At 41.0% G+C, this 144,179-nt stretch overlaps 4 protein-coding genes and 1 pseudogene across 5 annotated transcripts; all 5 read left to right on the top strand.

Moving 5' to 3' along the window:
• The first annotated feature begins 5,225 nt into the window (after positions 1 to 5,225).
• On the top strand, positions 5,226 to 12,385 carry AHSG (alpha 2-HS glycoprotein). Its single transcript, XM_082392984.1, has 7 exons — positions 5,226 to 5,638; positions 7,740 to 7,850; positions 8,115 to 8,199; positions 8,576 to 8,739; positions 9,921 to 10,022; positions 10,920 to 11,006; positions 11,655 to 12,385. The coding sequence occupies exons 1-7, from the start codon at positions 5,231 to 5,233 to the stop codon at positions 11,994 to 11,996; spliced, it is 1,299 nt and encodes a 432-aa protein (XP_082249110.1). The 5' UTR covers positions 5,226 to 5,230; the 3' UTR covers positions 11,997 to 12,385.
• A 41,844-nt stretch (positions 12,386 to 54,229) lies between these two features.
• FETUB (fetuin B) lies at positions 54,230 to 72,974 on the top strand. The gene is made up of 7 exons (XM_082392986.1): positions 54,230 to 54,551; positions 54,885 to 54,995; positions 56,320 to 56,407; positions 58,501 to 58,670; positions 59,386 to 59,484; positions 71,371 to 71,454; positions 72,482 to 72,974. The coding sequence occupies exons 1-7, from the start codon at positions 54,324 to 54,326 to the stop codon at positions 72,854 to 72,856; spliced, it is 1,155 nt and encodes a 384-aa protein (XP_082249112.1). The 5' UTR covers positions 54,230 to 54,323; the 3' UTR covers positions 72,857 to 72,974.
• Positions 72,975 to 73,074: 100 nt separating this feature from the next.
• Positions 73,075 to 98,042, top strand: HRG (histidine rich glycoprotein). Its single transcript, XM_082393003.1, is given in 13 exon segments — positions 73,075 to 74,784; positions 81,847 to 82,029; positions 82,698 to 83,632; positions 85,498 to 85,614; positions 86,378 to 86,468; positions 87,632 to 87,735; positions 87,737 to 87,799; positions 88,792 to 88,872; positions 90,658 to 90,759; positions 92,223 to 92,417; positions 92,421 to 92,709; positions 92,712 to 92,740; positions 92,744 to 98,042. Coding segments are annotated over 11 exon segments (1,473 nt in total). The 5' UTR covers positions 73,075 to 74,784; positions 81,847 to 82,029; positions 82,698 to 83,443; the 3' UTR covers positions 92,957 to 98,042.
• A 150-nt stretch (positions 98,043 to 98,192) lies between these two features.
• On the top strand, positions 98,193 to 123,761 carry LOC309629207 (kininogen-1-like). The gene is made up of 11 exons (XM_082392985.1): positions 98,193 to 98,534; positions 100,756 to 100,866; positions 101,429 to 101,513; positions 104,499 to 104,671; positions 105,789 to 105,896; positions 114,866 to 114,950; positions 115,822 to 115,994; positions 119,803 to 119,910; positions 120,029 to 120,115; positions 121,501 to 121,578; positions 123,529 to 123,761. Exons 1-11 carry the CDS (start codon positions 98,343 to 98,345, stop codon positions 123,607 to 123,609), a joined length of 1,281 nt encoding a protein of 426 aa, XP_082249111.1. The 5' UTR covers positions 98,193 to 98,342; the 3' UTR covers positions 123,610 to 123,761.
• LOC309629219 (kininogen-1 pseudogene) lies at positions 121,585 to 123,449 on the top strand (annotated as a pseudogene). Its single transcript has one exon. The product of its transcript is annotated as a kininogen-1 pseudogene (transcript).
• Positions 123,762 to 144,179: the final 20,418 nt, after the last annotated feature.

The following is a 144,179-nucleotide window of genomic DNA, read 5'->3' as shown; positions in this document are numbered from 1 at the left end:
TGCACAACAGAATCATAGGTAGTCATTATAAGCATGTTTTTAAGTCTATTTAATAACATGGGAAAATATTCAAGTTATAATGTTAAATGAAAAAAGAATACAAAGTTGTACATGAGTATGATTATATGATACTGAATTATATATATATATTTTTTTAATTTATTTATTTTATTTATTTATTTATTTATTTTTGGCTGTGTTGGGTCTTCGTTTTCTATGCAAGGGCTTCCTCTAGTTGCGGTGAGTGGGGGCCACTCCTCATCGCGGTGCGCGGGCCTCTCACTGTCCCGGCCTCTCCTGTTGCGGAGCACAGGCTCCAGACGCGCAGGCTCAGCAGTTGTGGCTCACGGGCCCAGTTGCTCCGCGGCATGTGGGATCCTCCCAGACCAGGGCTCGAACCCGTGTCCCCTGCATTGGCAGGCAGACTCTGAACCACTGCGCCACCAGGGAAGCCCCGATACTGAATTATATTAAAGTAAATCTTTGTGTAGAAAAAAAGATGGAAATGCACCAAAACATTAACACTGTTTAACTCTGGGTGATGAGATTGTGGATGAGTTTTGTTTCCCTGTTTGTTTATTTAATTAATTAATTAATTAATTAATTTATTTATGGCTGCGTTGGGTCTTCGCTGCTGTGCGCAGGCTTTCTCTAGTTGCAGTGAGCGGAGGCTACTCTTCTTTGCAGTGTGCGGGCTTCTCATTGTGGTGGCTTCTCTTGTTGCAGAGCATGGGCTATAGGCGCACGGGCTTCAGTAGTTGTGGCTTGCGGGCTCTAGAGCGCAGGCTCAGTAGTTGTGGCGCACGGGCTTAGTTGCTCCGCGGCATGTGGGATCTTCCCAGACCAGAGCTTGAACCCGTGTCCCCTGCGCTGGCAGGCAGATTCTTAACCACTGTGCCACCAAGGAAGCCCTGTTTCCCTGTTTATATGTGGTAGGATGACAGGTGTGATATTAACTGCTCTTTACTACATGCTTTGTTTTTCTAGCATCAGCAAAACAGGAAAATATCTAGTGCTTTAAAAATTGTTGACCATGAAAGATCCAAGAACAAAGATACCAAAAGAAATGCTCCGAGTATAAGACAGAAATGATCAGAAAGGATGTTCAGACAGAACTTTTTTATTCTTCCCCCACCCTCACGTTGGGATGGCAATACAACCACCCCCAGAACAGTGTGGGACTCCTACAGCAGAGGAGACCGGAACCTCACTGCAAGGGTAGAAGGAGAAGAGGGGGCACTTGGGTAGCACAGGGAGAGATCATGTGGCAGGGAGAAGCCCCCTGAGTAGCAGGGTGGCCCTAGAGCAGTGGAGGGGCTATGACAGCAGTATCTAAACAGATGAGCTTGAAGGCAGCCTCGGAAAGCCTCCACAGCCTGGGAGGGCACAGCAGCCAGATTTTCCCAAGCTTAAAGACGGGGGTAGCTCTTAGCTGAGAAAAGGCCTGTGGTCTAGCAAGTGTCCCACAGCTTTGGCAAGGTGACCCCTGATCACAGGATGCAGGGGGACTGTCTTGCTATGGATCAGGTGGAGGAAAGCAGGACATTAGCTAGAGGGTAGATTTGCCTGAGGACCATATGAGACAGGTTACCTGGCAGAAGATGCCAAGGCAAAGGTGGACACCCCTCTCTGACCTTGACAAAAGCAGTACTTGCATAAGTCTCCCCCTCCACACTTTCTTCTAACCCCAGTGGGGAGAAGAAGCACAAGAGCAAACCTAAATTGAACCAGGTTTCAACCCAAGCACGTGTGGGAAGTCAGGTTACCCGGAAGTGACTAGATTACATTTTCACGAAAGAGAGCTCAGAGTCAGAAATCCAATTGTGTTATGGAAAATAAAGTTATAGTGTAGACATCTGAGCTTATGACAGATGAAATATGTACTCACTGCATATATTTTTTGTGATTTTCAAATTTTCAGTAATGACCATATTTTGTATTTTAAAAGATTATTTAAAAGAAAAGCAGAGCATCCACAAAAAGTTGCTCATGAGCTCATGAGTCAAGGTCCTGAAGGAAATGGGGCACAAGGCCGATGGAAAGCCCCCCAGTTCTGAGGATCATCCTGCTGTATAACCAGAGAGCCGGGGGTCCTGACCACACCTTCTGAGCCTCTGGCATTAAGGGTCTGTGTGTGAGCAGCTGGGAGCAAACGTGAAAACAGTGCTTATACTATCTCCTCTGCCCATCACAGGCCCCCGCGCTTATCTCTCTCCCCACAGGAAGTCGGTATTGTTAAGCTTCCCTGTAGAAAGCTCCCCCCACCACTTTTAAACCAAGTTTTGTTCTCTGAAGCAATAGCAAACTACAGAACAAATCCACCCCCGCACAATGATGACCTCTAAATATTTGGAGAACATGTTGGTCTCCACGTTAAGGGCTTCTCTGCTCCAGGCTAAACCAAGCTAGGTCCTCGGATGATATTTTCCAAGCCTCTCGCCATCCTGGCCACCCCTCCTTGGAGGTCACACCTGGGATTGTCAAGGCCACAACTGAAAGGCAGTGCCTGAGCCAATGCTGTGACCTTGTGCTCTGGCTACCAAGACTCACTCTAATTCTGCTAAGGCTGTGAAGGGTCTTAAGGAGGCATTTATGTTCTGAGTGCCCCCCCCCCCACCAGAGTCTCAGCCTGCAGTGCAGGACTCAAACCCAGAGCTTTGCCAAGTGACTGGCTGTCAGACCAGGGCTCTCCTCTGCTGCACTCTTCCACTGGCTGGGGGCATGGGCCACGGGGACACGGGGTCACTGGGGACACATGGCCACTGGTGCCAGTCACACTCAGCCACCCAAGAGAGCCAGGTCAGGGTGCATCTGTGCAAGGTGTTGGCAGTGAGGTCTGGAGAGAAGCGGACAGGGAGGGGAGAAGCTCCTCTGGCCATAGAGCTCTCCCGGCCCTGCCGCAGGAAGGCAGGAAGGTCTCTCTCCCCATTCCCCACTCCAGGCAGAAATCTCTCCCTTCCTTTCTTCTTTTCTCCGAGGATCTTACCCAAGACTTGGCACCTCCCATAGCTCTCCCTCCTCACTGGTAAATCATTGGTACCTTTGCTATGTCTGTGGGCCTTGTTCTCCCTCCAGGAGGAGATAATTGTCCCCGGCATTCAAAGATTTTATTAAACTTAAAAGCTTTTGCACAGCAAAGGAAACCATAAACAAGATGAAAAGACAACCCTCAGAATGGGAGAAAACATTTTCAAACGCAGCAACTGACAAAGGCTTAATCTCCAGAATATACAAACAGCTCATGGAGCTCAATATCAAAAAAACAAACAACCCAATCAAAAAACGGGCAGAAGACCTAAATAGACATTTCTCCAAAGAAGACATACAGATGGCCAACAATCATATGAAAAGATGCTCAACATCACTAATTATTAGAAAAATACAAATCAAAACTACAATGAGGTATCACCTCACATGGGTCAGAATGGCCATCATCAAAAAATCTAGAAACAGTAAATGCTGGAGAGGGTGTGGAGAAAAGGGAACCCTCTTGCACTATTGGTGGGAATGTACATTGATACAGCCACTATGGAGAACAGTATGGAGGCTCCTTAAAAAACTAAAAATAGAATTACCATATGACCCAGCAATCCCACTACTGGGCATATACCCAGAGAAAACCATAATTCAAAAAGACACATGGACCCCAATGTTCATTTCAGCACCATTTACAATAGCCAGGTCATGGAAGCAACCTAAATGCCCATCGACAGGTGAATGGATAAAGAAGAAGTGGTACATATATACAATGGAATATTACTCAGCCATAAAAAGTAATGAAATTGGGTCATTTGTTGAGACGTGGATGGATCTAGAGACTGTCATACAGAGTGAAGTAAGTCAGAAAGAGAAAAACAAATATCATACATTAACGCATATATGTGGAACCTAGAAAAATGGTACAGATGAACTGGTTTGCAGGGCAGAAATTGAGACACAGATGTAGAGAACAAACGTATGGACACCAAGGGGGGAAAGCGGTGGGGGGGAGGGGTGGTGGTGGTGTGATGAATTGGGCGATTGGGATTGACATGTATACACTGATGTGTATAAAATTGATGACTAATAAGAACCTGCTGTATAAAAAAATAAATAAAATTAAATTAAAAAATTAAAAAAAAATCTACAAACAATAAATGCTGGGGAGGGTGTGGAGAAAAGGGAACCCTCTTGCATTGTTGGTGGGAATGTAAATTGATAGAGCCACTATGGAGAACAGTATGGAGATTCCTTAAAAAACTAAAAATAGAATTACCATATGACCCAGCAATCCCACTACTGGGCATATACCCAGAGAAAACCATAATTCGAAAAGACACATGCACCCCAATGTTCATTACAGCACTATTTACAATAGCGAGGACATGGAAGCAACCTAAATGTCCATTAACAGAGGAATGGATAGAGAAGATGCAGTACATATATACAATGGAATATTACTCAGCCATAAAAAGGAACAAAATTGGGTCATTTGTAGAGATGTGGATGGACCTAGAGACTGTCATACAGAGTGAAGTAAGTCAGGAAGAGAAAAACAAATATCATATATTAACGCATATATGTGGAATCTGAAAAAATTGGTATAGACGATCTTATTTACAAAGCAGAAATAGAGACACAGACGTAGAGAACAAACATATGGATACCAAGGGGGAAAGGGGGTGGTGGTGGGATGAATTGGGAGATTGGGAATGACATATATACACTATTGATACTATGTATAAAATAGATAACTGATGAGAACCTACTGTATAGCACAGAGGACCCTACTCAGTGCTCTGTGGTGACCTAAATGGGAAGGAAATCCAAAAGAGAGGAGATATATGTATATGTATAGCTGATTCACTTTGCTGTACAGTATAAACTGACACAATACTGTAAAGCAACTATGCTCCAATAAAAAAAAAAAAAAAATTGCTGAACATCCCTACTTCTCCCCACATGGACCCCACGGCGCGCTCAGCTTACAGTAGAGGGCACTCCCTCTGCTGGCAAATCCACAGCACTCCAGGGCCAGCTGTGCCAGCCCCTCCTCTCCTTGGTGCTCACCTCATCCTCTCAGCTGCCTCATTTCTTTGCTGCTGTTACCATGTTCCAAGCCGACTCTGGAGCATCTCCCCAGCCCACCCCCCAATCTGCCCCCACCCGCCCCCTAGCAAGCATTGACTCTGGCAGATTTCTGCCAAAGGGGGACCAGTGATGTCTTAACCTGTTTGTTTTTCCAGGACTGATGTTTGCAGGGGGCTTTTTTTTGGAACCAGAACAGAAGTCATCCCACATCCTTACGCAATCTTTCCACAGGCTCCAACAAATAAAGGGCCTTTGGACCCTCCACCAGTCTGCCTTTTCCAGCAGAGCACCTGGGTTGGGCCTGAAGCCTCCAGCTACCCGCCTGCCGACCTGCCAGGACCTCTCCAGGGCAACCATGAAGTCCCTCGTCCTGCTCCTTTGCCTTGCTCAGCTCTGTGGCTGCCACTCTGTCCCGCATGGCCCGGTTCTGGGTTATAGGGAACCAGCCTGTGATGACCCAGAAACAGAGCAAGCAGCCCTGGCGGCCGTGGACTACATCAACAGGCACCTTCCTCATGGCTACAAGCACATCTTAAACCAGATTGACAGTGTGAAGGTGTGGCCGCGGGTAAGTGACCCTGCTGTGTAGGAGTGGGTGGGGCTCAGCTGGGTGTCTCTAAGAGCCCACCTCCCAGCACAAATGAAATCACAGAGTGGAAACACCCTGATTCCTCCCAGGAGGGAGGGAGAGGACAGGCGGAAGGAAGAGAGGAGACATTCTGTACTGTGGTCAGGGGGTCTCCAGGAGGGTGCTGGATGGGGGCAGGAGGAGAGGGAAAGGCTTTGAATGATATTTTGAGGATCACAGGTAGAAAGTGTGGTTTTCTAGAAAAACTAGGACCAGAGACTGGATTCTAGTTTCCAAACTACCACTGACTGGAAATCACTTCTTTTCCTTTGATTCTGTTTCTCTAGATAAAGACTGAGAGTGAATGAAACGTGCATTTGATAAGTGCCTACTATGTGCCAGGCCCTTTCACATATATCATCTCCTTAACCCCTCTCTCACCCCACCCCCAGTCCTGTGGGGTATTGTCCTTGTCTTACATGAGGAAACCAAGGCTCTGACATATTAGGGCATTTTTTTACCCAAGGTCATAAAATAGTAAGCAACAGGCTAGGATTCAATTCTAGAACTGTGTTCCTTCCTCTACACAAGCTGCCTCCCCAAGAAAGGTACCCACATCCCAATGAGAAATCTTGGCATGAAAGGATTCACCCCCTCACATGCTAGGCAAGAAACCAATGCAGCCTGAAGCTGGTGACAATGATGATCAAGCTGGGAAATGTGTGCCTTGGGGGTCAGCTGAGTGATTTGGAGAGGTGGGGAAAAGCCATCTATCTATTGCCTATTTTGAAATTAGATTTTATAGCTGATGAAGGATAATTCTTTCAGTCAACGCTGATTACAAGCCTTCCATGGGCAAGAACCAGTGTCAAGCGCTATGGGAGATGCTAAGTTGACTCATATGAAATAGCCAGTTTTGTATAATAAAAGCAGTCAAATATTGGCATTTTAATGATGCAACCTAATACAAAGGTGAGAAAGACATAGTGTCCACAAGAGATTCACAATCTAGGAAGGAAAATAAGGCAAACCTCAGGATGTCTGGACTGACTCATGGACATCTGATCTCACAATGGGACAACATATTTGAAATCGGGATTGTCCCAGATGGATTTTAGGAGTTCTGCAACCATAGTGAAGTACAACGGTGATTCAGAGGAAGCACTGATCAATTCAAGGGAAATGACACACAATGTGCATGTCTGAGGGAAAGAAGGAACAACACTGCAGTTTTCACTAACAGCAGGGTTTGAGAAACCCAGGAGCCCCAGGCTCCTATTCACTAGCTCTGAGTGTTTTCAGGAAGTTAATTTAGGCATATCTGCACATCATAAAACACAGCTTCCTCCAGGAAAGGAGATTTTGAGGCTTCAGGTACTAGTGAATCATGCAGAACAGACTTGAGAGACAAGTAGAGCTGGGCTGAAAGAAAAAATAGCCATACTCGTACCTTCTGGATTTTTCCGGGCTTTATAGAAAGGATACAGAAACAGGTGAACTGGCAGGAACAACTCCAAGGAGTCATACAAGCTCCCCATCACCTCCTTACCCGCTGCTCCTTCCCTCTGTGCTAGTGACTGACTGACACACTGCTTCCTCCATCAGAGGGAGGCTCACGCTTCCCTCTCGTTACCAGCAGGGGGCAGTAGGGAACAGCAACTTTTCATCCAGGCATCTACAAGCCAAAAGACAAAAAGCCACAGACAACTTTTCCTTTAGAAAGGAAAAGAAAATGGGGAAGGAAGGAAAGTAGATGCTGAGAAGGAAGGAAGAAGTAGAGAGGGATGAAGAAGATAAAAGAGAGACAGTAAGTTATTATCCTACACCAACTTACTTTGCTGATTGAGAAAAATCCAAAGCTGACTTTTTCAAAGTACTGCTTGAAGGGTGAAATTTTTAAAATTAAATAAGTATCAACATTCACTTTTAGCTTCCACATACAGGTCAGCGTGATGGCTGTGCTTCCATCAACCAGTCCAAGCCCACGCCCCCTTCTTTCTTACCTCTCCAAAAGGGAGTGAGTTCAAACCCAGTAGGGGCTCACCCTTGGACCCGCTCAGCAGTATCAGGCTGCTCACTTCTGCATTCTCTGTCTCCACAGCGGCCCACGGGAGAGGTGTTTGACCTTGAAATAGACACGCTGGAAACCACCTGCCATGTACTGGACCCCACCCCCCTGGCAAACTGCAGCGTGAGGCAGCTGAAAGAGCACGTGAGTGCCCCTCTTAGGGCGACTGCCGCGGGGGCAGCTAAAATTGCCAATTGATGGCGCCTTCCCTGGGGCTGATTTTTACAATTCACCTTTTTTTCGTACTCCCACCTCCTGCGAAACCAGTGTCATGTTTCAACATCACCCAGTGAAGGAGATTTTGTGAGGCTCACCTTTGACATACACGTCCCGCCCCCATCCCCCCAACCGTGAGAAGTGAGAGGTCAGCCCTCCTCCCGGGCTGTCACTGTGGGTTTATTTCCCCAGGCGGTGGAAGGAGACTGCGATTTCAATGTGCTGAAACAGGACGGACAGTTTTCCGTGTTGTCTGCAAAATGTGATTCCAGTCCAGGTAGAGATGATTATTATTCTTATTATAGTTACCTGGTAGAGAGAGTGAGGAGGGAACCTGAACCTTCTGTTTTCAACAGAAGTAGTTCTAGCCACTTTGTTGGTGATGAAAAGAAGCCAAGTTTCCTGGGTTTGGGGACTTTAAAACTGTGTTTTAAGGAGCTGTTCTCATTGGAGGTGGAAATCGCCCCTTGGTGAGAGGGGCTTCTGCAACAATGCCAGCATGGCAGGAGCCACCCGAAGGTTTAGTAAGAAGCAGAGAATCCTCCTGCAGCCATTTGGAGCATGTTTTAGCCCTTTCAAATAAGCAGAGCGGGGGCAAGTGCCGCAGAGAATTACAGCCCCGAGCCAAGTTGATTTCTTCGCTCTGTGCGCAGACTCGGCCGAGGACGTGCACAAGGTGTGTCCAGACTGCCCCCTGCTGGCCCCGCTCAACGACAGCCGGGTGGTGCACGCAGTAGAGGCCGCGCTGGCTACCTTCAACGCCCAGAAAAGCGGCTCCTACTTTCAACTTGTGGAAATTTCTCGGGCTCAATTTGTGGTAAGACTGAGATCCTGCTGACAGTTTGGGCAGTTTGGTGGCACTTCGGGAGTGGACGTGGTGAAGCAGGGGTGAGGGACGGTGCAGGGGCAGCCACGGGAAGTCAACGAGGGTGGTGGGAGAAAAGGGAAAGAAAGGGTTCTGAGTGTCCTAAGGACCCCGAGGACCGTCAGCGCATCCCCCACCTAAGCCACTTCAACACAAAACAGCCAGATGCTGTGTGTCCCCAGTTCCTCGGTTCCAGTTAACACCAAGGTGGAAGTTCCCACTTTATCCAGAAGCACCCACTGTAAATTCATGGGTCTCCACATCGCCATCACCCATTACCACGGAACATCTACAGCGCTCTTGTAGTTGATACTTACAAAGGCATGGGCATACTTATATATAATGGCAGGATCCTAAAATGCCTTTGAATCACTGAAAAAAAAAAACCTAACTGTACCGTGGTTGGGTTAGCACATTTGAATGCAATGGAATTCTAATATTTCTAATATTTTTAAAAACTGGTATTCTGGATGCCAGCCATGGCATGCTTGGAAATACACTATAGGCAGTAATTCTATTAACCAGAATATGTGATTCTCAGAACACCCCCGCCCCAGACTATAACAAGTAACAGATATTTTATTATTGTAAGTGTCCATATGCTCCAAGAACTATAAGATAGAAAAGCATAAGTATCTTCTGTACTTTCATTTATATTTTTCATTTGATCCTGCTGTCTAAAATACATGGGAGAGGAATTAATTTCTTTACTTTCCCACCCCATCTTGGAGTAACCTGAGCCGTGGGTCTCAAAGTGCAGCCCCAATAGGGAAGTTGGCAGGAGGCAGGGTTCCCACTGAGGTCAGTGTAAGGTCAGCCTTCTGGGTTCCTGCTTTCTACCTGAAAACTCACCTCTGCTCTGAATGATGGGCAGTGGATACCTGCACCTCCTTCAGGGAAGACCCAACCCCAGCTTCTGTATGCAAGCCCTTCAAAAACCCAGTGTCTCACTGTAAGCCCTATGTAAGCCACTGGGGGCATGTTTCCTGGCCACACAGTGTGGTCTCCGTGAACCGTGCTCCCTGGACTGTGCAATGCCATGGCCCTCGCTACTTCCCTCTGGCCTCTCCTTACCAGCCTTTTTTCATGCTGAGTCACGTTGCTTCATGAAAATTTTCATTTATCCTCATCAGCCTCTTCCAGCTTCTGTTTCTGTGGAGTTTGCAGTGGCTGCCACTGACTGTGTTGCTAAAGAGGTCGTAGACCCAGCCAAGTGCAACCTGCTGGCAGAAAAGGTGAGCGGGCTAGGCATTGGGTTGGTAAAGCCAGGCATGGAACAGAGCATCCTTAGAGCAAATTCGTATCTTGGGGCTGCAGAAAAGAGGAATGCAAAATATGCATTCCCTGTGAGGCTGGGTTGTGCCAGGCCATCCTCCGGGGTGTCATCTCCCCTGCTTAAGAGCTATCACCAGATCTTCTCACCCAATGGAGGCCCCTGGAGTTAGAGAGGCTGTTTCCTAATTAAGATGAGCCATGTCAGGCCATTGGGAGTATAAAGTGTAGATTTTCTAGATAGACCTCTGATATGAAATCTTTCAAGTCCTTAAGCCAGTAATGTCCTCTTCTAGGAATTTAGCCTAAAGAGATGATCGTGTTTGACAGGATATATCTATAAAGATGATTTATGACAGGTACAAAATGACCCCAGAAGATCTGAATATCCAAAAGGAGGGAATCATTGAATAAAATATGGCACATTAGTAAATAGAAAATTATACAGACACGAAAATTACATTTTCAAAGAATAAGGAATGATATAAGAGAATGCTATCATTATAGCACGTGAAAAACACAGTATACAAAATGGTGTAGTCAGTGATGCCAGTTTTTAAATGATATTTAATAGTAGTTAAAAATAAGAAAGAAATACATAGATGTGAACAGAAGTTCTCCTGGGTCACCACCATTTCTGAGATTATGGGTGATCTCTCTCATTCCCAAAGCTTTTCTGTATTTTCTACATTCTATATAAAATATAAGCAGAAACCATACACTTTAGGAAAAGGTTTTTTTTTAAAAAAGGAATTAAGAATTTAAGTTTTTTTCCCTTGATGTGTTGGAGTATAAGTGAAACTGGGAGAGAAGTCCACTTTCTGAACTGGTTCAAATAACTCCTCTCTTTCTGTGGGCAGCAATATGGCTTCTGTAAGGGGATGGTCACTGAGAATGTTGCTGGTGGGGAAGATGTTGCAGTGACCTGCACGGTGTTCCAAACACAGGTAAGGGCGTCATGGATGTACTTGCCCTTATCTTCAGAATACAATGACCCCTTCACCTTTCTGCGGTGCATTAGTAATTTCAGGGCATTTGCTGCCTGTCCTTTTGAGCCCCACCATATAGATAGTGCAAGGGAATGTGAAATCATCAATAAACAAAAGGTTGTTTCAGCCATGCCCTCCCCTCCCACGAACTGGTGGTTACAGGGCAGAACCTCCCTAGTGTGCAATTGGCGAGGCCACGTGTTTTATTTGCTGGCTTGGGGAGCGGGGGCAGGGAGAGGCGGGGGCAGTGGGCGTGGTTTTCTGAGTTGCAGAGTCCAGGTGGCCAGATCTGTCTGACAGCTCCCTGTGGCTGCAGGTGTAGATGAAAAAGAGGGTGACGCTACTGGTGAAGGTTAGCCATAAGGTGGGGTTCTTTCGCTCGTGGAACAGTGTCAGTCTACCATCCCCAACACAGCTGGTGAGAAAGGGGCTACCGCAGGCCAGTTACCCCTCCCGTGGAGCCCTGATGACCATCCCTTGTACCTAGGTAGTTCTTTTTTGCCAGATTCCTTGCAAATAAAAATTAGTACCGTGACAGAATTGGGTGGGGTTCCACCTGGAAGGAAGAGAAAGGCAGCTAACCTAAGGAAACGGTCCTCTCTCCAGCCTGTGCTCCCGCAGCCCCAACCAGATGGCGCCGAAGCAGGGCCCCTCACGCCTGCACAGGGCTCGGCTGGGCCAGCGCTTTCTCCAGCTGGCCTGCCCGCGGCCTCCCTGGTGGTGGGACCCAGGGCCGTGGCAGCTCCCCCGATCCCCCCACCGGTACACCCGGCGCACTACGACCTGCGCCACGCCTTCTCGGGTGTGGCCTCAGTGGAGTCAGCCTCAGGAGAAACGTTTCACGTGGGGAAAACACCCAAGGTGGCGCAGCCTAGCGTTCCTGCTCCTGAAGGTCCAGTTCCAGTGGTCCGCCCTTGCCCGGGGAGAATCAGATACTTCAAGATCTAGAAGACGGTCGGAGATGAGAAGGTTTGGCACAGAGAACATGGCCACCGTTTTGTCCAAGTATGGGTATGCGTGGGAGCTGTGTCTGCTATCAAAGCAAGTGCTGCGTGTGGTCTAGATTAATGTCAAGTCTTGAATGCCAGCTTCTCCTCATCCTTCGGAGGTCGGGGAACACAGCGGGTGATAGTTATGTTTGATGGAAGGCATAAGGTCAGCAACTTGATTGTTATTGTTTTGATGCTAAGCCACCACCATTGTGTTCTCTTCTTTCTCTTGACCTCACAAAAATAATTGGAACTGTGATTTTGAAAGGTGCTCTTGCCAAGTTTATATCTGCTTGTTAATAAAAATGCCTGAAGGACCTTCCTTAAAAAAGAAGGTTCTAAGCTGAAGTGTGGTCATGATTGTTGCCTACTTCATCTAAGCTCACGTGTGTGGTCTGTCTTTCCAGCAACCACACCACAAGTGTCCCTAATCAAAGTCAAAGTGAAAATAGGAACAAAATAGAACAAAAATCTGCTATATTACTACACACAGGAAAAAGTGAGACTAGGATCTGCTCATAACTCATAAGATCTGATCATTTCCTTATAAGAAAATAATTCTTTTCATTTCATAACGGTCAGAAAATATCGCTAAATTGGGATCAAGTGCCTGAACTTTGTACAGACAAACCAACCATTGGTTTTCCCCAATACCCAGGTAAGGAAGGATCAGCAATTAACACAGGAGCCTCACTTTAATTATATCTGTTCACTATTTATGCTTAAAATAACTGTTAATTGTACCATATATACTTCATTTTATGATGCAGGATTGGTCTTTCTAGCCAATCCATTTTAAGACCTCAAGTTAAAGTTCTGGTGTATAGTATGAATAGAGGAGGGATACCTGGACAGGTAAATCCAGTGGACATTTGTAGATACTATCCAAGTGTTCAGAGAGCATAAAGAAATAAACAGCTCCCATTATAGAATGGTGCCTAGACAATTTCAATTTTTATCTACTGGCATTAGGTTGTTCTGAGCAACCTAAGTGGGCCCTTTCAGGTGAAATTTTAAAGGAGTAGGACTAATAACCAGTTGAGTGGCTTCACTTGAACCAAGGAGATTGAATCAAGCATTGGCACTCACCTTATCACTCTTGCCTAGAGGTCTTGCCAACATTCCAATAACCAGAAAGAATGGCCAGGAAGGTAGGAAAACCTTTAGGTACCTCAGAAGCCAGGGGACATGAGGAAGGCATGGTCAGCTAAGCTAAATGCTGCAGAAAGAGCAATAAGCATGGGGACCAAGAAAAGGCCATGGGTTAGTTGACCAACTAGGAGGTGATGGTGACCATTGGCAGATGCAGTTTCACTAGAAGGTTGAGTATAAAAGCCTGGTGGCAGGGTTAACTGGTGGAGATGATGAGAAAATGGAGGGGAGTGTGTAATCTCTTTTAAGCCGTTTGTTGGTGAAGGGTGGGAGAGAGAGGACGTAATCTAAAAGGGTTGATTTTGGACAGATACAGCAGAGAGGGGCAGCTTGCAGTGAGGCTTTCGTTCCCTGACCAGGGATGGAAACCTCGTTGGTGGCAGTGAGAGCATCAAGTCCTAACCACTAGGCCATGAGAAGCTGTGGCTATAGTCTGGGCCCCAGGTCTTGTCTGCCTTGAAAAAAAAAATTTGACAAGGAGACAGAAGGTAGAAAGGAGAGTAAGGCACTTATTAGAAAAGCGGAATATATGCAGAGAGACTCACAGGCCAGCTCAGAGAGAGTGATGCCTTTGGGAAGTTTAAATCATTTGTAAGGGGGCAGTCTTCCTGGTCTTTGTTTTCCTCTGGCCAGTCATCTTGTTTTGACCCCATAGCTGATTAGTCTCAGGGTCCTTCCCTATGTGTGTGTGCATCCTTTAGCCAAGATGGATTTCAGTGCGAGGGTCCCTGGGAAGTTAGCAAAACTTATAGTCTGGCGTCCCCCCCACTCTTTTTGACCCTCAAGGAGCCTTTCTGTGCATGTGCAGTTGAGGTCTCCCTGACTCCAAGGATGAGAAATATGTGATCTCTTGATTTTTTTACCTGAGCAGGGCTTAGCCCCTCTCTGCCCCTGCCATTACTGTTATCTTAAAGTGTCCACAGGAGACAAAGTCCAGCTATTTACCCAGTTCCTCTTGTCATTTCTATCTCGCAGTATAAACAGGAGGCCGGTTGCAAAAATATCTAGCCTGTAGCCCATCTATCTCCTACCTCAATAAATATGAACAGAAGGGTAGCTGTAAATGTCTAGCCTGGAGCCCATCTATTCTGCCTCAGGATAACTGGGTAGAGGGAAGATTTCTTTTCCAGGAAAGAGGAGTTTTGAACATCCTTAGGGCAAAAGATGGGAAGAGATGGAAGAAGAAGAAAGAGAAAAAGGATATGATGGGGTGGGGGCCATGGGAGATTTTAGTGGAGAGCTGGAAATGGTTTGGGCAACTCTGCCAAAGAGTCTAGACCTTCTTTGAGGGAGCTTGCAAGGGAATCCTGGAAACACACCTTTCACCCAGTACTAAAAGAGACTCGTCCGCTTTCCACCCTTGCTACACACAGGTGTGGCTGGGAGAGAACACGTGGAGTTTTAGTCAGTGTTTTCCATGGCAGGTGGTACATACCCAACCCAAAGCAGCTAAAGTAAAAAGGGAAATGTCACTGCCTGTGTACTGGGAATTCAAATGGATGAGTCTTACCTAGGGCACAGCGGAATCCAGGGTTTCAAAAGATATCATTTCCATTCTCTCTCTGTCTGTCTCTGTCTCCCTCTCTCCCTCTCCCTTCCTCCTTCTCTCCCTCTCCCTCCCTCCCTCCCTTCTTCCTTCCTTCCCTTTTTCTGTCTGTCATCAGTGCTTGCCTTCAGTCTTAGCCAGGATGGCCACTGGCAGCCTCACACCTACATTATCATTGGTGCCTAATCCTGAAGAAAAAGAGAAGGGCTAGTCAAGAAGAGCCAAGGGAGAAGCTATTCCAGGGGAATAGCAGGCACAAAGGCCTAGAGGCAGGAAACAGGTTGATGTGGCTAAGGATGAGAAAGGAAGCTGGATTGAAGCAGCTAAGAGGAGAAAGAGGAGGGCTACAGAAAATGAGGTTGAAGAAGCAGATGGGGGCAGGTCATGAACAGCCTTGAGATCCTCAGGAGTTAGGATGTTTTTCTCAATGCAGTGGGAAACCACTAAAGGTTTAAGCAGAGCAGTGGCATAATCTGATTTACCTTAAGACATCACTCAGGCTCGGTGGTTCTCGACCTGGGGATGGCGGGAGGTGGGGTGGAACAGTATTATACCCTTCCCGACCCCGCACCCAGGGACATTTGGAAGTAAGGGGAGGCATTTACTTGGGGTGCTACTGGACAGAGGCCAGGGATGCTAAATATTCTGAAATGGACAGGACATCCCCAACAATGAAGTCCCAACAATGAACAATGATTAATTAATACCCCAAATGCCGACAGCATTCATGTCACGTTGTTAGTTGCTGTAGGGAAAATGGGTTGCATCTGGGCAAGAGTAGCCACAGGATAGGAAGTGACTGGCGTTTTCTAGGGGAGAGATAAGTGTACCTTAGTCTAAGGTTGTGGACAGCAGATGTGGTTTAAAGATAAGGATATAACTTCAGGTAGAAGTGCTAGGACCTGCTGATGGATTTGATGAAGGGGTAAGAAAAGGACAGGACAGGTGAAAGGTAACTCCTGGATTTGTGGCTTTGCAAACTGGGTAGATGCTGGTGTCATTTACTGAGGCAGAGGGCACCGGTTCATTTCATCTGAGTTACCTCAGTTTCTCTCCTCTCTGTCTTGAAATTGTGCAGTTGATTTTTCTGTGTCAGGCTAACCCATGCCTTGATCCGACAGACCTGCACTGTCTGGGCTAAGCTGATTTACCTTTCATTTCTTATGGCCCTCATTATACAACCAGATGTATACAACAGTCTGGCAGGGGTGTAGGGAGGATTAAATGCGATGCTAGAATCATATGCTTGGAACCTTCTTGACACGTTCTAGGTTCTCAGTAAGGGTCCTCCCTCTCTGCTTCCTCTTCCTGTCCTCTGAATTTGGTGGCTTCAGCAGATTATGTCCTTGACCTTCTCTTAAATGTGTACTCTCTGCTTGGCAAGCCCATCCCTTCTCATGATTGAAACTCTTGATCTTACACGGATAACTTCCAACTTTACAGCTCCAGCTTGGGCCTTTTTCGTATTTCAACATTGCATTTCCAAATGTCTCCAGGATTTCCTCACTTGAATTTACCTAGAACAGTTTCCTACTTGATTTATTTGATGAAAGAGACGCATACCTGAAGACTTAGCCGTCTTCAAAATGTGCATATTCTAGAAATATTTCTTCCTAAGAGTAAACGTAAATTAGAAAGGATGAGTTATGGAGCTGTTAAATCTACTGCGCTTATGCTCATTTTTGCATTAATGCTTCCCTATATTTTCTCAGCATCATCTTTAATATTTGGCAGAAGGCTTGCTCCTAAATTAATAGCATTGCATGCCTTCTTAGTGGCTTTTTAATTACATCTGCCTCATCTTCCAAAGTTACTGAATTTCAGGTGTATTTTTCAGTACTGTACCACCACCACCAATTAACAATATTTGGTGGGTGCTAAGATAATAGAAATATTTACAACTAAAATAACAGTGAACATTAGGGTAATAGAATAGTGGTCATCAAAATCACTTATGGAAATTTTGCTGCACATGAAAAAAAAGTGGTTCCAACGATATTGACAAAGGGTGATGGGTATTTCTCTTCCGTGGGACAGTCATACGGCAATGTTGTAAACAAGGTTTACAATGTACTTGCTTAAAGGTTCTCTGTACATCCCCTGCTTGACCAGTCCCCACTTCCCCTACACTCTACTCACTTGACTGACCTTCCCCCTAAATCTTCCCCCATAATTGTAGACTCTAATCAGAAAATACCTACATACTTCCCACCCTCCCCCACCAGAGATAGTGACTGTTCTAATATTTAGCTCGGAATGGCTACCCCTTGATAGTTTAGCAAAGGGAAAACCTCTGCCCCAGGAAAGTACTTAGCCCGGGGGGGCCAACAGGAGTTTAGAGGGTCAGCTCCTCTGCTGCTTTCCCTGCTAACCTGAGCCAAGCTGACATCAATTTCCCCATAACTGGTAGCCTCCCTAGTCCTCCCCAGAGTGAAGCCTGCAGCTACATCCTGCCCTGCTGTCCACCGCATATAGTGGGGTGTCGCTCCAGGACCTTGCTTCCGGCATGTAAGCTCCCCCATCCATCAGACCATTGATGTCTCTGTCGCTGACCCTGGGCTCTTTCTTCAGTCTTGAAGCTGGGCAAGCACAGGGCTTGCAGGCCTCTGGGGTGCAGCCCGGCAACCATCAAAGAAATAAAAGATCTGTGACAGGCTAGTTAATCTTCACTGGAGTATGCAAATAGGATTTCTAAATTTGGCATGCAGATACCTTTGAGAGACAATATGAAGTCCCTTGCAGAGGTGCCAGTGGCATAACTATGAAAGAGAAGAGTCCCTTAGTGTTCCTAAAAACATGTACTGTTCCTTTTGGGATAGAGTAGCCAAGCTGAACCCAGAGCCTGCACAGCCCATTCCTACCCCAGCTTTGAGACAGCTGATGGAAGAAGCTCTCCGGCTTGTCCCTGAGGAGCTGATGTGGCAGAAGTGTCCAGGCGTACAGGCATGCCTTGTTTTGTTGTGCTTTGCTTTATTGCGCTTCACAGATAATTGTGTTTTTTACAAATTGAAGGTTTGTGGAAACCCTGCCTAGAGCAAGTCTATCAGCGCCATTTCCCCAGCAGCATCATGTTTTTCTTAAGGCTCCTGGATTTGGAAGAACTAACCTCAGAAGAATTCCTTTGCTCTTCTAGTACTTTTTAACCGCCTATTCATCCTCCTATAATATGTATTTCAGAGTGGATGAGACAAAATTTTGGTCACAGGATAAGTGTGCAAAAAGGCCAGAAAAAACATAGGCCTTTACGTGAAAGATATTTGCGTCCTAAATTCATGTTTGTTTGTATGTTTTTTATATTTGTCTTCAGAGATCATAGAATTATTTTAAAAGTTAATAATTTTAGTGTACATTGAGTTGTTCAAGTACTCGGTGTTATGAAAGCTGCTTATAAGACAGTTTTTACTGTGCGTTAATCTCCAAATGACAATTACAGTAGATGTTTCTATAAAGGTCAACTGCTTTCTGGTTTAGATCCACTCCAGTGGATCCACTATAGCACCAATAGTAGCTTCTAATTGACGTTTTACTTTTCTGCTTCAAGCTAAAGACAGATGGGTGTGTGTTTGTGTGATATGAAAAGCAAGCATTTGCCAGTGTTCTTTTTTAAATCAAATCATTGTCAGATTTCACTGGACATTTTGAAAAGGTGTGTGTCTATTCTTTATTTGTAGTGGGTTTTTTCTGTCTCTAATTGCAACCTGACTCAAGGGTTTTGCATCCTAGAGTCATTAGTTATGGCAGCAGGCAACTGGAAATTAGAATTTCAGTATAACAGTTGTCTCTTTTGGAGGCCTGTTGGGATTGGTTGTATAAACAATAATAAAGTGACTAGATTAGACAACACTGCAAACTGACATCTGTCTTGGGAATTCTAAATGTGAATATTAAAGCTAAGGTGGGCTTCCCTGGTGGCACAGTGGTTAAGAATCCGCCTGCCAATGCAGGAGACGCCGGTTCGAGCCCTGGTCTGGGAAGATCCCACATGCTGCAGAGCAACTAAGCCCGTGTGCCACAACTACTGAGCCTGCGCTCTAGAGCCTGCGAGCCACAACTACTGAGCCCAAGTGCCGCAGCTACTGAAGCCCACATGCCTAGAGCCTGCGCACTGCAAGGAAGCGTAGCCTCCACTCACCGCAGCTAGAGAAAGCCCACGCGCAGCAACGAAGACCCAACACAGCCAAAAATAAATTAAATTAAATTAAAAAAAGGATGGAGCTTGTATGTTTAAAACAAAAAAAAAAAGCTAGGGTCAAATATAAGATTGTATTTTATTTTTGAAATGTATTTTATTGAAGTATAGTTGATTTACAATGTTCTGTTAATTTCTGCTGTACAGCAAAGTGATTCAGTTTTTTATATATATATATATACACATTATTTTTTATATTCTTTTCCATTATGGTTTGTGACAGGATATTGAATAGAGTTCCCTGTGCTATACAGTAGGACCTTGTTGTTTATCAATTCTATATATAATAGTTTGCATCTGCTAATCCCAAACTCCCAATCCACTCCCCCTTGGCAACCACAAGTCTGTTTTCTATGTCTGTGAGTCTGCTTCTGTTTCGTAGATAAGTTCATTTGTGTCATATTTTAGATTCCACTTATAAGTGATATAAGATTGTATTTTAATTTACTGTACTACTTGAAATCATGAAACCATAATCAACTATGAGTCTGATGCCTGTTGAAATTAAGATTAAAAAGATGCTTATAAAAATGTCATTTAATATTCATTTCTCTCACTAATCATTGCCTAACATATTTTTAAAGATGGAGGAAGGTATTTGATCTCATGAAGTAACTAAAAATTAAGTCTGTTCTTAAATAAGACACCATGGCAATATATTTGGATAAGGGCGATTCTATAAATAAGATCATTAAAATACCTTTTGTTAATAGTAATCTTCTTTAGCATTTGCAAAATATGCTTCCTTCAAGAGGCTTGAAGTGCTTTTTTAATATCTTTGTACTGCTTCACAGTAACTTGAAAACTGCAACAGATCTACTCTCTAAAAATGTCATTGCAAAAAGAATTTTCTCAATGGAAATGAAGGACTTAACATTGAATAAATAGCCCCCCAAAATCTATTGCTTCCTTTGTCTCAAAGTGTACAGTGAGATCAATGTCCCATTGAACTTTGCACTGGTGTGAAATCATCTGATGCATTTGGTCAATTTGGGGTGTAACATTTTAAAAATAAGTAGTCAGTCATGTCTAATTTATCAGTTCATGTATCCCCAGTACTTCTTATACGTTCACAATATATAATAGTTGTTCAATAAATATTTAATACCCGAATTTTTTAAAATGTACTTGCTTTAAAAATACTCAGTCTTGGGCTTCCCTGGTGGCGCAGTGGTTGAGAGTCTACCTGCTGATGCAGGGGACAAAAGTTCGAGCCCTGGTCTGGGAGGATCCCACATGCCGCGGAGCGGCTGGGCCCGTGATCCACGATTGCTGAGCCTGCGCATCTGGAGCCTGTGCTCCGCAACAAGAGAGGCCGCGATGGTGAGAGGCCCGCGCACCGCAATGAGGAGTGTCCCCCGCTTGCCACAGCTAGAGAAAGCCCTCGCGCAGAAACGAAGACCCAACACAGCCATAAATAAATAAATAAATAAAATAAATAAACCCAAAGTTTAAAAAAAAAAAAAATACTCAGTCTTTGGCTAATTTTTAAAAGTTTGGGAAATTGTTTCAAATTTTGTTTTCAAAATTTTTAAAAAATTGTTTCAAGTTTTGTGTATAAAATGAGACTTGATTGCAATTTTAATATCTCGCTATTTAACATTTGCATGATTCAAAATCATATTGTTGAATTGGGCCCCGCTGCTCGCCGCTTACAAAATCAAATTCACAGATGTTGATAGAAAGGAAAGTTGTCTTTAATCACAGTGCCAGCAATCTGGGGAGATGATAGACTCAGTGTCCCCCAAAAAACTACCTCCAAAGATTCTGCTTGGCCATGAAAGCTTTAAAGGGAAGGAGGGAAGTAATCTCAGTTAATCATTGAGATAGGGGGTCAGAGTCATCGCCATCACCCCAGTGCATGCAGACTTGTTGACTTCTGTGATCTTCCTCTAAACGTTATCTTGTTCACACAGTTTGGTCACACAGTTTGAGAGATTACTGAAGGGGACGCTAGGGAAGAGATCTGGTCATCTGTTAATTATTCTTCATTTCTGTTTATTTGATCTACGGAAAGAACCGGCAAGTTAGGCAAGGTATTGCCTGATTAAACGATTTGAAAGGTGTGCTTGGGCTGGACATGAGTAGAGCATGGGGGTGCCTGGTTTAAAAGTTAGTTACAGGAGATTAACCAAGATGGCGGAGTAGAAGGACGTGCTCTCACTCCCTCTTGCGAGAGCACCAGAATCACAACTGGCTGCTGGACAGTCATTGACAGGAAGACCCTGGACTTCACCAAGGAGGATACCCCACATCCAAGGACAGAGGAGAAGCCACAGTGAGACGGTAGGAGGGGCGCAATCAGAGTAAAATCAAATCCCATAACTGCTGGGTGGGTGACTCACAGACTGGGGAACACTTATACCACAGAAGTCCACCCACTGGAGTGAAGGTTCTGAGCCCCACGTCAGGCTTCCCAACCTGGGGGTCCTGCAACGGGAGGAGGAATTCCTAGAGAATCAGACTTTGAAGCCTAGTGGGAATTGATTGCAGGACTTTTACAGGACTGGGGGAAACAGAGACCCCACTCTTGGAGGGCACACACAAAGTAGTGTGCGCATCGGGACCCAGGGGAAGGAGCAGTGACCCTGGGAGAGACTGAACCAGACCTACCTGCTGGTGTTGGGGGGTCTCCTGCAGAGGCGGGGGGTGGCTCTGTTTCACCGTGGGGACAAGGACACTGGCAGCGGAGGTTCTGGGAAGTGCTCCTTGGCTTGAGCCCTCCCAGAGTCTGCCATTAACCCCACCAAAGAGCCCAGGTAGGCTCCAGTGTTGGGTTGCCTCAGGCAAAACAACCAACAGGGAGGGAACCCAGCCCCACCCATCAACAGTCAAGTGGATTAAAGTTTTACTGAGCTCTGACCACCACAGCAACAGTTAGCTCTACCCACCACCAGAGCCTCCCATCAAGCCTCTTAGATAGCCTCAACCACCAGAGGGCAGACAGCAGAAGCAAGAAAAACTACAATCCTGCAGCCTGTGGAACAAAAACCACAGTTACAGAAAGATAGACAAGATGAAAAGGCAGAGGGCTATGTACCAGATGAAGGAACAAGAAAAAACCCCAGAAAAACAACTAAATGAAGTGGAGATAGGCAACCTTCCAGAAAAAGAATTCAGAATAATGATAGTGAAGATGATCCAGGACCTCGGAAGAAGAATGGAGGCAAAGATTGAGAAGATGCAAGAAATGATTAACAAAGACCTAGAAGAATTAAAGAACAAACAAACAGAGATGACCAATACAATAACTGAAATGAAAACTACACTAGAAGGAATCAATAGCAGTATAACTGAGGCAGAAGAACAGATAAGTGACCTGGAAGACAGAATGGTGGAATTCACTGCTGCGGAACAGAATAAAGAAAAAAGAATGAAAAGAAATGAAGACAGCCTAAGAGACCTCTGGGACAACATTAAACACAACAACATTCGCATTATAGGGGTCCCAGAAGGAGAAGAGAGAGAGAAAGGACCAGAGAAAATATTTGAAGAGATTATAGTCGAAAACTTCCCTAACATGGGAAAGGAAAGAGCCACCCAAGTCCAGGAAGCACAGAGAGTCCCATACAGGATAAACCCAAGGAGAAACACGCCGAGACACATAGTAATCAAAGTGGCAAAAATTAAAGACAAAGAAAACTTATTGAAAGCAGCAAAGGAAAAACGACAAATAACATACAAGGGAACTCCCATAAGGTTAACAGCTGATTTCTCAGCAGAAACTCTACAAGCCAGAAGGGAGTGGCATGATATATTTAAAGTGATGAAAGGGAAGAACCTACAACCAAGATTACTCTACCCGGCAAGGATCTCATTTAGATTTGATGGAGAAATCAAAAGCTTTACAGACAAGCAAAAGCTAAGAGAATTCAGCACCACCAAACCAGCTCTACAACAAATGCTAAAGGAACTTCTCTAAGTGGGAAACACAAGAGAAGAAAAGGACCTACAAACACAAACCCAAAACAATTAAGAAAATGGTCATAGGAACATACATATCGATAATTACCTTAAACGTGAATGGATTAAATGCCCCAACCAAAAGACATAGACTGGCTGAATGGATACAAAAACAAGACCCATATAGATGCTGTCTACAAGAGACCCACTTTAGACCTAGGGACACATACAGACTGAACGTGAGGGGATGGAAAAAGATATTCCATGCAAATGGAAATCAAAAGAAAGCTGGAGTAGCTATACTCATATCAGATAAAATAGACTTTAAAATAAAGAATGTTACAAGAGACAAGGAAGGACACTACATAATGATCAAGGGATCAATCCAAGAAGAAGATATAACAATTATAAATATATATGCACCCAACATAGGAGCACCTCAATACATAAGGCAACTGCTAACAGCTATAAAAGAGGAAATCGACAGTAACACAATAATATTGGGGGACTTTAACACCTCACTTACACCATTGGACAGATCATCCAAAATGAAAATAAATAAGGAAACAGAAGCTTTAAATGACACAATAGACCAGTTAGATTTAATTGATATATAGAGGACATTCCATCCAAAAACAGCAGATTACACGTTCTTCTCAAGTGCGCACGGAACATTCTCCAGGATAGATCACATCTTGGGTCACAAATCAAGCCTCAGTAAATTTAAGAAAATTGAAATCATATCAAGCATCTTTTCGGACAACAACGCTATGAGATTAGAAATGAATTACAGGGAAAACAACGTAAAAAAGACAAACACATGGAGGCTAAACAATACGTTACTAAATAACCAAGAGATCACTGAAGAAATCAGAGAGGAAATCAAAAAATACCTGGAGACAAATGACAATGAAAACACGACGACCCAAAACCTATGGGATGCAGCAAAAGCAGTTCTAAGAGGGAAGTTTATAGCTATACAAGCCTATCTCAAGAAACAAGAGAAATCTCAAGTAAACAATCTAACCTTACACCTAAAGAAACTAGAGAAAGAAGAACAAACAAAACCCAAAGTTAGCAGAAGGAAAGAAATCATAAAGATCAGAGCAGAAATAAATGAAATAGAAACAAAGAAAACAATTGCAAAGATCAATAACACTAAAAGTTGGTTCTTTGAGAAGATAAACAAAATTGATAAGCCATTAGCCAGACTCATCAAGAAAAAGAGGGAGAGGACTCAAATCAATAAAATCAGAAATGAAAAAGGAGAAGTTACAACAGACACCGCAGAAATACAAAGCATCCTAAGAGACTACTACAAGCAACTCTATGCCAATAAAATGGACAACCTGGAAGAAATGGACAAATTTTCAGAAAGGTATAACCTTCCAAGACTGAACCAGGAAGAAACAGAAAATATGAACAGACCAATCACAAGTAATGAAATTGAAACTGTGATTAAAAATCTTCCAACAAACAAAAGTCCAGGACCAGATGGCTTCACAGGTGAATTCTATCAAACATTTAGAGAAGAGCTAAGACCCATCCTTATCAAACTCTTCCAAAAAATTGCAGAGGAAGGAACACTCCCAAACTCATTCTATGAGGCCACCATCACCCTGATACCAAAACCGGACAAAGACACTTCAAAAAAAGAAAATTACAGACCAATATCACTGATGAATATAGATGCAAAAATCCTCAACAAAATACTAGCAAACAGAATCCAACAACACATTAAAAGGATCATACACCACGATCAAGTGGGATTTATCCCAGGGATGCAAGGATTCTTCAATATACGCAAATCAATCAATGTGATACACCATATTAACAAATTGGAGAATAAAAACCATATGATCATCTCAATAGATGCAGAAAAAGCTTTTGACAAAATTCAACACCCATTTATGATAAAAACTCTCCAGAAAGTGGGCATAGAGGGAACCTACCTCAACATAATAAAGGCCATATATGACAAACCCACAGCAAACATCATTCTCAATGGTGAAAAACTGAAAGCATTTCCTCTAAGATCAGGAATGAGACAAGGATGTCCACTCTCACCACTATTATTCAACATAGTTCTGGAAGTCCTAGCCACGGCAATCAGAGAAGAAAAAGAAATAAAAGGAATACAAATTGGAAAAGAAGAAGTAAAACTGTCACTGTTTGCGGATGACATGATACTATACATAGAGAATCCTAAAACTGCCACCAGAAAACTGCTAGAGCTAATTAATGAATATGGTAAAGTTGCAGGATACAAAATTAATGCACAGAAATCTCTTGCATTCCTATACACTAATGATGAAAAATCTGAAAGAGGAATTATGGAAACACTCCCATTTACCATTGCAACAAAAAGAATAAAATACCTAGGAATAAACCTACCTAGGGAGACAAATGACCTGTATGCAGAAAACTATAAGACACTGATGAAAGAAATTAAAGATGATACCAACAGATGGAGAGATATACCAAGTTCTTGGATTGGAAGAATCAACATTGTGAAAATGAGTATACTACCCAAAGCAATATACAGATTCAATGCAATCCCTATCAAATTACCAATGGCATTTTTTACGGAGCTAGAACAAATCATCTCAAAATTTGTATGGAGTCACAAAAGACCCCGAATAGCCAAAGCAGTCTTGAGGGAAAAAAATGGAGCTGGAGTAATCAGACTCCCTGACTTCAGACTATACTACAAAGCTACAGTAATCAAGACAATATGGTACTGGCACAAAAACAGAAACATAGATCAATGGAACAAGATAGAAAGCCCAGAGATTAACCCACGCACCTATGGTCAACTAATCTATGACAAAGGAGGCAAAGATATACCATGGAGAAAAGACAGTCTCTTCAATAAGTGGTGCTGGGAAAACTGGACAGCTACATGTAAAAGAATGAAATTAGAATACTCCCTAACACCATACACAAAAATAAACTCAAAATGGATTAGAGACCTAAATATAAGACTGGACACTATAAAACTCTTAGAGGAAAACATAGGAAGAACACTCTTTGACATAAATCACAGCAGGATCTTTTTTGATCCACCTCCTAGAGTAATGGAAATAAACACAAAAATAAACAAATGGGACCTAATGAAACTTCAAAGCTTTTGCACAGCAAAGGAAACCATAAACAAGACGAAAAGACAACCCTCAGAATGGGAGAAAATATTTGCAAACGAATCAACGGACAAAGGATTAATCTCCAAAATACATAAACAGCTCATTCAGCTCAATATTAAAGAAACAAACACCCCAATCCAAAAATGGGCAGAAGACCTAAATAGACATTTCTCCAAAGAAGACATACAGACAGCCACGAAGCACATGAAAAGATGCTCAACATCACTAATTATTAGAGAAATGCAAATCAAAGCTACAGTGAGGTATCACCTCACTCCGGTTAGAATGGGCATCATCAGAAAATCTACAAACAACAAATGCTGGAGAGGGTGTGGAGAAAAGGGAACCCTCTTGCACTGTTGGTGGGAATGTAAATTGATACAGCCACTATGGAGAACAATATGGAGGTTCCTTAAAAAACTAAAAATAGAATTACCATATGACCCAGCAATCCCACTACTAGGCATATACCCAGAGAAAACCGTAATTCAAAAAGACACATGCACCCGAATGTTCATTGCAGCACTATTTACAATAGCCAGGTCATGGAAGCAACCTAAATGCCCATCAACAGACGAATGGATAAAGAAGAAGTGGTACATATATACAATGGAATATTACTCAGCCATAAAAAGGAATGAAATTGGGTCATTTGTTGAGAAGTGTATGGATCTAGAGACTGTCATACAGAGTGAAGTAAGTCACAAAGAGAAAAACAAATATCGTATATTAATGCATGTATGTGGAACCTAGAAAAATGGTACAGATGAGCCGGTTTGCAGGGCAGAAGTTGAGACACAGATGTAGAGAATGGACATATGGACACCAAGGGGGGAAAACTGCGGTGGGGTGGGGATGGTGGTGTGCTGAATTGGGCGATTGGGATTGACATGTATACACTGATGTGTATAAAATTGATGCCTAATAAGAACCTGCAGTATAAAACAACAAACAAAACAACTAATACTAAACTTTCATTGGGTTATTTGTATGGAAATATGTTAATATAAATGTTTCAGACATTACGTGAAATTTCTAAAAATCTTATATTTGTATTTGTATGGAAATATGTATGGAAATATGTTAATATAAATGTTTCAGACATTACATGAAATTTCTAAAAATCTTATATGTTCTGGTATAATGTTATAAGTAATAATCCTAGTTATTACTTTAAAATGTATATCTCAGAAATAACTAATTTTCTTGTCAACTGCATTATTATGAACTTTCATCAAATCTTTAACTGTGGTCATTTTTAAGTCTTTTGTCATTTACAGACAGTTCTGGGTGTACTCTGATGCTTTTGCAAATATGTTCCTATAAAAGGGTTTCATCTTCAAGAAATTCATGGAAAAGACTCTGACAAGTACAGGTTTCTGGTAACTGACTGTACTGCTGAACTGAATGAATAAGCATTTTCAGAACTCTAATGAAAAACTGATGAACTCAAAAAAGTGCTAACAAAAGATCAAGATGAAAAAAAAAATTTAATTACATGGGACTGAGTGAACTGATGAGGATGAGTATAATTTTTGTGACTTTCTGTCTGAATTTAAAAAAAAAAAAAAATCCCACAAAATTGGGAGGGGGTTTCCAAGTGTTCATTGCTATTATATAAAAATATGCTTGGGTTTTTTTGTATATTGACTTTGTATTCTGTGACCATGCTAAAGTAACTAATTAGTTCTAGGAAATTTTTATACATTCCTTTAGATTTTTCTGTATAGACAATCATGTCATCTGAAAATAGTACCAATCCTCTTTCTTCTTTTCCAGTCTATATGCATTTTATTTCTTTTTCTTGCCTTGTTGCACTGGCTAAGAATTCCAGTACCATATTGCAGAAGGAGGACTGGTGAGAGTGAATATCACTGCCTTGTTCTTGATCTTAGTGGGAAACCCTTCAGTCTTCCATCATTAATTATGATGTTAGCTCTAGTTTTTTGGGGGTTTTTGTTTATGTTTTTTTGTAAACACTCCTTTTTGGGTGAAAGATGTTCCCTTCTATCACCAGTTTGCTGAAAGGTTTTATCATGAAGGAATGTTGAAGTTTGTGAAATGCTTCTTCTGCATCTGTTGATATGATCTGCAGTTTTTCCTATTTAGTCTGTTTGTATTATGCATTACTTTGTTTTTCTAATGTTAAACCAGCCTTGCATTCCCTGAATAAACCCCACCTGTTTATGTTGTTAAAAAAAAAAAAAAAAAAAAAAAGTTAGTTACAATATAGCTTTGCTAAAGTGACAAGGAAAGGGGCTTCCTGCTGAGGGCGGTTTCCTGCAAAGAGCCGCTTACAATCCTGCAATGTAACTATCATAAAATATAACTATCTTGGGACTGCCCTGGTGGTCCAATGGTTAAGTCTCTGCACTCCCAATGCAGGGGGCTCGGGTTCGATCCCTGGTCGGGGAACTAGATCCCGCATGCCGCAACAAAGATCCTGCGTGCCACAACTAAGACCCGGTGCAGCCAAATAAATAAATAAATAAATATCAAAAAATAAATAAATAAAACGTAACTATCTTGTATGTTCAACTGGTGCATTTCTCTTCCAAATTGACTCTCATCCTTGCATCTTTCCAATTTTGGTTCATAACACCCAGCCAGTCACCCAGCAATTAGAATTTCATTCATCACAAGGTAAATCCAATTTTTTTAAGTCTTTAAGATTTAAAGCAAGAATGTATAACCTACACGATAAGTACTCTTAACATTAGTTTCCCAAATAATCATTTTCATAAAATATTACTGGTGCTCGCATATATTACTCATTCCAACTCTAGCCCTTCCCCACCTCTCCACCCAAACCCCCAAACAACCAAGGACCATTAGGAATATATGAAGTACAATGCTGACTTACTAGCATTTATATATGTGTGTGTATATATACATATGTATATAACAATATAAGTATATGTACTATCCATTCAGTAGGTGGTGACTCCAACCCTCTTCTCATTATAGCCAGTAAAGAGTTAAAAATGTTCATAATTCATTATTTGAAAGAGCAAAAGTTATAAACAATGCAAATTTTCTATAATGACGCCTGGCTAACTAAATTATGTTATATTCATTCCGTGGGCTACTATACAGAAAGTAAATATTCTAAATTAAGTCTCACTTCTGAGTCACATGGCTTCTGTCTTGGCGGCTTTACCTTTAGAAGCTGGCTCGAGACAGGAGCCCTGAGACTTTAGGCAAAAGGAAGATGGGGGGAATGTAATATATGGGTCTCGTCACCTCTAACCATCCGTGTAGGGTTTTTTCTTTCCTTGATGGCAGTAGAAAGACCTCACTTCCATAACATACTACTCTTGATACTTTCTTTAAAGCTACTTTTCATTAAAGATTCTCTCATGAGGTATTTATCTGGGAGTTGGGAGGCTAAGGCGCTCAGGTCCTGGCTCTTCAGTGAATTTAACTGTGTGACCTTGGGCAAGTCACTTAACTTCTCTGTGCTTCAGTCTCCCTATCTTATAAAATGGGAGTAATACCTACCTCACAGGGTTGTTGTGGGAATTAATTAGATATAATGTCTGTAAAGCATCTAAGGTTCTTGAAGAAGGTGCTATATAAATACAAAATAGTATCTATTAAAGTTGGTTTATTTGTGAAAAAATAAAATAAAATCACATTACAAGAAAGTAGCAATTCATATAGGAAAATATTCAAAATATATTTTGAAATCAAAAGGCAGATTTTAAAATGATATGGTCCTAAATTTGTATAAATAATTTATATATATAGGTATATTCATTCATATGTACATTCACACAGACATGAAAACTGCAAAATAATAGGAAGGAAAACACCAAAAGATTATTGATAATAGTGATTTTATCTGAGTTACAGAATACTGGGAGCTGTTTTTCTTTTTCTTTCTTTTTTTGACCAGCGATCGAGCCTGTGCCCCCTGCATTGGGAGTGCGGAATCTTAACCACTGGACTGCCAGGGAAGTCCCTGGGAGTTGTTTTCCTTTATTGTATCAATACTTTTCTATATTTCCTGAATGTTCTTATAATGCTCATGTATTACTTTTGTAGAAAAAGACTTTTTATTTTATTTTGTTTGCTTAGAACAGAGGTCCGCAAACTTCTATAAAGAGCCAGAGAACAAATACTTTTGGCTTTGTGGGCCTTATGGTCTCTGTCTCAACTACTCAACTCTGCTGTTGTACCAAGAATCAGCCATAGACAATACATAATTGCATGGACATGGCTGTGTCCCAATTAAATTTTATTTACAGAATTAACAGTGAGCTGCATCTGGCCCTCAGGATGTCGTTTGCCAAAGTGCCCTAGAACAGTAGAAGTAAGGAGAAATAGAATTGGGAGAAAACATGGTGGTCAAAGAGTGGGGCAGTTCCGCGTGGAGTTAGGTGCTGGTCTCTGGAGTCAGAGTGGTCAAACAAGAAGGAAGCTAGAGTGTTGTCCCTGGGGATGACGAATTTGTCTGGATAATAGCAGGGTGAGGGTGGAGGGCAGGAATGTAAACCAGGAGCTAAGACTTTCCAGCTCAGAGGGAGTGACAGGTCAGAAGATGGCAGGGACAGGAGAGGGAGGCTGATGCAGCCATGTGACATGACCCTCAAAGAAGCAAGTTTTTATGCAAGCACAGAGGACTAAGGTCCTGGAAATAGCACTGGGAAATGGGGAGGGTGCCAATGTTACTAAACGTTAAGTATCCACTTCAAAGTTCTTATGGAGAAGTTGTGTCTTGGAGAAAAGCCAGGCTTGAGTTGAGTCAAGGAAATGCCTAGGTTAATAAGATAAGTGGGTAAGCTTATTTACTAAGGAATGGGAATTTCAGAAGACACAATGGAAAGAAAGATTTGGGCGTAAGAGGGATCCTTGATGGTTTGAGGGAGAAGAGGCAGAGAGTGCGAAGAGGACGATACTGCCAGGAGAGGACAGACATGTTTGGGGCATGCTGGGTTTACAGGGATTAGTGTCCGGAATGAGCAGGCAGTAGCTTGCATTAATTATAGTTTGCTGAGTCAAGAGTAGGCAACGGGATTAATTAATTCCCAGGCCCTCAGTACAGTAAAAAATAGCAGTCTCTGGAGGATGGGAAGTCTTTTCCTAACCAGGTAGCTGCTATCCCCTCTTTCTCCCATAACATCTCACCCAAGGCCCATACTTGGCTAAGTTACCTTAGGTCCCCACTGAGACAAGCCATGGATATGACTTGATTGGGCAATAATGTTTTTATCATCTTTATTGCATTCTCCACTGCATTCCTTTTTATTCACTTCACCTCTTGGTGCATTGCCTGAAGGAAAAACTCAAGACGTAAGGAAGGAAAGAATGACCTCCTAACCAATCTTGCCAGCTCCAGCCCTTCCTTCTTCCAACTGTCCCATACTGGGCTGCCAGATGTACGTACACAAAGTCCAGATTGTGGCACTCTCCGAATCAAGAAAGATTCATATGATCACAGATCTCCAAAGTAGGGGGTGCAAACCCCAGGGAATGCACAAGATAAATCACTGGCTTATGGGGGAAAAGTATTGGAAATCTATTTTTCTAGTTTTTAATATTTTACTATATTTATTAGCTGCATACATTTTGATCACATGATAATGATTTTTCCTTTTAAAAGACTATTTTTTGAAGTTGCAGCAAAATTAAACAGAAAGGACAGAGATTTCTCATATACCCCTGTGCCCACACACGCACAGCCTCCCCCATTATCAGCATCCCCCACCAGAGGGGTACGTTTATCGGTGAACCTACATTGACGCATTATTATCACCCAAAGTCCATAGTTCATGTTAGAGTTCATTCGTGGTGTTTTACATTCTAGGGCTTGGACAGATGTATAATAACATGTATCTACCATTATAGTATCATACAGAATAGTTTCACTGCCTTAAAAATCCTCTGTTCTCCATCTATTCATTCCTCTCTCCCCACTCCATTCCTTGGCAACCATTAATCTTTTTACTGTTTCCACAGTTTTGCTTTTTCCAAAATGTCATATAGTTGGAATCATACAATATGCTGCCTTTTCAGATTGACTTCTTTCACTTAGTATTATGTATTTAAGTTTACTCCATGTCTGTTTATGGCTTGATAGCTCATTTGTTTTTAGAGCTGCATAATATTGCATAGCCTGGATGTACCACGGTTTATTTATCCGTTTACTTACCAAAGGACATCTTGGTTGCTTCCAAGTTTGGACAGTTATGACTAAAGCTGCTATAAACATCCAAGTGCAGGAGTTTTTCATGTGCAGGTTTTTGTGTGGACATAAATTTTCAGTTCATTTGGGTACATACCAAGGAGCATGACTGCTGGATCATGTGGTTAAGACTATGTTTAGTTTTGTAAGAAACTGCCAAACCATCTTGCAAAGTGGCTGTAGCGTTTTGCATTCCCACCAGCAGTGGATGAGCATTCCTGTTGCTCCACATCCTCGCCAGGATTTCATGCATCAGTATTTTGGATTTTGGCCATTCCAAAAGGTGTGTGGTGGTATCCCATTGTTGTTTTAATTTGCATTTCCCTGATGACGTATTATGTGAAACATCTTTTTATATGCTTATTTGCTATCTGTATATCTTCTTTGGTGAGATTCAGGTCTTTTGCCCATTTTTTAATTGGGTTGTTCATTTCCTTATTGTTGAGTTTTAAGAGTTCATTAACTATTTTGGATTAAAGTCCTTCATCAGATATGTCTTTTGCAAATAATTTTTCCCAGTCTGTGACTTGCCTTCTCATTCTCTGAAAGGGCTCTATTTTTATTTTTACCTGCAAAGAAAGAAATTAGACTTTGCTAATATTTAGCATATCAGTTATTGATATAAACATATATAATAACTAGTCATACATATATTGGGGATGCATATTCAAATATTTTGTTACTAGCAGGGTGCATGATCAAAAAATTTAGAAACCCCTAATGCAGGGAATAAAGTCTAGATTCCTTATCTTGGCGTTTAAGTCCTTACAAAACCTGCTACACCCCTTCTCTATCTATCTTCATACGTCAGATTGTCTGATCCATTTTAATCTATCCCTTTGTTTTTCAGCCTACGCAGGACATCGCCTTATGCTTAGAAAGCCTCAAATAAAGTCTCTGTTGAGATGAGACATGGTACAATGACACTACGTCCTTTTGTGCCCTCTCCAGTGGAAGTGTGGAATGCAGTCGAGGGCTCCCTGTCTCTAAGGGCCAGCAGTCGGTGTTGCCATATTCCTGTCTCTGCGTTGGCTTTTAGGGTATTTTACCACTCTCCCTGAAATGTTCATTCTCCTCTGCCATTGGGCTGCCCGTTCCCATCTTTGTCATTATTACTCTGCCACCCTCCGGGACTCCCCCACATTCACGAGTGGCTTTAGTGTCTCTCCTTTCCTGCCCTATCTGACTTCAACACCCCTGCTGATGGGCCCACCACCCGACATCCGAATCTCTCCCCATCTTGCCTCCTCTACCGCTCCTCTGTTTCTGTCACCCTCCTGTTCCTACAGTCACACCCTCGTGGAGCAGTTGTCTTCATCCCAGACGGCAAACCTTGCTCTGCCCTTAGCTGCCTTTTCTTCCACCTCTCACACACCCTTTGTTAGGTTAAACTGGCTTTTCAGCTTCGCTGAGAGCTTCAGTCCCTCTGTCTCTATTAGCCCAATCTACCGGACTCCTCCTGGTTTCACTTCCTTGTCTGTGAGCCCCAATCCCGCAGTCAGTCATTTCAGTGATACCCACACAGTACCCTCTGCAAGTCTTGACCTTCTTCCTCTGGACCATATGCCTTTCCAGGACCCAACTCCAGCTGGACTTGCCCGTTCCTGTTCACAGCCTGCTGAGTCCAGCTGAAGGGCCTCCCATCGCTTGGCTCTTGGTGCCCTGACAAGTGTTCCTCTCCATCCTCGGGTGGGACCACAAGGCGCCCCAGGCTCATGCTCCTCATTTTTCCTTTATTTCCCACTCCGCCCAATGGTGAATCCACATATTTGCCTCCTCAAGTCCCTGATCACGCTCCCATATCTCAACCCTCAACAGATTGAAACTCCCAGTTTCCAAATAAAAGAAATGATCCCAGGTCAAAATTCCCTCCACTTCCCTCCAGTTCATTTCCAAAGTCGCCCATTCTTACCTCCTTCTCTCTTGTTCAGAGTAGGTGTCCTTCTCTTCTCTCAGCTATCCTCCCACCTCATCCCACTCCCTCACTTTCCCTAATTACATTGCCCTCCCCCAGCAGCCGTTCTACCCTAAATCAGCCTCACTCTCTCCACTGACCGTAAACACATTCAGATAAGCCCCATCCTAAAAATTCACTCTTCCCTTGATCCTGCATCCCTCTCAAGCCACTTTCTATCCCTCCCCTTCCCCTTACCATCAAACCTCCTTTTAAAAAATGTTTACTTAAATTTTTTTTCAATGTTAACATTCTCACTAAAGAAAATTTGGAAAATACTGAGAAATTGAAAGAATTAAAAACAAGTGCCTCCTTTAATCCTATATCTCAGATACAAACACTCTTAACATGTTTTCTGTATTGTATTCATCTTCCTCTGCTCCATAGAGGTGCTTTGTAAAACAGAGTCAAATTACCCTGTAGTTTCAGTGGTCTATCCGGCTCTTAAGCTTGTAACTTAACATTGTAACATAAACAGTTTCTGTTACTACACAGGCCTCACAAACATAATTTGTAATGACTGGTCAGTATTCCAGCAAATGGTCACACCATAGTTTACTTAACCTCTTCTATTATTGGATATTCAGCTGGTTCCTGCCTTCTCATAGTTGTAGGTGGCATGACAATTGTTAAAAACAAGACAACAGGCCCCAAATGGAGTTGCTACCCCACATCACCAAACCAATACTTGACTTAAATACAGTTTTGGCTCTCCCAGAAACAGAATCTTAAACCAGTCAACCAGGAACTGTCTGGTCAGCACTAGTTAGGTAACCTGCCACCATCCCCTAAAGGAAAGTAGCTTTGCAATAACCAACCCACTTTTTTGCCTAGTATAACTTCCTTGTTCCCACCCCTTTCTACCTGTAAGTCTTTCATTTTGTACAGCTCCTTGGAGCTCCTTTCTATCTGCTCGATTGGATGCTGCAATTTGAATCAGTTTTTGCTCAAACATACTAAAAATTTTTAGTATATGCCTCAGTTTATCTTTTAACACAATATTATTATACATAACATTTTCCAATATTTATGAATACTTTCTAAGGGTAGAGTCTCAGAAATAGAACTAATATTCCAAAGTAATAGGAATATGTAAAGATTTTTGGCATTTATTGTCAAATTGCTCTCCAAACAAATTTTACTAATCTACACTGCCAAAATACGAGACTACCCATTTTACTGAACTTTTGCCATCACTCCACATTATCATTATTTCCCCCCCCAAAGTGTTAACTTATAACTGCTTTAGTAATTAAGAGATAATTTAGTATACCCCTATCACATCTCAATCCATTATACTTTGACTCATATTCACACCAATATAAGGAAATTACTCTGGAGAAAGATCACCATTGACTTCCTCATCTACCTAAGCCATTGATCCACTGATTAGTTTTTTCTTCTATTAACTATTTAATCCCTCTGCAGTGTTGTTGTTTACCCCCTTTTCAAGCTCTTTGTCTCCATCTCCTCCAGCCACCTCTAAAATGTTAAGAGTCCCTGGGATTTTCATCTGGACTCTTCTCACTTTATATGCTCTGCCTGGCAATCTTATCCATTGCACAACTTCAATTTATTGAGTGGTCTTATTCCATAACATTTCCTCCTTCTGGTGTATTTTAACCCCTCCCCCTGCATAATGGCCCTACACCCTCAGCATAGAAATGTACTCAAATCTCTTCCATTTGTTTTAAAGGCCCTTCCTCAATGCTGTATTCCTCTTTATCATGTGTTGCTTTCTTCTATTTACAACCAAGCTTTTAAGAACAGTGGTCTCAACTTCCTGAACTCCCATTTCTTTTTTTAATGTTTTTGCTGGTTTTTTTTTTTTTCTTATATTGTTCACAGCTAGGATTACGGAGGTTGGGATGAGGTTAGCAACAAACTACATCAATGGGCTTAAAACAAATTTTTTTGTAATGGAATGGGCTCATTGGCAGCCCTAATCATGTTCATAAATGAGGATAGAAAATGCTAGTAGGCTTATTTCATACTAGGATTTCATACCAGGATTCAGTACATCATGTCATCTCGTGAAGCATTATGTCCGTTACCCTGTCATTTCATAGTTACGAAATTTGCACTCTTTCAACCTGGGCTTAACAGAAACTCATATTTTTACTGCAGTTTGGCTCCCCCACACAACCCCACCATTCCACTGAAACTGCTCTCAAGAAAGGTCACCAGAAACCTCCTGGTGCTGATCCAGTGGATATCTGTTTAGCTCCTTTTTTGTTCAAACTCTCAGTGGCATCTGACCCTCTGACAACCTATTTCCTTTCTGAATTCAATCCCTTGTCTGTGGAGCCTGGCTTTCTCCTTTGCAGACTTTTTTTTTTTTTAGCTCATCTTCCTTCGCTTGTCCCTTAAATATTAGTTTTCCCAGAGTTCCACCCCGATTCTCATCTTATGACCTTACCTCCTCCTCCCTCCATCCTTACCTGGATGAGAGGGAGCTCATCTACTCCCACAGTTTTGCCTCCTGTGGAACTGACGATGATCCTACTCATCCCCTCTCAGCTTCGGGTGCCTGTATCAAACATCAATTATAAATCTCGACTTAGAGCACTTCCCTGCTGGCACAGTGGTTGAGAATCTGCCTGCCGATGCAGGGGACACGGGTTCGAGCCCTGGTCTGGGAAGATCCCACATGCCGCGGAGCAACTAGGCCCGTGAGCCACAACTACTGAGCCTGCGCGTCTAGAGCCTGTGCTCCACAACGGGAGAGGCCACGACAGTGAGAGGCCCGCGCACCGCGATGAAGAGTGGCCCCCGCTTGCCGCAACTGGAGAAAGCCCTCGCACAGAAACGAAGACCCAACACAGCCAAAAATAAAAATAAATTAATTTTAAAAACCTGCTTAAAAAGAAGAAAAAAAAAATCTCCACTTAGAGATCCATCAGGCTCTTCAGATTGAATAGTCCCAACTCAGTTCTCCATCTCCTTCTCTCCCATACCTGCTCCACTTCCCTGATGGCTGTACAACTCCTCAGCCCAGTCACCCGACCTGAAACCTCTGGGGTCATCCTTGACCCCTCCCCACTCCTCACTGCCATATTTGATGGGTCATCAGGTCTTGATTTTCTACATCCTTAGTATATCTCAGACTCATCCCGTTCTCTCTGTTTGCACTGTCACTTCTGTCTCTGCAGCAGCATCACCTCTGACCGGTCTCCCTGGTTCATGACTGTATCAGTCAGAGTTCAACCAGAGGATCAGAACCCTTGGGACTTATTACAAGGAACTGGCTTATGCAGTTGTGCACCCCTCCCTGTTGTGGAGGCTGAATAAATAGTCCCTCTAAGGCTGTCTCTGTATCTGATGCTAGAGCCTGAAGTCCACAGGGCAGGTGTTCTGGAAGAAAAGATTGATGTGAAGCGGAGGGATGGAGAGCAGGCTGGAACCCACAAGCATGAGTTGAACCCCATGTCCATTCTTCTGCCTCTGACCTCATTGAGGAGGGTGTCCTGCAGAAGCTGGGTCTTTTATCATTGTTACCTGGAATGATCTTTATGAGAACCAAGCCTTTAAAACCCTACCATGACTCCAATGCTTTGAGAAGGCTGTGCAAATCATACAGCACAGGGGGCCCTCAGGTCCCTGCCTGCCTACCTCTCTGGCTTGGTAGCTTGTCCTTCCCCAGTCATCCCCCTTCTCCCCTCCTCCCCTTCCCCTTTTAATTCACACACACACACACGCACATACACATGCACACGCACACACATGTGCATGCGCACACATGTGCATGTGCACATACTCAAGTCATATAAAACTACAGCAGAAAAGAAATTACCCATAATCTTTGGGGCCCAGTTTGTTCAAAATTAATGGTATTTTTGAAGTTTAGCTATCTTAACTCCAAAAAAAAAGGTGAATACTTGAAAAACTATGTTGTTACCTGTTAAAACACAGAAGAGGCTGGGAACTGTCACAAACTATGCATCACAAGCCAGGTATCCTCCATCACATGGGGATTTCATTATAAAGAACATGACCTAATCCACAAACAATAAATGCTGGAGAGGTATGGAGAAGAGGGAACCCTTCTACACTGTTGGTGGGAACGTAAATTGGTACAGCCACTGTGGAGAACAGTATGGAGGTTCCTTAAAAAACTAAAAATAGAACTACCATATGATCCAGCAATCCCACTCCTGGGCATATATCTGGAGGAAACCATAATTCAAAAAGATACATGCACCCCAATGTTCATTGCAGCACTATTTACAATAACCAAGACATGGAAGCAACTTAATGCTCATCAACAGAGGAATGGATAAAGAAGATGTGGTACATGTATACAATGGAATATTACTCAGCCATAAAAAAGAATGAAATAATGCCATTTGCAGCAACATGGATGGACCTAGAGATTGTCAGATTGAGTGAAGTAAGTCAGACAGAGAAAGACAAATATCATATGATACTGCTTATATGTGGAATCTAAAAAAAGGGTATAAATGAATTTATCTACAAAACAGAAATAGAGTTACAGATGTAGAAAACAAACTTATGGTTACCAGGGGGTAAGGGGGGGCAGGGATAAATTGGGAGATTGGGATTGACATAAACACACTACTATATATGAGATAGATAAGGACCTACTGTATAGTACAGGGAACTCTACTGGGAACTCTACTCTCAATAGTCTGTAATGGCCTATATGGGAAAAGAATCTAAAAAAGAGTGGGTATATGTATAACTGATTCACTTTGCTATGCACCTGAAACTAACACAACATTGTAAATCAACTATACTCCAATAAAAAATTTTTAAAAATTAATGAACCAAAAAGAAAAAGAGCATGACCCTGTACTCCTAAGTTAGGCCATCCTCCCTGTCATCACTGACTGTCATTTGCAGCCCCGTGATGCCTGTTATCTGCCACATGCCACTGGAGCAAATGATTTTCAAGTTACAATGGAATGGATCAAAAAATAGAAACCTATTTAAAAAGCCTTTTTAGAACATTTCTGGATTTGGATTTGTTGGTGCTTAGACTCCCCTGAATCTGCTCCTACTTCGAGGTCTTGATCATGTGATCCCTCTGCCCTTCCTTTCCCTTCATCATGGAACTAACTCTTGTTTACTTCAAAGCTAGTGTAGGATGTCACATCCTCCAGGAAATCTTTGCTAGTTCCCTTTGGCCCCTCCATCTGCCCAGGACTGGGTTAGGGGCTAATCCCTAGGCTTAACCTTTGTGGTTAGACTTACCACGCGGTATTTCATCTGCTTCTCAGGCAGGGAATATGCTGTTTTTAGAGGATTTAGTTCCTAATCCCCAGCATGTAGCATAGTGCCTACCACAGCTTCATTCACTGGAGAAGAATTTAGGACATTATACTTGAATGAAGGAACTTGCTTCTTACCTGCACCGCCGTCCTGCCACAATCCTGATGCATCTGTCTGTCCACTGACGAGCCCAAAAACGCAAGCTTGGGACATTCAAATGAAGATCATTTCCCAGTGTTTTATACAATGCTGGTGTGAATACTATTTTTTATAATTTTGTGGAGGGCAATGTGATAAATTATATCAAAAACTTTAGCATTAGGAATTGCCTTTAACTCTGTAATTCCATTTCTAGGCATTTGTACTAAGAAAATAATTAAGGGTGTGAACAAAGGTTTACCCACAATAATGTTAATTGTAGCATTGTTTATAACAGCAGAGAACTGAAAATAATCTATGCATCTAAAAAGAGAATTAATTTGAATAATCGAATAAATTGTCAATGAACTACTATACAGTAATTGAAAATTAAATTCTACATGTAGGTTTATTTATATGTTAAAAATATACATATGTTAACATATGTTAAGATGTACATGATCTATTGTTGGATTTTAAAAGCAACTTATAATACAGTAAGCACAGTATTTTATTATTTTTTTTATTATTTTATTATTTTTATATAAAAATATGTGTAACATATGCATAGAAGAAAGTATAGTGGAATATTCTTATCTTTTTTATTGTCTGTTTCTTAAATTTTTCTAAAATGCATATAAATTGCTTCTAAAATATTATTTTAGCAAGAAAAACATTTAAGTTACTTGTAGTGAGTTCTCCAATCCCTCTACCTAAGCTCTATTAATAGGCATAAATGCTTTGGGACCGAAAGAAAAAAGAAAAAAATTACCAAACAAACATTAAGACTTGGGACTGGCTGGGCATACATCACATACATGATCGCATTTGGTCCTGTAAAATGCACATGTTGTCTCCATTTATATTGATGAGAACACTGAGTGCCAGAGAAAATAATTGCTCTTGTGCCTGAAATCACACAGCTAGTGACAGATTCCATCCAACAGGTTCACCCAACCGTAAGCTCCAGCCTTTCCTCCACACCACACAGCAGAGGCCCCACTGGGGAACACCCACCCCTGAGGCCAGTGCCGGCACTGTGAAGGGTGAAAACAAATTCATTCCCAAGGTCGGTGTCCTCTAATGTAAGCCCGCCAGGGTTCAGGGACCCTTGCATTAGCAGAAGGTGGATCGAAGCTGTGGGGCTGTCTATTGGTTTTGCCCTGTAGTTAATGATAGTCTATCTATCTGAGCATTGACCCAACAAGTTCCACAATGAAGGAGAACAGCAAACACCACGCACTCGCCCGGAAGAGAGCCAGGTTGGGGTGTCTTGCATTCAACCCCTGCTGGATGTGTGGTTTCAGGAGGATCATCTAATTTCTCCGAACTTCGGTTATCCCATTTACAGAATGTGAGGGTTGGCAGCCCAAACTCCAAGGACACTTCCATCTCTGATGCTCTACCATCCTGTGATAAGACACATATCACACATGCAGGAAGGGCATCTTCACAGGAAAGGGAGCAGGAACAAACATTTCCAGTGTCTCAAAGACCCCAGTTTTCACCAACCCTCAGAGAGAGGTTTACCTATTCTTGTTTTCAAGATGAGGAAACTGGTTCTTAGAAAAGTTACAGGGGCGATTTCTCAAACTTCTGAGCAGCTTACTATGTGGAACTTCACACTCTTTCCCCCTCTCCTCACCCCTTTCTTATTCTTTTTAAGAATCTGTGATTAGGATAACTTCCAAGTTTTCTAGAAAACTAGTGAAGGACAAGTTAATGCTTTCTCTAACAGAGTGGCAAAAGGCTGGCACATCTGTTTTCCTCTGATAGAAACACACATATCTTTGCCCAGCTCAGCTGCAAGTCCTTTAGCTTGGCTCAGGGGATGCAAGACCAATCTTTCTTAAAGGGACATTCCTCGAAGCTTACTTATTCTTCATTTATTTCCCAGAAATATGATACACTCTGAGTGCTGTAGAACACTCAGCCTCCATGTTCTTTGTGTGCTTTGAGGACCTGGATCCTGAGCATTTGCACTCAGTACTGTCAAAGACACTGCTTCGAGTACCCCAGGACTCAACTGTGTTTTGAAAGTGAAGGAAATTTAATAAATTTTTTGAACACTGAAAAGCAAGGTAATGGCAAGGTAATGCTTGTAATTTAGAAACAAAGAAGACAACTTCAGAAATGTTGTTCTCTGTTCATTTCCTACTAACTGGAAGATACTGGTGCAATGCGGAAGGGACAGAAAATAGAAAAAGTTCACCCACTCCCTCCAGATTCAGGGCAGGAGTTTTCAGTCTTCCCTCCTTCTCTGCTACCCACCCTTGTATCATTATCCCTCTTCTTCTCTTCTCCCCTCTCTCTCGCCGTCCATCGTTCCCCTTAGAGCTTCAACAGGAGCTGCTCAGTTCAGCTGGCAATTAGGTGGTAATTATCAGCAAAGGGCATAATTGAGATGTTACCTCCTGGAGGACATAATCTTCATCCTTGCCTCCAGTGAAATGCGGACAGGGCTAGTTCCCTCCCCTCTGTGCTCCTATAGCATCCAGAAGTGTGCATGTGTGTGTGTGTGTGTGTGTCTGTTAGTTAATCTTCATTATTTGCAGATTCTGTATTTGCAAGTTCACCTACTTGCTGCAACTTACTTGTAACCCCAGAATCCCTGTCCACACTCCTATTACTTTGGCAGATATGCACAGAGTGGTGGGAAAGTTGAGTCCCCGGATGGAGCAGTTTGAGTTTTGAGCTGAAGTCAAATGCGTTGGTGCCCTGCTTCTTGTTTCCACTCTGATGCTATAAACAAGTGTAATTTTTGCAGTCTATTTAGTGCCACATTTTTCACAATTTTGTGCTTTTTGTTGATGACTTCATTGTTTAAAATATCCCCCAAACATAGAGCGAAAGTGAACAAGAAGACTGAAAATGCACGTGTGTGGTAAGCTTCATTCAGGTATGAGTTACAGTGCCTGGTAAATTCAATGTTAATGAACTAACAGTAAGTACTAAATAAGATGTCTTTGAACAGAAACACATATAAAACAGGGTTATGTATTAGTATTGATCAATTGATGAAAATGTTGTGACCAGAGGATCAGTGGACACATACACACACACACACACACACCATATTGTATTTTCTCCTTACAAATATCCCTTCTCCTCTAGGCTATGTTCCTTATGTTCCTTATGAGTTGGAACCCTGTCTAATTCATATCTCAATCTCCCCCTCTATTTAGTGCCTGGTACATATAGGTGCCCACCAGGAGTCTGCTGAATGAAGAATGAACGACCATCTTCTAAAGTTGTTTGAACCACACTGTAAAACCCCCAGTCCATTGGACACCCCCTGCACAGGCCTGAATCCCCAAATGGGTTGTTTCCTTGGTTTCCCCAAAGTGATCAGTGTGGAGGTGTCAAGATAAAGTCATTTGTATTAGTACGTGTTTGAATAAAGCAAATGCCAGCTTCATAGCTATAATTTTATTCCCTGTACACTGCCATAATACATATTAATTATAACATGAGAAAGCCTTGGATCTCTTGGGCTCCCTGGCCCCAAGAGTAAACATTGAGTAAACTTATGTAAAAAAAGGTGAGATGGGGGCTTCCCTGGTGTCGCAGTGGTTGAGAATCTGCCTGCCAATGCAGGGGACACGGGTTCGAGCCCTGGTGTGGGAAGATCCCACATGCCGCGGAGCAACTGGGCCCGTGAGCCACAACTACTGAGCCTGCGCGTCTGGAGCCTCTGCTCCGCACCAAGAGAGGCCGCGATAGTGAGAGGCCCGCGCACCGCGATGAAGAGTGGCCCCCACTCGCTGCAACTGGAGAAAGCCCTCACACAGAAACGAAGACCCAACACAGCCAAAAATAAAAATAATAAATAAATAATAAATAAAAAATTAAAAAAAAAAAAAGGTTAGATGGCATTTTATAAAGGACGGGGTCCATCTTTTGAAGAAAAGAGTCTTTCTCTTTAGAAAATTTACAGAACTATAGTAGAACTCTGACAGTCTCTAAAATTCCAGTAGAGTTAGTATATAAATTCTGTCCTTGACTCTTTCCCTAAGCTCAGCCCTGGTGGCCTTATCAATCCTTGGGGCTTCTACTATCAAGGCCAAGAGGCTGTCTTCCAGCCCTAGCCTCTCTCACTTGATTGGCAAACAATTATTGAGCAGGTACTGTCTGGTAAACATCACATGGATATCCTGCAGGTATGTTGAATCCAGTACTTATTCCAAAATTTAGCTCCTCATCTCTTTCCTATCTTTCCCTCAAACCTACTCCTCTTCCTGGCATATCTCTTTCATGATACTCCTCCCTAACATTCTCCCCAAATCACATCTCTGCAGCCATTTCTGGCCCTTCTTCACCCATGTCCCCCATCAGCTGCTTGCCAAGGCCCTTGCATGTTGAGTGAATGAACAAACTAAGCAGATCAATCAGTGATTCTGTCCTGGCTTCAAACTGTTGAAGCATTTCCTCCTCAAAGGTATCAGGATCTAGAGAGTCTGAGGTAGAAATTATCAAAAGTAATGGAAAGGAGGAAAGCTCAGGGATGAAGCCTGGGCCAGCACAAGCACAGCATCAGGCCTCATTGACTCAGGGTTCCAGAAGTGGTACAGGGATCATCCGTGTGGTCAGTCATTTCATAGAAAAATGAACATATGCACTCAGTCTAGTGGGAGTGTGAAGTGGTACTTCTGAAATCCATGTATAATGCTGTTGTTGGGAATGTCTCAGACTATAAGCATTTGGCCCCAAAACTTAAATCTTCTCACTGGGAGATCACTTTACATTTAGGGTTTCCTGTTATATGGAGCATAGTCAGCTTGGACTGCTATAACGAATACCATAGACTGAGTGGCTTAAACAACAGAAATTTATTTCTCATAATTCTGGAAGCCAGACGTCCTTGGCTAGAAGTTCAAGATCAGGGTGCCATCCTGGTTGGGTTCTTGATGAGGACTCTTCTGGCTTGTAGACAGCCGCCTTCTTGCTGTATCCTTACATGATGGAGAGGAAAAGAGCTCTGGTCTTTTCCCTCTCATAAGGGCACCAATTCCATCACAAAGGGTCCACCCCATGATGTCATCTAAACCCAATTACCTCCCAAAGACCTTACCTCCAGTACCATCACACTGTGGATGGGGTCTTCAACATACAGATTTTGGGGGGACACATTCAGTGTGTCCACTGAATGAATTCCATAGCATTTGGGCATTTATGGTAAATAATGCCACTAATAATTTCCTGCTTCTTAATCATTATCTGGTATTTATATAACTAGCAACTTTATAGTATTTCTAACTTTTTATTTTGATTATCTTCAAAATTACAGAATTGTAGTAGTTCAAAGATCTCTCAGATACTCTTTGCCCTTATGAACCAATTGTTGATATTTTGTCAGATTCTCTGTCTCTGTCTCTTTCTCTCTCTCTCTACACACACACACACACACACACAGATTAACGTTATTTTTTTGGTAACCATTTGAGAATAAGTTACAGATATCATCACTTTTCTCTTTATTCCTAAATACTTCAGGTCTATTTTCTAAGAACAAGCACGTTTTCTTACTTGATCACAGTATCGTTATCAAATTCAGAAAATTTAACATGCATATACAATTATATAATTTACATTCCATTTGCAAAATTTGTTAACTGTTCCAAGGTATTTTTTAAAGCAATCTTTCCTCCTTATCTCAAGATTCAATCCAGGATCAAACTGGAATCACATATTGCCTTTAGTTACAAAGTCTTTTTAATCTCCTTTAGTCTAGAGTAGTTCTTAGGCTTTTCTTTGTCTTTCATGAGTTGCCATTTTGGAAGAGTACAAACTCGTTGTTCTGTAGAACACCCTTCAATTTGGTGTGTCTAATCTTTCCTCGTGATTCGATTTAGGTTATGCTTTCCCCCTCCCCACAGGAATACCGTGGAAGTGCGGCTGTGTCCTCAGTGCATCACATCAGGAAACACGTGGTATGTTTGTTCCATTATTGGTGATGTTAATTTTGATCGTTTGGTTAAGGTGGTGTCGTCTACGTTTCTCTGCTAGTGTAATTATAATTTCTTATTTTATAATTAATAAGTAATTAATAATTAATAAGTAGTTTATAGGGAGATACTTTGAGACTATATAGATAACCTATTCCATATAAAATTTTCACTCAGTCGTTTTAATATACATTGATGATTCTTGCCTTAATTAATTATTACAATGATGGTTACAATGTTGATTTTCTAACTCTGTCATTTCGTCTATATTTAGTAATTGGCATTTTATTGTAAGCAAAAGTTTTTCCTTCTTTCTTATTTAGTTACTACCAGTACAGACTCATGGATCACTATTTTATTCAATAAGTTTAATTCACGACTATCATTATTTGTTTCGATGCTCAGGCTGTCCTAGATTTGGCAATTGATTTCCTTCAAGTGGTTCTTTTTACGTGAACTAATCATTCTTTCAGTACTTGCTTACTTTCTGGCACAAGGCCATCTTGTACCTTTTCTTTTCCTGGAATTAGTCACTTCTTCAAGGAGCTTTGCTTGCTTTTCATGGGGACCAGTGTGTAGAAACCAAGATCTGAGCACTCGATGGGCTAACTGCTACTGAGTGCCTTTGCTTCTAGGTCTGCACAGTGGACAAAACTGGAAAGAATAGTAATTTCATATGGTTCAACAGTCACTCGTGCTACCTATGTAAAATTATGAGTTTGTACTGCCTTCTCTAGTACCTATTCAAACACAGTGTTTTCCTTGTCTTCCCCCTTTCTCACTCTCTTCCCCAGTGAGAACCAAACAGTAGAACAACGTTATTTGCTCAGTATTACAACACAGAAAATAGTTGCAGGAATTGCTACATTTATTCCACTATGGAAGAACAAACCTACTAAGGAGAGTTCAAGATTTGTTTGCATTTCTTTTTTCTTAAGATTGATAATATACAATCAAAGAATTGTATTCAAAAGTTACTTGGATTAATTCTTTTTTTTCCCTTTCACTGTTTGGTATGCATCTGAAATACAGGCTCATTTGTTTCTGTTTGCATTCAATTTTACCTCCCCTCCCCCAGTTTTATTGACTTAATTTTATTGTTTTGACTCTGTATAATAAAACATTAGCATGATTCCAAAAGTCAAAACTGTATGAAAAGGATACTCCAAAAATAGTACTAGCAATTTTGAGTAATATATTTTTGTCTCATTTATATTTAGAATTCTCTTTTAATCAGTTAGATATGCCTCCTTCCAATGGGATTTGGTGAGATCTCCCACTGAATATACCTCCTCCTTGCCCCACTCAACTTTGGCTGTCCCGTATCCCTTTTTTCTTTCCAGCTTTACTGTGATGTAATTAATATCAAACATTGTATAAATTTTAAGGTATACAACATGTTGATTTGATATATGTATATATTGCAAAATAATTACCATAATATAGTTAGTTAACACATCCATCACCTAATATACCTGCCATTTTTCTCTTTTTTGTGTGTGGTGAGAACATTTAAGATCTACTCTCTTAGCAACTTTCAAGTATACAACACAGCATTGTTAACTAATCTAGCTAATGTCACCATGCTGTACGTTAGATCCTCAGAACTTACTCATATTATAACTGGAAGTTTGTACCCTTTGACCGCCATCACCCATTTCCCCCACCTTCTAACCTATATCCTTTTACTTCAGCAGAATCTCCTTAACCCCCAACATGCAGACCAAATCCAGAAAAGAAGCTACTGAATCATAGCAGAGCTTCCACTGAAAGAAAATATGTCACAGCCGCAGCCCCTCCATGACAATGTGTCCTGAAACCAAGTTCTGGTTCTGTTAATTTGGCAGATCTTACACTTGGGGTATTAGAAAGGACATATGTTTTGGGGTGACACAGTCATCAAATGGGCATGAAGATAACTTCCAACAAGGCTTTATGAGGGTTGAAGGAGCAGCTCCTCAGAGACAGTCTGTCCCTAATTAAATCTTAGCCTCTGTCTGGACCATGCCTCTAATTCAGGAACCAGGGTGTATGCCCGGCACTGGATGCCAGCTATTGAAGGCCAACTGTATTGTTGCCTGGCATTCTGAAGTGACAAGGCAGTCTATTTGCAGGATATAAAAGGGTGATCAGAGAGGAAGAACTTGGTGGTGTTTGTCCAGCCTGCTGGGGAGATGCCAGAGAGACATCCCTCTCCAGTGTAAATTAACCATCAGGCGTCTGGTTTATACATCAGTTGCTTGTGCATAGGGTTAGTGTGAGTTGGCCCCCAGGCCTGAGTGATGCTGGGTACCCTGCAAAGCTGAGACATCCTTGATATCTCTTCAGAAACCAGCACTGCTGCCTCCAACCTCCTTCATTAAAGTGAGTGTGAGATGTGGTTTGGAGATCCTACCCGCCTTCCCTTAGGGTCGCTTGTTATCTTTTAGAATCTCTTTGGTGACATGCTGAGGGCCAGCTGTGTCCCAAGCACTTTATTTGTGTGCAGGACCCCGCCTGACCCTCACATCCTTCCTATGGGTTAAATGTGGCCTCAATCTATGTATTAACGCTCACAGGGCTGACGAGTGGTAGAGCTGGGATCACACCCAGGCTTCTTTGAGCCCAGAGTCTGTGCTCTTGGCCGCAACACCATAGGGATTCTTGGAGAAAATCCCACTTTTGATACTGCAAAGCAGATTTGCCCCAAGAATATTTTGATACTGAAAGATGAGCTCTAAACCTTCTGAATTTTTTCATACATTGCCTACATATGATTGATAAAAGGGAGAGAGAGGTTCCAGAGTCCAGGAACTTTAGGAGACAGACTGTCAATGGGTGGCCTGAGGCTACTGGGTGGGTTGGGAGCAACAAATACCTTTCAGTTTATAGAGGAGGCAGCTGGAAGGGTTGGAAGGGCATAGAAGGTAAACTACATAATTCACATGTTTTGTTTTTACTGCTGCTCCAGCTCCCGCTTCCTTGGACGCCCTCCCTGCCTTGCCCATCAGGCATACTCCTATTCCTCCTTCAAGTCCCAGCCAGAATGTCACTTCCTCTGGGAAGCCTTTCTTGACTTCTCCAGCAGAGCTAGTTCCTCCCCCGTTGCTTTCCTAGAATCCACTCACTGAGGACAAGCACTCTGCCTTCTTCTCTGAAGCCATATGGGCTAGATGTACACCCTGCTGTGAGACCTTGGGCAAGCTGCTTAACCTCTCTGTTCCTCAGTTTTCCTCATTTGAACAATGGGAATTATAGTGGTACCTACAGTGCTGGGTTGGTTGAGGACCTTAAATGAGAGGAGGAACACAGAATGTTTAGCACAGGGCTGGCACACACTGAGAACTCAGCAGCGGTACTTATTACGTGTAATGCTGAGCCTGGGCAGCATATGGAATAAATGTTCATTCAGTATTTATGGAAGGAAGAGAAGATGCAAGGAGGAAAGGAGAAGAGAGAGAGAAACACAGCAACCAGCTGCAGAGATCGTCTTTAACGAGGGCAGTGCCAGCCTGACATTCTGGAGCTGTGGCTGCTGAACATTCTTCCTGAGTACACAACCCACCCTCTCAGGTCAAGACTTGATACCATTTTTCTACCTCCCCAGGGACCTAATCCCATGGGCTGCGCCTCTCCCAGCTGCAGCAAACAATGCCTCACCTGGCCGACCTCACCCTGTTGTAAAATCAACAATCCTCTCTCTCTGCCCTGAATCACACCATTGTCAGGAGGCTGGAGGGCGGAGAGCCCAGGTACCGCCCCTTCCTGGCTCAAGGATAATCAGCCCGGTTTCTCCTAACCTGGCTCCCTTAGCTGTGACTCCGTTGGGGTGGGCTGGGAAAAGTCGCCAGCAGAGTCGCCTGGGGTCTGTGCTGTGTTAGACAAGGTGAGGACCACAAGGACAGTCACGGCTGTGACAGCAGATGTTGTCCCACGTGTCCTATGCACCAGGGCTGTACCATGCACCTTGCACTTACCTCCCCTGTGGCCGGTCCTCACCGAGGCCTCAGAACGTGGCGGTTCCCGTACCTTCCTTGGACCGGGGGAGCCTGTGCCATTGACTCAGTGGCCACATCTGATTGTTAGCACCTTAAATGAGGCCACCTGTGCCATAGTGTAAAACGAGTGGAAATGATCTCATTCATAAATCTTTCTATTAATGACATTGAAATGATGATAGTTTGAATCTATTGGATTAAGTCAAATGTTAAAATTAATTTCACCTGCTTTTTTCTTTCTTTACTTTTTAAATGTGGCTACTAGGAAATTTAAAATACAACATGTGACTTGCGGTGTGTTTTATGGAAAGCACTGGATTAGATGATCACCCTAAGCCGGAGCCAAGATTTAAACCCGGGTTGGTGGCTCCACAGCCTTGCTCTCACGTGCCTATGCCGAACTAAACTTCTCTGCTGATACTAAAATCCTCCACATATGTGATGGGGACAAAACAGAAGTGTACCTGGGGTGGGGCTCCTGGGGAAAGACCAAATGTGTTCCCCTCTTTCTACCACTAGGTGCAGGTATGTGTGTGTGTAAGCCTGGGCATGCTGGTGTTTTATGGGCAAGGAAGCTGAATGTTAGGGCACCCACAGTGTCTCAGGCCGTCTACAAAGCAAATGGCAGAGGCAGAATTTAAACCCAGGTCTATCTGACTCCAAAGACCGGCCTCCTCCCCCAGCTGCCTGTCACAGGGCTCCACACTCCACAACCTAGCAGGAGGCTGGGCCCAGGTTGTGTGAAACTGGCTTGAAACGCAGATTCCCTGGGCCCTGGTGAACAAGTTCCATCTTACCAGATCCTAGGAGGGATCTCTCCTGGAAAATGGAACCATGTCAGGTAAAGAGAAGGGCAGGCATGCCCTCAAGGCAGGGCTGAGGGCTCTCAGCGGTCGCCTGATTCTACACCCGATTTCACAGTTGAGGAAACTGATGTCCCTCACCCGTGGTCACACAGCTAAGGGCTGAACCAGGACATCCGAGTCAAAGTCCAGTTTCCTCTCCGGTCAGTCAGAGTTTAATCCCCCTTTAATCTATTTGCCTTTCTTCTTAGTTGCGGTGAAGGCCTTTACCCCTGCATGTCCGATGCATTTCCTCAGGCCCCAAATTCTCTCCTCCTCTTTTGGCTTCTCTCCAGTCCTGTCTCCTCCATCCTTCCCAACCTCTTTCTGTACATCATCTGAGCCCTGTGAATGTTTGTTCCCTCACTGGCTGTAAATCTTTGTCATACTCCAATAATTGAACGTCTGACGTCCATACCCATTTCTGGTTTTCATACCCATTTTCCTAGTGCTGCTCCTGGTTGAAAACAATGCCTCATGCCCATCTCTAAGGAGCTGGGATCATTAGATTTGAGTTTACAAATCAAGGCTTGAAAACTGATTGTTTGCTTGCAGAAATTAGTTAGGGGCTATATCATATTAAGCTAATTAGTCTTATTAACCCTTGATTCCAGAGAGCCTAACACAGTCCCTGTACCAAGCTTGTGGTACAAGCTTGTGGGGTTTCAAGTAGTGCTTGTGGGGTTTCAAGTAACTAACCCTCAGTCAGTGCTTGTGGGGTTTCAAGTAACTACCATGATTATACCTATAGCACTAGCTATCCTGGGTACCAAGTGTGGGTCTAGCCCTCCTCGTATAGAATCTCCTATGAGGCAGGCTCTGTGATTAGCCCATTTTACAGATCTGGCTATTGAGGTTTATGGTGGTTACCTGACTTTCCATGTTCATTCAGTTGGTAATTAAAAGAGTTACAATTAGGCTATTGCTGTAATATTTGCTCTGATGAAAAAGATTCTAAACTAGAAGTTTTCTATAACTGGTTCTGCCACTAATTCATTTATGATTTTTGATAGGCACTCCCTTCCTAAACCTCAGTTTTCTCACCTCAGAAATCTGCTGGTTAGAGTCATTAAATTACCATTAAGCATACAGTACTTTTCTGTGAGTCTGTATGCTACCACCAAGTGATCTACAGTGACCCCCAAGAACATGGTGATTGATGAAGAAAAAACTGTTTCCCACTCAACCTTTTAATAAAAATTTAAATTTTATCACAGTAGCTAATTACAGTAATCCTTATTAGCAACACAAATCATTATATTTAAGTTTAGTGTGAAATTAAAGTTTTAAATAAACAGATAATATTAAATGACTTGCTTAGGTTTAGTTCACTGTTATCAGCCGTGACAACCATACTGCGCCTTTCAGTTCATGGCGGGACATTTCTTTCAAACCACTCGCAATATCTCCACTTTCAGTAAAAAATCTTCATACCTCTGAGCAGTTTCCTATCAAAAAACCTCACAGAGAGCTATCCTTATTTACCAGTACAGCAATTCCAAAACTGGATTTTGCAGGTTAATAATAAGTATCACAAAAATCTCTCTTATAGTCAAGTTAGTATAAGAAATTGTGATATAAATAGATTTCTTCACCTCAAAGCTTCAGAGAGCCTTTAACATGCTCATGTGTGTTCAGATTCTGTGACTGTGCATCTATGGATGCAGCAGTTCCTAAACTTCTTTGAGCACAGAACACTGAGGGCGGGGGGTGGGAAGGGTGGAGAGACGGGTGAGTAATGTGCATATCTCACGGAATAGGGTTCTATAGAATACCTTCTATGGTAGCCTAGTCTAGAAGCTTCCCTTCTCTTGTGACAAGCTATTTCTGATGTGTGTATGTGTTTTCAAACAGAAAGTTTTAAAAGATGTTTGTGCTTTGTACAGTTCCAGTCAGTAGTAACTTCCAAGTGGAACCCCAAGCAGAAGCTAAAAGAGAAAAGCCAGGGTCCGAACCAGTGTATTCCTGTATTTCAGCCCACCCTCCAATCATTATCTATCTCCTAACAATAGTATTAGGTTTTAGGCCTCTGAACAAGTTTGCTTCCACACAGATCCATAGAAAAAAGTGTAGAATTGGAGTATGATGCGAGAACTATTGACATGTCATTCACTTTTCTTTTTAAATTAATTAATTAATTTATTTTTGGCTGCACTGGGTCTTTGTTGCCGCTCACTGGCTTTCTCTAGTTGCGTAGAGTGGAGGCTACTCTTCGCTGCAGTGCATGGGTTTCTCATCGAGGTGGCTTCTCTTGTTGCGGGGCACGGGCGGGCTTCAGTAGTTGCGGCACACGGGCTCAGTAGCTGTGGCTCGCGGGTTCTAGAGCACAGGCTCAGTAATTGTGGCACACGGGCTTAGTTGCTCCACGGCATGTGGGATCTCCCCGGACCAGGGATAGAACCCGCGTCCCCTGCATTGGCAGGCGGACTCTTAACCTCTGCTCCACCAGGGAAGTCCCTCACTCTTTTTTAATGTAAATGAAGTCCTTGTTTTAAAAAAACTAAATGAGGCTAAATAGAACACTTTTTTCAAAAGTTTTAAAAATTTATTTTTTATTGAAGTATAGTTGATTTAAAACTATATTAGTTGTGTTGGTTTCTGGATGTACAGCCAAGTGATTCAGTTATACATATGTATGCATATTCTTTTTCATATTCTTTTCCATTATGGTTTATTACAGGATACTGAATATAGTTCCCTGTGCTATACAGTAGGACCTTGTTGTTTATCTATTTTATATATAGTAGTTTGTATCTGCTAATCCAAAACTCCTAATTTATCCCTCCCTCACTCCTTTCCCCTTTGGTAACCATAAGCTTGTTCTCTACGTCTGTGAGTCTGTTTCTGTTTTGTAAATAAGTTCATTTGTGTCATATTTTAGATTTCACATATAAGCAATATCATATGATATTTGCCTTTGTCGTACTTCACTTAGTATGATAATCTTTAGGTCCATCCATGTTGCCGCAAATGGCATTATTTCATTCTTTTTTATGGCTGAGTAACATTCTATGAGATATATATATATATATCTCACATCTTCTTTATCCATTCATCTGTCAATGGACACTTAGATTTCTTCCATGACTTGGCTACTGTAAATAGTGCTGTTATGAACATTGGGGTACATGTATCTTTTTGAATTAAGAGTTTCCTCTGGATATATGCCCAAGAGTGAGATTGCTGGATCATATGACAACTCTATTTTTAGTATTTTAAGGAACCTCCATACTGTTCTCCATAGTGGCTGCCCCAATTTACATTCCCACCAACAGTGCAAGAGGGTTCCCTTTTCTCCACACCCTCTCCAGCATTTGTTGTTTGTAAACTTTTTAATGATGGCCATTCTGACTGGTGTGAGGTGGTATCTCATTGTGGTTTTGATTTGTATTTCTCTAATAATTAGCAATGTTGAGCATTTTTTCATGTGCCTATCAGCCATCTGTATGTATGCTAAACAAAACTGTTTCTAGCCAGATCCCAAAGTGCTTTAGGAATCTCACCCGGCCTTTATGTAGATGATAGGGGGTTAAAGCCCTTTTTCAGATATAACAAGAATGGTGATCCTGGGAGGTGGAGCATGAAGTCACCGAGCACCATTAGCACCGTGATTCTGGGCTCCAAGCTGGAGATGGAGTAAGTGTGGCCAGGACATCAGCTAGAGGCAAGGTGCTAGGGGCGATGAGAGAACGTGATAGTCTGCATATTCTGACTCAGCTGGAGCCCTGGACACAAACCAGAACTCAGTCATAACCTCCGGGGAGCCTTGACCCAAGGGTTTATTTTGATTTCATGGGAAAAGGTTAGGAAACTTAAATCTGTTTACATGTACACATGAATGTGAGATTACTCAGGGATCTAAGGTTACAGATAGTGGCAAATCCCATCCAAAGTACTGACTCAGGGAAATCCACATTTAGAATTCAAGGAGATAAAATAGGACATTGTGTTTCAAACCCTGATCACTGGTTTAGATTGCAATCACAAAGCTGATCAAGTTGGCCTCAGAGCCCTATAAACAGCCCGGTCCCTGCAGCTCCGCGCGTACTGACCCCTCCTGGGCCTTGCTCCCCACAGGATGAGTTTGCTCCTACCCCTGGCACTCTGCACCCTGGCCGCGTGCTGCGGGGCTGCACCTCCACCCCAGCCAGCCCCCAGCCCCTCGCCTCTCCTCTCCCTTGCCTGCAACAGCTCATATGTGCTGGATATCGCGAACTTCATCCTGCAGGACATCAACGGGGACCGAGAGGACGGCTACGTGCTGAGCCTCAACCGAGTGAGCGATGCCCGTGAACACGAACAAGAGGTAAGTGGCAGTCCCCTCTGCGGCAGGTGTTTGCACAATCTGGGGAGGCTGGCCAGGGGACGGGAACCCAGAGACACCTGTTGGCAGGTGCTTTCCAAATCAGAAACCCTGCTGAGTACACGTTGCTCCCCTCTGCCAGGGTGCTACAGGCTCTTGTTGTTATTAGAAGCAAGTGCTAACGGTATCTGCTTAGAAACGTGTGTCCCGCCGTTTATAAGAAATCTTCACAAACGTCATAGCCTTTGGCTTTGCCATAAAACAGGGACCTTTTTTGCTGGTCTTCAGGAGTTTCTGCTTCATGTGGGTTGTGCATTTCTCCTCCCCTTCCCACAGGCTGGTCTGGGGTCTCTATTCTATTTCACGCTGGATGTGTTAGAGACTGGCTGCCATGTGCTCAGCAGGAGGTCGTGGAAGAATTGTGGGGTGAGGCCCTTGCATAAATCGGTAAGTACTTGTGTCCAGGAGCTCGAGGGGGAAAACTAGGCGTCCTCTGTCTACAGGATGAAGATTGTTCAATGTGTGCCATCTTTAAATGTCCCTCTTTAAAATCTCTTTGGCGGGGTGCCTATGTGGTTATTCCAGTTCTACAGACAAAATAGAGTTTAATCAGAGGGGTGTCTGAGGCTCCCACTGGGGTCATGACACCAGAATTGAAAAGTTGCCCCCAAATTATTTCCTACCTCCAAGACCTTTCTGTAGGCTCTGAGCTAGTGTTTAAATTGAGAAAAAAAGATCTGAGGTGTAGTGCTCTGGAAGTGTGTCTAAGGAAAACTGTAGAGGTAATGGAGGGGGAACTTTTTAATTTGTTTTATTTTGCTTTAGTTTGTTTCACTGAACACTGATATGAGATTTGAGTCTGGGGACAAGGAGGGCTATGGTATGGGAGCTCTCAGAGGTGCCATGGAAGGATTTCCTGGAATCATAGAACCTTTAGGGAGTCAGAATTGATCCTATTAAAGATGACCATAGAAGAGGCTTGAAAATAACATAGTCAGTTTTCATTTGATTCTCAATTATCCTGAGATTATTTTCATTAATTTATATGAAATTTTATGAGTACAGGAGTGTGATATAAGTGTTTAGAAGTGAACTATTTGACCAAGATATCTTTTTCTAATCATTTAACCAAATTCGTCAAACTGCACCTACCTGGTTTTGAAAAGCAAATAGTCTATTTACCATACTGTGAATTACATTTGTTAAGGTGACACTAGCTGCTCTAACACATACACTAAAAAGTGTATACTGATTGCAAAATGATAGAAGTTGATTCCCATTCACATAAAGTTCAAAATAGAAATTCTTGATCAGGAAGGGGCTTTCCTCCAGGAGTGATTTGGAGACCCAGGTACCTTCCATGTTGTGGCCCTAGACTCTGCTGCCTTCAGCTCATGGCTTCTGTGGTCACCATGCTCATCTGCATCAAGCTATGGAAAGGGAAAGAGCACGGAGGACAGATAGCACATGGGAGAGCTTTATGGGCTAGACCTGGAAGTGGTTACACATCACTTCTGCTCACCTCGCTGTGGTTAGAACTCAGTTACACACAGTCTCACCTAAGCAGGAAGGAGGCTGGGAAGAAGTCAAGCTGTGTCTCAGGAGAAGGTTAAACTGTTTAATGATCAGCTGGCAGTTTCCCCACCCAAAACTACTAAAGTTGACCTTGAGTTTCTTGTTCTTTAAAAATGAAATGTCCAGTTTCATTCTGGGGGTATTTAAAAGTCTTAGTTCATTCCACTGTGTCATAAAATGTATTTGTTGGTTCCAGGTTTATGGTCAATGCAAAGCAATATTTTACATTAATAAGGCAAGAAGAATTTTGTATTTACCTGCTTATAATTGTACTCTTCGCCCAGGTAAGAGGTCACTTTGATTTTGTTCATTTTAATAATAGATGGAAAAAGAGCATTTAACTATACTATGGCTATAGTGTATAGGGTTTCTCCCATCCTTACTTCCTATTCATTCCAAAGCCAAGTTCTTCATATATCCAACACTTGCACCACTCTTCTTCCCACAATTAATCCTCCTAAATAACTTGCAATAGCTCTACATTGTGTCCTACATCAAATCCTAAATTTTCAGTCTGACATAAATGGCATAATCTCTTTGACTGGTCCCCAGGCTTCCTTTCTAGCTATTTCTGCCTTATTTCCTTGACTATACCAACTCTGCCCTCCATTCAACTGGATCGCTCACTATTTTCTGAACACACATCACACTTTCCAATCTCTGCATCTTGTTTGTTCTTCTCCCTCTGCTGAGAATGCCCTCCACTGATAACCTCTGCCCTTGGAACTCATAAGCATTCTTTAAAGATCATTGTCAATGCTGCTTCCTCCACCGCGTTCTCTATTCAAGAAACTCCCCCTCCCCTCAAAAAACAAACAAAAAATGATGCTTTCCTATTCTACATCCCTATACAACTTTAACCTAACCATTCATGGAGTACAGACCATGCACTGCCTTGATTTGGGGTCGTCTATCTTATATTGTGTAGAACGTTTTATCCCTTCTTCCCCTCTGCTACAACTCTCCCCCAGTTCCTGTCAAGTGTAAGGAGTCTACAATATCATTGAATAAATTAATAAATACATACATTCATTCTGGGTCTCTCTTTGAAAAGCAAGCATCCATGGCATGGGAAAATAGGATATGGCTACTCATCAAACTATTATGCACATTTGACTCCCCTGGGAGATCTTGTTCAAGTGCAGATTCTGATTCCATAGGTCTGGGGCAGGGCCTGAGGTTCTGCATTTCTAACAAGCTCTAGGTGATAATAATGCTGTTGGTTCCTTTGAGAGACAAGGCAACAGATCTAAACCTTCCTGGTTGTGAAGATGAGACTCGCCTAAATTAGAGGACAACAATCAATAAAACGGATCAGGTCTTAAATGGAAGTCCTAGGTACCTGAGGTATGGGAGGTCAGGAAATGACATGTGGGGATGGTGCCGGGAGTGACAGCTGTGGGTGTAACATCCCCACAAAATGCCCGAATACATCCAAACAAACACACAGTTGATCAAAGCAATGTGTTTGCTTTGTCAAAACAACTTCTAGACAAGTTTCCTAGCCTGACTTTTATACAGGTTTTGCCACCCCCAGCTCCTCCCAGTCAGACATTCTAGCTGTACCATTAGTGTGATTATCCTATCCAGTCATACAGTGATTTGATCAACTTTTATTTTCCAGCTCACTTGCATTTTCTAACCAAAGAGGGTGTGCTTCCACCTTCCATATGTCATTCACTCACTCATTCATTCAGCAGGTATTTACTAAGCACCGACCATGCATTAGACCTTATGTTAGGTGTTGGCGACCAAAAGGTAAATAAAACATGACAGTGATGAAATCCCAACTCAGTCTGCTTTACAGAGGCAATAATGGTGGAAGATACTGAGCTAATTAGGAAAATGTTTTTATACCAATATACAGTTGACCCTTGAACAACATGGGTTTGAACTAACTATCATGGTCCACTCATACATGGATTTTTTTTTTGACTAAATGCATACTGTAATATTGCACTATATGCAGTTGGTTGAATCCGTGGATGCAGAACTGTGGATACGGAGGGCTGAATGTAAAGTTAAACTGGAATTTTTGGCTGTGTGGAGGGTCAGCACCCCTAACCGCCATGTTGTTCAAGGGTCAACTGTACTATATTATGTGTTTTTTAACTAAATCCCTAGGGTAAAAAAATTTGTGTAAGGTGAAAAAGTATTGCTTTGTTTCTTTTTAAATTATGAAAGTAATACACGCTTATTGTAGAAAACTCTGCAGAAAGCTAACTTTCTAAATAATGCTTTGCCACTCCATCCTTGACAAAGCTGAGCATTATCTTTTTTTCTTTCAATCTCTGCTTCTGTTGTGATCATATGATTTATAGGATTATGTATCATTAAGGAGTTTTATTTTTAAACTTGCTCCCTTTGGCATCAACAGTTTCTCGAAGCGAGATTACCATGATGTGCCCTGACTGCCCCAGCTCCAGCCTCTATGATTTGTCAGACCCCAGATTCCTGGAAACTGCTACTGAGTCTCTTGCAAAATACAACAGTAAGAGCCCCTCGAAGCAGTATTCTCTCGTCAAAATCACCAAGACTTCTAGTCAGGTGAGGCTGAAAGGCCAGTGACAACAATATGTGTCATAACTGTTGCTATCGCTATCGAGGCACTCTTTTTGATTAGAACCCCAAGAGCCTTTTCTTCATTCCCTACCTTTGGTAACCCTGATGCACATTCAATCATGTTTTAGTTTCTGAGTCATTCCATGGGATTTCCGATAGAGTTGTGTGATATGATTTTACTTCATTGCCCTGAAGGCAAGAAGGGAAATGGTCTCATAGTCTCCGTGGGTTATTCTACTTAGGTTCACTATTTACTACCACATTCCCGTATCTGGTTGACCTTGGACCACTTAGCAAGTCAACTTCTATTCTGTGTTTTAAGTACAGGGGTGGATGTGGAGTTTTATGGGTTAGGGGAAATGTTCATTTGTACCTGAATTATGTTGATATCTATCATATGGAGAAAAGCTAATTTAAAAACAAATTTACATGAGGAAAAATAAGCTCACCCAGGGGAAGGTTTTTAGAGCCCATTTAAATCCTTAAGAAAGGAAGAAAGGTATGGTGATTATGTTTTCTAAATAACAAAATCATAATACATGGTTTGATCATGGTGGGGATTACAGAGACAAAAAAGAGACCTGTGTTGACAACGACTCTGGGAATGTATGGTCTCTGTAAATATAATGTTGCTAAACCTGAGTCATTTCTCCAATTGAGAAGGTTTGATTTTTATTTCTCACCTCTTGTCTCCTACCAGTGGGTGTTTGGCCCTGCCTACTTTGTGGAATATTTAATCAAAGAGTCATGTACCAAGTCCCAGGCTAGCAGCTGTGCACTTCAGCCCCCTAGCTCTGTGGTGAGTATTGTTGAATGTCTTCATAATTTAAGCTTTGTGCTCACAGATCATCTATATATATTTATTGAGCATAAATTATACATGAAGTGTTGTAATGCATGAGACATTTTTCTTCCCCTTAAGGAGCAACTGACTAGTTAGAGATGGCCCAGATGCAATAATATTTAATTGTAAATGCAGTTTTCATCAGCAATGTGATGCCTTTGCAAAAAATGATCATAGGAGGCTATAAAAATATAGACAAATCTCCTCAGTGGCTGGTGGTAGTCCTGCTTTTATTCAAACAGACCCAGTTACATTTGGAATACAGCATGGTGTTCCATTCCTTGGACCACTCTTTAAGAAGGATAAAGTGAAACAAGGCTTCTTTCAAAGAATGCAGCCAAGATGGGGAGGGTGCCCTGAAACCATCTGAAGCACACCTAGTAGGAATGTCAATTGGCAAAATGTATTGTAGCACAATTAGGCAAAATGCAAGCTTTTTTTTACCCCCATTCACTTAGTTATAATAAAACTTTATTAAGATATAATTCACACACCATAAAATTCACCCTTTTAAGGTGTACAAGTCAGTGTTTTTTAGTCTATTCATAGAGTTGTGCTGTCATCACCACTATCTAATTTTAGAATATTTTCATCAGTCCAAAAAGAAACTCCACATCCATTAGCAGTCATTCCCCTTGCCCTCTCACCCACACCCCCGGAAGCCACTAATCTACTTACTGACTCTATGACTACATTTTTTGAACATTTTATATAATGGAATCACACTGTATGTGGCCTTTTGTGTCTGGCTTCTTTCACTTAGCAAAATGTTTTCAAGGGTTATCCTTGTTCAGCATTGATGTATCAGTGCTTCATTCCTTTTAATGGCCAAGTAATATTTCATTGCATGGATATACCATGTATTGTTTATCCATTCAACAGTTGATTGATATTTGAGTTGTTTCCTCATTTGAGATGTTATGAATAGTACTACTATGAACATCTGTGTATAAGTTTTTTTCTTTTGGCTTGCGGGATCTTAGTTCCCCAACCAAGGGTTGAACCTAGGCCCATGGCAGTGAAAGCGCCGAGTCCTAACCACTGGACAGCCAAAGAATTCCCTGTGTATAAGTTTTTATGTATACATATGTTTTCATTTCTTTTGAGTATATACCTTGGAGTGGGACTGCTGGGTCATAAGAGAATTCTATGTTTAACCTTTTAACTAACTGCAAACTGTTTTCCAAAGTGATGGCACCAGTTTCATAATCCCATCAGCAACATGTGAGGGTTTCAATTTCTTCATGTTTTTGCCAATGCTTATTATTATTGTCTGTCTTTTTTATTATAGCTATCTTACTGAGTATGAAGTAGTCTCTCATTCTGGTTATATTTGAATTTTCCTAATGGTTAATGATTGAGTATCTTTTAATGTGCTTTTGGCCATTTGTATGTATTTTTTGGAGGAATGTCTATTCAAATCCTTTGTCATTTAAAACTTAGATTATTTATCTTTTTATTGTTGAATTGTAAGAATTCTTTACGTATTCTGGACATAATCCCCTTATCAGATATATGATTTTCAAATATTTTCTCCCTTCTCTGTTTTGTCTATTCATTTTCTTGATGATGTTCTTTGAAGTACAAAAGTTTTTAATTTTAATGAAATCTTCTTTATATTTTTTCTTTTGTTGAATGTGCTTTTTGTGTCATATCTAAGAATCCATTGCCTAATCCAAGATCACTAAGATTTACTCCGCTGTATTCCTCTAAGAGTTTTATAGTTTTAGCTTTAGGTCTCTGACCCTTTTTTTTTTTGGCCATGCTGCATGGCACGTGGGATCTTAGTTGCATATGGGATCTTAGTTCCCCGAACAGGGATTGAATCCGTGTTCCTGCATTGGAAGCACAGAGTCTTATCCACTGGACAGCCAGAGAAGTCCCCTCTGACCCATTTTTGAGTTAATTTTTGTATATGATATGAGGTAGGAGGTTCAACTTCATTCTTCTGCTTGTGGATCTCCAGTTGTCCCAGCACCATTTGTTGAAAAAACTATTATTTTCCCCATTTAATTGTATTGACATACTTTTTGAAGATCAACTGACTATAAATGTAAGGGTTTTTTTTTAATTTTTGAATTTTATTTCATTTTATTTTTTTATACAGCAGGTTCTTATTATTCATCAGTTTTATACATATCAGTGTATACATGTCAATCCCAATCGCCCAATTCATCACACCCCCAACCCCACCCCCCACGGCTTTCCCCCCTTGGTGTCCATATGTTTGTTCTCTACATCTGTGTCTCAATTTCTGCCCTGCAAACCAGTTCATCTGTACCATTTTTCTAGGTTCCACATATATGCGTTAATATACGATATTTGTTTTTCTCTTTCTGACTTACTTCATTCTGTATGACAATCTCTAGATCCATCCACGTCTCAACAAATGACCCAATTTCGTTCCTTTTTATGGCTGAGTAATATTCCATTGTATATATGTACCACACCTTCTTTATCCATTCCTCTGTTGATGGGCATTTAGGTTGCTTCCATGACCTGGCTATTGTAAATGGTGCTGAAATGAACATTGGGGTGCATGTGTCTTTTTGAATTATGGTTTTCTCTGGGTATATGCCCAGTAGTGGGATTGATGGATCATATGGTAATTCTATTTTTAGTTTTTTACGGAACCTCCATACTGTTCTCCATAGTGGCTGTATCAATTTACATTCCCACCAACAGTGCAAGAGGGTTCCCTTTTCTCCACACCCTCTCCAGCATTTGTTGTTTGTAGATTTTTTGATGATGGCCATTCTGACCCATGTGAGGTGATACCGCATTGTAGTTTTGATTTGCATTTCTCTAATAATTAGTGATGTTGAGCAGCTTTTCACATGCTTCTTGGCCATCTGTATGTCTTCTTTGGAGACATGTCTTTTTAGGTCTTCTGCCCATTTTTGGATTGGGTTGTTTGTTTTTTTTTAATATTGAGCTGCATGAGCTGTTTATATATTTTGGAGATTAATCCTTTGTCCCTTGATTCGTTTGCAAATATTTTCTCCCATTCTGAGGGCTGTCTTTTCATCTTGTTTACGGTTTCCTTTGCTGTGCAAAAGCTTTTAAGTTTCATTAGGTCCCATTTATTTATTTATTTATTTATTTCCATTACTCTAGGAGGTGGATCAAAAAAGATCTTGCTGTGATTTATGTCAAAGAGTGTTCTTCCTATGTTTTCCTCTAAGAGTTTTATAGTGTCTGGTCTTACATTTAGGTCTCTAAACCATTTTGAGTTTATTTTTGTGTATGGTGTTAGGGAGTGTTCTAATTTCATTCTTTTACATGTAGCTGTCCAATTTTCCCAGCACCACTTATTGAAGAGACTGTCTTTTCTCCATTGTATATCCTTGCCTCCTTTGTCATAGATTAGCTGACCATAGGTGCATGGGTTTATCTCTGGGCTTTCTATCTTGTTCCATTGATCTATATTTCTGTTTTTGTGCCAGTACCATATTGTCTTGATTACTGTAGCTTTGTAGTAGAGTCTGAAGTCAGGGAGTCTGATTCCTCCAGTTCCGTTTTTTTCTCTCAAGACTGCTTTGGCTATTCGGGGTCTTTTGTGTCTCCATACAAATTCTAAGATTTTTTGTTCTAGTTCTGTAAAAAATGTCATTGGTAATTTGATAGGGATTGCATTGAATCTGTAGATTGCTTTGGGTAGTATAGTCATTTTCACAATATTGATTCTTCCAATCCAAGAACATGGTATATCTCTCCATCTGTTTGTATCATCTTTAATTTCTTTCATCAGTGTCTTATAGTTTTCTGCCTAGGTAGGAAACTTTTGTCTTTTGTCTCCCTAGGTAGGTTTATCCCGAGGTATTTTATTCTTTTTGTTGCAATGGTAAATGGGAGTGTTTCCTTAATTTCTCTTTCAGATTTTTCGTCATTAATATATAGGAATGCAAGAGATTTCTGTGCATTAGTTTTGTATCCTGCAACTTTACCAAATTCATTGATTAGCTCTAGTAGTTTTCTGGTGGCATCCTTAGGCTTCTCTATGTATAGTATCATGTCATCTGCAAACAGTGACAGTTTTACTTCTTCTTTTTAATTTGTATTCCTTTTATTTCGCTTTATTCTCTTATTGCCATGGCTAGGACTTCCAAAACTATGTTGAATAATAGTGGTGAGAGTAGACATCCTTGTCTTGTTCCTGATTTTAGAGGAAATGCTTTCAGTTTTTCACCATTGAGAATGATGTTTGCTGTGGGTTTGTCGTATATGGCCTTTATTATGTTGAGGTAGGTTCCCTCTATGCCCACTTTCTGGAGAGTTTTTATCATAAATGGGTGTTGAATTTTGTCAAAAGCTTTTCCTGCATCTATTGAGATGATCATATGGTTTTTATTCATCAATTTGTTAATATGGTGTATCACATTGATTGATTTGCGTATATTGAAGGGTTCTTGCATCCCTGGGATAAATCCCACTTGATCATGGTGTATGATCCTTTTACTGTGTTGTTGGATTCTGTTTGCTAGTATTTTGTTGAAGATTTTTGCATCTATATTTATCAGTGATATTGGTCTGTAATTTTCTTTTTTTGTATTATCTTTGTCTGGTTTTGGTATCAGGGTGATGGTGGCCTCATAGAATGAGTTTGGGAGTGTTCCTTCCTCTGAGATTCTTTGGAAGAGTTTGAGAAGGATGGGTGTTAGCTCTTCTCTAAATGTTTGATAGAATTCACCTGTGAGGCCATCTGGTCCTGGACTTTTGTTTGTTGGAAGATTTTTAATCACAGTTTCAATTTCATTACTTGTGATTGGTCTGTTCATATTTTCTATTTCTTCCTGGTTCAGTCTTGGTAGGTTATACCTTTCTAAGAATGTGTCTATTTCTTCCAGGTTGTCCATTTTATTGGCATAGAGTTGCTTGTAGTAGTCTCTTAGGATGCTTTGTATTTCTGTGGTGTCTGTTGTAACTTCTCTTTTTTCATTTCTGATTTTATTGATTTGAGTCCTCTCCCTCTTTTTCTTGATGAGTCTGGCTAATGGCTTATCAATTTTGTTTATCTTCTCAAAGAACCAGCTTTTAGTGTTATTGATCTTTGCAATTGTTTTCTTTGTTTCTATTTCATTTATTTCCGCTCTGATCTTTATGATTTCTTTCCTTCTGCTAACTTTGGGATTTGTTTGTTCTTCTTTCTCTAGTTCCTTTAGGTGTAAGGTTAGATTGTTTACTTGAGATTTCTCTTGTTTCTTGAGGTAGGCTTGTAGAGCTATAAACCTCCCTCTTAGAACTGCTTTTGCTGCATCCCATAGGTTTTGGATCCTCGTGTTTTCATTGTCATTTGTCTCTAGGTATTTTTTGATTTCCTCTTTGATTTCTTCAGTGATCTCTTAGTTATTTAGTAATGTATTGTTTATCCTCCATGTGTTTGTGTTTTTTACGTTTTTTCCCCTGTAATTCATTTCTAATCTCATAGTGTTGAGGTCAGAAGAGATGCTTGATATGATTTCAATTTTCTTAAATTTACTGAGGCTTGATTTGTGACCCACGATGTGATCTATCCTGGAGAATGTTCCATGCGCAATTGAGAAGAAAGTGTAATCTGCTGTTTTTGGATGGAATGTCCTATAAATATCAATTAAATCTATCTCATCTATTGTGTCATTTAAAGCTTCTGATCCCTTATTTATTTTCATTTTGGATGATCTGTCCATTGGTGTAAGTGAGGTGTTAAAGTCCCCCACTATTATTGTGTTACTGTCGATTTCCTCTTTTATAGCTGTTAGCAGTTGCCTTATGTATTGAGGTGCTCCTGTGTTGGGTGCATATATGTTTATAATTGTTATATCATCTTCTTGGATTGATCCCTTGGTCATTATGTAGTGTCCTTCCTTGTCTCTTGTAACATTCTTTATTTTAAGGTCTATTTTATCTGATATGAGTATTGCTACTCCAGCTTTCTTTTGATTTCCATTTGCATGGAATATCTTTTTCCATCCCCTCACTCTCAGTCTGTATGTGTCCCTAGGTCTGAAGTGGGTCTCTTGTAGACAGCATATATATGGGTCTTATTTTTGTATCCATTCAGCAAGCTTGTGTCTTTTGGTTGGAGCATTCAATCCATTCACGTTTAAGGTAATTATCGATATGTATGTTCCTATGACCATTTTCTTAATTGTTTTGGGTTTGTTTTTGTAGGTCCTTTTCTTCTCTTGTGTTTCCCACTTAGAGAAGTTCCTTTAGCATTTGTTGTAGAGCTGGTTTGGTGGTGCTGAATTCTCTTAGCTTTTGCTTGTCTGTAAAGCTTTTGATTTCTCCATCGAATATGAATGAGATCCTTGCTGAGTAGAGTAATCTTGGTTATAGGTTCTTCCCTTTCATCACTTTAAGTATATCATGCCACTCCCTTCTGGCTTGTAGAGTTTCTGCTGAGAAATCAGCTCTTAACCTTATGGGAGTTCCCTTGTATGTTATTTGTCGTTTTTCCCTTGCTGCTTTCAATAATTTTTCCTTGTCTTTATTTTTTGCCAATTTGATTATTATGTGTCTCGGTGTGTTTTGGGTTTATCCTGTATGGGACTCTCTGCGCTTCCTGGACTTGGGTGGCTCTTTCCTTTCCCATATTAGGGAAATTTTTGACTATAATGTCTTCAAATATTTTCTCAGGTCCTTTCTCTCTCTCTTCTCCTTCTGGGACCCCTATAATGTGAATGTTGTTACGTTTAATGTTGTCCCAAAGGTCTCTTAGTCTGTTTTCATTTCTTTTCATTCTTTTTTCTTTATTCTGTTCCATGGCAGTGAATTCCACCATTGTGTCTTCCAGGTCACTTATCTGTTCTTCTGCCTCAGTTATTCTGCTATTGATTCCTTCTAGTGTAGTTTTCATTTCAGTTATTGTATTTTTCATGTCTGTTTGTTTGTTCTTTAATTCTTCTAGGTCTTTGTTAAACACTTCTTGCATCTTCTCCATCTTTGCCTCCATTCTTCTTCCGAGGTCCTGGGTCATCTTCACTATCATTATTCTGAATTCTTTTTCTGGAAGGTTGCCTATCTCCACTTCATTTAGTTGCTTTTCTGGGGTTTTATCTTGTTCCTTATCTGTTACATAGTCCTCTGCCTTTTCATCTTGTCTATCTTTCTGTGAATGTGGTTTTTGTTCCACAGGCTGCAGGATTGTAGTTCTTCTTCCTTCTGCTGTCTGCTCTGTCTGTGAGGGTTTATTTTTGTACCTTCAATTTTATTCCATTGATCTGCATATCTATTCTTATACCAGTACCACACTATCTCCAATATTATAGTTTTGTAGTAAATTTTGAGTTGAGAAGTCTGAGCTCTCCTATTTTGTTTTTCCTATTTAAGATTGTTTTGGGTATCTTGGATTCTTTGCATTTTCATAATAAATCAACTTTAGAATCAGCCTGTCAGTTTCTATCTTTAAAAAGCAGGAAATCTCGTCCCTGCTGGCGGGCCGCCACCTGCGTCCCCCGGGGCGTGGCGTGGCACGCCCCGCTGTGCGTCGGGACCGGGGTCCGGTGTGGAGAGCCCTTTGTCCTGGGACACGGGGTGCGGCCAGGAAGGCGGCCGCCCCCTCGCCTGTCACGCACCGCACGTTCATGGGGAACCTGGTGCTAAACCATTCGTAGACGACCTGCTTCTGGGTCGGGGTTTCGTACATAGCAGAGCAGCTGCCTCGCTGCGATCTATTGAAAGTCAGCCCTCGACACAAGGGTTTGTATAATAAAAAAAAAGAAAAGAAAAGAAAAGAAAAAATAAAAAAAAAGAGAACAAGAAAGAAACAATAATAAAAAAAAAAAGAAAAAAAAAGCAGGAAATCTGATAGGGATTTCATTGAATCTGTAGACCAATATATATAGTAAGTACTGTCATCTTAAAAATAGTAATTCTTCCAGCCTATGGATATGGGATCTCTTTCCATTTGTTTAGGACTCATTTAATTTTTTTCAACAATGTTTTGTAGTCTTCAGTGTCCAAAACTTTCACTTTTTTGTATAGCTAAGTATTTTATTCTCTTTGATGCTGATATAATGTATTTGTCTTATCAATCTTATTTTTGGATTGTTCATTGCAAATATATAGAAGTATAATTGATTTTCTTATTTTGATCTTGTATCCTGTAACCTTGCTGAACTCGTTTTTATAGTTCTAATCATTTTCTGGTAGAGTCCTTAGGATTTTTTGTATACAAGATCATGTCTTCTACAAATAATTTTACTTCTTCCTTTCCAATCTAAATGACTTTTAATTCTTACCTAATTTTCTTGACTAGAACTTCCAGTACAATGCTGAATAGTGATGGGGAGAGCAGACATCCTTATCTTATTCCTGATTTTAGGAGGAAATCATTCAGTATTTCATCATTTAATATCATGGTAACTGTAGGCTTTTTATAGCTGCTTTTTTTATCAAGTTGAGAAAGTTCCCGTCTAGTCCTACTAGTTTGTTGAACGCTTTTGTCAAAAAACAGTGTTCGAGTTTGTCTCATGCCTTTTCTGTGTTAATGAGATAATCGTTTGGTTTTCCTTTTCTCCTTTAATCTATTAGTATTGTACATAACAATGATTTTTGTATATTAAAACAGACTTGTGCTTTGGGGATGAATCACAGTTGATCATGGTGTATAAACCCTTTTATATGTTTCTGAATTCAGGGTTTTTAAAAATTTTATTTATTTATTTTTGGCTGTGTTGGGTCTTTGTTGCTGCGTGCGGGCTTTCTCTAGCTGCAGTGAGCGGGGGATACTCTTCGTTGCGTTGCACGGGCTTCTCATTGCGGTGGCTTCTCTTCTTGTGAAGCATGGGCTCTAGGCACGTGGGCTTCAGTAGTTGTGGCTTGTGGGCTCTAGAGAGCAGGCTCAGTAGTTGTGGTGCACGGGCTTAGTTGCTTCGCAGCATGTGGGATCTTCCCAGACCAGGGCTTGAACCCATGTCCCCTGCATTGGCAGGTGGATTCTTAACCACTCTGCCACCAGGGAATTCCTGAATTCAGTTCACCAGTGGTTGTTTTTTTCTTTTAAAGATTTTTAATCTCTTATTTATAAGAGACATTGGTCTGTGGTTTTTCTGTGTCGTATCTGCCTGATTTTCATATGAGTTTAATATTGGCTTCATAGAATTAATTGGGAAATTTTCCCTCCTCTTCTATTTTATTTTGGAAGAATCTGTGAAAGATTCATGTTCATTCTTCTTTAAATATTTGGTAGAATTCCCCAGTGAAGCCATCTGGGCCTGAGCTTTTCTTTGTGGGAAGAGTATTTGATTAATAATTCAATCTCTTTACTTGTTGTAAGTCTATTCAGGTTTTATATTTCTTATTGAGTAAGGTTTGGTAGTTCATATCTTCCTAGGAATTTGTCCATTTCATCTAAGTTATCCAGTTTTCCAGTGTACAATTGTTCATAGTATTCCATTTTTATTTCTGAAAGATTAGAAGTGATGTACCCTATTTAATTCCAATTTTAGTAGCTTGAGTGATTTTTTTTCTTTGTCTATCTAAAGCTTTGCCAATTTTATTAAGTTTTTCAAAAAGAATCAACTTTCAGTTTCATTTATTTTCTTTGTTCTTTTTTTATTATCTAGTTCATTTATTTCCTATCTACTCTTTATTGTAACCTTCTTTTTGCTTGCTTTCGGCTTAGTTTACTTTTCTTTTTCTAGCTTTTTAAGGTAGAAGTTTAGGTTACTGATTTACAATCTTTATTCTCTTTTAACATAAGCATTTACATCTACAGATTTCCTTCTAAGCAACGATTGAGCTGCATCTCACAAGTTATACATGTTGTTTTTGTTTCCATTCATCTCCAAATATTTTCTAATTTTCCTTGTGATTTCTTCTTTGGCCAATTGGTTATTTAATAGTGTTATTTAATATCCACATATTTGTGAAAATTCCAATTTCCTTCTGTTATTCATGTCTAATTTTATCCCATTGTGGTTGGGGAATGTACTCTGTGTGATCTCAATTCTTTTAAATGTATTGAAGCTTGTTTAACATAAGGTATATCCTAGAGAAAGTTCCATGTACACTTGAGAAGAATGTGTATTCTGCTGTTGTTAGGTAAAGCATTCTGTAATTGTCTGTTAGGTTTAATTTGTTTATAGTGTTGTTCGAGACTTCTGTTTCTTTGTTGATGTTCTGCATACTTGTTTTATCCATTATTGAAAATGAGGTTTCCAACTATTATTGTTGAATTATCTATGTCTTCCTTGAATTCTGTCAGGTTTTGCTTATGTACCTTGGGGCTCTATTATTAGGAGCATTATATTTATAGTGTTGTGTCTTTCTAATAAATTGAGCTTTTTATCATTATAAAGTGTTTTTCCTTGTCTCTAATAACAATTTTTGTCTTAAAGTAAATTTTGTCTGATATTTGTATAGCCATTCCCAGCTCTTTTTTTTTTTTTCCCAGCTCTTTTTTGTTACTGTTTGCATTGTAAATTTTTTTTCATCTTTTAATTTTCAACCCATGTGTGTCTTTGAATCTGAACTATGTCTCTCAAAAGTCTTTCATAACCAGTCAATTGAATATTAAGGAATAATTGGGAAAATGTCTTCATCATCTTCTGTGGAATCTCCCTTTCTCACTTCTCAATGCCATCTTGGGCAGATCACATAGCTTTCTGGTCATATTCAGTAATAAGAACAATTTCACTTAGATTATTAAGATTCACTTTCAGGTATTAAAAATTCCTTTTAGTCAATTCTGAATCAAAACTTCTATCTCATATCCAATTCAAAGCTTTTTCCTCCCTGTAGCTCAAGCCTGACCTAGAGCTTAGGACTTGCTGTGAGGAAGGAGTCAAGTTCTGTCCTTTCACTCTTTCTCCCCCTCCTGCAATCATTTATTTAACTGTGGCTCTTCCAAGTTCTGAGAAGAATGAGAGAGGATTAGAGAAAAGAGTTTAAAGTCTTTTACATAACTGGACCTACAGTTGTAATTTTCTCTTGGTCTACACTGGCCCTCTGTTTACACTTGAAAAAAATGCATACTCTATGACTCTAAAATTTCTTTTCTAGGAATTTACCCTAAGGATATATGAAAAGGTATAGCTTCAATGTTTAAACATAAAACAATTAGATTCAATCCAGCTTCTAACAAAAGAGAACTTGTTAAATAACACAGAGGAATATTAGGTAGCCATTATAAAGAAAATCATAGAAAACTATTCAGTGTCATAGACGGATTTTCACTATATATTGTTAAATGACAAAAGAGAGTTATAAAATATTATGAAGAGTATAATTCTATTTTTCTAGAAGAAAAGTTATGTATGCATAGGAAGAAATGTTAGAAGAAAAGAAATCAAATCACTGCAGGAAATGGGTACCTTTCATGTAGTTACAGGTCGTTTTATTTTCTATTTGTTTATCCATATTCTAAATAACTGTTTATTACATTTCTAATAAGAAAACAAACTTATTTTATTTTTAAATAAAGAAAAGTTTAAGGAGATGAGAGTAGTCTTGTCTGAGAAGCAAAAACTCAGGTGGAACATACATAAAGAGCTGCTATATGAGAGATGAAAACAAGTTTTCTAGTTGACCCAAGGGTAGAAGTGTGGCCAAGAGATAGACCCAGATTTCTGTGTCTGTTCTATAGACACAGATTTCTGCTCAATACAAAGAATTTTCTAATAGAGTTTGTTCCTCAAGAAATCCTGAGTTTCTCTCATCGGAGGTAATTTAGCCTAGTTTGGGTGATTATTTGGTAGGGATGAGCTAAAGAATTGTCTCAGAGCCTACCTATTACATGGTAGGAGCATGAAAGTGTTGATTGGCTGTGTGTCTATGTAATCAGAAAACAAGTTGATTTTCATTTATGATCATTGATAATCGTAATACACATGTGACATTGTATTTTCCTTTTTTTAGCCTGTTGGTATTTGCCACGGTTCTCTTAGTGAACAAGACTCAGAAAAGTCAGTCTCTGTGACTTGTGACTTCTTTAAATCACAGGTATTTTTTAGTCTAATTGTTTGTCTTTCTGTAAATAAAAGAGCAGATTATTTTAGTTGCCCCTACCCTACCCTCTCCTTTTATTTTCCTAAAATCCATGATCACCACTTTATTCAGGGTGTCCTAAGGCCACATCCACAGGGTAGCTAAAAGAAAGACCTGTCACCCTTTCTTTTAGTTACAACATGATCCCTATAGCATAAGTAAGACCCCTTTAGCTTGAGTGGCTCAGGCCTCTGAGATATTAAATTCAGTGTCCCAAAGACTCTTACCCTGAACCATAGGTAGAAGTTGTTTCCATGGAAATACTGAATCCTTTTTCAGAAGTATTTATTGAGCACTTACCATAAGGCAGCCTGGTGTAGTTGAGAGGGTGGTTGAGACAGGCCACCCGGGTTCCAGTCCTGTTCTGCCACCTACAAGTTGTGTGAACATGGACAATTTCCTACCTCTCTGAGTCTTGGTTGCCTCATCTATGGAATTGGATTGCAATACCTACCTCCTTCAGATCCCCATGAGAAACAGGTCAGAGGATCTGGTTGAAGGGCACTGCCCTGGGCCTGGCACAGAATAAACAATCAATAAAGGTGGTTTCTGCTGCCACTACTAGGAGTGGGGAGACACCTTACTAGGGACTTTGAACAAGCCATCTTACCTCTCTGGATCATTGTTCAGCTCTGAAATTTGTGAAGCCTACAGTCAAGCTTCTAAAGGTTTGGTTCCCCCTGACCCTTATCTGTTTTGCTTTTTAACCATTTATTTATTTAAAATTTTTTTTTGGTCATGCGGCTTGTGGGATCTTAGGACCCCACCTAGGGGTTGAACCCCAGCCCATGACAGTGAAAGCCTGGAGTCTTAACTACTAGATGCCAGGGAATTTCCCTTAAGCCCTTTAATCAGAGGCCCATATAGCTAGTCTCCCTTTGAAAATTCCATCAGAAAGGCACAGAACAGCATAACCTAGTACCAGGCATGGCAGGGATTTTCTTGGAGGACATTCTCTTATTTGAAAGCATTCTTATTTCAGGCTCCCACCCCTAGAGGTGAAAACTCTACTGTTGACCAGAGACCTGTGAACCTCTCCAAGGTGGAAAAGCCCCAGCAGAAAAACACAGCTCCCACCAACCCATCCGCCAAAGCTGTGCCCAAAGGATCTGTCCAGTACCTTCCTGACTTGGATAACAAGCCTAAAGGTTCCCAGGGAACAGGCCCTGTTGAGGCCTTCCCTGTGCAGCTGGATCTAACCACAGATCCCCAAGGAGAACCACTGGATGTCTCCTTCCTCTTCCTGGAGCCTATGGAGGAGAAGCTGGTTGTCCTGCCTTTTCCCTCAAAAGAACAACGTTCTGCTGAGTGCCCAGGACCAGCTCAAGAGGACAACCCTCTTATTCTCCCACCTTGAGAACCACGTAGAGGATTCTGGGGGACATACTGCCCTGCAGGAGATAAGAGGTGTTGGGAAAAGGGGGACAGAGAAACAGTTCAAACATAGAGAAGGCTAATAAAATATGTCTTTTTGACTCCTCTTGGTCTCATCATGTTGCCCGGAAATGGACATAAGATTTAACTGTTCACGTGCACACTGGGCTGCATCCCTCCTAAACCATCCAAGGCCCCATGCCATGGATAGATGCCTCTCATATCTTCTGCCTCTCTCTTTGTAATGACTTCTTACTTTTAGCTAATTGTTTCTGATGTAGGGCCTTACTTAAGAATGTCCTCATCTTTCTGAGGTTAACCTAAAACAAATAGACTGAAGATATTTCTCCAGCAAACATGGGTTTATTCAGGATCAGCAGAGGGTTGTGATTCGGGGTCTGCAACTGTGGAGAGCCACATGCAAGTCCCCAAACAGCAAGCGAACAAGAAGGCCTTCATGGAGAGGAAAAGGAAGTTGGAAGGGCCATACTAAACAAAAAGTCCGTGGCTTTTCATTGGCTGAGTCCTTGCCAGGAAAGAAACGTCTTTCTTCTTCCTATAGGACTGTACTATGGTCACAGGTGAGAGCTCTCCCTTCTGGTCTCCCAACTCTATGAATTGACGTTTCTGTTTATTAATTTTTTACATTTCTCCCCTTTTAATCAAGATCTTTCTCTGAAAACATCACTGATCAAGAGTTGGGTATTCTTGTTTCAATGGCTTTTTGTCATTCAGTGTCAGGAAGGACCTTCCCTGGGTGTAGTGTCTCAAATCAAAGGGAAAGTACGAAGATTAGAAACCTATTAAGGTCACATTTAAATGACAAGAGGGGTAGGAGGGAGAACTCTCAGGCCATTTTTATCTAAAGTTCATATGTTATCAAGATCCTAGACACTGGAGATCATCTGGAGCATTATATAATCAAAATTTTGGCAACAAGCTTCCAACAGGCCTGTTCTGGATATCCTGAGAAAGCTGTCTTATCAGCTGTCATCTGCTTCATTTCTGGGAAATCTTTACTTTCAGGTCACCAGATGATGGGCAGGTCCAGTTAGGGTTTGGTGCTTTCTTTAGGTGTGTCACGTGAATCCAAGAGTCTATTCCTTGGAGTTTGGTGGCACAAGAGCTGGCTAGCAGTACCTGATAGAGGCCTTTCCATGAGGTTGAAGGAGAGTTCTTCTGGAGAAGTCTTTTCAAAATAGATAAAATCTCCAGGTTGCAAGGTGTGATGCTTAAGGTCTTTTTCTCCCGAGGGCACACCGTGAAAAGATTACTTTACCAAAACATGGTTATTTTTAATAGAAACAATTAGGGCCTTTGCAACATTGGAATAGTTCTCCTTTATCAGTCATGGGTCAAAAGAAGCAGGAGCCAAGTTCATTGGGTGCCCTGTGACCATCACAAAGGGTGAGAGTTTATGAGTTCCAAAATAGGCAGATCTGAGATTTAGAGGGACCAATAGAAATGATTTTGGTCACGGTAGTTGGAGGACCTCTACAGATTTTTCCCATTGAGTCTTCATGATGTTGTCAAACCAGAGGATTGAGGGTGGTGAGCCCAATGAAAGTGTTGTAAAAGCGACCAAACAGCACATATTTGTCAAAATACCTGGCAAATAAAATGTGTTCCTTGATCATTATGAAGTTTGAGAGGAGTTCCCCAGACAGGGAGAATCTTTTCCAGGAGGACTTTAGCTACAGAAGAGGCAGTAGTCTGTCTGCAAAGGAAGGCTTCAGTTTGGTGTGAAAACATACAGACCATGACTGAAATATATTTATATCCATTAGATGGAGAAGTTGCATGAAATCCATTTGCCAGGCCTTGAACTGTCCATCTGTCAGTTTAAAAATGTCTGGGAACGATACAAACAGGCTTCCCTGGGTTGCACTTTGGACAAGTGGGACAAGTGAGGTAGGCACTTTTTTCGACCTTATTAATGTTTTCCCACCAATATTGGTTCATGAAGTCTCTCATTTTGTCAGGAGACCGATGGTTTAATGCACATACAGTGGTAAGGAGTGGGAATTTTAGAATCTCTGGTAGGACTGTGTTGTTATTTGGTCCAAACCAGAGCTTTCTCTTTTTATAAAATCAACAATTGCCGAAAATCTTGTTTTTCTGAGCGCAGTTTTAGGGCCTCTCCAGACAGTTTTTCTAAATTAGCATTTGGGGAAATATCCCTTTGGACCATGACAGAGGTTTGGCTACTGTTGGTCCCTTTAAGGGCAGCATTGCTTGCAGAAATCTCAGCAAGGTAAATTTCCCTTACTTTCCAGAGAGTCCAGTTTAGAATGCCCCGGGATCTTACTAATAGCTAAAGCAGCAGGTTAAAGTATTTCATTTAATAATTCCCAAATGTAGGGGCCATTCTTAAATTTTATTTCCATGGAAGTAAGGAAGACACATTTTCCCCACAACTCTCTAAAATCATGAGCTACTCTGAAAGCATATCTACTACCAGTATGAATATTGGCAGTTTTGTCCTTGGCTAAAGGACAAGCCTGTGTAAGAGCGTATAATTCAGCCTGTTGAGCCAAAGTAGCCATAGGTAAAGATGCTGCCTCAATACCATCAAAAGGAGTTGTAATGGTATACCCAGCCCAATATCTGCCATTGTCGCCTTTAAATACAGCCCATTGTTGAACCATGAGAAATTAGCGTTACCCAATGGAATTTCCTACAGATCGTGAGGTGGTTGGTCAGTGTTAAGCAGTTAAGCAGTTGTGAGGGACTTCATCAGCGACAGAGGGGAGAAGAGTAGCCAGGTTAAGGTTATTACAACGTAAAAGAGTTTTGTAAGTAACAGTTAACAAAAGGACTTCATAAGAGGTGAGGTGACTGGCTGAGAAATGTTGAGTGTGATAAGAGTTCAGGAGGCTTCTGCTGCATGAGGTACAAAAATGGTTAAAGGGGATCCCACAATGATTTTCTCAGTAGTCTTAACCAAAAGGGCAGTAGCCGTAATAGCTCTAAGGCAAGGGGGTATCCCTGTGCCACAGAATCCAGTTGCTGACTATAATACCCTGCGAGTTTATCATGACCCCTGTGTTTTTGGTGAGTACCCCAAGGCATTCCCTTCCTCTTCGTATATAGAAAGGAAAAAGGGAATCTGATAATTGGGATGCCCAAAGTCAGGTGAGAGTTCATCAAACTCTTCTTTAAGGCCTTGAAGGCTGTGTCATCCAGTTCTTCCCATAAAATTGAACTGGGTTATTGTTGAGTAAAACATAGAGGTTTGGCCTTAAGAGAGAAATTCGGAATCCAATTTCAGTAATAACCAACTAGCCCGAGGAAACCTTGCAGTTGGCACGTAGTTTTAGGTCTGAGGGGACTTAGGACACTATGAAATCTTATCTGGATCTAGGTGTAGTCCTTGTTCTGATATCAGATGCTCTAAATGTCAAACCTGGGTTTGGACAAGCTGCAATTTTTCTTTGGCAACCTTATGTCCCTTTAAGGCTAAAAGCTTTAGCAAGTGGATGATGTCTTCCTGTGAGGAGGCTTGAGGAGGAGAGCAAAGAAGCAAATCATCCACCTGTTGCAACAAAGTAGGACCCCTAGGGAACTTTACATCATCCAGATCAGCCTTCAGGATTTGTAAGAAACAAGAAGGACTCCGGTATAACCCTGAGGCATTACTGTCCAGGTGAACTGTTTTTCTTCCCAAGTAAAGACAAAAAGGTATTGGCCAGCTTTGTCAACTGGAATTCTAAAGAATGCACTGCATAAATCTATTACAGTAAAAAATTTACTTCTGGTGGGAATGGATGTTAGTAAGGTATGAGCGATAACAATGTTGTTTATTGCTCGGAGGTCCTGGACAAATCTCCACGCTTGGTCCTTAGGTTTTTCCTACCGGTAAAATGGGAGTATGACAGGAGCTAGTACAAGGGACAATGAGACCATGAGTCTTGTAATCTTCTATTATGGGCTTTATGACTTGAAGGGCTTCTTTACAAATAGGGTATTAATTCTGGGAAGAGGTCTTGAGGGATCTTTTTGAATCTTGATGGGAAGTACACTGTGGATTGTGCCCATAAGGAAAATGGTAGCTGATTCAATAGGGACAAATGATCAGTGTTTCCAGAATCTGCTCTAATATTATCAGAGATGGAACAAAAAAAAAGATGTCAAAGGATCATTTAATTCACCTGGTGGATAACTTTGATGATGACTGTCCATTTTCTAGAATTATTTCCCCTTTTTTGGACAAAGACATTCAGGCATGATACTTCTCTAAGAAGTCTCAGCCTAATAAATGAATAACGGCAGAGGGACTAAGGAGGAAAGTGTGGGTATCTCTCAAAAGGCCTAAACAAAAGGGAATGAGTTCAGAGACAGGAACCTCTTGAGGTTCACTGGAGATCTCCACTATTTGAACTGTTTTAGCACTCCAAGGCATCTATTCTTGCTTTCTTACCTATTAACCAGTCTTTGAACCTTTGTAACTTGTCTGGGATTCTATGTGCCCCAAATAGATATACCCTTACATGTGGGAAGATTAAGATTTTGGCTGTCTTCCTTGGAGGTGACTCATCTAGAGTACGAGAGAGCTGGTTTGCCAGATTCTCTAAATCTGGAGTGGACATAGTTTCCCTTCTATCCTGGTCCTTTTTACTAGAAGGGAAAGGTCCCGGTTCAGCCCATTAATAAACATAGAGTTAAAGCCTACCCGGGTGGAATCAACATCTGAAGGAAGACCAGAATCTGAAGCCTACTGTAATATTCATGAACAGGTTCATCAGAGTTTTGTGTGCAAGCCTGAATTTTGTTCCCATCAACAGGCTTTGGAAAAGCCCTAGGAATTGCTTCATAAAGTCGCCTAGCAATTGCCTGAGCTTGATCACATAGTAAATTAGTAGGCTGGATTCCCAGTTGTAATTCTAGAGACCTTTCAGGACTTTCCTAATTAGCGGTTTTCACCCAATGCTGGGCCTGGCCTTCACCAATGAGCATATGAACTAGCTGAGAAAAGTCACAGAAACCAGGTTGATAAGTTTGAACGACTATATTAAATTCCTCAGCAAATCATTGAGATTTTCAGTTTCTTCGGGATGGTCTTTGATTATGGCTTGCATTTCAGCTTTAGCCCAGGTAGTATAAGAAATTAAGGGCTTAGCCTCTGGATCCTCAGAAGACTTCATTTTAAAAAGACAGGTTCTGACAAGTGCAGAGGAAAAGGGAGTGGGGAGAGTTTCAGAGAAAAGGGAAAGTTTGGTAGAAGAATTACTGTGAAGGATTTGAAGGTATAGTGGAGGCATAGGCATGTAGAAAAGAAAGAAGACGGTGCCAGAGGCAGAGCCTGAGACAAAGAAGCCAAGGAAGAAGAGTCTCAGGCTTCAGGAGCCATTTTATCTTTCTTCAATCATTTGCTTGCCTCAGTTAATCTTTTGCAGAGGCAATTTCAGACTCCTGATAATAGTTGGGAAGCCTCAAAATACCAATTGAAATAAGCATTCCACTCACTTCTGGAAATTTTTGACCTATTGTAGTCCAGTTTTTTTTTTTTTTTTTTTTTTTTTTTTGGCTGCGTTGTGTCTTTGTTGCTGTGCACGGGCTTTCTCTAGTTGTGGCGAGCGGGGGCTACTCTTCGTTGCGGTGTGTGGGCTTCTCATTGTCGTGGCTTCTCTTGTTGCGAAGCACGGGCTCTAGGCTTGCGGGCTTCAGCAGTTGTGGCACGCAGGCTCAGTAGTTGTAGCGCATGGGCTTAGTTGCTCCGTGACATGTGGGATCTTCCCGGACCAGGGCTCGAACCCATGTTCCCAGCATTGGCAGACGGATTCTTTTTTTTTTTTTGATGATGAATGACTTTTTTTTTTTTTTTAAATTTACTTATTTTTATTATTTATTTATTTATTTTGGCTGTGTTGGGTCTTCGTTTCTGTGTGAGGGCTCTCTCTAGTTGCGGCAAGCGGGGGCCACTCTTCATCGCGGTGCGCGGACCTCTCACTATTGCGGCCCCTCCCGTTGCGGGGCACAGGCTCCAGATGCGCAGGCTCAGCAGTTGTGGCTCACGGGCCCAGTTGCTACACGGCATGTGGGATCTTCCCAGACCAGGGCTCGAACCCGTGTCCCTTGCATTAGCAGGCAGACTCTCAACCACTGCGCCACCAGGGAAGCCCGGCAGACGGATTCTTAACCACTGTGCCACCAGGAAAGACCAGTTCAGTTTTAAGGAAATTAAATTTTGTGAATTTCAAAAGTTCCCCACAATGGTCACTGGTATTCTAAATTGTGTTTGGTCAAGTCCGTTTATTTAGTTAGAAATGAACATGAGGAAGGACCCTGGTGTTTAGACATAAAATCGTCTGGAGTCCCTGTAGGGGGGGCACCCTCAAAATACTTAGATAACTGGGAGCCCATTTCTTAGAGGTTTTCCTCTAGAGTAAAGAACAATTTTCAAACAGCTCAAATAGCTTACAGAACAAACGGCTCAATTCAAATAGCTTGCAAGCCAATCCCAGCCAGTCTTAAGGAGATAGCTTTGTCCTGAAGGATCTAGACCAAAGGCTTTTTAAAGCCAGTCTCCAGAAGACAGCCATTCCAAAGGAATAGGCCAAAGGCTGAAAAACTCGGCACTGATTCAGAAAAAAATCCCCTGTTCCCAAAGGAATGAGTCAAAGGGTATCCAGCTTCAGGAGAAGCAGCCTTTGTTCCAAAGGGAATAGGCTGAAGGCTAGCCAGTTTCAGTGAAACAGTCTGATCTCAAATCAGACAGAAGTGCCAACTTCACATACAGAACAAGGCCTTAACGAGAAAGAGGAAACCTTCAAATAGATACTGAATAAAGCCTGGAGCTTCAAAAGCAAAGAGGGTGTGAGCTCGGATCCAGGAGAAAGCTATACCTTCAAACTCTGGGGTTGGAAAAGCAATGAGCAACAATGGGCTTAATTGTGGATACCACACCTGTTTGCTCACCAACCCTGGAGCTGTTGGGTGTCTTCTCTGGTCCCTGTACAGGCCACCAAAATGCTGACCCGAAACAAATAGACTGCCAGATATTTCTACCGCAAAGATGGGTTAATTTGGGATCAGCAGAGAATTGCAATTTGGGGTCTGCAACCATGGTGAGCCACAGGGAAGTCCCCAAACAACAAGGGAAGGAAAACTCTTATAAAGAGGAAAAGGAAGTTGGGAGGGCTATAGTAAACAGAGCCCATGGCTTTCCATTGGCTGAGCTGTTGCCACGGAAGAAGTCTCTCTTCTTGCTATTGAGCTCTGCTCTTGTCACAGGGCATGAGCGCTACCCCTTCTGGTCTCCCAACTCTATGTAATTGAGGTTTCTGTTAATTATTTACACTGGGCAAAAGCATACTGTGATTCTTTTGATCAAATAAGATGAAAATTGAAGGATATCAAGAGACTGGGATTCATCAGAGTTTCACTCCCCCCTTATTCCATAATTATTTCAACACCAAGTATTGGTCAGATATTGTCTGCACAACCTTCAACTTGAAGGTGGAATTTTTTTTTTTTTTTAGCCTGTCTGAATAGTCTCCAAGTCCCAAGTGAGTTGATAGACTCACTTAACAATGGGGTAGATGGAAGTGACATTTACCTGTGGCCTGTGGTTAATCCTGGAGAGAACCAAACATTGGTCCAAGTTGGGGAACTTTCTGATTCCTTTAAAAGTTGTTTCCCAGAGGAGAAATTAAGGGCCCAGATTACATTTATTCCCAATTTTTTCACTTAAAAATTACATAATATAAAAAAATATATATTATATGTGTGTATATGTATAATATATAGACACATACACATATATGTCTGCAGACATTTACATATACACATATCTTTTGAAGTTGGACAGGTGTTGTGGGCTGCATTGTGTCCCCTCAAAATTCATATACTGAAGTCCTAAACCCCAGTACCTCAGAATGTGACTGTATTTGGAGATAGGGTCTTTAAAGAGGTAATTAGGTTAAAATGAAGTCATTAGGCTGGGCCCTAATTCACTATGACAGGTGTCCTTATAAGAAGAGGAGATTAGGATACAGATGAGCACAGAGGGAAGACCGCGTGGGGACGGAGATGATGGCCATCTACAAGCCAAGGAGAGAGGCCTCAGTAGAAACCACTCCTCTGACACCTTGATCTTGGACTTCCAGCCTCTAGAATTGTGAGAGATTAACTTCTGTTGTTTAAGCCACCCAGTTTGTGGTACTGTGTTCTGGAAGCCCTAGCAAACTCATACAACAGGGAATGTGCAGATGTAACTATTGTCCTCTCTCCTGGCAGCTGTTTCTCAGAAGAGGCACATATGGCTTGGCATAATTTGTTTAAGAGCAATAGACAATATTCACACTCTATTACTCTTATCTGCCTCCTTTAAGAAGGAAAAATGACTAAGTAGGGGTATTATGTGGTGGCTCTGACCCTATTTCAATCAGGGTCTAGCAAGAAACACAACACACTAGCACTGTATTTGTCTTTCAGGTTCAATAAAGCGAGCTGAAGGGAATTCATGGCTCTAGTGACTACCCCTAGGTCTCAGCACAACAGTATGTAGGAAAAGCTGATTCTCACCCTCGGTGCCCTTTCCCATCCGCTCAGCATTCCCATCTCTTTCCCTCCACCAGCATTTAGCTCGCCCAGGGCACTCCATACTGGGTGTGACCAGTGTAGCAATAATAGAAAGGCCTCATTAAGGAGCTCAACTTATTGAAACATAAAACGGTTTTGTTCTAATTAATGGCTTTCTCCCCCCTCCAACCTTGGGTTGGAGCTGCTTAGTAACACCTTGGCCAGATTCCATACTAATCCTGTCATTCTAAACTACACTGAAGCTGTCCTGTTTGGATATTTAAAAGCTAGTGTTACTAATATTAAAAGTTCAGTCTCAAATATAATCCGAAATGGGTTTCTTCCCCTTTTAACACTTGGTAAACCAACCTGTGACTCTGGGAAGTGAGGTCTGCTTTCCATACGCCTGTCCCCATTGCTTCTCTCTTCAAACTCTTCCCCTCCGTTCAGGTTCTGTCTAGAGCCTCACCAGTTCCCAGCCTTGGCTGCACATTGGAAAAACTCCCAACACCTGGATCCATCTCCAGAGATCCTGATTTAATTGCTCTGGGGGAGGCCTGGAAGTAAGGATTCTGAAAAGCATCTCGGGTGACTCACCGCGGAGAAGAGAGTGGGGAGGAAGGCAGATGCCGTGTAAGTCACTAGTAGCGGGGATGCAAGCTGGGCTGACTCCCTCTGGTCCTTTCTGATGCCGCTGGGCTCTGCTGGCGTGAGGGATCCCTGCAGGTATATTGGCTTTCTAGGAGGAGTGAGGGTGGGGGAAGAAGCTTAATCCCAGCCCTGTCCCCCAGTGCTGAGCCCCTCCCCCAATGGTCTAGCCCCTCTAACCCCTTCTCTGGGATGGGCATAGAATGGCTTGACTTCTACCCTCACCACCATCCTCTTCCACATGAACTAATTCTCTTTAGCATACTTTAAGGGTCACAAAGAACTGGAATGACATGAGTGTGCCCCCAACTTCTTCCCAGTCACACTAATTATAATAATAAAATAGCATTATTTATTTAGCACCTGGATCTGTGCTAAGAATCATATTGGTGACTTTTTATGCATGTTTTCTTACTTAATCATCACACAAGCCTGCCAAGAGATTTTTAAACCCTATTGTATAAACGAGGAAACTAAGGATCAGAGAAGTTTTATAGCTTACCCAGCATCACACAGAAAGAGAGTAACAGACCCAGGGTTGAAATTCAGATCTGACTTCAAAGCGACAGCCTCTCAATCCTTCTCTTCTACCTGAACTCTCTTCCTTTTATGGTGTTAACCATTTAACATGTCTCCTCCCTTCAATAATGCAGCTACATTCTACTGAGGACTTTCAGTGCCACAATCTAAAGAAGGGACTGATGGCGGAGATTTCTGGCTGTCAGATGGAGGAAAACTATTTCTGACTCCACCTCGTATACCAATGCAGGCAGTGCTTACGGTCAAAAACACACTTTGGGGGCTTCCCTGGTGGTGCAGTGGTTGAGAATCTGCCTGCCAATGCAGGGGACACGGGTTTGAGCCCTGGTCTGGGAAGATCCCACATGCCGCGGAGCAACTAGGCCCGTGAGCCACAACTACTGAGCCTGCGTGTCTGGAGCCTGTGCTCTGCAACAAGAGAGGCCGCGACAGTGAAAGGCCCGCGCACCGCGATGAAGAGTGGCCCCTGCTCGCCGCAACTAGAGAAAGCCCTCGCACAGAAACGAAGATCCAACACAGCCACAAATAAATAAATAAATAATAAATTAATTAAAAAAAAACACAACACACTTTGGATCTGGTACCTACTAGAAATATCCAGATTTGTGCAGATCACAGTTTCACCCACTCACTGGTGGCATGTTTCAACTTTCTGTCCCCAGGACCCACTAATCATTTACAGCGTGTTGACCGATATTTGAACCAGGGGTCAAGGTGAACATACCCAGTTACATAACAAAAATGTATAAAGACTTTGTTTAATCAATTGTGTGTTTATGTGTGTGTGTTTTAGAAAATCTGTATAACCTTCTCTGCTGTGGTATCCCAGAGCAAGGAATGGTTTTCACATTTTAACAAAATGAAGTTACTCACTGCAGCACTGTTTTTCATCCTTTTGATCCCACGGCAGCGTTCCTGTGCTGTGAGTCCCACAGGCTGCGATGCTGCTGAGCCCGTGGCTGGGAAAGCTCTAGACCTGATCAGTAAAGGACGGGGGGATGGCTACCTTTTCCAGTTGCTGCGGGTCGCTGATGTGCACTTGGACAAAGTGCTGTGGAGCTGCCCATGGCAGAGCTGAGTGGGGAGATGGTGTACCAGGGGCAACTGAGACTCTAGCCCCTAAGCCTGTTGCTTTGCACAGTGGATTGGCTTTGGGCAGGGTTGTCTGTTTCATTTGTGGGCTGCTCTGACTGTTCTTTTTTCCTTCAGATGAATGTCTGTTACTAGTATGTCCTTCACTATGAATCAGCCTGTAAGTACTTGTAAACACTTATGCAGAGCCCAGTCAAAGGCTCAGTACTATAAGAGAAAGATTAGAATAAACTGTGGGACTTTCTCTCAAGGAAATAATAATCAGCTCACATGCACATATATGTGAACTGCATAAGATGGGATATATTCAAGTGACCAAGTGAGTGGTATAGATGCTGGAGTGATCTCATAAAAGAACTATTACGATGGGATGGGAGAAGGCTTCCTTTGCGTCCTGAAGGATGAGCAGGATTTGAATAGGACGGTGGCCTGTGTAATGGCCTTCCAGGAGAATGCCAGGCATACCGCCTCTATGTGGGTAGGGGATCAGGAAGGAAGGTGTTAGGGAAAAGCGGAACAAAAGCAGTGGGGTTCCAGTAGTTCTCTGTGAGCTTTGGAGCAGCTATCACCTTGGAAGAGAGACTGTAGGCTTGAAGAAAGCAAGCCTACTGTTTTCACTTAAGTTATATGCTTATTCGGAGTGCATTTGAGGGCTTGATAGAGATTATGGAGGGAGTTCTGCTTCTCCACCACCACGCCAGAAATAACCTACCCTTTGGTGGAACCACTGAAATCAGGGAGGCGAGACCATGGGGCACCAAAGAGGACAAGCAGAGATATTTATACTTGTTACAGTGTTAGAAACCAAGGCCTTAAAGGTTACAGAGAACGAGAGTGGAGGGATTTAGGATTCCACTAGCAATCTGATTACCAGTAGTCCCCTTCCAGGCTCTCTGCCACGCGTGTAGGACGCAGGATGCCTCAGCACAGTGCGACCTCTGAGTGGCAGTGGGGAAGGTGTGGGGGTGGGGGGGCGGATGTCCCTGCACCTGGGAAGATAGGGGCCGGAGCAGGGACACAACTAGGAGCTACTTCACATGTTCAGGAATGAGGACATGAGGAGCAGCCCCAGGCAATGGGAATTAGGGCAATGAGAGTAAAGAAAAGACATGAGACGTTTCAAAGAAAGACCATTAATGGCTTGGGGACAGCACATTCTTTAAGACAAAGACTAAGGCAATAAATAATTAATGGTGCCACTGACCAGACAAAAGAAGTTGAGAGAGGGAGCTGGTTTGTAAGAGAAGAGACTGAATTTAGCTTTGGGCAAGTTGACACCAAGACAAGAAATCTGAGACTTCCCTGGCGGTCCAGTGGTTAAGACTCTGCGCTTCCACTGCAGGGGGCACGGGTTTGATCCCTGGTCAGGGAACTAGGATCCTGCAAGCCACGCGGTGCAACCAAAGGGGAAAAAAGTCAGTCTGTATTTTTTTAAAAAGACAAGAAATCCAAGTTTAGGAGTAGAGCTGGATGAGAGGACACAACTGCATATACAGATTGGAGGCCGTGATGTGACTGTCAGCACTTATATTCTAGGCTTGTACCGTCAACACCTCCGCCCAAATCAACACTGCTTTTTAGTGATTGCTTTTTAAAGTTCAAGGGCAGGAGCAACATTGTGACCAGTTAAAAAGAGCATTCGGAAGTAACTCTCTGAAGCGTTTTATTAAATAAATAGATCAAATGACACAAAGGTAGGACATCTGCAATGACTTGGAGAGGAGCAGGAATTCTATTTAACAAATAAAAAGATTGTTTTTTTTTGAAAAAGCTCTGGGCTCCCACATGCTACCCACCCATTGCTTTCTTGGTATTCCCCAGGGATCCACAGCTGTCTATTATTTAGTCTTGGATGTGAAAGAATCTGACTGTTCAGTCCTATCCAGGAAACACTGGGATGACTGTGAGCCAGCTGTTTCTATACGTCCATCTGATACCGTAAGTAAACAGGGTACCATTCCTCTCCTCTTAGCGTTCTTGACTTCTGTCTATTGTGCTTGCCCAGAGTGGCTGCACACCCGGGCTAACACTGTGAAAGAATAAGAGCAGCTTCTGCCTCTTGGCTCATGAAGACTATGTTGACCTCAAGTAATATTTTCTTGAGAGCTATACCTCGGAACCCAGTTCAAGAAAAGTCAGTGTGCCCTGTAGTCCCATGTGATAGCATGACCAGCTGTGAGACCTTGAGCAAATCACCTAACGTCTAAGAACCTATGAACTTGTAGCCGTGTCCTATGAATACTGGTCCCACTAACAGAAATGGCCAAAGGGATTAGTTGCAGTCACCATGAGGAATAGGGTCTTGTTCTGCACGTTGCACGTGGGTACTCAGAGCCCAGGCTCCCTGCCACAGGAGGAGGACACAAAGATGAAAGAGCACAGATATAAGATTTCAAATCCAGAAAATAAGATGTTTACATACCCAGGGGTTTTAGCATTTTTTTCCCTTGCAAATATTTGGGATATGGCCATGATCTGTTTCAACAGTTTCTCCATGGTTCTCATGAGGGTTTTGGATGCTTATAGCATCCAGATCACAGAAATATGCTAAGAAAATACAGGTTTTTGAGAGGGGGTTTGGTGAGAGAAAGCACAGACAAATTTCAAATGGTTAGTAGGAATATGGTGCCTCACTTTTTTGTTCCCTCGTGTCAACCTGAGGAAAGCAGTAGGCAATAACATAAACCCCTCTTTCTTGCAGGTGATCGGACAATGTAAGGTAATAGCTATAACACGTTTGGATGGGTCTCAGAATCTTAGAGTGAATGACTTTAACTGCACCACAAGTTCTGGTATGATCATCTGTTAAAATGCTAATGAATTCTAATTAATACAAAATTCAGTCTTACAGTGGTATCATCATATAAGACTATGAAGTACATATCAGAAATGGTTCCTGCCCTTGTGGACGTATTATTACTTGCTCTCCTGAGAAGAGAAGAGAGAGGGTTTTTCCTATTATTGGCACACCTTCTTTTAAATAAATTCAACATATAAAAATAGAAATTTACAAGAGGCTGTATGGCATCATCGTAGAGAACATAAGCTCTGGGGTCAGATTTGTTTGAGTTTAAATCCCAACCTTATCACTTACCAGTTGTGTGGTCTTGAGGGCAAGTTACTTAACCTCTTCAAGCTTTCCTCCTTTGCAAAATGAGGATAACAATAATATTATCCCTCTGGTTCCTTCTCAGAATTAAATAAAATTGCCTGTGTAGTACACTTTGCAAAGTACTTAGCACTCAAGTATTGCCATCAACATCTGAAAGTTATGTATGTTCACAAAGCAGTTATACAAAGGATGTATTATCTCCTTTAATCTCACAACAAGACTATGAAGTAAAGATTATGATACTTTCTATCTTAGAGATAAAATAACTGAGCCTCAAAGAGATTCAATGACCTGGCCCAGTGAACACAGCCAAAGTGTGGCAAAGTCATGACCTTATACCACCGGTGTTGACTCTAAATTCCATGCTCTTTTAATTCACTTTTTCAAAAAGAATTATCACAGAACTTCTTTTAAAATAATTAATCTTAACATGTTTCAACATACAAAAATTTAATAGTCAGCAACTCCCTCAGGAGGTTGCCTTAAAGAAAGATTGAGCTGTACCTTCTCCTCTCTCTGTTAACAATGCCTCTCTCTCGTTGGCAGAGACAGGAAGAGGTCATCAAAATATTAGCGCTTTATGAGTGATGGGGGTGTGGGCCTCGTGAATAAGGGTCACAGCAGAGACTTGAGCATCGGAAGGATCTGGGTTTAAGCGGCTTGGCTGCTGATTGGCTGATTTGATCTTGGACAAGTTACTTAGCCTCCCCAACCCTCAATTTGTCCATCTATAAATTGGAAGCTATTGTTGTTCTTGCTGCCATGCTTATATGTGTTAAGTCCTAGCATTGACATTGCTGTTTCCAACCCAGTAACCACAAAGCTGCCAACTACTTTCTCCAGTCTCTTCAGCACTGGTCAATACTGAAGACCGCCCAGTACTCTCAAATTTCTTTGAGGATACTGAGCTCTACAGAAAACAAGCTGACAAAGCCCTGGAGAAGTACAAAAAGGGAGAATGGTGACTTTGCTTCTTTCAGAGTGGACAAAGTGAAGAGGGTTGCAAGAGTTGTGAATCACCACTAATGTTTAGCTAGAGTCTGAGGGCCCAGGCTCCAACCTGGCAGGTGCAAACTCAGCGGCACTGTCCCTCTCCGCTGGCCTCACTCGGCCAGCTGCCTTTTAAATTGAGACTCCTGTTGCAGCCTCAGCAGAGAGGCAGCAGATACCATAGAGCTGCCCTCCTTCAGTTCTTTAGTCTTTGGAGTTGGGGTGTGTGGATCTGAATATCTAACAGAGAAAAGGGAAAACCCAAACAAGGAAGAGGGAAAGACAGAAGAAAGAGCATAATAAGATGATGCGAGTCATTAAAATCATCGGGTCCTAACCTCCTTGTGTGGAAGACTGAGGCTCAGAGTGCCTATCTCACCACACCCAGTGGTGTAGCTCGAGTGGGACAGTTATGCCTCCCAGTCCAGGGACCGAAGTGCTTCCCACCCAGAGGGGTCTTGTAGAGCAGCTAGTTGATGTCTGTTGTGCGTTTTGAAAATGCGAAGTTAAATAGATCATGGTGCATCCAAGCAATGGAATGAATACAACGTAATTACTAAAAACAACGTTTTGGATGTATATGCACTGGAAAGTGTTTCAAGATACATTGCTAATGGAAAAAACAGGTTACAGAACAATACTTAGACTATGATCCCATTTATGTTAAATAATTAGATATATGTGTATATGTGCAACATATTTGGGAAAAGGCTTGAAGGAAAAACTCATCAAGTGGATGATAATGGTACCTCTGAGAAGGGGAGGCTGGGGTGCAGGAAGGGTGATTTTTCATACTGTGCTTGATTATGTCTGTGTTATTTGAACATTTCAATGAAATAGTATTCACCTTATCACTTATGTGATAAATATTTTAAAGGCAGAGACCATCAGAAAAATGGCACATATTGGGGATTTTGAATCCTCATAGTGTTATATTGTATATTGGATCATAGGTATCCACTGTCTTTTTTACTTTTTATGTCCTGAAACTGCTTGGATTCAGTTTGTTCTAGAGAGGAGGGGAAAGAACCAATTACTACCTGGACTTCTCTGTGAGGAACTGCTCCAGTCACCACTTTCCCAGGCACTCTCATGTGAGTATAATCAGCCTCTGTGAAATACTAGGTAACATTTAGTGACCACTTATTATGGGGCAGGCAACTTTCTAAGTGCTTTACATATGTGACCTTATTAACCCACCACCACCCTATGAAGTAGGTACTATTTTTATTCCCGATTTACAGATGGGGAAACTGAGGCACAGAGAAGTTAAGTGAATCATGAGAGTATCATGTATATTATAGAATTATATATGCTATATACCTCAACTTAGCACCAGGTTCTTTACCCATTAGGATTAAAGACTTAGCTAAAACTAATAACTTGCTTGTATTAAGAACTGACACTCAAGGGTGCTTTCACTCACTTCACCTCGTTTACTCCACTCAGTGACCCCATTTGACAAATGAGGAGGTAACTGAGGCTCAACAAAGGGTCCTGCCTGATGTTCACAACTGAGCTGAGGTTAGAATCCAGTCCTCCAGTTGCTCAGTCAATGGTATTGCTCCCCTAGTCACTTACACTTTGATACTCAGGTACCTGCAGGAAGATCTCCTTAATAACACTCAGCATTTGTACGGTGACTTACAGTTTACAAAGCACACATATTACGGCCTCGTTGGAGCCCTGTGACAACCCCTCTGAGGAGAAGCAAGTGTTTGCCTCCATTTCCCTGGAACAAGATGACCTAGAAGTTTAAACACTTGCCTGAGGGCACTTAGCTAGGAAGTGTTAGGACACAGGATTTTAATGGTGGCCTTTTGATTTCAAGTCCAGGATTTTTCTGAGGTTTAATAACACAGTCTCCAGGATGGAAAGAAAGGAGGCATTCATTCGTTCCTTCTCTCACTGTTCAACTTTTCAACCTCAAGCAGTTCTAGAATCCTGCTTAACAGCTAACAGGAAGGACACCCCGCCTCCTCCATTCCCATCCCCAACAAACCCCTATCTTGGTGTAGGTAATGCAAACTCAGTAGAGAAACATGGCAGCTGGAAAAGAGGAGCTCAGTGCCAAGTGTTTTCCAGCATTATCTCATTTAATTAAGCCTTCCCACAACCTGTGGATAGTTAGCATGTACTCACTTTACAAAGACAAATCCAGAAATTGTATGTAACTTGCTTAAACTCACAGCTAGTAAATGGCAAAGCCAAGATTAACATAGGGCTGTTTGACTCCAAAACTGTACTCAGAACCTCAGTGCTTAACAGTCTCTTCTAAAAAAAGAGTTTTCTTCTTGTCCTAGTCTAACCTTGACAGCTGGGTATTGGGGCCTCTGGGGCATAGGGGTGCCAGCCAGTTGCAGCCTCAGTACCTAGGGTAGGGCCAGCAGACAGTCACTTTGACAGGGTCTGTGCAAACCCACTTTTATACTGGCTCCCTTCTTCCCAACACTTTCCTCCAAGAGGCCAGTTAAGGTTGTGCAAATCCCTCTTCTACACCACTCTTCACTCTCTCTAGACACAGGCAACTCAGGTCTTCATGAAGAAGGTTGGGCTAAAGGCAAGGTATCAATGATGCAGAGTTCCTCCTACAGCCCATGGGGAAGCCCAGCGGAGGGGACCACTCATGGAAGGGAACCACTGCAACTCGGAATGAAACCCTTCAGAACCTACACTTTCCCCAAAATGTTGACTAGGAAAAATGGTTAAATAGCTGATGGAGATATTTGATAATATTACCTTGATTTTTCAAAAGCCTGTTTTCCTTTCCCAAATGTCTGGAAGTTCACAACAAGAGCTGTGCACCTTCATACCACCTGCACACACACACACTCAAATACACACACACAGACACTAACAGGTTTATCTCTTCTTTATAGATCTTTGGATTCTGCAGAGCAGATTTGTCCTATGATGTAGAAGACTCTGACTTGGAAACCCCAAAAGACATTGTCATAAACTGTGAAGTTTTCAATCTTAAGGCGGGTTGCTTAAGTAGCCTTTGTCATGAGCAGTGCCAATCTAAGTGATATTTTCACACATATAGTGTATTTTGTTCTTATGGCTGTTGGTGTGTATTGTGTGTGTGTGACAGAGAGAGACAGAGACAGAGAGAGACAGAATGGGGAGAGGGAGAGAGAGAGATGTTGGATGAGGGATGAGGGGGAAGAGAAATACAGAGAGAATAGGCCCCTGGGAAAGTACAATTGCTGATATGACACAAAAAGTATGAATTTTTCCCCAAGAACTGAGGGTAAGATTTGCCAGAAAAGTAAAATCATGATCAATTCAGTCAACCTCTAATGAATTTGAAAGTGGCCCTTGTAGTCAGGATTCCAGTGCTGACACTTAATAATTCCTAGCTTTTATTATTAGGCATAGAACCTAAGAAGAATGAATTAGCCTAAAATTTACTATATATAGGTATATGAAATAAGATTCAAAACAATATTTTACATATGTCCCAGAAAGTTTTGTTCTGTACCAAGATATTCTTCACAGTATTTTTTACATCAGCAAAAAACAAAACAAAACAAAACAAAACCCTGAGTATAATCCAAATGTCCACGTACCAACCCTCACCCCCAAAATGGAGGGGGCAGGCTTGTCACCATGAACATGGCTCCACAAGTGCAAAGAGGTAAGCGCTCATCCTTTAGGAGTAGGAGATGTTTGTACCATAAAGCCTCAACCCTTGAGAATATAAATTACAAAGCACTAGTTTTCCGAAGGTTGATCTATAGATGAGTATCATTTTATAATGTAATTTCACCAGATTATGTTGAAATGAGAAGAATAATAATAAGGAAAGTTTTCATAATACAACATTTATTCCATCTAAAGGAGTTTCCTTTACTGTGAGATTAACTTTCTGACTCTTGTGTTATCAAAGTATAATTCCTATTGTGAAATAATAATGGTGGTAGATGATAGTTTTGTTCATATTTTAAATGCCAAGTTGGCTAGATAAGAATTCAAGGAACCATTTTTTGGCGTCTCCTATTTTTTTTTTTTAATTACATTCTTTTTTTAAATTAATTAATTAATTAATTAATTTATTTTTGGCTGTGTTGGGTCTTCGTTTCTGTGTGAGAGCTTTCTCTAGTTGCGGCAAGCGGGTGCCACTCTTCATCGCGGTCCGCGGGCCTCTCACTATGGTGGCCTCTCTTGTTGCGGAGCACAGGCTCCAGATGCACAAGCTCAGTAATTGTGGCTCATGGGCCCAGTTGCTCCGCGGCATGTGGGATCTTCCCAGACCAGGGCTCAAACCCGTGTTCCCTGCATTAGCAGGCAGATTCTCAACCACTGTGCCACCAGGGAAGCCCCTATTTTTAAAATTAGTTGTGGAATCCAAAAGTCTGGAAGCCATTGGTGTAAATTAAATTAAACATCTAACTTCTTTTGTGTTACATGATGATATTCACTCTTCTGTGTCCTTCACCAGGAACATACAAACATCAGTGGTGTGAAGCATCGTTTGGGCCTTCCCCTCCACTCTGGTGAGCATGAGCGTTCTCCTGCTGGCAGGCCTCCATTTAAGCCCAATGGATCTAGAGCTCACCATAATCCCCACGAGTCACATAACTTTAGATGCCCACCTCCTCTAGAAGACAAAAATTACTCAGACAGTCCACCATTTTGAGCAGGAGTTCCTCTACCATTGCCCCCTCCAGGGTCAAGATGCCATCACCCTCATTTTGACACCAGTGGGACCCATGGGGCCCCTCATAATCATAGTTCTGGTGAGCGCCGTCCTCACAGACACCATCCCCATGGACATCGTCCCCATGAACACCATCCCCATGGCCATGATTTCTATGACCATGGACCCTGTGATCCACCACCCCATAGCCAAGGTCCCCAAGACCACCATCGCCGAGGCCATGGCCCACCACCTAGGCACTCAGAAGAAAGACGTCCAGGTAAAGGACCTTCCATTGGAGACAAATTGAATATGTTCACTGACTCCCTCCACTAAAGAAAGGTGAAGTTCTGCCTCTTCCCGAAGCAAGTTTTCCCAGCTTCTCATTGCCAAACCACAATAATCCCCTACAGCCAGAGATTCAGGCCCTCCCCCAATCAGCCTCTGAATCATGTCCAGGAGAATTCAAGAATGAGTTTCTACAAATCTCAAAGTTTTTTTGCATATACAGTTCCAAAATAAAATCTGATTCCTGAACTTCCCTGGTGGCACAGTGGTTAAGAATCTGCCTGCCAATGCAGGGGACACGGGTTTGATCCCTGGTCTGGGAAGATCCCACGTGCCATGGAGCAACTAAGCCCGTGTGCCACAACTACTGAGCCCGCAGGCCACAACTACTGAAGCCCACGTGCCTAGAGCATGCTCCACAACAAGAGAAGCCACCACAATGAGAAGCCCGCACAGCGCAACGATGAGTAGCCCCCACTTGCCTCAACTAGAGAAAGCCCGTGCACAGCAACGAAGACCCGACGCAGCCAAAAATAAATTTTAAAAAAAGTAATAATAAAAAAATAAGTAAAATCTGATTTCCTTGATGGGAAAAATGAATCATGTCCTAGATTAGAAACATAAATAAAATGTGACCAGTAATAAATGCAAAATGGCAAGTTATTTTAACCTTATTTTCATACTCAACGTAGGGCAAAATGTGAGTGGGAGTGGAAATGGCATGAGAAGAGAGAGACAAATGGAAAGGAGAGGAAAGATCTCAGCACTACAGATTAGAAGTTAAGTCCAACACTGGCTACTACATCACTTGAGGCAAATCTCTGATCCTCAGAATTTCTTTCTTCCTGAACTTAACTCCTTTAATTCTAGCGTCTTTCCTCTGCCAGTACTTATGCTGAGGCTGGGCCTACCAAGAAGGAATGCATTATCACTTAGAGGATTATTCTTATAAAAGCGACCCAAATTCTCTTCCACTTGTTATTTCCAGCCCATCTGTGTTTTGGAACAAATTAATTTCTATTTCAGGTTGATGTCCTAACTGAGCTAATGGGAAATTTAACCTCAGTCCTTCTTGGAGTTCCTGCTACTCCCCACACGAAGTGGTGCCAGAGTTTTACTCCCATAGTGTCAAGGTGTTTGGGCGGTGGGCATGAGAAGGAGGTCTGATTCTTCATCACTAATCCACCAGGTCCCCCGGCTGAGGGATGCTTACTGCCCCGTTCACATCTCTCTTTAGGTCTCGTTTATCTGCTTCTTCTGCACCAAACTGGGACACAGGAGTCTCCGTAAGATGACTAATGGACGTGACTGCCAAGAGACACCATATGGCTGGTCTCTCCCTGAGATCTTGCTGCCTCCAAGCTACAGTCCCAGAAAGCAGGACAGAGGTGTCCTCTGCTTCACAAGTCCTCTGTTCTTCTCTTATCTTCTCCCCAGGCTAGGGACTCTCTAGTCTCAGATAACTCCTCTTTATTCGTTTTTGCTGCCAAAAGACTCCTTTCTCACACTCGAATCCTCTTTCTTTTTCCTTCTTCCCAAATCAAGTCTCAAGCATTTAGACATAGGCTACTAAGACTTTAGATTCTCTCTACCTGACTTAGTGAAGCAGTTTCAGGTGTGTGGTGTTGGCAGAAGGTAGATTCTAACCGCGGGGCTGAGGGGTGGGTGGGGGGCGGGGTAGGAAAGAAAGCTAAGGGTGAAAGCAACTAAGTTCTTAGACTGGGAAGAAGGAGAAACGCGCGAAGATGGAGAAGCTGAAGCTGGGAGAGTGAGGGGATGGCTGAAGGTGCACGGTCCACGAGTTGGAAAGGAATACACGGCTGATCACGGTGGTGTTTCAAGTGAAGACTCAAAAACAGTGTTTTCGAACCTAAGTTTGTGTGCCTGACACACTGTGAAGCCAAAAAAAAATGTCAGAGTTTGGATCAGAGAAAGGTTTATTAGTTGAGGAGGCGCCAGCGTGGAAGATGGGACTTTTCTCAAATTTATCTTCCTGGCTGGCCGGGGTACAAGGTTCTGAAAGGCAAAAAAGTAAAGGGGAGGGGATCTTTGTGATTTTCGCTTCCTGATAAGACCTCAGTTGCAGACATCCTGGCGCCATCTTGTGACTCGATGTGTTCTTGGTGATTGTGATTGATCTATGTGTTCCTGCAAAGCAGATTAGTCAATGGTGGTCTTGTGATCCCTTAACTTCTTTCTAGGAGAGAGCAGCAGCGATGGTTGAGGCATTTTATTATTTCTTAGAGCCTTCGTGATGGTTTAGGAGTTTCAATTCTTAATTGACCCTCCCAGGGTCATCAATTTTAAGCCCGCTTGGAGCCAGCTGGTTAAAGCCACAGGACAGTTTGGGGTCATAAATCAAGGCATTAGTTTAAACTAACAGTCATGGATAAGATTATGTGATTTTTCTTCCTCTGCATTCCCTCACTTCCCTAGTTAGTAACTGTTTGAATCTGCTCTTTGGAACTCGGGGAAGGTCTAGGAGACTAAAGCCTTTTTACAAACAAGAGGCAGGCAGAGGACATGCGGTGGGGGTCTGGTCCTGGGAAGGCCCAAAGGGTGCTGTTCAGTTACAACTGGACTTGGCAGTGTATACAGGTGTATAACTGATAGGAAAGAGTGTGACTTTGAAGGACACTGATCTGAGTTCTAATCCCAGTCCCACAGTTTACTAATTATAACAAACACTAAAGAAGCATTCATATACTTTTTAGCTATCATATGACAACAACAACAAAAATCTGGAAAAGGAGCAATCAATGGTATATTGTCTAAACCTCTAGAACAATGTAAGATCCCTAAAGTAAGTAGGAATCCTTTCTTACCCCATTATTCACCTGTAGCAACTATTTGCATATTATGAATGCATTTAATTGAAATGAATTGAGAGCATTCAATCCTATGTTTTCCAGGAAATAGTTTTAATAACTCAAGCAATATTTGTGACAGGACTTAATAAAAATTATAAAACACTGCTCAAATGCTTCTGTGGGTTATTAAGCTATGTGTTTTTTTGGTCTTCCTGGATTTCACCTTTTTCCACTCCTTGTGTCCACGCCTTCATGGAGGAATGTGATTCTGCAGGGCTGGCATTCAGCAGGTGCCACCCTAGTTGTCTATGGCTGGTGACTCTTCTCACTGGTTGTCGTATCTGGTCTGATTGGTCAGTGCTTTTGTCATATTAGTTATTGAATACTTAGAGTGTCAACACTGTGGCTCCAGGAAATGAAGTCTAGCTGTATTCCAAGGAGGAAAGGAAAATGGGTTGCCACCATTACTATTTTTTAGAGAAGAAAGATGAGGCCCAAAGACGTTTAATTCCTTTCTTAGGATCTTACAGTCAGTAAATTGTGGGTCTGGGATTACAACCCAGATCAGCCTCCTCCAAAGTCACATTCTTTGCTACTTATTTTATTTCCTGTATACACTGCCAAGTCCTGTGTTTTTAAATTTTTTGTCAGTTTTATTGAGAAATAATTGACATACATCACTGTGTACGTTTGTGTTCTGCATGATGCTTTGATATACATAATTGTGAAATGTAGGTTTAGTTAACATCCATCATCTCATATAGATACAATTTAAAAAAAAAGAAAAAAATTCTTGCGACGAGAACCCTTAGGATCTACTCTTAACGACTTTCCTATGTATCACACAGGAGTGTTAGCTATATAGTCAGTCACCATGCTGTGCATTACAGCCCTAGTACTTATTTATCTCATAACTGAAAGTTTGTGTCTGTTGAGCACCTTCCTCCAAGTCCGGTTTTTGAGTCTTCACTTGAAACATCACCATGATCAGCCTTGTATTCTTTTCCGAGTCCTCCTGGACCATGAACCTTCAGTCACCTGCTCACTCTCCCAGCTGCAGCGTCTCCATCTTTGCACATCTCTCCTTCTTCCCAGTCTAAGAACTTACCTAAGTCTCTTTCACCTCTAGCTTTTTTTTTCCTACACCACCCCTGACCCCTCCTCAATACACACACATACTGGAATCTACCTTCTGCCATCACCATGCACCTGAAACCACTTCAGTAAATCAGGCATTCTTAACCAGCCCACTCTAAATGTGTTTATAATTTATAAGAACTAATTACCAGGCCCTGTACATATCTTAACTCATTCACTCCTTAAAAAAAAAACAAAAAACAAAAAAACGCATGAAGATACTATTCTACATTTAACAGAGGAGGAAACTGAAGCTCAGAAAGGTTATATGACCCTGACTTGCTCAGGATCACAGAGCAATTAAGGAGCAGAGCTAGACTGGAATCAAGGTTGGATTACTGTCAAGTGAAATGTTCCTGCCACTCCACTACAAGGCCACCATTCAGCCCACATTGACCCCTCTTTTCCAAGGGCTCTCAGGGAGACTGAATTGCCAAGCTAGAGACCCTATCAACAACAAAGAAGTCAAACACCTTTTTGGTGGGTGAGAAGGATAAGACTTGAGGGCAAACATCTGCTAGGGGCTAGCCCTTGTCTTTAACCTACTCTTAGACCACCTCTCCCCGAAGAGTCCATCTTTCTCAGACAGGTGGCGGAGGCTTAGTAGTGAAAGACACCAAGCCAGAAGCAAGGCCTGGGGATGCAGGGCTTCACCCAACCCATCTCTTCTTTTTTTTTTTTTAATTTTTTAAAAAATTTTTTATTTATGGCTGTGTTGGGTCTTCGTTTCTGTGCGAGGGCCCTCTCCAGTTGTGGCAAGCGGGGGCCACTCCTCATCACGGTGCGCGGGCCTCTCGCCATCGCGGCCTCTCTTGTTGCGGAGCACAGGCTCCAGACGCGCAGGCTCAGCAATTGTGGCTCACGGGCCCAGTTGCTCCGCGGCATGTGGGATCTTCCCAGACCAGGGCTCGAACCCGTGTCCCCTGCATTGGCAGGCGGATTCTCAACCACTGCGCCACCAGGGAAGCCCCAACCCATCTCTTCTTATGCTTCTCCTCTCTCTCCTCCACCCTGGGGAGCATTTTCCTTTCTAGAACTAATGCAAGTGAGTGGAGAGAGGCTGGCTTGACCACAGACCAGAAAGGATGTCCATATTTTATTTTTAGTTGCACCAATATCCTGGTGTGGGACGCCCCAGCACTCACTACGTCACTGTGCATGGGCTCCGCAGGCACGCAATATGATTGCTGGCAGCTTGCTTCTCTGCAGCTAGAGAAGTTAACATGCAGAGCAATTTTATTGAAAGGTGTCTGCACATTGTATCTACAGTTGCATTGTTGCCACATGCCGTGACCTTCATAAATGGCTTTGGGAAAGTCACAAGGGAATAACGGAGGTAGTTGGTGTTTTTTTCTCTTCATTAGAGTCTGCTCTGATTTGCTAGACAAAGTTGTGCAATCACCAGGAAATGTGCTCTGTGCTCCCACATGCTCCCCAAATGCAAACAAGCAGGTCAACAACCCCAGTGTTGTAATGTTTCAGCCTGAAATCTGCTTGGATTACCCAACAGGGCCATTTGTCCTTTTGGAATAAGCAAATAGTGCCTGGCAGCAGGAATTAGCCAGGCCCCCAGAGCACTGAGGCAGCAAGAGGAGAGCCCTGAGGAGATAGAGGCTGAAGATAGTTAAAATCAGCAACTTAATTGGCTCCCAATTCTTGGTGAAACTCCCAGAGGGAGACTTAAATCATGAAATTAATCACCATCCTTTTTCTTTGCTCCAGGCTGCTACCAAGTTTAACCCAGGAGTCCTCGCAAGAAATCGACTGCAACGACCAGGATGTATTTAAAGCTGTGGACACTGCTCTGAAGAAATATAACAGTGGAAACAAAAGTGGCAACCAATTTGTATTGTACCGCGTAACTGAGGTCATCAGGACGGTGAGTGAGCTGTGTTTAACCTTGAGGTCGTTGGGGATTTGTGCTGTCACTTGGAGCCCAGGCCTCACGCGCGCACACACACGCACCCCAATCACCAAAGAACTGATCATCAAAGGGAAGCTTACAGCTCTTAGAAAAGACCAACACCATTCTCTGGCCTGGGGGTGAAGGGAAAGGTATGACTAGTCCTGGGTGATCAGAGCAGCATATCCTAGGGTGAAAAGAAACAAAGGTAGATGGAGAAATTTTAAAGGGACTGTGCAGAGTGGGAGAATCCAGGAACTCGGTCAGGCTGCAGCAAGAGGATTTACTGGGTGACCAGTCCTAGACAAAAATATGAAGACCTCCAGACCTCAGGTGGGAAGCGGGTTCTTAAAGGGGTACGTCTAACAAGTATGATATGATCTCACTTATGTGTGGAGTCTAAAAATTCAGACTCACAGACACAGAAAGTAGAATGGCGATTGCCAGGGACTGGGAGGTGGGGGAAATGGGGAGATGCTGGTCAAAGGGTGTAAACTTTCAGTTATACGATGAATAGGTCCTGGGGATCTAATGTAGAGTGTGGTGATTATAGCTAATAATACTTTATTGTACACTTGAAATTTGTTGAACGCCTGGATCTTAAGTATTCTCACCACAAAAATATAAGTATGTGCGGTCATGGGTGTGTTAATTAGCTTGTTTGTGGTAATCATTGCACAATATACATGTGTATCAATTCATCAGATTGTGCACCTTAAATATATACAATTTTTATTTGTCAATTATACCTCAGTTAAGCTAGGGGAAAGGGAAGGTTTGTCTAAGAGGAGTCAGAAATGAGCTTAACTTGGTTCAACTGCATTGGACAAAATACCTACCATGAAGTCCGTATGGCTGAATGCATCGAGGTGACAGCCATGTTCTACTTGGTTTTTAGCATTTTTTTAAAATCACTGATTGATGCACTCAGGATGGAGACAAACCCTGACAGGGTGTGTGACTTCAAGAATTACAAATCTTTTAATCGTTTGTTTAAGTGAATTTCACTATAAAACATTGTGTTTCTGTGATAGTTAAGCAATTGATTACTTTGGTGGAAAAAAACCCCACGTATTTGATATGATAAGGAAAAAGGAAAAAGTCCAGTAGGTATGTTTTTGTTTGTTTGTTTTCTGAAAGTCCGGCCTTTCTGTTTCACAAACTCGTGCAGTCCTGTGAGTCCTAGTGTTCTCTAGTATGGTTGTAGTCTTTATTGGCAGACATCCATGGCAAATGTGGTTTTTTTTCTAAAATGTCCATAGAATCACTCTTTATCTCTACCTTGCTGTGTGGGGACTGCCTGTACCATGACCACTTAGGTTTTATTAAAATCTGAGACCTGGAAGGAACCTTGGAGTCTATCTTGTCTGATTCCATCATCTCCCAAATGCAAACACTGTGGAGAGAGCACTGCCTGGCGAGTCAGGAGACCTGCCATCCGGAGCTGGCGCTGCCTTTCCAAGGTGGGGAGGCTGCCTAAGGCATAGGCCATCTACCTGGGGCCTCCTTTCTCTCACCTGCAAACTGAGAAGAGGGACAACATCCCCTCTGAGGTCCCTTGCTGTTCTGACACACCAGGACTTTGCATCTGAAGGCTCATCTAAGTCAGCACCTTTATACTTTAAAAGTTTAATTTATTATTTCATGTCATGCTATATTAAATAGAGAACAAAATAATGCCAATAAAAATACTAAAATTACCCATAATTATTCCCACCATCCAGATAATTGTTACTTTTTTTTTTTAATGAAAAAAGTCTTCTGGTTTGTTTTCTAACTGTAAAAATAATATGTTTGTTCAAAAAAAATAGACAATTCAGGAATGTTTGTTGAAAGAAGAAAGTGAAAGAGAACTGTACTCCCACCACTGAAAGACGCACATTTTAACAGCTTTCCTGCATAATTTTCCAGACTTAAAAAAAAAAAATTTATATATATTTACATATAAATTGGTTTCTACAAAAATGGGCTAAAACTATGGATCTACTTTGTAATTTAAATATATATATATTTGTAAATAGTATATTATGAACATTCTTCCAAGTAAATATTTATAAACTTTCAATATTTCTAATAAATGTTTTTGCCTTAATTGAATCAAATCAAGATCAAATATAACTGCACCAGATCCCACTCAAATTATTTGCTGTTGGGTCAGTTAGATGAACCGTACGTATCTTTGGTTGCTGTTTTTCAGGATGATCCCGACACGTTTTATTCCTTCAAGTACCAAATCAAGGAAGGCGACTGTCCTGTTCAAAGTGACAAAACCTGGCAGGATTGTAACTACGGTGACTCTGCACAAGCTGTGAGTGTGTTGACAGTTTCCGAGCCTCCAGTTTGCTCGGCCAAGTTTACCAAGGGCTGTCTTAACCTAACGCCTACCCTGCCCTGGCACAGCACAGCTTCTTGTTGGGCCGTAATTGAGGGAGAGTGTGATGGTACCTGCCAGGAAGCAAGCCACTCTCCCCACAGTCCAGGAAGCCACCTCTTCAGTGTCAAAACCCTGGCTTCCTGTATGCAGTTTGAACACTGAAATTGAAAGGTAAATCAAGAGGACGGTTTAGCAGGCTGGTTCTCAGGCACTGTGTGCATCTTGATGAAATAGAAATATCTCCGGGGCTCAAAACAAAGATTCATACTCTAAAACCTCGCCATTTAAACTGCCTTTCCTCCAATATCTCACGAATATCAGTGGCTTGTATAAAATAATGATTAGGCTGCAAAACGTTCATTCTTGTGTCTCAAAACTCTGCTAGAAAACAAAAATCTTGACAAGGTTTTAAAAAGGAAAGCCGTATTTAGCAATAGTACTAGGTGGATTTCATCTGAAAGATTAAGATAAATCTTTTTTTTTTTTTTCTTCTTAGGCTACAGGGGAATGCACAGCGATGGTGGCGAAGAGGGGGAATATGAAGTTCTCCGTGGCTACCCAGACCTGCCAGATTACTCCAGGTAGCTGCTGTGCCTGGTGGTGCTGCCCTGGGGAAAAACGAACCTCTTCTGTGTGGCACCAAAGACCCCTCTTTCTCGGAGGGCAGCAGTGGCGATACCACTTGCAGCCTTGCGGGGGCGCTGGAGGAGTGGAGCCGCAGAGTCCTGAGGTGGGACCGGGCTCACGCTCCTCGGGACTATCCTGATTCTCTTCCTCAAGAGCAGCATTGTATTAGGTGTGTGCAAAAGGATGAGAAGACACAGAACTGGCTTCAACTGTAGGCAGCGTCCTAGAGTGAGAGAAGCACAGGCTTTGAGGTCAGATCTGGCCTGGAATCTTTCAAAGCTCTCACCTTCTTGGCTTTCCTTTTCCTTACCTATAAAAGGAGATCACAGTAATTCCCACTTTGCACAATTGTTTAGAATGAAACTAGATGATACACCTGAAGATGTAATCATAATAAGGTATTAATGATAATCAAGGTAAAGGTAATAATAGCTAACATTTATTGAGCCCTTATTACCAGCCAGAGTTCTAATCACTTCATGTGTATTAACATATCTAATCCTCAGAACAACTCTATGAGGCAAATGTTAATATCCCCAGTTCACAGATGAGGAAACAGGCCCACAACAGTCAAATATCTTGCCCAAGACCCCACAGCTAGCAGTTAGCAGAGTTGGTGGAATAGACCCTCCATAAACAATATTCCTTTAGAATGTAAGTATGGAGAAACTTATCAACAGATAACCACTGTTAGCTCCTTCCCTCTTGTGACAGAGGTGCCACGTACAGAAGGATGGGCTCGTCTAGGTGAAGTCAGTCACAAAAGCCATCCTGGAACTGGCCTTCTGCAAGATAACGTTTTTGTACGTGAGCTGCAGAACAGCATCTTCAGCCACACTATTGAACCCCACTGTAGTAGGGGTCCTTCTATTCCAGCCTTAATCCTCTATATGGTACCCACAAAAACTACATTCCTTGAGTTTCCATTCCTGCAAGAAGTTGCATTCAAAGAAAAATAGTCCAAAACAGAAATCACAAGTAATTAAAATCTTTTGATAGGGGTAGCTTTTTATTATTTGGTTTAAGAACTCTATCTCGTAAGCACATTTTAACATTATCCAGAGCAGAGCACGTCATGTACCATGAGAGAAAAAGCTCTTTGCCACACCTTCAGAAATTAGTGCTAGGTCCACAATCTCTTATCTGAAACCTTTTTGGCCAGATATGTTTCAGAATTCAAAATTTGAAACATTTTAATTTAAAAATCTCTCTGGAAATGTTGAGGCAGGGTGGAAAATCATTGTCACCCAGAAAAACTGAGTTTGCATCTTTCCCTGCTCGTCTCACCCTCAAAGGCTGCTCCATCGCTTCCCTTACACCAGTGGGAGCTGCCCTTGAGGTCAGGCAAACCAGCCTCTGGGCTTTTCTCCATCTCTCCCTTTCACCTCCTGTGTTCATCTTTTTTTGTTTTGTTTTCCCATCAGTAATTCTCTCATCTTTCCCGTGTCATCCCCTCTAGTTTTTTATTTTATTTTATTTTTTTTAACAGAAACCATCTTAGAAACAATTTTATTCAAAGGGTCTGTATATTTTTCTCGGAAAAAATGTAAATATTATTTCAACAGTATTTATTTATTTATTTCCCTCTAGTTTTTTAACTTTGCCCATTACCCTGATTCAACCTAACTTCTACAAGGAAAGGAGGCGGGGAAAGCTATGAATATTCACACAGTATGTCATTTCCTGACACAAACTTATGGAGAGAATGCCGAGAAACAGTTGCAAGGGGGGTTGCGTTGAACTGCTGACTGGGGGATCTTACATCCTCGGGCTGTGAGAGCCCTGGGGCCAAGGGGCCCAGGACTCCTTCATTTCTTCCCCTTTTTGCCACATGTAGTGCTACTGACCAGGGAGTCGGGGCTGTGTGTCATGAACAGTGGTGATTTAACACAGACTTTCTCCTTTTTAAAATATTTTACATCATTTTATTAAAACCCATTCGGTGGCTCCCTATTCTTACAGGGGACCATTCTTAGTTCACCTCAGAGGGTCTAGGAATGCCCAGAAGTGGAGAAGGTTGTGAGTATGTGCATCTTCCAGGAGAGGGCGCCATAGCTTACATTAGGGTCATCGAAGGAGCCTATGACCCAGGAAAATAGTTAGGAATGCCTGCCTAGAGAGCACAGCTCAGACTCCAGAGCAGAGGCCTCTCTTCAGACTGCTCACACTTCAAACCACCCCTCCCTGCCTCCTGCTATAAGCTCTGGTCAAGATGTGTGTACACCACGGTCCCTGCCTCATCCTTCTTCCTCGGGAGCCGTCCCTCCCTTCTCCTCAGGCCTCACACCTTGCTTTGAGAGGTTGACCTTGACTGCTCTTCACCCTTCTTAGCTCAGCGTGTTCTCCTCAGGAAAGGCTTCCCTGGGCTCACTCTGGGCTCCTGCTTTTCCAGGCTCTTGCTGAATTACATTGAAATCATCCATCTCCAGTTCCGTCTCTCCCCCTTGACTTTGCCCGACTCCTTCACGGCAGTGACCATTACTAACGAATTAATGCATCTACACAGCCATGCTCAACACAGGGCATGTTATAGCAGGTGTGAAATACATGTTTGTTGAATTGAATGGATACAAAATGTATTACATCCTGCTCCCGGCTTCAAGGAGCTTTGGTTAACGCTGAAAAAGAAATAAAAATACATCTGTAACATTTTAATTTTTATGAGGATAAATTCGCGTATCACTTCTGTAATTTAAAATGACTTCAAAAAAAATTTAAAATAATTATGCACAATAGGATGCATATAAGATGTCCCTAAGTGAATGATAGGTCTTCCCTATCATTAAGTCTTGTGTTCTCTTTTTCTAGTGCATACTAGGACTTACTGGAAAGTTTGCTTATCAGGGCCTTCCAAATTATCTGACTTATTTAGGGCAATGTATGTGAATGCAGGTTTTGCTCGTTAACGCTGCCCTTTTGCTTGCTCTTCCTTTGTCAAGCCGAGGGCCCCGTGGTGACAGCCCAGTACGACTGCCTTGGCTGCCTGCACCCCATATCAACCAAAAGCCCCGACTTGGAACCTGTTCTGAGACACGCCATTCAACACTTTAACAACAACACCGATCACCCCCACCTCTTTGATCTTAAAGAAGTAAAAAGGGCCCAAAGACAGGTTTGTTCTTTAATTTTTCCCATGTCATAGTATTGTTAAACTTTGTTAGATCTTTATGGTTTAGGGTTTCATTACCTAAAATAAACCTTTGGCCAGAGGAAAACATATGATTCCACAGGTGGTGGTGAGGAACTCTTTCATGTTCTCATACGACTAGCTCAGGAGGCAAAGGCTTTCTCTTCAGGCACAATGATTTGGATACTGCAGTATGTAAATGGGGAAAGGGAGCCTAATCAGACCGCTTCCTGGGAGATTTGTTTTTAATGAATGGGTGATGAGCATTGCATGTTCTCCTGGAGATGGTGAAATGGAAAAGTCATTCTGGCTTTAGGGTTTTAAGAAGACTCTCTCATCACCTAACTATTATGAGGCAAACATGGCCCCCCAATATTAAATTGTACCTAAAAAAGTTGGCAAAGCTTGCTGGGTACCCTCTAAATTATGGTTTCCGTTTCAGCAGAGAAAAAAACAAATACTTGTAAATCTGGTCTTTCCGTTGCCTCAGTTCATGAAGACTTTACTGACAGCTGACTGGGCCCCTTGGATTTCAGCCTCTAATTATGAGGGACCCACTTTGGTCAGTAGCATTTCCTGCTTTTAATTGACCTTCCGACTTGCCTTCATGCAAGATGCATGCTCTACTCAGTTCTGTCCATATCCAGCTATCAGGGTGGGACCCACCCCAGATAAAGCAGGAGAAATCTTACTGTCTGGCAGTCTGGGAACCTAAGGACCTACTGGTCAAGGCCACTCCAGCTCCAAAGTTTTCTTTATCCATCTAGAAAAGCATTATTAATATTTTACAAAATTCAACAGATCATTTTTTTCCTGTTGCCTGGCAGAGGAAATATTGCTAGGTCTTATTTAAGGAAATACAGTAACTCCATCTACAAATTGCTTTTCATTTTCAGATGTGTAGCTGTGTTGTGTGTGTGTTGTGTTGAAGGGTGTGAGAGTCATAATGTGCTCAATATTTATTCAGTAATGACTTTTGCCTAGTAATAATAATAGTTTGTATTTTTGAGCACTTATGAAAAAGGCAGTATTCTAAGCTCCTCCTAACACTGTGAATTATGTTTAAACTGCCCTTTAAATATTCAATCCAAAATCGTTTCAGGTGGTGGCTGGATGGAACTATGAAATTACTTACTCAATTGTGCAGACTAACTGTTCCAAGGAGAATTTTCTATTCTTAACTCCAGACTGCAAGTCCCTTTCAAATGGTGTAAGTAGGCGAAAATCTGATTAGAAAGTTCTTAGCCTTTTGTGTCCAGTATTTACAGGTGTGGGAACTCTCAGCTGTGGAGGAAGACTCGGTCACTAAAATTTTTGATGACATATGCCAGTTCACATTCACTTTCACTTGGGACTCTACAGTTCACGTCACTGGTCAAGCTGCTTACCCAGCTGGTCAGAGTCTGTACATCTGGCAATAAGCACTTACAGATATAACCAGGGACTAGGAATAGCCTGAGACAAAATGATGCCACGGTCAAGTTTATCTTTTCATGTCTTCACGCTTTCCTGTCTCCTCTCCTCCCCATGTGCTTGATGTCCTTACAAGGCTCCCGAGCTCTGCCCAGGACAATCCTTCACTTCCAACTTGTCTCTGCTTGTTGTCTCACCTTCCCTCCCCTACTTTTATCTTTACTAAGTACATCCTGCGTCTCTCTCCCTTAGTGACCCTTTCCAGGATGATATCTTATTACCTGAACCAAAATTATGTTAAAAGAGAGCATCTCAGGTGGCAGGAGTTAGTGCATGTTAAGATGATAAGGCATGATGACCTTCCCAGGGCTATTTGCATTTTAGCAGAAGTCTGTGCTTTAAGCAAGGGGTGGCTGCGAGTCCCTTCATCTAGTCCAGGGGTCTCCAACCCCTGGGCCGTGGACCAGTACTGGTTTGAGGCCTGTTAGGAACCGGGCCACACAGCAGGAGGGGAGCTGCGAGCGAGTGAGCAAAGCTTCATCTGCCGCTCCCCATGGCTCCCCATCGCTCCCCATGGCTCCCCATCGCTCCCGTTACTGCCTGAACCATCTCCCCCACCCCACCACCCCCTACCATCTGTGGAAAAATTGTCTTCCACGAAATCGGTCCCTAGTGCCAGAAAGGTTGAGGACCGCTGACCTAGTCATTCTACTTCTCAAAGTCCATTATATGAGAAGAAAATGAGAAATCCAGGCAGCAAGATGTTAATTTTGACTTTTTATTAATAGGAAAATATTAGAAATAACATATTTTCAACATATGGAATGGTTAAGTAAATTACAGTATATCCATACAGTAGAATATGTGCCATTCAAATTATGTTTGCAGAGATTTCAGTGACCTAGTAAAATGGTTACAGTATGTTAAGTAAAAAACACAAAAAGCACGGTACAAAATTACACATACAGATTTACTCAGGTACATAAAGTAGATGTAAATATAAAAAGTGATGAAAAACAAATATGCCAAAATATAAAATATGGGTAACTTTCAGTTGGAACTATGGCTGCTTTTTCTGATTTTTTATACTTTTTGGAACTCTTCAATACTTCCCAATGTTTCTAATCAAGTATGTGTTTGTTTCATAAATGGGGGGAAAAAAAGTAAAAAGGACACTATTAAGAGACTGAAAAGACAATCCACAAAATGGGAGAAAATATATGCAAATCATATATCTGAAAAGGGCTTAATATGTAGAATATATAAAAAACTTTCACAGTGCAACAACAAAATTTTTAAATGGGCAAACGACTTAAATAGACATTTCTCTAAAGAAGACATATGAATGGCCAAAAAAGCACATGAAAAGATACTCAACATCATTAGCCATCAGGGGGAATGTAAATATAGACCACAAATGAGATGCTACTTCACACCTAGAGGATGGTTGTAATTTTTAAAAATTGTAAAATACCAAGTATTGGGGAGGATGTGGAAAAATTGGAACTTTTGTACATTGCTGATGGAAATGTAAAATCATGCAGCCATTGTGGAGAACAGTATGGCAGTTCCTCAAAAAGTTAAATGTAGAATTACCATATGACCTAGCAATTATACTCCTAGATATATACCCCAAAGAATTTAAAACAGGGACTCAAAAAGATACTTATATGCCAATATTCACTGCAGCATGATTCACAATAGCCAAAGGTGGAAAACAACCCAAATGTTCATCAATAGAGGAATGCATAAACACAATGTGACATGTATATAACAATTCTTTAGCCATAGAAAGGAATGGAATTCTGATATATGCTACAACACGGATGAACCTTGAAAATGTTAAGTGAAATAAGCCAGACACAAAAGGACAACCAGTATATGATTTCACTTATATGAACTATCCAACATACATAAATTCATAGAGACAAAAAGTAGGTTAGAGTTTACCAGGGACTGGGAAGAGGGAGAACGGGGATTTTTTGCTTAAGAATTTGTGTTTGGGGTGATGAAAACTATTGGAAATATAGTAGAGATGGTTGCACAGCACTGTGAATGTAATAAATGGCCCTGAATTATACACTTAAAAATGGTTATGATGGCAAATTTTGTATTATATATATTTTACCAGAATTTTTAAAAATAGTATAAAAGAGAAGGAGAGAGAGAGAGGAACCCTCTAAACACATCGGTTCTAGCCACTATTTAATTTTGTCAGGTTGAGTTGAGTCTGGCCTTTTAAGCATCTATTAACATCTTCTGTTTTTTATGCTTAGCCATTTGAGGTTATATAGGCCTAAATGTTATCTAGCTTTAATCTTGCTGCATCTGTTTATAAACCCCCAGTTGAGTTTTCTCTTTGCAACACAGAGAGTTGCAAAGGCTGGTTGGAGTCACAAAGCCAATCAGATTTGGTATAACTTTCTGAGCCTTCACTTCCTCATTTGTAAAATCGTGAAGAGTAATAGCACCTATATCACAGAGTTGTTACAGTAATTAAAGGACATGAAATATTTTGCCTACAATTGGTGAGATTTAAGGCCTTGCTATTCAAAGTGTGGTCCACGGACCAGAAGCATTAGCATCACCAGGGAGCTTCTTAGCAAAGTAGAATCTCAACTCCACCCATTGCTACTGAATCAGAATCTGCATATTAACAAGGTTCTCAGGTGATTCATCTGCACATTAAAGTTTGGAAAGCACTGATTTAAGGGTTTTCCTATGTAGTTCTCAGGGCATGTTGCACCTTAGAAGCGCTACCCTAGATTTAAAAAACACCTATTCCCAGATCATTCCCCCAGACATTATGATTTTTTTTTTTTTTTTTTAGTTGCAGCGTCCAACAGTGTACACACTGAACATTTAAGTCTTATTTTTTTTACTTATTTTTGGCTGTATTGGGTCTTCGTTTCTGTGCGAGGGCTTTCTCTAGCTGCGGCTAGCGGGGGCCACTCTTCATCGCGGTGCGCTGGCCTCTTCACTATTGCGGCCTCTCTTGTTGCGGAGCACAGGCTCCAAACGCACAGGCTCAGTAATTGTGGCTCATGGGTGTAGCTGATCCACGGCATGTGGGATCCTCCCAGACCAGGGCTCGAACCCGTATCCCCCACATCAGCAGGCAGATTCTCCACCACTGTGCCACCAGGAAAACCCTAAGTCTTTTTTTTTTTTAACATTTTTATTGGAGTATAATTGCTTTACAATGTTGTGTTAGTTTCTGCTTTATAACAAAGTGAATCAGTTATACATATACGTATATCCCCATATCTCTTCCCTCTTGTGTCTCCCTCCCTCCCACCCTCCCTATTCCACCCCTCTAGGTGGTCACAAAGCACCGAGCTGATCTCCCTGTGCTATGCGACTGCTTCCCACTAGCTATCTATTTTACATTTGGTAGTATATATAAGTCCATGCCACGCTCTCACTTTGTCCCAGCTTACCCGTACCCCTCTCCATGTCCTCAAGTCCATTCTCTAGTAGGTCTGCGTCTTTATTCCCGTATTACCCCTAGGTTCTTCATGACCTTTTTTTTTTTTTTTTTAAGATTCCATATATATGTGTTAGCATACGGTATTTGTTTTTCTCTTTCTGACTTACTTCACTCTGTATGACAGACTCTAGGTCCATCCACCTCACTACAAATAACTCAGTTTCGTTTCTTTTTATGGCTGAGTAATATTCCATTGTATATATGTGCCACACCTTCTTTATCCATTCATCTGTTGATGGACAATTAGGTTGCTTCCATGTCCTGGCTATTGTAAATAGAGCTGCAATGAACGTTGTGGTACATGACTCTTTTTGAATTATGGTTTTCTCAGGGTATATGCCCAGTAGAGGGATTGCTGGGTCATATGGTAGTTCTATTTTTAGTTTTTTAAGGAACCTCCATACTGTTCTCCATAGTGGCTGTATCAATTTACATTCCCACCAACAGTGTATGAGGGTTCCCTTTTCTCCACACCCTCTCCAGCATTTATTGTTTGTAGATTTTTTGATGATGGCCATTCTGACCGGTGTGAGATGATATCACATTGTAGTTTTGATTTGCATTTCTCTAATGATTAATGATGTTGAGCATTCTTTCATGTGTTTGTTGGCAATCGGTATATCTTCTTTGGAGAAATGTCTATTTAGGTCTTCTGCCTGTTTTTGGATTGGGTTGTTTGTTTTTTTGATATTGAGCTGCATGAGCTGCTTGTAAATTTTAGAGATTAATCCTTTGTCAGTTGCTTCATTGGCAAATATTTTCTCCCATTCTGAGGGTTGTTTTTTCGTCTTGTTTATGGTTTCCTTTGCTGTGCAAAAGCTTTGAAGTTTCATTAGGTCCCATTTGTTTATATTTGGTTTTATTTCCATTTCTCTAGGAGATGGGTCAAAAAGGATCTTGCTGTGATTTGTGTCATAGAGTGTTCTGCCTATGTTTTCCTCTAAGAGTTTGATAGTGTCTGGCCTTACATTTAGGTCTCTAATCCATTTTGAGTTTATTTTTGTGTATGGTGTTAGGGAGTGTTCTAATTTCATTCTTTTACATGTAACTGTCCAGTTTTCCCAGCACCACTTATTGAAGAGGCTGCTTTTTCTCCATTGTATATTCTTGCCTCCTTTATCAAAGATAAGGTGACCATATGTGCGTGGGTTTATCTCTGGGCTTTCTATCCTGTTCCATTGATCTATATTTCTGTTTTTGTGCCAGTACCATACCAGACATTCTGATTTAATTGGTCTGGGGTGAGTCCCTGGAGTCAGATGATCTAACAGTTTCTCAGGTAAACCAAATGTGCTAATAATACTGAGAACTTCTAAGCTATCTCCAGCATCCTTCTCCCCATCCAAAATTAAGGTACTATAAGTGTGGTATTCCCTGTATCTTTAAAAAACATGACTTTTTTTTTTAACATCTTTATTGGAGTACATTTCTTATATATGTGTTCTTTTATTGGAAATATACATTTATAGAAAGCTTCAAGACAATGCAGAAACAAAGAAAAAAAATAATGTTGCACCACACACCCAAACACCAAAAGTCATCTGAATGTATTTCCCTCTTGTCTGTTTTGGTGGGGAATATGGGCAATTTTGAGTGATTTTTTTTTTTTTTTTGTCTTTTTGTAGTTGTAATTATTTTACATGCTACATTATTTTCACCTAAGAATTCTTCTATGTCATTAGAACTCTTGATAAACTTTTAAAATATCTTTTAATATCCTAGTGAAGATGCCATAGATTATTTTTTTAATTACTTTCCTATTTTTGGTCATTTGTTCAAAATCCACCAAGAAAATGGGTTGTTTCCATTTTTATTATAATTAATAACTCACCAAACATCTTTTAGAATAAAGCTATTTCTGTTTGGCTTTTTTTTTTTTCTCAGAATAAAGTCCTGGCTTTACACATAGTATAAAATTGTATGAAAGCTCTTAAAACTCTTGATATATATATAGGTTAACTGCTAAATGCACCAATTTACATTCCATCAGCAATGTTTACCCTTGATAGAATTCATTATTTTTTTAACTCAGCTAATTTCATAGACAAAAACATTTTTAGTTTTTATTTTCTCAATCAACAACATAGTTAATATGCATTTATTTAAGCATTATATTTTCATACATTCATTAGAAATTTATGGGTTGAATTTATGAATTGTCTTCTATATCCTTTGCCCATTTCTTTTTGGGATAAATCTTAATGACTTAGAAATAGTATTTATATTTTAAAGGTATCAGTGTTTTGTCATATTTTCTCATTTATTTACTTTTTAGTTTTCATTATGGTATTTCTGACTTACAAATAGTTTTTGTTTATAGGTGACCAAATCTATCAATATTTTCCTTTTGAATCTTTCTACAACTTGCTCAGCAGTCAATATATATGTTTTTTTTTCTAGTTTGTCTATGGTCAGTATTTTTAAATATAGCTTTTGAAACTATATGGAATTAATTTTGATGTATCTTATGAGGTATCTAACTTGAGTTTTTCAAGAGAATAACCAGATACCTTAACAGTCTTTCCTTCCACAAAATTTGCAACAAACTTTATCCCGTAATAATTTCTTACAAAAAATCTGTTCTCTGTTTTTGTACCAACACTACCATATTTTAACAGCCATAGCTTCATAGTAAGTTTGAATACATGATTTATTATTCTAGTGTTTATATCTTTAAAACCAATCTTAGAAGAGGTTTGGAAGAAAAACTTACACTGTCACATAGATTGGAATTGCATTACATTTCTAAATTAATTTGAGGAATTGGTATATGTACTATATTTAGTCTTTTTAGTCAAGAACTTGGTATGTATCTCTATGTAGTCAAGTTTTATTCTATACTTCTAAAGTTGTGTGATTTTCTTAAATATATTCAGAACAATGCTCACTAAAGTTATTACTAGGTTTTGTTTTGTTGTTTTTGGTTATTGCTATTAGGAATTAAATCCTTTTTTTTTTCTTTTCCTTTCATTCTCTTTTAAATAAGTTATTGTTATATACAAATGTATACATTTTGATTCACTTACCTTATATCCAGAAACTTTATTGAACTCTCTGATTAACTCTAATGTCTTTTCATTGATTCTTTTGATTGTTCTAGATCTATAATAACACCTTATGCAAATAATACTATCTCCTCTTTTCCAATGTTTATTTTTTTGTTTCACGTCTCAATGAATTGACCCAAATTTTCAGAGATATTTTTTGAAATAGTGGTGATCACACAAATTCATGTTTTATTCCTGATTTTATTGAGAAAGCCTCTAGAATTTTGTAGTTATGTATAATATTGCTATGGGATCCAGGTAGATAGTCTTCCTCATGTTAAGGAAACATCCTTACATTCCTCCTCTTTAAAGAGCTTTGTTTTGTTTTTAAATAAGGAATTGGTGTTGAATTTAGCACATGCTTTAGAATATGTATTGAAATATCATATTTTTCTAATTTAATCTATGCTGTTTTGACAACTTTCCTAATAGTAATCTTTAGATTCCTAAACTAAACTCTACTTGTTTAGTGTTAATTATTCTTTAAATATGCATTTGGATTCTATTTCTAGTTTAGTTAAAAAGTCTACATATACATTTATAAGTGAAAGTGGTGTAACAGTTTTCTGGGTGTGTGTTTGTGTGTGCATTCTATTTTTTAAGGTTTTGGTATCCAGAATATACTTTTATAGAATGATTGGGTAGTTTTTCTGTATTCAGAAATGGTTTACATAGCATGGAAATACAGTATATATTTCTTTAATTTTTAAAATTATTCATCTATAAAACATCTATGCTGTTTGGAGGTGAAAAATGGGATGTAAATTGAGAGTAATAATAGCATTCTCCATTTCTTCTTTAGTCATTGGTCCATTCAAGTTTTCTTCTTGTTCTTAAGACAGTGTTGGTTATTTATAGTTTTCCAGAAAAGTGTCTTTCTTTGAGATTTAAATTAGCATACACTTGTTCATAATATTCTCTTATATTTTTACATTTCTCTGTATCCTTTGTTAGGTTTCCTTTTTTATGCATTTGATTTTTTTTCCTTACCCCACGAATGATTATTTGGATTTATTTATTAATGCTAGTGCTTTCTGTTTTCTAATTCACCGGTTTTGCTTTTATTTTTATTGTTTCCTCCTTCTTGTTTTCCTTAAGGCTGTTTATTGTTCTTCTTATTCTAACTTCTTGAGATAAACATTGAGGTTGGGGTTGTTTTGTTTATTTTCGCCTCTCTTTTTAAATCGTGGAAGTGTATAAAGCCAGGAGTTAACTCTGAGTGCTGCCCTGGCAACATGTGGAATTCTCGTTTTTCTCAGTTTGTTTTTTATTATTTTCCTTATCAAGGAAGATTTTAGTTAGGAAAGTGTGTTTATTTTTCCAAGTACTTTTTGTTTGTTTATTTGTTTAAACTTATGTTATTAATTTTTAGGGAGGTTTTTTGTTTCATTGTGGTGCTGAGGTCAAAGAACATGGCCTGTATTGTTTTCAATTTGCAAAATTTATTGAGACTTTCTTGTAACCTAGTATAAAAGCAATTAGAAATATTATTTGCATCGTACTTATGAGAGTATCATTTTAAATCGTGTGTATCATGTGAGAATACCATTTCAACAAATCTTTATTATGTTATTCAAGTCCTCTATGACCTTATTTATTTTTTATACATTTTGCCTGTTGTATAATAGTTATATATTGGAGTTTCCCAGCACAATTATTTTTATCCATTTCTATTTATATATGTTTTCTGCTTTATGCATTTTGATTCCATGCCTTTAGATAAAAATAAAATTATCTTTCTTTTACCTTTATGAGTTGTTACCTTGAATTTTACTTTGTCCAGTATTAATAAGACCCTAGCTCCTTTTTTGTTCATATTTGCTTCTTGTGGCTTTGCTCATCCATTATATTTAATCTTTCTTTATCTTTTTTATTATATGCTATTATTCTTGAAGATGTAGTACATTGATTTTGGTTTTAACCTAATCTGAAAGTCCTTGTCTTGCTAAAAGAAAATGTTACCCATTCACTTGTATGGCTATTATTTCTACATTAGATATTCTTGTCATCTTTTTTCATGTTTCTGTGTGTTTGTGTGTATGTATTTGTTGTTGGTGTTGGTGCTGCTTTTTCATTGTTTCTTATTCTGTCTTTTGAAAATAGACTATGTTTTGTTTTTTTCTATGTGATGATTTGCAAAGTCAACATCCTATTTTTAATTTTACTAGTTGTTTAGAGATTCTTAAAAACGTTTTTAATTTATGCTTTTATATGCCTTTTAAAAACCAGAATATCGGTGAATGTACAGATAAAGCATACGTGGATATCCAGCTAAGAATTGCTTCCTTCTCGCAGAAATGTGACCTTTATCCAGGTACAGGATAATACATGTTGGTGCTCACGTTTGTCCCAGACAACTGGCTAAATCTTTCCATAGATATTGTGCTTTGGTTCCCATGATATGCCACAAAATCTACATGACCCACAGACCTTACTAGGAACACTGTGCCCCATCTCTGCCCCGCTGTGCTGCAGCAGGTGAAGCTGAGGTTGCTCGGCAAGTAGCAGAAGGGAATATGGTGACAGAAGGGAAAATTTATGTTTTCTGGGCAAAGCTAGCCTTCAGATATGTCAGCTGGTCTTTCTTGTATACAAGCTGTCCCTGCATCAGATATTGTGAATTGCGGAAGCTGTATCTCATTTTTAACTACTCAGAATAAAATCCTTTCAATTAAAGTTTTTTTCCCTTGCATGTTATAATGTGGGGAAAGGGCGATAGTGCAAGTTTAAGGTCAAGTCAGTATTTCTTATACCAAGAGTTGGCTTTTCTCATATTTGGAAGATAGTTGTATACATTGTACAATATAAAGCATTATGGAAGTTGCCTGCTCACCAGAATCATAGGATTTAAATTTTTCCCACTAGAAAATCGTTCCTTTACGTTAAGCATTGCTTTGTACAGTTTCCATTAAAAATGCAAAAACTTAAGAAAAGTGCAGCCTATTGATTGTCACTAACACCTTCTGATTGAAAGTTTCCCTAAACACACTTGGCTCTTAGGAGAGGAAAAGAGGAGAGACAGTAAGTTGGAGGTGTGACAGGCAACCTCCACCCACTCACTGCTGGGCCTTGGGCTGCCACATGGCCCTCTATAAACGGATGCTGGATCACATGTGGGAAAGGTACAATTCTAGGCTAGATGGCTCCTTCAGTGCACACGCTGATATAAAACCTGCCTCTTTCAGTGGAAGATTTTGTACACCCACCCACCAGGATTTGCGCTGGCTGCCCCAGACCTATACCTGTCAACAGCCCAGAGCTGGAGGAACCTCTGGATCATTCCATCGCAAAGCTTAATGTAGAGAATAATGGAACCTTCTATTTCAAGATTGACACTGTGGAAAAAGCAACAGTGCAGGTCTGTAAATTATGCTACAAAAATAGTGATTATCTATTGCAAATTGCTTACTAATTTTGCCACTAATCTTGGCTCTGGATTGGGAAACAGTATACCTGGTGAATGGGATTTGGTAGACTTGAATTTCAGGTCCCAACCTCGCTGCATGCTTGGTGTGTGATCTTGGACAAGTCATTTAAAATATTGTCTCTTTTATCCGTAAAGGACTAACAGTGAGGGTTAAAGAAGATAATGTATGTCAATCACTTTTCAAAATCTAAAGTGCTATATAAATATTAGCAATGATTATATATATAATTAATAAAATTCAGGGCTAGGAAAAGCAAGACTTATCCTCTGCCTTTCTAGACTCATCTCTCATTATAACATCACTTAATAACTTGCGCTCAGCCACATCAGCCAATCGTCCCCCAGGCTCTCTTCACACATTCATCTTCATGTCATTTGTTCCCTGCCTGGGGTGTCATTCTCTCCTACAAATGTACCCTCTGGGGATTCATCTCTCCGTCCATGCCTGTCAATAGAGGATAAGGAGTATCCCGGTCTGGAGGTCAGGAGACTCAGCTCTGCCACAGCATCGACCACTTACATCCCAGGTGATCCTGGGCCGTCATTCAGACTCACACAGCATCTGTAAAATGAGTGGCTGGATTAAAAGAGCCCAAATCCCTTCCAACTCCAATAACCTATGGCCGATATATTCATGGACAATTCCTTTTATGGAACCTCAAAACGGGCTTCCCTAAATACAAGCTAAAAAAAGTAATCAAAGTAGAACCAAACTCCTATAGCAAACCAAGATGATTTTTATAATCTGTCAATACGAAGAAAATCTCACTAAAAAAAAGCTTATAATTCTGGCGAAGTAATTGAATTTCTAGAAGTCTAAAATAGAAGGAGTCTTTAAATACAATGATATTCATTGCAGCTCTAACTACAAAAGCAAAAAAAAATAAACCATAAAAATGATCAGTAATATAGACATGATCAGATAATGTCTGGTATATTTGTACAATGGAATATTAAGCAGCAATTTTAAATCATCTTTGTGAGGAGTTCTTGATGTGGAAAATGCTTATGTTATAATATGCAGTGAGAAAACAGGCCATACACGGGGAACTATATTCAATATTCTGTGATAAAGTGTAATGGAAAAGAATATGAGAAAGAATGTATACATGCATGTAGATGCATGTTTCCCACACCTGGCCGACACCAGGTGTCATCGCTGTTTCTCATCTTTGCCAACACGCAAGGTTAAAAATGATGTTGCATTGTTTTTAAACATACGTATCCTTGGTTATTAGTGAAGGTAAACTTTTTTTCAGGATTAATGACCATTTTAACTTCTCCAAAAGATCTGGTCATGTCCTTTGTCCAGTTTTTTAGTGTTGGGCTTTCTATGTGTAAGAATATTGACCCTACATCATATTCTTCCCAGTTTGCCTTTTTACTTTACTTATGGTGACTTTTGAGAATCAGTTTTCATTTTTGTCTAGTCAAATTTAGACCTTTTTTCCTTCCTCCTGGTTGCTTCCTCTGCTTTTCACCTACAAAAAGCCTTCATCATCCTGAGAACTGATGAATGTTTATTATATCTTTCTAGTTTATTACTTTAATTTAAATGTTTTAATGCACTTGGAACTTATATTGCTACATAGTGTTCTCTACCTTAAAAACAAAACTTGGGCAGGATGGGCTTAAACAGGGAAGACTTCTGATAAGAATGACACCTGATAAGAATGGCAATATGGATGCGATCTTGAGGCCCTAGAACAGAAGATGTTATTAGGTCTACTTTATTCCTCCCCTCTGGACCTTGAATAGTGTTGAGCCAACAGCTGTAGTTTGTGTCATATATTGTCAGCTTTCTTAGGTGACATCACATTGATCAACTGTAACGTCAAACAAACTGGATTAAAGTATACTCTGAAATAAGCAACAAAATTCATGATCACCAAAGTATAGACTCTAAAACGCTTTTCGAACCTTTCTGCCCAACTTATACATATCTGGAGTTTTAAAAGTTAATTATCAAATTTGTCCTAAAAACTTAACTGTGCTTACCTAGCAAAATGATGCCAGAAAATGTAGAGGAGGAGTTTAGTTCTTCCTGTGACTCTTTGCTCTCCTCATCCTCCTCCCACCATAATTTCTCCATGCTTTTAGAAAACATAAAGAGATCGGAAAGACTGTTATGATTTGCTTTTACAAAAATGGGATTATACTATCACCCTATAACTTTATTTTTTCAATAATGGTCAACCCTCCAGGTCAACAGATATATGTGATATATTCTTTTTGATAGCTATTTAATATTAAACACACACACACACACACACACACAGTGTTAGTCTGCTTAGGCGACCATAACAAAATACCATAGACAAGGTGACAAACAACAGCAGTTTATTCTTACAGTTCCGGAGGCTGGAAAGTCCAAAAACAAGCCAGTTTGTTTCCCTGGTGAGGACTGTCTTCTTGGCTTGCAGATGGCTGCCTTCTCACTGTGTCCTCACATTTCAGAGAGAGAACGGGGTCTAGTCTCCCTCTTATAAGAACACTAATCTCATCATGGGGGCCCCACCATCATGACTTTATCTAAACCTAGCTGCCTACCAAAGGCTCCACCTCCTAATACCATCACCTTAGGGCTTCAATATATGCATTTGGGAGGGATACATTCAGTCCATAACACACACACTAACACACACACACACATTTAAATCCTAGAACGAAATACTGAATAACTTAGCCTGAAAATTGAGCCACATCAACTAACTTTTTTTTTTTTTTTTGGGTTGTGTTGGGTCTTCGTTGCGGTGCGTGGCTTCTCATTGCGGTGGCTTCTCTTGTTGAAGAGCACGGGCTGTAGGCACGTGGGCTTCAGTAGTTGTGGCACATGGGCTTAGTTGCTCCACGGCATGTGGGAATCTTCCCAGATCAGGAATCGAACCCATGTCCCCTGCACTGGCAGGCAGATTCTTAACCACTGCGCCACCAGGGAAGTCCCTAACTTTTAAATTTACATATATAATTTTAAAACATTTTATAAAGTGTGTTTTTCAAGTATATAAAGGCTGTAAGGCTTTAAAAAAAAACTGTGCTTGGAATTTTGTTGAAGTCAGTGTATTAAAAAAAAAACACACAATGATTTTTACTTTTTAAATAAATAAAGTGTGCCTCTTCTAGACCAAAAAAAAAGAAAGGAAAAAATTGGGCCACAAATGTTAACAGAAGACAGCATTGTATAATGATTAAAAATATTGCTAGAGTGCTAGAGCTTAAAATAATTTCTTAATATTAAAAAACTCAGAGAAGGGAGCTAGAAATCCAAATAATTTTCCTATTCACATAATTTAATCCACATAATATCTACAGTGGTACTAACTCAGTATTTCTCTGATTCAAGATTTGGCAGGACAATAAGGTTGTGTTTAAAGGAAATGTTTAAGTTTTACTTCCTACTCTTCTTAGAGTCTATATATTATGACTTGAGGCTTAGAATTACTAGTGAATTTTGCAGCTGCTAAACAATAAAACTCAGAAAAGTATAAAAATAAAAGTTATAGCCTGGTTTTCTTTTCCCATTTAGAAAAGGAAATGAGCCCAACCAATAGCCAGATATTTTAACATGCATACAAACAAAGTTTTGTTGTCAAATATTTGTGCTTTTTGAGTGTAGCTCTCATTTGGTCAATGTATAATTAAAATTTCAATATTCTCCCCTAAAAGCCCTTATGGTAAAACATATGATTTATTACACAGTGTTAATTAAGCTCCTATTTTGTACTAATTCATTTTCCAGGTGGTAGCTGGAAAAAAATATTCTATTGTGTTCACGGCCAGGGAAACCACATGTTCTAAGGAAAGTAATGAAGAGTTGACCAAAAGTTGTGAGATCAATAAACATGGTGTGAGTAGTAACACAACAGTCTTACTTATTCCCTGGAAACCTATATGATGTTTTATGTTTGTTTATGTATCCCATGAATAACACTGTTCTGTCTTTTGGCTTCTGTTTTCGTGGATAGCTAATTCTAAACTGTAAAGCTGATGTTTACGTGGTACCTTGGGAGAAAAAAATTTACCCTACTGTCAACTGTCAATCACTTGGACAGGTATGCTTCTAATTACAGTTGGTTTGGGTTAGTTATGCTCATTCTGAAAAATCATATTTTGGGGTTGAAAATGAACCACTAATTAAGTGAATTGGGGGACTATCCTTTAAAATGGGGAGAACTCTCACATTTCTGTGCTGATCTCTTTTTTTTTATGACTAGAAAGGAGAGCAGCAGTCCTCTTAATTACTCCTCAGACACTGTCAGTGCCCCATGGGTCCACAGGCTCTCTTAGTGAAGCACATCCAAGGAGCTTGGGAGAAACGCAGGTCTCATACTCCACCCCACATTTCCTGAATCAAAAGCTGCATTTTAACACAGTCCCCAAGGGAGTCATACCCATATTCAAGTTTGAGAAGCGTTAGTTTGCATCATTTTTTTAATTCTTAAAAGAACCCTGGGAGGTAAGTAATACTTTCCCCACTGTCAAGGTTGAGACACTAAAAATTACGAAGATGCTAAAGTCCTAAAGTGAATAATAACTTTCTCAAGTGCTTCCTCCCTCCCAGGCACTGTACTGAGGACCTGACACATATGTTCCTCCTGACAACTCAGTGAGGCAGGTGCTTTTATCATTCCTATTTTACACATGAGGAGAGGGAAGCTAGTGGTGCTCGGATTCAAATCTAGGTCAAATCAGAGCCCACTCTGTTCACCATGATGCTGGTAACTAGTAGGGTCTGGCTTGTTTGACTTCAAAGACCATGCTCTTTGCGTCACCAAACAGTGCCTCCGACTGCCACGTCCTCATAGGTAGTGAAAGTATAGGTAGAAACAAAACACAAATCCGTATCTTCAATGCAAGTTGCCTCTGCTCCCTTTGTTCTCATTTAGGTTTTTGCCATGTGTAGGTATGTATATACTCTAATACAAACATTATACAAAGGCTGTGTTTCAAGCTTATGAACATATATATTCTAATGTGTTTCAATTCAACAGAGTGATTGTGGTATATGCTGCCTATGTATTCCATTCTTAAAGCTAGGTAGGGCCTTTTTGGCCCTACCTAGCAGTAATTGTGCTAATAGAAATAGCATCAACTAATAAGTAATGTGCCATGGCTTTACAGAATCATAGGCTTAGAAAGTACCCTAGAGATTATATAGTTAACCATCCAGTTTTTCCAGATAAAGAAAAAATTTTCTAGTTTAGAGTATTATTAAAAAAAAGAATCAATATCTACAAATTATAAAATCAATCAAAAAAGGAAAAAATATTATTCATTTTCATCCTTTTTGGATTATTATTATAATATAGTACTTAAAATCTGGCAAAGACATGACCCACTGTAAACTGAGATAACATTGCCAGGTCCCTGTTCCTTCTTTCTTCTTTGATAGTGTGGTTTTCACAGTAATGCATTCATCTTAATATCTCCTGTTTAGATCTCACTGTTGAAAAGGCCTCCAGGTTTTTCACCTTTCCGATCAGTACAACTAGAGAAAACTACAGAAGGAACAATCGTAAGTCCACCCCACACTTTCCTGGCACCTGTACAAGATGAAGAGCGGGATTCAGGAAAAGAACAAGGACCCACTCATGGGCATGGCTGGGGCCATGGAAAGCAAATAAAACATGGCCTTGGCCATGGCCATAAACATGAGCATGACCAAGGCCACGGACACCAAAGGGGTCATGGTCTTGGGCATGGGCACCACAGGGGTCATGGTCTTGGCCATGGGCACCAAGGGGGTCATGGACATCAAAGGGGACATGGCCTAGGCCATGGACATAAGCATGGTCATGGCCACGGAAAACATAAAAATAAAGGAAAAAACAATGGAAAGCACAATGGTTGGAGAACAGAGTATTTGGCAAATTTTTATGAAGATAGTACTACCTCTTCTGCACAGATATGAAAGAAGACAGAAGGGCCAACAACCCTCCCTTCCCTAGCCCAGCCAGGTGTAGCCGATACCTCTCCTGACTTTCAGGACTCAGATCTCATTGCAACTGTGACGCCTAATACACTACCACCTCCCACAGAGAGTGATGATGATTGGATCCCTGACATCCAGATAGAGCCAAATAGCCTTGCATTTAAATTGATTCCAGATTTTCCAGAGACAACTTCCCCCAAATGTCCTGGACGCCCCTGGAAGCCAGTTAATGGAGTGAATCCAACTGTAGAAGTGAAAGAATTTCATGATTTCAGTCTCTCTGATGCTCTTCATTAATTTACGTGGCCACAGGTATTTCTTTAACATCTCATCATCCCCTCTCCCCATTGTCCAAATATCCTGATATAATACAACTAAGACCATGAACGTTCAGAACAGTCTAGAGAGAAATGGTGAGACTCCTAATGGGAACACCATCAATCTCTACGGACGACATAAAGCTGTGCGCAGAAGTCAAACTCCTTTCTGAGTCTTCCTCATGAGTTTTCTCAACTAGCACAGAAAATGGACAAACTAATGTGACTTGTGGCCTACTGCAGTTTGCTTTTCTGATAACGAATGTGTACCTTAAAACGTACATCATCAATTTTCAAACAAAGATTCTTGATATTTTGAATAAACTGTGACATCTGGGCCCTGAACACATGTGAAAATAAGGGAAGTCAAGAGACTGAATGCTGAACTTCTTAATGGGGAAAAAACAATAATAAAAACCTCCAGAGGTCAAAGAGGGACAAGAGAGAAAGACAGATTGGCCAAAGGCAGGAGAGAGAAAGTAAATTAATTGACTTTCTGTTTCCAAAATGGGCTAGTTATATTAAACAGTTACTCCCACTTGACAAAGCTATTCTGATAATTCTCCTTCTGGGTGAGAGTGTTTCTTATAAGTCAGTTACTTCTGTTTACTTATTAACTGTGCTTTGCAACAGGGCTTTCAAACAGGAGTTTTCTGTTTGTTTATATGTTGCCAGGGCTAGATTGAGTAGTCCTTAGTGTTTAGTAGCTCTGAGTTTAATGATAAGGATGGAAAGCAGAAGAAGTAATACAAAGGCTTAAGGATATCTTTTTTTAATGATTGATAAGGGATTATCACGAGATGTGATGTAAATTTTGTTCAGGAATTTTATGAGAAATTCCTCTCTAGCCTCACTTTATAATTGCATTGTTTTTTTTGCTACAACATTGAAGTGTACGGACTTTGCAAAAGAGAATGATATGATTATCTTTAACGTGAGGGAGGCATATATTTTATAACCTTTGCTGTGCTTTTGCCTAGGGAAACAGATAGGGCTTTATACAGCTACACTCACTTGTGGATGCATGTGTCACTGCTCCTTCAATTTATTGGATGCATTTGAGCCTCTGAGTTTTTATTTCATCTCAAATATTATCTGTACTTGCAAATAAATAACCTATGATGTCAGGAAAAAGTCTCATCTTGTCAACTGGTGGTTTCACTTTTCTCTTTTTGAATGATAACATCAGATTAATGGAGTTTTACTATACTTACAGAGGCACATAAAGTCTTGCGAGTACAAGGGCCGACCTCAGGAGACAGGGGCAGAGCCAACATCTGAGAGTGAGGTCAATTGACCGGTGGGCAGAATCTCCACACCTGGCACAATTGCCCCGACAACCTCTGTCAGCAGCCCTGCATGGAAGGACAAGAAGATGGGATAGAATTTAAATAGAGAAGAATGCCATTGTATCCCTCTGTGGCTGGGTGAAATAAAGTTCCGACTTGATGTTCTCCCTCCTAGTTAATTCACAGCGGTCTCCTTTCAGTCACAACCAACCTGCAGCAAAGTCGAGCTGATCAGAGAGCGGGCACTAGAGCTCTGCCCTGGAGCTCACAGCCCAGCCCTGAAGCATTCTTGCTCACCGAGAAAGGATCCCTTTGGTGGGGCTTCCCCACCACAGAGACCTCGTCACGGGTGCCCAATCAAGGGTTAGTGGGTTATGTTTCTACCACCAGTCTAAAGGACTCTCTTTCTCCCTTCCCTTCTTCCTCCTCCTCCTGATTCCCAGCCCAAAGCTGAGAGAAATTTGTCTTGTTTTATTATTATTTGTTATGATCCAGGTAATTACCAAAAAAGAAAAAAAAATCTTTTGTTAATATGATGTCTACCAACTTCTTATTATCAGAAAATATTAAGTCTCAAAAAAGTTGAAAGGAAATGTAAAATTATCTTTCTGATCCGGGTAAAGGAAAAAATAGAAAACCAGTAGAATAAAAAATAAGAGATTTAAAATTTTCTGTAACAAAACACACTTATTGAATGTTCCTTTTCATGTGTAACTTAGTCCTCACAACCACTCTGAGGTCCCCGTGATCACCTTTCTTTTACAATGAGGAAACTGTAGCTCACGGAGCCCTGCCCAGGGTCACAAAGTTAATATGCGACAGAGCTGGCATTCAAACTCAGACCTTGAACGCCTTTACACCATATTATCACAAGGCTTTATCATCAATGTTGTCATTACAAAAAACACACCAAGATAATTTCTGATTCTGAGATGATTATTATTTCGCTCCAAAACCTTTATGAAATATCTCATTGTGGCTGGTGCTGTTCTGAGTCCTGCTCATGGTAAACTAGAATGGAGTCAAGCACAGGCATTGGCTATTTACCATAGTCAGTCCTGAGAAAAAGAGAAATACTTATTATTTTTTTAATATTGAATTTTTATTTAAAACATCCCACTCCATTGTACTGTCCAGATCGAAGAGAAAGTCAACAAAGAGAAACGTGTGCAATCATTTTAAAGAATTACAGAGTAAGGGACTTCCCTGGTGGCGCAGTGGTTAAGAATCCTCCTGCCAATGCAGGGGACACGGGTTCGAGCCCTGGTCCGGGAAGATCCCACGTGCTGCGGAGCAACTAAGCCCGTGCGCCACAACTACTGAGCCTGAGCTCTAGAGCCCGCGAGCCACAACTACTGAGCCCACACACCTAGCACCTGTGCTCCGAAACAAGAGAAGCCACCGCAATGAGAAGCCCGTGCACCGCAACGAAGAGTAGCCCCCGCTCGCCACAACTAGAGAAAGCCCGCGCACAGCAACGAAGAGCCAACGCAGAAAAAATAAATAAATAAATAAATTTATATATGAAAAAAAGTCATTATCTATGTCTTTAAAAAAAAAAAAGAAGAATTACGGAGTAAGATAAAGATGCCACCAATAAGATGACAGAAATTGATGTAAGCCTACTTTTTTGTCAGTCTTAGCTTAAATACCTGCCGGCTCATCACATTTTTGGGGTTCCCTGGGTGCTCAGAGCACGAGTGTGGTGATCGGGTGCTTCTACTCATCTTTAGTTGACTTGTGTTCACATATTCAGCCTATGGGAACCTCAAGGCAAAAGAAGAGAAATAAAATTTAAAAGACATAAATGCTTTCCCTCAAAGAGCTTACAATCACTTTGGGAAGCCTAGACGAAAGCATATGAAACAGACATTTAATCCAAGTAGGATCTTTGTGGAGCAGTGAACCCGACTAATGTGACAGGAAGATGCTGAAGAGATGGAGGGACCAACTTGGAAAGATAAAATGAAGCCCAGGTGGGACGGTTTTTTAAAAAATTTTTATTGAAATATAGTTGCTTTATAATGTGTTAGTTTCAGATATACAACAAATAATTGATATATGTGTGTGTGTGTGTGTGTGTGTATACATATATATATATATTCTTTTTTAGATTCTTTTCCATTATAGGTTATTACAAGATATTGAGTATAGTTTCCTGTGCTACCAAGTGGGAGTTTATATTGAAGTAGGCGGTAGAGTACCTTTTACATGTCCTGAGCTAAGACATGCTAAAAGAGCATTTAAGACCCATTATGCTGAAGATTCTGGAGAGCACTGATTAGATGAGACAAGCCTGGACTCAAGGCAGTGTTCTGGGTATCTCCAGACCATCACGTCTCAACAGAAGAATGACCACTCAGGGCTGTTATACAAAGTCTACAGGTCTCACTTTACTCGACAACAGGAAGTATTTCCACCTCAGACCCTTGTTAGATAAAATAATCATGAGTTTCCTGAGACCCAGCACCTACCTTTCACTCTTCTGAAGTATCTGCACCCTCCGCCTACTCCCAAGCCAAAGGCACACCCATGTTCATGACCTTGGCTCTGGAACCACACAGCTTCATCCATCTGTGCTTCTTTTCAATGCAGGAATTTCCTCTTGTCCAGTCCAACCCAGATTCTTCACCTCGTCTAGTCCTAGCACCTCAAGCGGGATGCCCTTATTGGCTTTTTACCCCATCTTTCACTTCCTGCTTCTAATCCTGGTTCCAAAAGACAATGCTTGTTGGCCTCATCCAGTCTGTCTGGCACTCAGGCTCCACCCTCTCTGCTGGTGCTCTGTGCCTTTACCTTGTGGAAGAAGCCAGGCCTCTCTAAGGCTCCCATCAGAAGACTTACGAGGATCCAGTAAGTATAACATTCCACTCTTTCAGAAGTTCCAGTGTCTCTCCCTATAATGTTAGATGATCAGAAAATAAAATACTGTCTCAACACATTGCAAAATTGCTTTTTAAAATTATGTGCCTTCAGCCTCTATTTTATAAGAATCTCCATTTGAACACCATTCTATCTTTTGCAAAACTTTCATTGGAGGCCTTGCCCAGCATATTCATTTTAGAGGCAGTAGTGAAGTGGTTAAAAATCAGGTTTCTGCAGTTATACAGCCTGAGTCCTAAGGCTGGCAATTTATTTAACGTCTCAAGACCCCAGTTTCCTCATCTGAAATATTAGGTTAACAATATATTCACATCATAGGTGTGTTGTGAGACTTAAAAGAGATAATTCCTTTAATTGGCAGAATGCTTGGCACATGGAAAGCACACAGTAAAGAATAGCTATTATTACATTACTAAGACATACACAATATATTCCTTTTAGAGCTTAACTCCGTGGGGGAAAAAAATGTTTTGTCAGACAATGGGATGTGTTTAACACAGCATATATTCCTTTTTGCCTTTGCAGCCATACTCAGGATTCAAATGTTGTAATCAGCTCAGATCAAGTGGCCAGTAATAACTACTCCCTATTTCCAATTCCACAGGTTCTCAACCTTTGCTTCACATTAGAATCACGTAGGGAACTCTAGACCATGTGAATCCAAATCTCTGGGAATAGTCCTGAGTATCAGTATTTTTCAAAAGTTCTCCATTGATTTTAATACATCCATTTGATTTAGGCCCTCTCTGTTCTCTTTTTAATCTTAATTATCCAGTGTTACATTGTTCTATTTTATTAACTCAAATATGTTTGAAAGTAGGGTTATGAAACTCATAAGGGATTGATGGATGGGTGGATGGATGGATGGACAGAGAGATAGATGAGTGTAAGTATTATATGCACTAGGACTGTCACAATAAGAATGGAGAGTACAAGATGGGTATGTATGGCATTTCAAAGACTTACAAACACATTACTTACTGAGAATGAAGAATGAAGGACAGGAATAAATCAAAGATGACAAAAAGTTTTGCAGTCTCAAGATCTAAGGGAATGGTGATGCCATTAACACAAACAAGGAAATGGGGAGTGGGTGTGTGCTTTCTAGTAGCTCATAAACAGACTGACCCCAATGGTCATAATTTAAGATATTTCAGTAGCTGAATATACATATGAAATCTATATACAAATGAAGTGTAAAACACTGCTATGTCCCACCTCAAATCATTTCATTTTCTCTGGTATCTGTGGCACCTGCCATATAAACAGGGATGTAGCATTAGATACGCATGGACTAAGCTTGTGAGAAACGTGGGGACCTGCAATTACAGGAATGCTTGTATCAAAAAGAACATAAAGGAAAGAAATTATTCTCTGAAAATAACCTTAACTTCTATTTCTACTACTGAACTAGAAACCCGAATCTAGCAACAAACCTTTGTTATAACAGCTCTCCTGCCTTTTATTTTCTCTGTATGGCATTTGGAGATGGTACCCTACTGCGTCTAGGAATAACACTATTCTATCATGGCTATTAAAAATGGGTGCTGGGAATTCACTGGTGGTCCAGTGGTTAGGACTCCGCGCTTTCACTGCCGAGGGCCCAGGTTCAAAACCTGGTCGGGGAACTAAGATCCCGCAAACCACACAGAGCAAAAAAATAAATAAGTAAGTAAAGGGTAAAACAGTAGCTCCTGGAGAGAATATAAATACCAGCTTTTTAGGTAAGTAATATTTACCAGCTGGGTGATTTAGTACTATGTCAATTTGGCTAAATAGGGATTATAAAAGAAGCCCCTCTGCTATGTGGCTCTAGGCTAGAGTCGTTCAGAGGAGAAATTGATATGTGACTGAGAAAATGAAACAGAGCTGCTCCTCCCGAAAGGCGTGGGGTAAGACGCAGAGGCGCTGAGAGCTCCTGCCCGCCCTCATCCTCCCTGTTTTGTATGTGACCCCCCTCTCACTACCGGCCATGTGGACCTCCAGCCACATGAGGCCCACCAGGACGACAGCCTTCTGCAGATTTCTCACTAACTCTCTGCTGTCCTTCTGGCAGCTGGATGTGCTTGGGCAGATTTCCCTAAAAGCTCCGGCTTTCTTGAAAGTACCAATGCCTCTGTATAGCACAGGGAACTCTGCTTAATATTCTGTAATAACTTAAATGGGAAAAGAATTTGAAAAAGAATAGATACATGTATATATATAACTGAATCACTTTGCTGTACACCTGAAACTAACACAACATCGTTACTCAACTATACTCCAATATAAAATAAAACTTAAAAAATTAAAAAAGGACCCAAGGCTGATTTGTAACTTTTCTCTGATCCTCCAACTCCTCTTCCCTGGATCTTACTTCCCTAGTCCCTCCCACGATGGTGTAAAGTCTAATTTCTAAGGAAAATCTTTTGTACCGTAATCCTCACGGTGGTTCTGCTTCCCTGATCAAACCTTGACTGACACACCAGCCTTTTCCCTCCTATCATTTTTCATTAGGGGAACACATTCCATTGGTCTTAAATGCAGAGCCAGGCCCAGCAAAGCAACTGCTTTTGAGCATCTCCTAGGAAATGAGTACAGTCTGTTCCTGCCCTGAGGAGATCAGTTTAGTGGGGGACAAAGACATACAAAAAATATATATAAATCAGCATAAAGTTTACAACGGTAGGTAGAGGTGTGCTTAAGGAGCAGTGAGAGCAGGAAGGAAGAATTGAGTCTGAGAGGCTGCAAGCAACCTGAGGACGAGCACCTGTCTCGTATAGCATCGTATCCCCAGGACCAGGCACAATGCCTTAAAGAAAATTAGCGCTCAATCGACAGTTCTTCATTTCTTTTCTTTCTTTCTTTCTTTTTTTTTTTTTAAAGAAATTCACGTTCTTTTATTTATTTATTTATTTATTTATGACTGTGTTGGGTCTTCGTTTCTGTGCGAGGGCTTTCTCTAGTTGTGGCAAGTGGGGACCACTCTTCATCGCGGTGCGCGGGCCTCTCACCATCGCGGCCTCTCTTGTTGTGGAGCACAGACTCCAGACGCGCAGGCTCAGTAGCTGTGGCTCACGGGCCCAGTTGCTCCATGGCATGTGGGATCTTCCCGGACCAGGGCTTGAGCCCGTGTCTCCTGCATTGGCAGGTGGATTCTTAACCACTGAGCCACCAGGGAAGCTCTCTTTTTTTTGGCCGCACCGTGCAGCTTGCAGGATCTTAATTCCCCGACCAGGGACTGAACCCAGGCCCCTTCTGTGGAAGCATGGAGTCGTAACCACTGGACCGCCAGGGAAGTCCCAACATTTCTTGATTGAACTAAACTGAATTTATGTATGGCACAGTGTCAAGCCCTAAGAATATGTACGGCATTGAACAAGACAAACAGTTCTTGCCCTTACTTAGCTTACAATCTAGTGCAGTGGTTCACAAATGTTAGCATGCCTCAGAATCTCCTGGAAGGCTTGTTAAAACCCAGATTGCTGGGCCTCACTTCCAGAGGTTCTCATTTGGTAGGTCTGCTAGGGGGCCCTGGAATTTGAGTTTCTAACAGGTTCCTTGGTGCTGCTGGTCCAGGTACCATACTTTCAAAACTGCTGGTGTAACAGTTCCCCACCTGGCAGGCTACACATTAGAATCACTTGGGCAACTTTCAAAAAATGCAAACTTTGCTAGGAGCATCAGCCCAGACCTATTAAATCATGTTTTAAAAGCTCTGCAGGTGATTTTAACCTGCAGGTCAGCGTTGAAACCACTGATGTTAATGGTAGCAGTTACCATTTATTACTTGCTTGCTATGTACTGGACACCACATGAAGAGCCCACACACATGACCACATCTGCGAACCCCATTTTACAGGTAAGAAAACCGAGGCTCAGAGAGGTGAGATAAACTGGCTAAGATCACACAGCAAGTGTTAGGAGAAGAGGCAGGATTGAACCCAGGTCTTTCTGACCCCAGAGTCCACACTCAGAAGCACCAATGACTGTGCCACATGGGCCTCAGAGAAACTGAGCACCTGATTTGAATATTGAATGATGAGTAGAAGTGCTGCAGGCAGAGAAAGGGGGAAAGCATTTCAGGCAAAAGTACTGAGCTCCACATTTCTGGAGGTGCTGAAGAAGAGGCCAGGAAGTTAGAGGTATTCTGGGAAGAGTCTCTGAGCTGGGTAGGAGGGCAGGACAGGATGACAGGGGTGGCCCATCCTCCTCCAAGATTCTAGAATCCTATAATGAGGAAATCTAGAACTGATGGACCAAGAGGAGAAGGAACAAGACGTGGGCAGTGACATTTGCCCAGTTGCCCTGCAAGAGTAATAATGAGCAGTTGCCTCTCTCCTGCACTTTTTCTCTCTGTTTTGAACATCTACTACCACTCAGTTCTGAAATCTTATTTACCCCAAAACAACCTTATGCTAGTTCTATATGCTAGGTAAATATTAATAAATAAAAGCCAGAACATGTAACAGGAAAATGTAGGACTAAGATGGAGGCTATTCACATTTAAGTATTCATTTAAATGTTGAATTTCACTATTAATTTTTCTCTAAGGTTCATGATATCGCTATTCTTTATTTTATATACTATTTTATAGTACATACTTTAATGCTTAGTATGGAAAATTTAGAAAACACAGAATAAGTTAAAACCGGAAATAAAAACTCCTGTAATCTCACCAGCCAAAGGAAACTACTGTTGAAATTTTGGTTATGACTCTCCAGAAATATTTTCTCAAAATGCCTGTAGGTATGTGTATTCCAGAAAGGAAATCATGCTGTAAATAAAACATATAATCTCTATTTTTTAATTCAACAAATATCATGACCATTTTTTATGCCCTTAGACTTGATTTTCATAAGTTCCTTCATAATTGTGATAAATATATGAATAACTTTTAATAATGATACACTGCTGAAAAACTTAGTGAGTAAGAAAATTCAGTAAGTATGGTATTTGTTGTTGCTGTTACTGTACTGATATTACAAAAGGTGGATCCATAAAATAGGTGGAGACCGATTTGTGAGCAGCTGACTCAAAATAGTCCTTTCTGAATAAGTGTTTCTACATTTGAGAGGTGATTCAGCTTAAATCTTATTCAGGTGAGTGAGGATTTTTTGTGAGAGTCCAGCCCCAGTAAGAAGCAAGTTTTCCCTCACTGCCAGGAAAAATGAGAAACGAAATGAATGACTGCCAGTGGCCCTCACTTTTCCCACGGGTATCTTTCCTCCTTTACGGGGAATTGCTGCCCCCCAGAGGATAAATGCAGAAGTGAAGGTCTTTACCGGACACCAAAAAACTCTTAGAGGAAAACATAGGCAGAACACAGTTTGACATAAATCACAGCCAGATTTTTTTTGACCCACCTCCTAGAGTAATGGAAATAAAAACAAAAATAAATAAACGGGACCTTATGAAACTTAAAAGCTTTTGCACAGCAAAGGAAACCATAAACAAGATGAAAAAACCCTCAGAATAGGAGAAAATATTTGCAAATGAATCAACGGACAAAGGATTAATCTCCAAAATACATAAACAACTCATGCAGCTCAATATCAAAAAACCAAACAACCCAATCAAAAAATGGGTGGAAGACCTAAATAGACATTTCTCCAAAGAAGACATACAGATGGCCAACAAACACATGAAAAGCTGCTCAACATCACTAATTATTAGAGAAATGCAAATCAACACTACAATGAGGTATCACCTCACACCAGTTAGAATGGGCATCATCAGAAAATCTACAAACAGTAAATGCTGGAGAGGGTGTGGAGAAATGGGAACACTCTTGCACTGTTGGTGGGAATGTAAATTGATACAGCCACTATGGAGGTTCCTTAAAAAACTAAAAATAGAATTACCATATGACCCAGCAATCCCACTATTGGGCATATACCCAGAGAAAACTATAATTCAAAAAGACGCATGCACCCCAATGTTCATTGCAAGACTATTTACAATAGCCAGGTCATGGAAGCAACTTAAATGTCCATCGACAGATGAATGGATAAAGAAGACATGGTACATATATACAATGGAATATTATTCAGCCATAAAAAGGAACAAAACTGGGTCATCTGTAGAGATGTGGATGGACCTGGAAACTGTCATACAGAATAAAGTAAGTCAGAAAGAGAAAAACAAATATCGTATGTTAACCCCTATATGTGGAGTTAGAAAAATGGTACAGATGAACTGGTTTGCAAGGCAGAAATAGAGACACAGATGTAGAGAACAAACGTATGGACACAAAGGGGGGAAGGGAGGGTGGTATGAATTGGGAGATTGGGATTGACATACATACACTAATATGTATAAAATAGATAACTAATGAGAACCTGCTGTATAAGCACAGGGAACTCCACTTTGCTGTACAATAGAAACTAACACAACATTGTAAAACAACTATACCCCAATTTAAAAAATTAAAGATTGAAAAAAAAAAGAAGTGAAGGTCTTTATAGGAAACTCAAGTCCACTGGGAAAACATGCTTTCTCTTCTTAATGAATACATTTGCATCCTTTCTTTTCCTTGTTCTTACAGGGCTGCTGTATCATTTCAGTTTGCCTAAGAGCTTACTGATTCCTTTTGTTATATGGCCATGGTTATTTTTCTATGTGAAAGTCCATATGTACCCAGGAGGATGTAGGACCCCAAAAGGGACTCTAGCCTTTCTGAAGGCTTTGGCAGTAAAAGCTTTCTGTTCTGGCAGACCAGTGTAGATATGCCACAAAAGACAGAGGACAGAGCCTCCCTTGGTAGAAGCCTTTGCATTATATAGGATGACTCACCCATGGAGGAAATTAGAAAATAAAGTCCAGTAAAATATCTCAAATTTAATGGGACGCCTATAATTGGTGACAAAAGACCACTAAGACTTTATGAGTCTAGGGGAAGGGATCATAAAGATTCTAAAAAAAAATGAGACGTTACGCCTGAGGAAAAAATCTCCAGGCTGTGAGGAAAGATAGATACTGGGCTGTCACTCTGTCTGCAAGTGCCCGGCAGTAAACTTATACTCTATGGCTTATAGAAAGGCATCAAGTAGGTTAACGTTTAGTCTTCAGAAAATTGAAACTTAAAAAGTCTTTTTCCTAGGAAAAGGTGCCTTCCAAGTGGAAAAGTTTAAGTTTTAGATGAGAGTTAAAACTCTGACCAAAATAAAACTTAAAACATATAAATTATGATATAAAGATAACTAAGTTATTAATGAAAATTTAAAGAGTATGTCTATTGTTTTCTAATATAAACACTCTCAAAAATATTTTTAGATGAGAAAAAGGAAAATTTAACTTTCATTGAATGACCTGTTGTCTCTCTTATTTATAACATAAAAAATAGAGGTAGGGGCTTCCCTGGTGGTGCAGTGGTTGAGAATCTGCCTGCCAATGCAGGGGACACGGGTTCGAGCCCTGGTCTGGGAAGATCCCACATGCCGCGGAGCAACTGGGCCCGTGAGCCACAACTACTGAGCCTGCGCTTCTGGAGCCTGTGCTCCGCAACAAGAGAGGCCGCGATAGTGAGAGGCCTGCGCACCACGATGAAGAGTGGCCCCCGCTTGCCACAACTAGAGAAAGCCCTCACACAGAAACAAAGACCCAACACAGCCATAAATAAATAATTTAAAAAAAAAAATCACAACCCTAAGAGGTACAGAAAAGATTAAAAAAAAAAAAAAATAGAGGTAGGAAAATTGACAACAAGCCAACAATGAGTAGTTACAAAAGGGGAAAGAAAAAACAAATACAGGAGACCCTTTCCATTTGTAAGATGATGAATTATAAAGACACAGCTTCCTAGGACTTCCCTGGTGGTGCAGTGGTTAAGAATCCGCCTTCCAATGCAGAGGATGTGAGTTCAATCTCTGGTCAGGGAACTAGATCCCACATGTATGCTGCAGCTAAGAGTTTGCATGCCACAACAAAGGAGCCTGCAAGCCACAACTAAGGAGCCTGTGAGCTGCAACTAAGGAGCCTGCCTGCCGCAACTAAGACCTGGTGCAACCAAAATAAATTTTAAAAATAGATATATATATAGAATGATTTTTTAAAAAGACACAGCTTCCAACTGAAAAGACTTTTAAAAATCCGTTTAATGAAGATTCATAGAGTTTTCATATTACTTTTTAAATGCATGAATAAAAAGTAAAATATAAGCTAAGTTTATGTGATACTACTCAAATACTTTAATAAATTGTTTTATGTATTCTGGGTGTGAAAGATAGCTACATATCTTCTCCTGGTTTTGCTATATGAGAAATAAAAATGCAAACTTAGCAAATGTGAGAAATACAGCATTTTACAAAATGCTAAATTAAATGAAAATTCCAAAATTCTAAACACTCGCCTTATAAATTATTATTGCTTAAAGTATATAAACATGAATATGGGCATACAACTGAGCTGAGTTTTTATCTGAATGATTGGTGTCATTAGAAACTTGTCTTGAAAACCTCAGATGATATTGCAATTTATGAGAACCTGGAGAGTTTCTTCACTTCCCTTTATGTGTAAACTTAGAAGATGTGATATCTTTCTGATAAAAGTTTTTAAATAGTATTTAGTGAACTTTAATGCCAACTTAATATATTTTTCTAAAATCTTAAATTGTCTTTGGAAACTTAGACTAATAGTTTATTGAGATACCTAGTTAAGAATCAATATTTACCTGAGATTTTGAAAAATATTAAAATTCAGAGTGCCAATGGACTTCCCTGGTGGTCCAGTGGTTAAGACTCTGTGCTTCCACTGCAGGGGGCCTGGGTTCGATCCCTGGTTCCAGGAACTAAGATCCTACATGCCGTGCAGTGTGGCCAAACAAATAAAATAATAAAATAAAATAAAATTCAGAGTGCCAAGAACTGTGAAGAATCTAAGATTTTACTCTAATTTCAGCCAACAAGCTAGCCTTCCACAGTTTCATGGACAGTGGCAGAAGACACAGGACACCTGGGTCAGAGATAGTATTACTCCCAGCAATCCCAGCATTTCACCAGTCCCCTAAGTGCCAGTTCCCACAGAGTGACACAAAGAGGGTCAGGGGATACCCGCATTGCCCACACAGTGGATTGCATTACAGGAGGGGAACCCTGAATTTGAAGAACACGAATATTTTATAATGAGCAGTAAGCCCACCTGAACTTTGTACTGGAGGGAGACATCACTACGATGGGCAATAAATAAAAACAGCCTTTGCTCTGGAGGAAGACACAATCTCTATCTCCTGTTTGTTCACTGTACAAACATCTTTGAAAGATAGTCCAGAACAAAGTTAATCATTGCTTCTGCTCTTATGATGTGCAGAATCATGAGAACCCCATGGAGAATGGTCTCCCGGCACAGAGAGAAATAAAAAATAAAATGCATAGCTCCTACACAACACCTATGCATGGTTTTATATATGTATTCTTATTTATGCATGAATACTTTTTTCCTTTAGAATACTCAAATTAAGATTAAAAAGCATATAAACATCAAATTATGATATACTTGATAAAGTTGTTTTAAGAGCTGGAGTTTTAAAGATTTAAGTATTGTCATTTAAACTTACATGACTATATATGTGTGTGAGTGCATATGTACATATCAAAAGTTACATTAAGGTTAATAATTTTTAAAAATTATATATAACAGAGGAGAGATGACTTGCAGTTTGGGAAAAGAAAATTGGTCTCTGGGTATGCCATCTATTGTCAACATGAAGCAGGTAGAAGTTCTTTGCCTAAATTATATTCTGACATGGGAGCAAAGATTGTCACACCTCTGTGTGTGCCCTCTCCCTTTGTGCAAGTGTGCCAATATTTATACTGATCCTTGTGATGCTTTTGAGTGCTTCATGATTGTACCCAGGTTCCTGACTGCTAAAAGAATTATTATGATTTCCACTGTTATCTCTCTATGGCTGTTATAAAATAGCCACTTTTAATTTTTAGTCACCTTTGCTATTATTTTTATCAACTCTCCAGTCTCTTAGGGCTACTTTTTCATATATTACCCATTTCTACAACTTGACCCCAAACTCAGAAGCTTTGGACACTCACAGGATATCATTTTCACCTCAACTGTCTTTGCTGCTCCCCAGACTAGCAAAGATCTGCTCCCTCGCCTTGTCCAGTTCAGCACTTGCCAACAAGGAGGAGAGTCCAGGAGTGAATGGGCATGATCTGTATGCTGCAGTTTTTTCCAGAATTGCCCTGCAGTCTTGTAAAAGCTGCCCTTTTTTTTTTTTGCCAGCCCCTCAATGTTGAAAACGATGCTGAGAGATGGCATTCCTCTCCTCCTTGGGAACCCAGTGAAGAGTTGTTGATATGAGTGTGCTCTCGTGATTGCAAGCATCTGTTTAGGATGAGTGGAAACAGCCACAAAGAAAGGTAGACACAATGACTATCCGCAAAAGACTTCTAAGAGACAGTTTATTCCCAGGTTTGGAATACCCTTGTCTGTTAACAACAGTTGGATACACTTCGCAGGAGAGATTGTAAAAGAATTTTGTTTTAAGGCCCTACACGTATATAGCAATGCCTTCATTGATTTTTCCATCTTAAATTAATCAAGGGTAATGTTAAAATAGAAATCTTAAAGAAGAAGAAAAAGGAGAAGGAGGAGGAGAAAGAGAAGAGAAGGAGAAGGCAGGGAAGAAGGAAGGACCAACACACTGGCTAAAGATTTTGAAAAACTGGATTAAAGTGGCCAGAAATATTGTCCATAGCCAAGAAGCAAGTAGCAGAGGTTACCTCTGGGGAGAGGAGCTAGAGGGAAAGGGGTATGAGGAAGACTTCTTTTTCACCATTTACCCTTTTGTTCTTTTGCACTTTGTACAAAGTTTATAATTGCTTATCAAAAAGTTCATATAATAACACTCTTCCAAATTACAATGTCACATACATGACCCTTGATTTACATTTCTTGCAGATATAACTGCACATGTGCAAATAATGATGGGGGAAACCTGTTCATGGCAGCATCATGTGTAATAGCAAAAGATGGGAGGCATCTAAATATCCATGAAGGGGATGAGTGAAAGGAACTGTGTACATCCACACAACAGGATAAAATGCAGACCCAAGAAAGGATCAAGAAGCCTATTATGCACTGATACAGAATCTGTATCTCCAAAATATATTAAGTAAAAAAATAAATAAATAAAAGAAGAAGATACAGAAGTAAACTACGCTATCACTCTCTGTAAAATAGACATGCATTTCTTTGCTTATGTGTTAACAACTATACCTAAAGGATACAGAGGAATAATATTATTGGTTGAATCTGGGGAGAAAATTAGGTGGCAGTAAGACAAGAGTAAGAGGATGGCTCTTCACTATATACACTTTTGTACCTTTTAAACTTTAGGTCTTATAAATATATTACCTATTCAAAAAATAAAAATAAGCATTTTTTGAAGGGGATAATAGTAAAGGTTACCAATTTCAGAAAACCTCATCCATAGGCATTTTCTACACCTCCATCAAAGTTCAACTGGTATCCCAATAAAATCCATTTAGACCATCTCTGAAATTATCATGAGACTATGAGAAATAGAAAGAACGTGGCAACTGAATTATTCTGTAGAGATAAATGAGGAAACCCAAGTAATTTTCTGCAGATGAAAACTTTTTTCGATTTATAAGTATACATATATCAGAGTGCTCTTCTTGCTATGAGTTTTTTAAAACTTTTAAAATTGTGATATAATTTTAGACTTACAGAAGAATTGTAAAAATAATACAGATAGTTCTTGTACACCACCTTTCACCCAGCTTCCCCTAATGTTAACATCTTGCATAATCATATTACAATTATCAAAGATAAGAAATTAGCATTGGTGCATTACTACACCACAGACTTCATTCCAGCTTCTTGTGACATTTTAAATTATGTTTCAAAACCTACTTGATTCAGGTGAACTTCCCTGGTGGCGCAGTGGTTAAGAATCCGCCTGCTAATGCAGGGGGCATGGGTTCGAACCCTGGTCCGGGAAGATCCCACATGCCGCGGAGCAACTAAGCCCGTGCGCCACCACTACTGAGCCTGTGCTCTAGAGCCTGTGAGCCACAACTACTGAAGCCCGCACGCTCTAGGGCACGTGTGCCACAACTACTGAGCCTGCATGCTGCAACTACTGAGACTGCATGCTGCAACTACTGAAGTCCACGCACCAAGACCCTGTGCTCCACAAGAGAAGCCACCGCAGTGAGAAGCCTGTGCACCGCAACAAAGAGCAGCCCCCACTCGCCTCAACTAGAGAAAGTCCGCACGCAGCAACGAAGACCCAACACAGCCAAAAATAAAAAAATAAATAAAAATAAACCTACTTGATTCAAAAAGCAAGCCATTAAGAACATAAACATTATTTCTTTCTGTTACACAGCAAAACAAATTGTATTTTTTGTCTTTAGATTTTAATTTTTGTCACAAATATTTTTGTAAATGTTCAAAATAGCTAGAGAGTATTCTGAAGATTTTTAAATGTTTGTATAGGTGTACAATAAGGCAAACTGAATTCATACTGGAAAAAGTGGCATCTGTAGAATTGTGGATTTGGCTTAAGGGACTTAAATTATGGCCTGAGAGAAGTATTCATGTTTCATCAATTGATCACAAGCTTTTGCTAGTCAAAAAATTTGTGAATTAGCCACTTAATTAAAGAGATTTCAATTCCATTCCTGAGTCTACCATCAAACGCAGTGGTTCTCAAAGTGTGGTCCCCAGACCAGCAGCATTAGCATCAGCTGGGAGCTTGTCAGAATATGTGAATTTCCAGTCATGTGTGTTTTAGCAAGCCCTGCGTGATTCTGAAGGCTAAACTTTAAAAATCTCTGATTAGAAGTGTTTCAGTGACTAAAAGGAGGGGAGAAGGAGAAGGGAGGAACTAATAGAGAACAGGAAATTCTCAATGGAACATTCAACCTGCCTGCTTGTTAACAGGAAGGTCTTGGTTCAAACTTTACTTGTTTGTTTCCAAGAAATGGATTGTACTTCATTTCTCTTAAATACAGACTTACCTTTGCTATACATCAAGGTTTCACCTTTTTTTTTTTTATAAATTTATTTATTTATTTATTTTTGGCTGTGTTGGGTCTTTGTCTCTGTGCGAGGGCTTTCTCTAGTTGCGGCAAGTGGGGGCCGCTCTTCATCGCGGTGCGCGGGCCTCTCACTATCGCGGCCTCTCTTGTTGCGGAGCACAGGCTCCAGACGCGCAGGCTCAGTAGTTGTGGCTCACGGGCCCAGTTGCTCCGCGGCATGTGGGATCCTCCCAGACCAGAGCTCGAACCCAGGTCCCCTGCATTGGCAGGCAGACTCTCAACCACTGCGCCAACAGGGAAGCCCAAGGTTTCACCTTTGACCTGAGTGAACTGGTTCCAAAGACTACAAAATGATTAATGTAGAACCTCTGCATTGATAACCTCTTCTGCCAGAAACCGGTTTGATCACTTTCTCATTGGGAAATGAGTATAATAACTCCTCACTTTGCACAGTTCTGATATGCACAAATTTCAGTTCCAGCGGTCTAAATTAAGACCAGTCCCCCAATGCCTGTGAGTAATGACATAGGACAAACTTCATTGTCTTCAAAGCACTAGGGAAATAAGAGATGTGTATCATGATCTGTAGCCAATCACATCAATTCTTTCAAAGTCTGTTGCCGACTAGTCACCGTGCATTTGTTATTCAGTATGCAGTTGCTGCTTTGTCTTCTAGTGATAAAGCCCACCTGACATTTTACAAAAATGAATGACTGAAAGAATTGTCCAAGAAAGATTAAAGTGCAGCACACACACACAAAAAAAGTAAAAGTGATATCGCTAGAAGTGAAGTGAAATTGGAAGTGATTAGAAGATACCGCTGGGGGAATGTTGACACCGCTGCCATTCTTGAGAGTCCAGGCATGCAGCCAGGGGAACTTTGTGAAGGTGAAATTAGCGACATAAATGAGGAAAGTGGTTGTGACACCAAGGATGAAGATGTGCCAGTGGAAGTGATGTCTGCAAAATCCTTCATGTTGAAGAATCCTCAGAGAGATTTTGTAACATAGAAATCACAAAAGATAAAATCTTGGAAGCAAAAATAAGTTGTCAAATTGTACTCCCCTGAGAGGGGGGAGCTATATAAGTGGATTGGTGGACTTTCAGGGAATTAGGAGCTGAAAAATTGTGTAGTAAGTTGGTAATATTTTAGTTCAGAGATTGTTGTTGTATCTCGTATAAGTTACTTTTGCTGATGGAAAATCAAGTCACAATCAAGCTAAGAAGAGGATTATAACCCGGGACACAGATTCGCAGAAGCTCTGACAACTGTTCCACTGGTCAAGAGTTAGAGGTGCAGTTTTATACATTCCTGAGACAGAATTTATGTATCACATTTACAGGTTAGCATTGTACGTCAAGTTCATCAGAGATGTTTTGGTCGGTTATGTGTGTACAGAGTGAGCCTTTGGTCAATGTGACCCCCTGTATGGGATGAAAAAGAAATATTAATCTTAAAATTACCATGCTGGTGTCTGAAGAAAAGGACCGTTTCTCTCAACAGTTGATTATATCGTCCTGGTTTGAGGAGGTCTGGTTAATGTATCACGCTGATGCACATTGCGCATTGGGAAAGGCCCACCGCAAAGAGGGGCGTTTTTCTTTCCATCTTAGTTTGATTGTCTTGTCATAGAAAATTTATGATTTTTCCTCATCACCTTTATTATCTAAAGTTTGATTTCTTTCTGGTTGTCATTCTCAGTAAGTTACTGGTCTGGTAATAAGTAATTATTGTCTTTTTTTTTCTGAAAGATATAAATACTTGTGAATTTTCTTTAGTAAGCTAGAATAGGATTTTTGGCTCTTCTCCCACATTTATGGTGGTTAAAAAGAAGGAAGGGGAGGAGAAAAAGGAGAGGACAAGGGAGGGGAGAGAGGGGGAGACTGGAGAAGAAGAGGTGCTCTGTTCACCCACCCATCCATCCCCCTTCCAGATTATTCTTTTATGGTATTTTGTCTTTTTCTTAGGTATTCAGTTATTCAATGTCTTAGTCATTTTAAATGTTCTATTTTGTGTTCTCTTTCAGATAGTCTTTCTAATACCAGAAGTTCATGGCCACTGAGTCCTACTGCTTGTTTTAAGTGCTGACTCTCAACAGGGTGAGTTGTTTCCACGTATGTTTCGATTATGATCAAAACATATGATCTGTAGCAGGGCTTGCTTTTTCCTGAGAGAAACCATTGTGCCCTGGGTGAAGAAGAGTCCTGGCAGATCCATTCTCTGTTGACTTCCAACAAGAGTCTTGGGATGTCACTGGGCTTGGACACATTTTTATATTAAATTCCCACCTTGGGGTTGGGGGACTTCATTGGTAAAAGAAATTCAATCTCCAAACCTCTATGAGAAACTGGACTCTAAGATGTTAACAATGGGGGAAACTGGGTAAGAGGTATATGGAGGAACTCTGTGTACTATCTTTGCAACTTTTCTGCAAACCTAAAATTATTCCAAAATAAAAAGGTGATTTTTCAGAAGGGAAGCCCCTAGGTTAGACCCTTAGGTAGCCATGGAGTCAGCTTGCATGCCTCCTGGTCCTGTGTTCATTTCCATCTTCATTCTGTGTGTCTGCAATATCCCTTTTGCCTTGCAAGTTCAGCTATGAATTTAAAATAATTTTGTTGTAATTCATCTAGCATATCTGAGAGTTATTACAGGTAGATTTTCAGATCATATCAGTCCACTGCACATGGAACTTAATTTCCTATTTTCTCTTTAATCCACACAAATTAGGCTTTTATCCCCACCAGTGAAACTGGTCCAGTCAACCTTACCAATAACATTCATCTTGCAAACCCAGTGGTAAATTCTTAGTAGTCAGATACTCAGTCTTTTGTTAGCATTTGAACAGTTGAGCATGCCTTCCTTGAAACCCTTTATTCTCTTGGTTTGTCACACCTTTCTCTTGTTTCTCGTACTTCAGTGGCCTCTCCTCAGACTTTTTTGTGGTCTCTCTCCTTTGCTGACCTTCAGATGTTGAGTGCCTCTGGACTCAGTCTTCCACTCAGTCTCCTATAATTCTGCACTCACTCCATGGGTGATATTATCCAGTACAGTGATTTTAAATATTCATATGCCACAACTCTCAAATTGAGATCTTAGGACCTGATGACCTGATTTCTTCTCCTACTCCTGCCCCCCTGCTTCAGGTCCCCAGACTCATTTATACAACTGCCTACTCAATATCCCTGCTTAATGTCAAATTTAATAAAGCCCAAACAGAACTCTCCATCTGGTGCCAAAAATAAGATATGTTGTTCGGTATATGCCTGTGGTAGGCCTTAACCAGGTCCGGCGATGTAGCAGCAAATAGAAAAGTAAATCACCATGGCATAGCAAAACCTCTTTATGGGGACTTCCCTGGTGGTCCACTGTTGAAGACTCCGTGCTCCCAATGCAGGGGCATGGGTTCGATCCCTGGTCAGGGAACTAAGATCTCGCATGCCGCAAAAAAAAAAACCTCTTTATGGAGTAGTAGGTAGATCTTTGAGTGGGAACATGGCCCTTCCCCAATAATAGTATGAGATGGTAAAATCACAGTTCTCTACATTGACCACCAAATTTCAAGTATACCTTCATGAGGGCCTTCAATCCAGAGATCTACTATTTTATCAATACTATCTTTGGAGAGTAAACTTCTAGACTAGCCAGAGTAAAGGAGAGAAAGTTGCCTAACTACATGGAGTAGGGGAGGAATTCCTGAAGTCTGCTTTTTCTTTTTTCTTTTTTTCTCATTTAATTTCACATTTATTCTCATTGCACTGGGCTGGGAAAGGAAGGAGTTGTGAGTGTATAGAATTGCACTATTGCACTGTCTTTCAGACAGAATTGGGATCCAGGTTCTAACTTCCTTTGAGTTCAGGATCTGAATCAGAGTCAGAGGAGGTTGACTGCAGCTGGAGGCTGGGGGCTGCTAGGAAAAAGGCAGGGATCAGGAATGTACTTGACCTCTGAGAATTCCTGTTCCAGGGCTCCCATCCAGGTACCTGAGGATCCTTCATGTAGATCACATGTTGGGGTGGTGGGCACAGCAGCTCCCCAAAGGGAATATGACTGGCACAGGCCTGGGACTGGTATTCAGGAGGTGGGAGGCTGGTCACATGTGCACAGGGAGGACCTGAGAAGACATTGTCCAACCATCTGTATCCCAGGATCCTGTGAAGGGGCCTCTCCATAAGGACAAGGCCAGGGCTTGCTCCTTGACCTCTGGTTGGCCTCATGAATAGTGGAGCATAAGTCATGCAAATTTATAAGCATTTGGAGACATTGTTGCCACTCTTCTTTATGCCCCTGTGCTTGCGACCCTGGGCAATTGCTTTTGGCTGTACATGAGTCTTCTTCTCACCACTTCACATTCAAGGAATTCCCATTCTTGTAGGAAACTTCTGATTTCCTGGTCACTCTAAGGTTTAATTAACTGGCCTGTTGGCTTTTCTGATCCCTGGGTTTATTTTTCCTTCTTTACTTCCTGGGGGGTTGCCAATGATTTCAGCCTGAAGTGTCTATTTTTTATTCCTGAGTTTTCTCTATAGCCACGGGGTTCTAATTCAGGGTCAGCAAAGAGCTGGTGTCCAGGGTCATTTGAGCATGGGCCACTGCCTGTACTCCTTGCTTGGCCCTTGCAGTAAACCTTTCTCTGCTCCAAACCCCGATGTTTCAGTTTGTTTGGCTTCACTGTGCATTGTGCACATGA

Source organism: Balaenoptera borealis (assembly GCF_965194805.1).
Source record: "Balaenoptera borealis genome assembly, chromosome: 5".
In the NCBI taxonomy this organism is placed as follows: domain Eukaryota; kingdom Metazoa; phylum Chordata; class Mammalia; order Artiodactyla; family Balaenopteridae; genus Balaenoptera; species Balaenoptera borealis.
This window is presented reverse-complemented; position numbering and strand designations above follow the sequence as displayed.

What these genes read in the sequence shown, in the direction of transcription:
- AHSG (XM_082392984.1), top strand. Translation starts at nt 5,231, where the DNA reads ATGTTTGCAGGGGGCTTTTTTTTGGAACCAGAACAGAAGTCATCCCAC. An exon ending in TGAGGCAGCTGAAAGAGCAC is followed by an intron (nt 7,851 to 8,114) that starts GTGAGTGCCCCT and finishes TTATTTCCCCAG; the next exon opens with GCGGTGGAAGGAGACTGCGA. An exon ending in TTTCTCGGGCTCAATTTGTG is followed by an intron (nt 8,740 to 9,920) that starts GTAAGACTGAGA and finishes TATCCTCATCAG; the next exon opens with CCTCTTCCAGCTTCTGTTTC.
- FETUB (XM_082392986.1), top strand. Translation starts at nt 54,324, where the DNA reads ATGAGTTTGCTCCTACCCCTGGCACTCTGCACCCTGGCCGCGTGCTGC. An exon ending in TCACCAAGACTTCTAGTCAG is followed by an intron (nt 58,671 to 59,385) that starts GTGAGGCTGAAA and finishes GTCTCCTACCAG; the next exon opens with TGGGTGTTTGGCCCTGCCTA. An exon ending in GTGACTTCTTTAAATCACAG is followed by an intron (nt 71,455 to 72,481) that starts GTATTTTTTAGT and finishes TTCTTATTTCAG; the next exon opens with GCTCCCACCCCTAGAGGTGA.
- LOC309629207 (XM_082392985.1), top strand. Translation starts at nt 98,343, where the DNA reads ATGAAATTAATCACCATCCTTTTTCTTTGCTCCAGGCTGCTACCAAGT. An exon ending in GCAAGTCCCTTTCAAATGGT is followed by an intron (nt 105,897 to 114,865) that starts GTAAGTAGGCGA and finishes TTTAAAAACCAG; the next exon opens with AATATCGGTGAATGTACAGA. An exon ending in ACTGTCAATCACTTGGACAG is followed by an intron (nt 120,116 to 121,500) that starts GTATGCTTCTAA and finishes TCTCCTGTTTAG; the next exon opens with ATCTCACTGTTGAAAAGGCC.